The sequence below is a fragment of the Ctenopharyngodon idella genome, chromosome 5 (genome assembly GCF_019924925.1).
Source record: "Ctenopharyngodon idella isolate HZGC_01 chromosome 5, HZGC01, whole genome shotgun sequence".
NCBI lineage: Eukaryota > Metazoa > Chordata > Actinopteri > Cypriniformes > Xenocyprididae > Ctenopharyngodon > Ctenopharyngodon idella.
The window spans coordinates 28,689,304-28,811,199 of NC_067224.1; the positions used below are offsets into that span (position 1 = coordinate 28,689,304).

General features: G+C 37.1%; 4 protein-coding genes across 11 annotated transcripts in view; 1 reads left to right on the plus strand and 3 right to left on the minus strand.

The window, feature by feature from the left end:
- nsmfb (NMDA receptor synaptonuclear signaling and neuronal migration factor b) overlaps positions 1-16,229 on the plus strand; it is a 35,016-nt gene extending 18,787 nt beyond the window's left edge. For 4 of the 5 annotated variants that reach the window (XM_051895236.1, XM_051895233.1, XM_051895234.1 and 1 more), the window contains 10 exons: positions 2,065-2,117; positions 2,577-2,666; positions 3,988-4,115; positions 4,260-4,343; positions 4,620-4,653; positions 4,821-4,891; positions 5,008-5,087; positions 7,470-7,572; positions 11,562-11,637; positions 12,236-16,229. In XM_051895236.1, coding sequence (XP_051751196.1) covers positions 2,065-2,117; positions 2,577-2,666; positions 3,988-4,115; positions 4,260-4,343; positions 4,620-4,653; positions 4,821-4,891; positions 5,008-5,087; positions 7,470-7,572; positions 11,562-11,637; positions 12,236-12,333 — 817 coding nt within the window. In that variant the 3' untranslated portion in view covers positions 12,334-16,229. Of the gene's footprint in view, positions 1-2,064; positions 2,118-2,576; positions 2,667-3,987; positions 4,116-4,259; positions 4,344-4,619; positions 4,654-4,820; positions 4,892-5,007; positions 5,088-7,469; positions 7,573-9,785; positions 10,853-11,561; positions 11,638-12,235 lie in introns of those variants that run through there. The other variant, XM_051895235.1, reaches the window with a different exon arrangement.
- A 17,314-nt stretch (positions 16,230-33,543) lies between these two features.
- Positions 33,544-49,052, minus strand: zgc:162952 (PKc_LIMK_like_unk domain-containing protein). Of its 2 annotated transcripts, XM_051894975.1 has the most exons (10): positions 48,753-49,052; positions 48,202-48,298; positions 42,133-42,326; positions 41,342-41,463; positions 39,856-39,904; positions 39,094-39,243; positions 35,650-35,817; positions 35,457-35,540; positions 35,241-35,327; positions 33,544-35,099 (listed from the first exon to the last, which is right to left on the minus strand). In XM_051894975.1, the coding sequence occupies exons 2-10, from the start codon at positions 48,230-48,232 to the stop codon at positions 34,998-35,000; spliced, it is 987 nt and encodes a 328-aa protein (XP_051750935.1). In that variant the 5' UTR covers positions 48,233-48,298; positions 48,753-49,052; the 3' UTR covers positions 33,544-34,997. The 2 variants fall into 2 exon arrangements, with proteins under 2 accessions (XP_051750935.1, XP_051750936.1); XM_051894976.1 differs by lacking the exon at positions 48,202-48,298 and having other exon boundaries at positions 48,753-49,051.
- Positions 49,053-50,339: 1,287 nt separating this feature from the next.
- Positions 50,340-52,133, minus strand: b3galt8 (beta-1,3-galactosyltransferase 8). Its single transcript, XM_051894883.1, has one exon. It carries the CDS (start codon positions 51,896-51,898, stop codon positions 50,834-50,836), a length of 1,065 nt encoding a protein of 354 aa, XP_051750843.1. The 5' UTR covers positions 51,899-52,133; the 3' UTR covers positions 50,340-50,833.
- Positions 52,134-52,860: 727 nt separating this feature from the next.
- On the minus strand, positions 52,861-118,220 carry tncb (tenascin Cb). Of its 3 annotated transcripts, XM_051894881.1 has the most exons (25): positions 118,073-118,220; positions 117,610-117,808; positions 86,794-86,999; positions 78,184-78,727; positions 74,950-76,914; positions 74,128-74,391; positions 73,924-74,039; positions 73,111-73,264; positions 70,723-70,989; positions 70,349-70,534; positions 69,045-69,134; positions 68,035-68,298; positions 65,243-65,518; positions 60,861-61,133; positions 59,896-60,018; positions 58,729-58,872; positions 58,059-58,178; positions 57,804-57,947; positions 57,119-57,249; positions 56,773-56,905; positions 56,501-56,652; positions 56,097-56,193; positions 55,822-55,983; positions 54,341-54,504; positions 52,861-54,198 (listed from the first exon to the last, which is right to left on the minus strand). In XM_051894881.1, exons 4-25 carry the CDS (start codon positions 78,650-78,652, stop codon positions 54,088-54,090), a joined length of 5,805 nt encoding a protein of 1,934 aa, XP_051750841.1. In that variant the 5' UTR covers positions 78,653-78,727; positions 86,794-86,999; positions 117,610-117,808; positions 118,073-118,220; the 3' UTR covers positions 52,861-54,087. The 3 variants fall into 3 exon arrangements, with proteins under 3 accessions (XP_051750841.1, XP_051750840.1, XP_051750842.1); XM_051894880.1 differs by lacking the exons at positions 117,610-117,808; positions 118,073-118,220 and having other exon boundaries at positions 86,794-87,203; XM_051894882.1 differs by lacking the exons at positions 60,861-61,133; positions 65,243-65,518; positions 117,610-117,808; positions 118,073-118,220 and having other exon boundaries at positions 86,794-87,204.
- Between the last annotated feature and the right edge of the window lie 3,676 nt (positions 118,221-121,896).

Genomic DNA, 121,896 nt, shown 5'->3' on the forward strand with positions numbered 1-121,896 from the left:
AGGCTAGTCACCCTCATGTCCTTCCAAACCCGTAAAGCCTTCGCTCATCTTCGGAACACAAATTTCATATTTTTTGATGAAATTCGACATTAAGTTTGAACCACTGTAGTCACGTGGACTATTTTAACGATGTCTTTGCTACCTTTCTGGGCCTTGAAAGTTGCAATGGTGTTGCTGCCTATGTTTGGTTCAGATACCTCTTGAATTTCATCAAAAATATCTTAATTTGTGTTCCAAAAATGAAAGGTCTTACGGGTTTGGATCGACATGAGGGTGAGTACTTGATGACAGAAATTTTTGGGTGAAGTAACCCTTTAAGGTTGCGTCCGAAATCACGTACCGTATAGTAGGTACTACATTTGGTTTGAAACTTACTTTGTGACTTTTAAAAAAGTATGTTCTATATAGTATGAATGTGTGTAGTATGAATGAAATTCAAGCATACTACATCCACCACGTTGTCATTGTCATGTGATCTACACTGTCAGTTGTGTCGCTTCACTGCCATTCACAAATCCTCTACCGTGGCCTCATGGGATAGTAAAGTGTTCATGGAATGAAAGTAGTAGGTCATCCTGGTGCTTTTCACCTACAATTTTATGTTTTTCGCCTACTATATAGGAAGTAGGCATATTCAGAATGCAGGATAAGCCATTTATGTTTCAAGGGCCAATATAGTGTTTATACTGACATATTTTTGCGTGGATGTAACATCACACAAAATCAAATGTTTATGTTACCAATGCTGTTGTAGAAATACCTTACGTAATCTCTCAGAATGGCAGCCTCCATGAGTGTCCTGTCTTATGTAGAATAAAGCTGCTTTTTCTTGGCCACTGACTGTACTAAAGTAATTTCTCCTGATTCATTTTCTGTTTATTTTCATAATTGTAAACCTATTCAAAAGAGCTTTTGCTTAAGGAGTTGTAAAGCACTTTAGTGGAAAAAAAAATGCTCATGGCACGATTAAATTGAAACATTTCAGTTTTTATGATGTTCATTTAAAGTCGGTATTTAACTGAAGTTGCGACCTTCCCTATTGTGACGTATATCTGAGTGAAGCACTTCTCGATTGAGAAAAGATGTTGGACAGGACTTGATTTTATCCATGGAGAATTGATTGGTTCATTGGATTGGTTTGCTAATTACTGTGATCTCATGTAAGAGACAGTGAAAAGAAGGAATTATTGTCCTGCCCTTGCGCCAGTGCACACCTCATCAGAGTCACAGAAGAGACGTTATTGCAAGGGGGAGCGAAAGTAAAACAATTCTATATGAAATGGACATGTTCTTCAGAGGTTTAATTTGTGAATTGTGCAATTCATCACGCACACACACACATCAACCGTCTGTGCATGTGTAAAAATATGTGTGCTTTCTTTTTGTGTCCTATATGGCACTAAATGCGTTGCTCTGTAAGACCTTCTCCTCACAAACAAGCGGGAGAGGTCATGTTAGAGTGGCCAACCTCTTAGACATGAACGATAGAATATTTGTTGATGGGACCTGTCATCATATTGGTCGTTTATGTGCTTGTCTTTGTGTGTATTTTCATATTACCTTTTATTTGTTATTTTGATTAAAAAGGGCATATGACTTTAAAAAAAAGATGTGCACAGATATGCATAATTCCATAAAATATAAGAAATATCCATTTACATTTCATTGTGACTTTAAGCTAATAGCTCAAATATTATGCTAAATGCTAAAATATCTGAAAATACAGACACACAGATGAGTAAATGTGTTTCCGAAGCCTGAAGCCAGTGTCAAACTGGGACATATTGTTTATTTTTGCCTAGTTTTTGCAGAGGAACTGTGAGGACTGGACATTTGTTAGGAGTGCTCTGAGCTTGTTGTATAACTTCAAACACTCATCCCTGTCCATAATCTGCCATGCTAATGCTACCATGTATAAATGGATTGTTTGAAAGTGTTTAACATTTTCCATTTTTGTCTCCTCTTCCTCCATTTCCCATTCTTCTTGTGTTTTTTTTTTTTTCCCCTCCTTGTCTTATACCTCTTTCCAATCCACTGTGCTTCTGCAAATCCTTTCTATCCCAGAAACTTCCGGAAACATCTGAGGATGGTGGGCAGCAGGAGGGTGAAGGCCCAGAGTGAGTTGTTTGTAGATGTCTGTGTGTGTATGTGTGAGTGATTGAATGACTTTGTTAATGATGTGTTGTATGGTTGTGTGTACGTTTGTCTAATTTCATCTGTATATTTGTGCAATTTTTTAATGCAAATATGTGAACATGCCATTGCTTGACAATAATTCATGGTGTGAGATGAATTATTTTCAGGGGTTACAGCTGCTTCAAGCATCTGGTAAAAAGGATGAAAACTATGCTCTTGTCTGATATTAAACTAGCAATGTGGCAATTTTCTGAATACCTCGCCTCTCTCATCAATAAACGCTACAGTATACAGAGTGAAATTGATTCTCATGTTTAGAGGTTGTCAGCCTAAAGCGGAGTAAACGTGTCATATCCCAATTTCAGACAAGAGCCCAGTGTGTATGTGTGTGTGTTGAAGAGCAGTGTGTGTGATGCTTTCCTCCTCCGCTTCGTTATTAGCATTTGCTGATCGCAAAGCGAAGAGTTTCAGCCGCTCCTGGAGTGACCCCACACCCGTCAAGCCTGACTCTCTCCATGACTCCAGAGACAGTGAGTCCACACACACACAGCCATGTTGTCTATTTTTCTGATTTCAATACATGTACATGATTGGTCACCCACACAAACCATTCATACACGAATCTTAGGATGCCTGTCAAGATCATGTCCCAGTCTTATTTAAACATAAATTTACTTATAACATTTACAAACAGTTTTTCCTGTTTGAGATTTCTGTCTTTGCCAATTGAAGTGAATAGGAGTTGGACTGACTTGCCTTAAAAGGAACTTTGATTAAAGGAAGTACAGCAGCTTCTATCCTGATTATATTTTTAAATAAACTAACGTTCAAAAGTTTGGGGTCGGTAAAGATTTTTTTTATGTTTTTCACTTATGCTTATGCTCACCAATACAATGCTACATTTATTTAATCAAAAATACAGTAAAAACAGTAATATTGTTTGTTGTAAAATTATCTTTTAAAATAACTGTTTTCTATTTGAATACATTTTAAAATGTAATTTATTCTTGTGATGGCAAAGATGAATTTTCTGCAGCCATTTCTCCAGTCTTCAATGTCACAGGGTCCTTCAGAAATCTTTTTAATATGCTGATTTGAAACAATTCTTATTATCATGTTGAAAACAGTTGTGCTGCTTATTGTTTTGGTGCAAACTGTGATTTTTTTATTTTTTATTTTTTTCCTTTGTTTTCTTTGATGAATAGAAAGTTCAAAAGAACAGCATTTCTATAAAATAGAAATTTGTGACAGTATAAATGTCTTTATTGTCACTTTTGATCAATTTAATGAATCCTTGCTGAATAAAAGATTTTTTTTTTTTTTTTTTTCAAAAATCGTACTAACCCCAAACTTTTGTATCGTATTCTATTTATTACTTTTACAGCAATGACAATTAGACTTTTTTTTTTTTTTTTTGTATTATGAGAATGTAATTTGGAGTAGCAGCATTTAATGTCTTAAATTTAATGAAAAAAAAAAAATGTAATTTAAAAATCTTAAATATGAAATAGACATGTTCTTCACAGGCTTCATTTGTGCATTGTGCAGGATTCGTACATCATGCTATTCGTCACGCACATACACACCTCAGCATATGTGCGTGTGTAAAATGTCTGTTTACCACAGATGTCCTCTGCTGTCTATATGTGTGCTTTTTCTTTGTGTACTATATGGCACTAAACGCGTTGCTCTGTAAGACTTTCTCCTCACAAACAAGCGGGAGAGGTCATGTTAGAAAGGCCAACCTCTTAGACATGAACAACAGAATGCTTGTTGATGGGACCTGTCATCTCATTGGTCGTTTATGTGTTGGTGTTGTGTTTGTGTATTTGCATATTACCTTTTCCCCAGGTGGAGACCTCCAGGCGTCGTCTGGCAATCTGGATGAAGAAGACTGTGATGATGTTGACTGGGAGGAAGAGAGAGAGTCGGAAAGAGCAGCCTGCGAGGGCGATGACTTCATCCCACCCAAAATCATGGTACATGCATTTTTTAATTATGACACGAGCCAACTGCCTTCTTATGAACTCATCATCAGATCCTCATTAAATGTAGCACAGCTTTTTGATCATCGATGGGCTTATTAATATGCGTGTGTTTTATTCATCCATGTTTTTGAACAGCTAATTTCATCAAAAGTACCAAAGGCTGAGTACGTTCCCAACATCATCCGCCGGGACGACCCCTCCATAATCCCTATTCTCTATGTGAGTATAGTTTAATGACACAGTCATACACAGGATCAAAGAGAATCAAAGTTTTGATTATCAGTTTAAAGCCCCTTGTGTTAAGCACCACTAATGATGTCTGCCAGTCAGCTCTCGCGTGCAAGTTTTAGTAGTGCAAATCATCATTGTTCGAGATTGCCAATAACTGCTTTGTAATGCCAAGCTAGGGATTTAGCGCTTTATATTATGCTTAAATTATGTTCAAATAAAAATGAGTTATGAAGTGTTCATGCTTGCCCTGTACTCTGCCCGCAGGATCATGAACATGCCACCTTTGATGACATACTAGGTACGTGTTAATTGGCCAAACGTTTTTGTTTTTTTGGCGTATGCCTGATGTTTACTCCTGCTGTTTGTTTACTATGAAAAAGCTGGGCTGTAATTTCATATGATTCCCTTGCTGCCTCTCTCTCCACTTCTCTGCTATCTGTCTTCTCTCATCTCTCTCCTCTTCAGAGGAGATTGAAAAGAAACTCACCGCCTACAGAAAAGGCTGCAAAATCTGGAACATGCTCATCTTCTGTCAGGTTTGAAAAAATATGTGTGTGATTATTTGCATATCTTGCTTTTTCACAAGTGTGCATGTGGAGTATTTATGAGCATGTTATTTTGCACTGCGTAATTGGCTCTCTGTATTCTCCAGGGAGGTCCGGGTCATCTCTACCTACTGAAAAACAAAGTGGCCACATTTGCTAAAGTAGAGAAGGAGGAAGATATGATTCAGTGAGTGTTTACATTCACAAAACATTTATTGTATCTTTTTGTTCTATTTGTAGCAGTGCTGCACAATTAATAAACAAACAAAAAAACAGATTACAATGGTGGCTCCTGCAATGAAATCAGGGATGCAAAAATGGCCAAATTGAATCTAAAATACTGTAGGTCATTTGTGTGAGACATGTAGGCCCAATTAGCTTTTACAACCAAGCTTTTACTCAGTTATCTTTTAAAATAACTGTTTTCTATTTGAATACATTTTAAAATGTAATTTATTCCTGTGATGGCAAAGATACATTTTCAGCAGCCATTACTCCAGTCTTCAATGTCACAGGATCCTTCAGAAATCATTTTAATATGCTGATTTGAAACAATTCTTATTATCATCAATGTTAAAAACAGTTGTGCTGCTTAATGTTTTGGTGCAAACTGTGATTTTTTTTTTTTTTTTTTTTTTCTTTGATGGATAGAAAGTTCAAAAGAACAGCAATTATATAAAATAGAAATTTGTAACAGTATAAATGTCTTTACTGTCACTTTTAAACAAATCTAATGAATCCTTGCTGAATTAAAGATTTTTTTTTTTTTTATTATTGTTTTATTACTTTTACAGCAATGACAATTAGATTTTTTTTTGTATTATGAGATTGTAATTTGGAGTAGCAGCATTTAATGTCTTAAATTTAATTACATTTTTTTTTTTAAACTTAAAAGTCTTAAATATGAAATGGACATGTTCTTCACAGGCTTCATTTGTGCATTGTGCAGGATTCGCAATTAGCTTTTACAACCAAGCTTTTACTCAGTTCGCAGTAAATGCGTCTCCACACAAACTTCATCTCTGTAAGCGTTGTGAGTTACCTCACTCAGTATTTCTGCCAAAATCAAAGCTCTGTGGTTAAGATATTAGGGTGAATATTAGTATTAGTTTTAATATACTTGATTACACTTTATTTCGATTGTCCACTTTAAGACACTCTACTGACTATAAGTAACTTTACAACTACATATCAACTAACTCTTATTAGAGTATTAGTAGACTGTAGTAGACTGTTAGTAAATCTCAGCCTCAGACGTCACGCCCACGGACCGTTGGCCGAACGTCTGATGCATATGGCACACTTAACTGGAAACACATCATGATTTTCAAAGTCGTCATCTGGTTGATTGAATTCTACAGGATGTCTGTGAGACATGTGTGTCGCGTTCTTAAATGGTCCACCTGGAAGCAAATGCCAGGACGTCAGTCCCCTTCGTGGAAGAAGAATGCTGTCATTTTCATTTTTAGTTTTTGTAAATGCCGCGCTTAAAGACGCCGAACTAAGAACTAAGTTCCTAGAACTATTCAGTGCGAAAGCACCTAATGTGAAGTTTGCGGCTTCATTGTTGCAGTAAATTTGCACAACGTTCTTGAATTAATAATTTATTATTTGCTGCACACCGGTCTGTTATTGTAGGAACATTGACATTTTCACGCACCTAAACATGGCGCACAACAAATTGAACTGCGATTGGTTGCGTTATATGTCAGTCGAGACACGGTACTTGGAAAAAATGAAAGCTGCGATAGAGTCCAGACCTTCTGCCGTCAGTCTGAAGGACTGGCTACGCGAGACTAGGGTTCAGGTTAGTAGAATAAGTTGCCATGTATTTGAAAAAGTTACTTATAGTCAGTAGAATGTCTGTTGGGGGACCATCAAAATAATGTATTTGCAGATATTAAGCAGACAGACTATTTTAGTTAGTAGAATGTCTAAAGTGGACCATCGAAATAAAGTGTAATAAAATTAAATAAATAAAATTAAAAACAAGGACATGCCCAGGGGAGTCACATCTTTGTCACCTTTTTCACCCTTGATGAGTTTGCGTCCTTGTTAATTAAATGTGAAAAATGGCCTTTTGGTCCACTCCTGTTGTGTTTAAAATTTTCTATTTACAGTGTGTGACAAAACTAGAATGCTCCCATTATAATCAACAAGCCATAAGATGGTGTAAATACAGGATTTATTGTTCAGTGTAGACAGATTCATTGAATATAATGGTCAGTGACTCAGTGAGCCTGTGCAAATAGTTGCTTAAAGCTATGTAAACGTGCAGTGACAGCTTCACTGACTATTATTAGAATGTTCTCGTATTATCACGTTGTGCGCTGTATATAATTAATTCAAAATTGGTTCATGCTGCAAAAAGGGACCTCTTTATTTACTGATAAATAATTCAAGATCATAACTCCGTTTATTTTGTAAACTGTAGCTTACTTGAAGATGGCATTCTGTTTCCCTGCACAAAATAATTTTTTAAATGTCATTTCAATGAAATGAAATGAATAATCAACTGTTAAGAACCGTGTAGCCCTAATTTGTAATCATTCTGAGCTTTTGTGTGCAGGTTCTGGAAGAGACTTGGCAGATTCATGAGTTTATTAAATCCTGAGCCCAACCTCATCCACATTATGGGCTGCTATGTGCTCGGCAATGCTAATGGAGAAAAGGTAGATAAAATCTACTCACCTCCCTGTGTGTTTTAACCACTGTTTCATGCCATAGGACTTTTGTCATAAAGACAAGACAGGAAATTATCAGTGAGAGATGAGCGGGATGGGATGAGTATTCAGTGTACCCTTTAGTTATACCCTTTATATTCATACTCATTTATGGGTTTTAGCACCCTTGCAGAGCTGACACTACTGTAAAGCCTCATGTACTTTCATGCTGTGGCAGGTGTGTGCATGAGAAACAGAGGGAGACAGGTGGGAGTGTGTTCAGGGTGAGGCAGGGATATGATGGCAGGAGATGAGGGTGCCAGATTGACAAGTAACTGCTCTGTGACTGACAGATAGACAGTCTGTCACCCCTCCGCCCTCGCACTTCTCTGCCTCGTATACTCTCACACACGCACACACTCCAACATGCACACACACGCAGTCTCTCAGTGGCACATACTGACAGTTGCCTCTGGCCACCACAGCTCTGGACATGAATTCAGTTGTGCCAAGCTGGATATAGGATTAAAATGATACACGCTTTCAGAAAAGTACTGCGTGTGTGTGCATGTTGGAGTGTTTACCACAGTGTCAGACGGTACTGAATGATTACCATGGCATTTACGTCATACTTCAAATGGTACAGTGGTATTATCATGCAAAAGGTCCAAAATACAAACAAACCTGATCCAAGATTCATCCATAAATCATTTGAGATCAGATTAAAATCAGTTTTTTTTTTTTTTGGAAATATGTTGAAGTCTGAATGGTCAGATCAGATTTTAAGTTGTTTTCGTAATTCAGGACACTGCATGACTGTGAGATCATCACAGGCATGTAAACAAATGTCTGAATGCATGTGTTTTGAAAGGGGAATGAGTACATATGGATATGCATATTTATAAGTGTAAATAGTCTGACACGCATGTTGTCTGATGCACTGATGAGTTCTGAATCATTAAGAGATGTTGAGACAAAATTTCTAGTTTTTTGTCCTATTTTTCTGCATCTATATGCAAGGTATTCCCGCAAATCACACAGATCATTTTAAGCATAGTTAGTGCTCTGCAACACCATTATGCTGAAAGATGACGCCATGGTGCACCTGTATGACAGACACTTGGTAAACAAATTTGGATGCAGTCTCCTGATTGAAGTACACACAGTCCCTGATTGAAGTGCACATAACCATGCACGAAACTAGAGTCTCACTAAAATTTCTGCCACATGAGCATTTCATTCAGTCAGTTTCTGAAGCGGGTCTACAGAGAGAAAATAACTGAAGTAAAGAAAAAAAAAAGAAACATGGAGGCTTTTTCGCTGCATTTAGCAATTTTCCCCCATGGTCCTCTCAGCACTGCCCTGCTTTTTTTGAAGGGGAAAGAAAGAGCTTCGGTGAACTTGCTATATATAGATTCTAACCAGGTGCAGAAAGCAACCCAACAGCTCTATGCCTTCTCTTTGTTGTTTTTAAGGGAATAGTTCTACACAAATTAAAATGCTGTCATCAATTTCTCACCCTCATATTTTTCCATACCAGTATGAAATTTTATTGTTGTACGCATTGCTCTTTTCCATGCAATTACAATTAATGAAAAAAGACACAGAAGCACCATAAAAGTGTAGGCCATATGAGTGATCAGTGAGTGATCATTAAAGGGTTAGTTCACCCAAAAATGAAAATTCTGTCATTAATTACTCACCCTCATGTCGTTCCACTCCCGTATTTTTGTTTTGTTTTTGCGCACAAAAAGTATTCTCGTCGCTTCATAAATTTAAGATTGAACCACTGCAGTCATGTGGACTATTTTAACAATGTCTTTAGTACCTTATGGACTTTGAAAGTGGTGGTTAAATTGCTGTCTATGGAGGAGTCAGACAGCTCTCAGATTTCATCAAAAATATCGTAATTTGTGTTCCGAAGATGAGCGAAGCTCTTACAGGTGTGGAACGACACAAGGGTGAGTAATTAATGACCGAATTTTAATTTTTGGGTGACAAACCCTTTAAGTGAGAAGCAGATCAGTCCGACTGGTTTTGTGAACCAAATCAAATTAATTTAAGAGATCCTCTTCAAAATATTATTTACAGATTGGACATCTCACATGTCCATCACATAACATGCACAAGGTGTTTGGACTGTTTTGATACTTTGCTGCTTTTGTGTCACTTTTGAACCTTGGAAGCTATGTTATTAAAAATACTGCTTTTGTGATTCACAGAAGAAAGTCATACAGGTTTGGAACAGCATGATGATGAGAGAATTTTTGGGGGGTGAACTGTGCCTTTAAACTCCTTCCTTTGTGCTTGCGTGTTGGCATCAGATAACAGTAATACGCTGTCTCTGTGATTTGTTTTCTATTAGCCATGCCAAGGCAGCAGCAGCCGGCCATATGTCTTGAGTGTTCAATACCAGAAAGCTAATAAGGTTGTAACGACTGAGCGCATGTATTGTTGTACTGAATAAAGGGAAGGGACTAATTTGCTCAGCATCATCATAACCACGAGCTTTGCTGTTGCTAATTTGTTTTGAACTGCTAATATTGCTTTTAATGATTATGAGTCATAATTGTATATCTTGATAAAAGAGAATTCATAATGCGAGCACTTTGGTTTAGTAATGTCATAGAAATGGGCTGGCCTTCACTACAATGGAAAAAGATGGATTAGCTGAGCGTGGCTTCGTAAGGCTTTCTTTGGCTTTCATGATCGATTAGAGAGGTGAAGAATAGCTCTCAGAAAAGATGCCCAGATGAGAGATTATACTGACAGCGACCAGAGAAACAGAAGTCGAAGGATTGGGAGGAGAATAGCAGGAGGCAATTAATACACTTTGACAGGCTTTGTCCTGATATGAAGGATTTTCATTGACAATACTAGACCCCCTCCAGCGGAGGTCGATCACAGCACGGCAGAACACACAGTTTAACACTCCACCAGTTGCCCTGTTCAGCTCCCTCTAGTTTATGATGCACACACATCGCTGTATGGCTCCTAGTAGCCGCCTGTGCAGTCAGATTATCAAGTCGACCACAGTGAAGGTTTGGATTAAGATTTTGGTTAGCTTTTAGTAGTTACAGACTTTTATAGCAGTTATAGATTGATATTTGGCCATTTTGAAATGTACAGCCTAGACAGTCGAAACTACATTTCTATTTTTAAGTTGTGTTTTGAGGTTGAGTACATAGGTAATATTAATAATTATAATTTGTTATTTTAATATTTTACTACTTCATTATTACTATTATTATTATTGAATACTTGTTATTATACCCACTATATTTAATATTGTAAGCCAATAATAATTTATTATATACTAAATGAGTAAATAAGTAATAATAATAATAATAATAATAAAACTAAGTAGTAAAGTTTTATTAATAATAAAATATTTTTATTAAACATTATTATTATTGGAAACATGTTATATATACTGTGTGTATATGTGTGTGTGTATATATATATATATATATATATATATATATATATATATATACACACACACACACACACACACACACACACAATATTTTATATTTTAAGCCAATAATAATAATTACTATTATTGTTAATTACTAATTATAATCATTATTATTAAATATTGTGTGTATATAACAACAAGTATTTGTAATAAAATAATAATACATATTAAATATACACAAATTATATAATATACTAAATTGTTAGTATATAAAAATAATCAATTAACAGTTTTGTGTATTTCTCATTTGCGTTTATTAAATTATGTTTATCAAAAATATTATTTATATATTATATCTGCATTATATTGTAATCAACCTCCCTCCTTTCTGAATATTGGTAACAGCATTGAACACTGAAAAGCTGTAAATATATTTTCAATATCTTTTTTTAAGTCTTTATTGGGAAAATTGGGAAAAAGTAATACCAATGTTCTTTTGAAAAGTTGAAGATTTAACAAAACTGTGAAAAGTGAACCAAGAAAATTAGTGAACAGCAAAAATTTCTCTCATCCTCAGCTTTTTCAAAACCTCAAGAGACTGATGAAACCTCATGCCATTGAGTTTAAGTCTCCATTGGAGCTATCAGCTCAGGGTGAGTGTACTATACACACACACACACACACACAACAGAGATGACCACTCACATATTCTGACACATGTGTTAAACAAACTACGAAACATGCATTTGGAAAAAAAACAAAAAAAACATACAGTTACGGAAATTGTATCTTTACATTGGCTATGGTGATCTGTCAAATAAACACTTCCATGGCAGATCACATACAGTATGGGGAGTGCTATGTGCCACGTGAACTCTGACCCCAACTCTCATCCATGCCACCGCTATTGATTTGACAGTAATTATTCTCCAATTAAAACCTCATTATCTTCTCCCACTGTTTCTGTCTCTTCACTGGACTCAGGAGGCCCACTTGCTCCCCTCCCTCCTCTTCTATCTCCTTTTGTCCCCTGTGGACTCTACACAGCTTGATTTGCACTGTTGAGAATAATTACCACTGTTTTTAAATAGAGAACTGTATTTAAAACACCCACAAATGCCTATAAAGGCTTCCTAATGTAGATCTATTTTACACAGAGGATGGTACAGTAGAAGTGTGACATGCTACCTGTGATTTTATGGTCTGATATTTTAAGGAGAGCTAAAAATGTTGTGCTCTCTCCACTCTCAGGTAAGGAGATGATCGAGATGTACTTCGACTTTCGCCTCTACCGCTTGTGGAAGAGCCGTCAGCACTCCAAACTTCTTGACTACGATGACCTTCTGTGACATTGCGTCATTGGTTTAAGCAGCCCAAGAGGCAGGTAGCTTACTTTAGGGCCCACGCGGCAACGTTCCCTCCCGAAAGAGAGAGCCTGGGCGGAAAAGTCCTGGGGTGGAGGAGGAAGATGAGGTTGAGGATGAGGATGGATGGCAATGAGAAGATGTCCGAATTCTCAGCCCTCAGATGTAACAAGAGGGGAAGCAGCCATTACTGTTACTGTAGGTGCTGTGTGTTCACCCCATCTATTTGAGCTTTCGGCCTGACAGAGAAACATTTGGTAGATATCAGCAGGTCTCATCTTTTAGCCTGTGTGAGGTCTAGAAAATATTGTTCAATTTCTTTGAAAATTGAAAAAGCTGTGATAAGAAGGAAAAATAAGAACAGATTTGTTTTTTTAGTATTTCTGAGTAGCTGTTCTTGTGGTGAACTAGCAGGGACAATGAAACAAGGCCATTTATTAAACAGGACTAGAGGTTCTTGTTATTTACTATCTACAGGTGCAGGATAAATCTTGGAACTACATAACTGTTGTATGTACATATTCACTCTAACTCTATAAAATAATACTGTAATTTATGTTTCAGCATAATATTGCACTGTTTTAGTTGTTAAAGTATGGTGTTTTTTGTTTAGGATTCATGAGAGGGAATATAACTCAGGTTTCATTCGTTTAAGTGACCTCCCTCTGTACTGTACCATCTTAAGATAGAGAGAGATAGAGAGAGAGAAGGAAATTAAATAGAAACTTGTTTTAATTCAATAGGAAATTGTTCAGTTCAAAGGATTGAGGTACCTGAGTGGGGTTGAAATAACACTTGATATCTGTATCAGGGGCTTTGTGTGCGTTTAGATGTTTTAGATTTCTATAGATTCATTGTCTAAAATTCCATAAAATTACGCACTGTATGTGTAACATTAAGGCATGTGTAGATAAAACTCATTATAGATCGGCAGATTTTGTCTTTTAGCTTCAATGTTTTTCAAAAATTTTCTAGCATCTTAAGAAAACATTGAATAAGATTTTAAAATTGATTCAATTGGAATATAGACAATGTTAGACAGTGAATTTGCGCTCAAATCGTGTCATATATTTGTGTATTTTTCTGTCTCTTTGTTTGTTGTAAGTGTCTGTATGTATTTGACGTGATGTCACACTCTGTTTTGTGGTGTTTTCTTTGTAGGTGAAGGATAACTGATCATTTACCATTTCTGATAAGTCAAAGTGCAATTGTATCTGCAGTATTTCTCTCTTCAATAGTAAGTGGTACTGTATGTTACCGTGATCATGTTTTGAATATCAAGATTAGCTTTTTTTTCATAGTATACAGGATAGTACTGTACATTTAAAGTGGTTCTCTGTGGAGAAAAATGTTCTCGAATCTCTGTAGTTGGTGTGTGGGTGTGTTTTGGATGCACCAAACAGATAAAACAGTAGATAGTTGTAATTTTTCAATCATCACAAGTGGATGTTCAAGTGCAAAACAGCAGCAGCTGGTGCAATAGACAAAGCATTTCATAGAAAGCTGCCAGAGAGAAAAAGTGCAATGTGGTTAGGCTTACTGGTGTAATAACGTGAAGATGAGAATGCATTGCAATATCCAGTAGAAGCGAACAGGAAAAATATCCCTAATATCGCTATATTTAGAGCATAAAGCCGTGGAGAGTATGTTCAGAATTACACGTATATCCATGTCTGTGTTTGTGAGTGAGTTTTAGCTTTAAAGATGTGGACAGGAGCAGTGAGATGTCAAAGATGCATATCTGTTTTCCTTGTATTGATCCATCACATCTCTTTTCATCTCTGACCACTCGTGCAGATGCCCCGAAAATCAAATAAAGCACAAAATCTGTGTATCCGTAGGGCCATCAGGGGAATGGAGTGTATTTGGATTAGATCAAATTATAACAGCCTGACCGCTTCTTTACTGAGATATGTTCAGACAATTGCATGTTTTCATATGGCTTTGAATTTTGGCTTCCAAGCTCATTTTAACTCATGTAATCCTCCCTGTTGTTTCTACCAAAGTCATTGTATGCTATAAGACTGTAAAATAGAGTGTTATGAATACATATATATATATATATATATATATATATATGATCTGTCGGTGTAAAAGAACATAGCATTTGATTTCTTGTGTGTTGTCAATAATTGAGCCAATGGCACATGAACCATAAGGACTCCGCAAGAGCTCTGAGGATCATGGAGCCATTTGGATTTGCTGAAAAGTCTATGGCAAGTCAGGTGTAAAACCTGTGAAGGCCTCCCTACTCTTGCAATAAGTGTATGCCATATGGCCTCATGATTGTATGCATCAGAAAGCTCATATAGTCATTATGTCATGTTAGTTGGGATTTAGGAAATGAAAGGAGTTTGATTGAAGAACTCATTTTAAAACATGCATGTGTCTCATTCCTAATAAATCCATCATTGTGCATCTCTCTCCAAACTATTTTCTGTAGCAATAGACATTGTAACATGAGCTGTATTGTTTCTAGGACACACTGTGCTGCTTCTAGGACACTGTTGTCTAAATATCTTTTGGATGCTGTTTATGTTTCCAACAACATCCGTTTTATTTTTACCACAGCCACTGGCTTTGCAGCATAATGGAGAGAGACATATAGGGTGTTATTGAGCTTCGGGCAATAATATTTGAAGGCTCTGGGCAGTTTCTCTCTGTTAATTGTACAAATTATTCATGATTCCGACATTTAAAGCAATTAAACGAAATGGTTAGTTGTGATGCTAATTCGAACATGAGCACGGAGATACATTATAAGGGTTATGAAAACACAATATGAGTTCCCTTTGGACATTATGGAGCAAAACCTGAAAGCCTGATATTTTGAGATTTAAAGAGAATTTTAAAAATACTGCAGAATGTTTGAATGCTTCTGGTGTGGATTTGATGTGCTATCCACTTAGGGAAGAGAAAATACCTCCAGGAGCCTGATTTTGACCTAATATATGAAGAATATTAGTTAACACTTTATTTTACAGTGTTCCCTTTACACATTTTACATGTAGTTACTAACAACAGTAAATTACACATAGTTACATGCAACTAACCCTAAACTAAATCCTAACCCTAATTATATAGTAAGCACATTTTGTTGATTAATATTACTCAGTACTTAATTGTATAATTACACTGTAAAAAGGGCACCTTAAAAATAAAGTGTAACTGAATATTACATTTCTTTTCTTTTTTAAATGTCTGGACTGTTACACTGCTTCAAATTTAACTTTTTCCAGCAATTAAAAGCAGAACATTTTAGTTTATATTCTCTAAGGTGACATCCTGCTGTTTGATATGGAGTAGTTGATTAGATGAAATGCTGAATGATTGACAACATCATGATTGCACCATTAGACGCTTTGGCTCATGGTGGTTTTAAGGGGAAATACTGGAAGGTTATTTATTTATTCATTCATTTTGAGTCTTGCAGTGTCCCTCTTATTTTCTGAAAAGCCTTGCTAGTCAAACTAATCACTTTAAAGCATTGTCAGTAGCAATGATAATACTTTTAATATAGCCTATATTACAATATCTAGAAAGTCTTGAAGAGTGATGACGGTAAACATGTATGGTTTTCTTAGTCTGGCTAACATTGCCAAATACAGTATATGATATAATAGTGTTTAGTTCAGATACATGGTCAATATTTCTTAAGCAAATTAGCTCATCTTGTTATTTTGCTACTTTAAAGGACCGAGCTTAAGCTCATAGTTTCTATCTCTTTAGCTCAGTATTCAGAGTATTTACAATGAAACGTTGTATTCAGGAAGGTAGTTTGCTCTAAAACTGTTTTTTCTTGTATAACCTCTTCACAGCAGTGAACACTGGAAATGTTTCTATTCTGTTTTACAGTAAAATGTGCCCAGTTTTAAGTGGAATTTTGTCTTGAGTCTTCTTTCATCAATTCAAGTCACCTTTATTTATACTGTACAGCGCTTTATACAATACAGATTGTTTCAGTGCAGGGAAATAACAGAATCAATGATGCAAACTTCATCGTTTGCTGTTATTTTCTCAGTCTATCCATGATGATCTCCAAATGCTGTTTGTACACCATACCTGTGCACACATCACGCAACCCTATATATGCGGTTTGGAGAATGGATGGATAGACCCGTACGCACTTGCCTACGCAATCACACACAACACTCCGAGTGGAAGCAGCCTGGGCTGTCAGCGAGTAGTCCAGGGGGATCGTAGTTCTTTTCTCATGAGCAAAAAGGTCTTGTAAGAGTGTGGGTAATAGAAAAACAACTGTGGTGAGATTCCCTGTGGTACAGAACAGAAAGCCTGACACAAAGCTGTCGGGAAAGGTTGCCATGTGCTTCCATAGATACAGGACAAACCGCTGTACAGCATGAACTAATCTAGGGCAACCTCCCTCTGTCTCTTTCTTTTTCTTTTCACTCCTTTTCTTTTTCAGTTTCTTGTTTCCAATAGTGACCCGAAAAGCAGTAGAGGCCACTCTGCCAAAATCTCTTGACATAATCACAGATTGCACTCTTTAATTGGTGCTGCAGCACTGGAGTTGAGAAACTGATGGTCTCGAGAGACTTTTGGTTCATTAAAAATAATGAGTCAGATAAGCTCAACAGCACCACAAAAGCATTCTGTGATTCAATTGGAAAATATAAACATAAAAACGTAATTAAAAACATTATCAACAACATATATAAAGCAATGGCCTTACAAAAAGAAAGGGAGAGAGAGAGAATGATCACCGTTTTGCTGGTCAAGCATTTTTATTCTGTGTGAGAGCATGGAGGAAGAAGAAAGGGGGGAGTAATCTATCTCCGACCAACACAAACACCAAGAAGAAAGGGGGGAGTATCTCCGACCAACACAAACACCAAACAGGCTGACAGAGAGAAACAAAATGTGTTCTCTGGGACTTACTGGCACATATACCATGGACATAATACCACTTATTGTTACACAAAAACCGTGTAAAGTCTAAATACCTACTAGGAATATGTAATATATCACATCTGCTAAAACATTCATCCACCCACTGCTCTCATGCAGTTATTGATTATGATGGAAAAGAAGTCTGAAAAGTGTACAGAATTTAAAATGTCTGTTGCTGCATGGCAATGCATTAAGCATAAATATTATCTTTAAGTGTCTTGAATATTCTGTAATGTCAAGTAAAGCAAGGTAAAATCTAGGTGAAGTCAGTAATCAACCCTCATTTTCTGATCGACTCAGAGAGTAATTTTGAAATTAGCCTATTATTTTACATTCAAACTATTACAAGTTCCTCTGCCATAATCAAAATGCACTAGGCAGATATTATTGAAGCTGGATCCTTGTGTTTTACAAAGTAGACAAGCACTTTACAGAAAATCTGATGTATTTATTCTTGTAACATTGTTTCTGTTAGGGTAAATTTAGTCTCGCATAGCCAGCTGGCGGCAGAAGGTCTGGGGCCTCATTTATAAAATGTTGCGCAGAAACCCTCCTAAATTTCATCTTACGATCATTTCTCAAATGTGCGTACGTGTGATTCATAGAATGAACTCACGCTTTATAAATGAGGCCCCTGGACTCTATCACAGCTTTCATTGGCCAAGGACTGCCCAAGGGGACATTTGACTGACATGTAACGCAACCAATCACTGTTCATTTTGTTCCGCGTCATGTTTAGGGGTGTGAAAATGTAAAGTCGATGTCCTTACAATAACAGACTGGCGTGTATCTAATAAATTATTCATTTAAGAATGTTGTGCAAGTTTACTGCAACAATGAAGCCGCAAACTTTACATACTTTTGAAAATCCAGCGTTTAGTTGATCCTGGAAAACGCTCGTTGTCACAGTTGTAAACACGACGGCTATGAGGGGGTTTTGCATCATGGAATTTGTTTCTAGGTGGACCATTAAAGAACGCAACACACACGTCTGCCGGACATCCTGTTGAATTCGACCAACCAGATGATGGCTTTGAAAATCCTGAAGTGTTTCCAGTTGAGTGTACCATATACATCTGGGGCCGTATTCACAAAACATTTTATCTTACCACTAAGAGTTCTCCTAAATAGCAGTAAAAGTTCTTAGCTAAGAGTTTTCTCCTAAAACCTATTCACAAAGCTGCTGAGACCAACTTTTACTAAGGAATAGACAGAAGTCTTAAGCTAAGAGTAAGGGCGGGGTCGACCTCGTTGCTATGGATCAGTGGTGAGGCCAGAAATCTTCAAGTGGGTGGACCTCTATATACAGCGTGCACATACATATATATATATATATATATATATATATACTAAACTAAACTAAACAAAATAATGTATGTTAGCCTACTGTAGGTTCAGACAAAATGATAATCGCTGCAGTCTATTTAAAAATATAAAATTTGAATTAATTTATAAAAAAAATATGAATTAATTATTCATTAATTATTAAAAAATATTTAATTGTCATCACTTCATTTTGTAGAATTTGTTTAGGTGACTATGTTACCGTAGAATAAATTGTTACTCTAGAATAAATAGTCATTGTAAAAATGAAACAAACAAGCACACATATTATAAGCTGTAATTATAAGCTATAATTATAAGGTTATTATAAGCACGACTCATGGTCATGGACGGTGACACACGCTGCATAGAAACAGCTGCTGTCGCGACTCTGGAAAGCTGAGTTTACCGGCGCGAAATAAAAACATATTATATGTATTTTTAATAATACATTTTTCAAATTATATATAGGCCTTCACAACAGATATGCTTATTTCCAGACCAAAGTAGTGTCTGGAAATAAAACGAAATGTTCTGGCACCTTTGATTGGGTGGGCCAGCCATCAATCTGGGTGGGCCAGTGCCACCCTGGCCCTTCTGTACATAGACATTATAATAAACATTTTTTGTTTATTATAATGTCTATGCTTCTGTAGCCTCGCCACTGCTATGGATGATGTGAACACGCTTACTTACTATGCACAGTGATTGGCTGATGGGGGAGGAGTCTCTGTCAGTGATTTAATCATAGAAATATTGTAGAATTAGGTATCATGTTTAAATATTAAAATAAAGGTTTTAAAATACAAATGTTGCCATATTCAAATAAAGATTTTTTAATAAAAATGTTGCCATATTCAAATAAAGATTTTAAAATGTAGGCTAAGCCTACTTAAATAATTAAAGCCTAATTAAACTAGTATATGTTCAGCTAATTGTCAGCCTCTTACATGTCTGCGTCTCGAGAGAATGCAGAAGTCAAGCGACAAATGATGCAAAGTTTGGGAGGAGTATGTTCAAACGGTCTATCTAATCAGTTCGAGTAGAGGTATATATAGACAGGCGAGAGCCGACTCACCTAGTTACCTCGACAGTTTTCTGCATCCCTCCGCCACCCAGTTCCTCACACTCGGCTGATACGGCAACAGGTGAGAACTAGGCTAAATAAATTCCAAGCTCGGAGCCCTCGATCCCCTTGGACAGCATGCCAAATACACTTATAATAGTTTTTTTTTTTTTACTCTATTTGATCATTTGTAAGAACTGCCACAGGTTATCAGACATTATTTATTTATTTATTAAAGATTTATTTTTGGCGTCTTATCATAGATTCAAATCTATAAATCAAAATATGTATTGCATTTATGAAAGAAAAGTTTCAGCACCAAAGTCTCTATCGCTATTGTCTCATGGTGTAGTGTCTTTAGGTGGATTAGGATTGTTTGTGATTTCTTAGTGGCTTAGGAGTCCTCTTGACATTTAGGAGCTAGTTTTAGCACTAAAATGCTTTATGAAATACTCTTAGAGCAAAAATTTAGGAGTCCTAAAATTAGGACTGACATGCCCATTATTTTTTTAGAGTTTCTCCTAAATCGGCAAGTTAGAACCTACTTTTAGCCTTAAAGGAACACTCCACTTTTTTTTTTGAAAATAGGCTCATTTTCCAACTCCCCTAGAGTTAAACAGTTGAGTTTTACCGTTTTCGAATCCATTCAGCTGATCTCTGGGTCTGGAGGTGCCACTTTTAGCATAGCTTAGCATAGTTCATTGAATCTGATTAGACCGTTAGCATCTCGCTCAAAAATGACCAAAGAGTTTCAATATTTTTCCTATTTAAAACTTGACTCTTCTATAGTTACATTGTGTACTAAGACCGATGGAAAATGAAAAGTTTCGATTTTCTAGGCTGATATGGCTAGGAACTATACTCTCATTCCAGCGTAATAATCAAGGAACTTTGCTGCCGTACCATGATATTGCGCAGCGTCTCTCACAAATGTCTCCATGGTTACAAGGCACGCTCCCTGTGCAAGCAGGGGGTCACAGGCGCTGCGTAATATCATTGCGCCTGCTATACCCATGGTACGGCAGCAAAGTTCCTTGATTATTACGCCGGAATGAGAGTATAGTTCCTAGCCATATCGACCTAGAAAATCGCAACTTTTCATTTTCCGTCTGTCTTAGTACACAATGTAACTACAGAAGAGTCAAGTTTTAAATAGGAAAAATGGATTCAAAAATGGTAAAACTCAACTGTTTAACTCTAGGGGAGTTGGAAAATTAGCCTATTTTCAAAAAAAGTGGAGTGTTCCTTTAAGATGTTTTGTGAATACGGCCCCAGATGTTTAGGCCATGATTCATGGGAGTGATGTCTGAGGCTGAGACATAAGAAAAAACACAATAAGTGAAGTTCCTAAACGTAATTTCGGGAAGAGTGAACCCATAAAATCTTTCAATTAACTGCCGGAGCATTTAAGCAGCCACTCACCTTGCTCCGGCATCAGCTGTTTTGGCATCCCTGCACCTCCACCAACATAATTTAGGCATCTTGCTACCAGACTCATCTTCCAAGCATTAGTAATCCCATATCTAAGCTCGAGTTGAAGCCGCTTCCTCAAGCCCCTCCACTGCGGACAGCAAGCCAAATAATTGCTTAAATATTATGTGGGCAAACAAACTTGTGAAAATGGCAGAAGTGTACCACTATTGTCTTTCCATTCAGATTTTTTACAATTATCTGCAAATGTATGATTAATTAAATGTATTGTATATGGGGTATACATAGCCTACATAATGTAACATTTTTTATGGATGGTTGAAGCATGTTATCAAGTTGAAATTCAAATAATAATAAATTATTTAATGTTTAATATAACTACTAATTAAATACATAAATAATAATAATGAAGAGTAGATTAGATGAATAATAACAAATGGGAAAAGCTAAAGATTAGGAAAGTGCCATCCTTACTTGATCCAACCTGATGCAATGTTGTGTTTTCCAAGCTATTTCCAGCTAAATGGCCTTGGGGTCTCTAAGACCCCAAACAGAATTTGAGAGATAATATCTCTGTAATGGTCAGGATAAACATTAAAAATACTATACTGTGCAAACTGTGAGGTCAAGGGCAAAGATAATACTTAAAGAAAATGAGTCGAAAAGTGAACTTCAGATTAATGAAGCTGATGTATTTTTCTTCAATCTATCAATTTCAGGCTCAGGTTTTTGTAGGTTCAATCCTGAGGCTTAGATGAATATTTCCTTGTCTGAATGCCTGCAAACTAACATAAGGGTTAACTGAAAGTCTGTCGGCATTAGCCTGCCTGCATCAGATGTTTGCTTCTTTCAGAAGGTTAACTGGATTAAATTCAGATTTAAACCATAAATATCATCCAGGCTTAGACATCTGCAGATGCATGCAGAGGAATAGAGTGTAGACAAGGAGGGCAGCCATGAGTTCTGCTGGGTTATGGCATTGACATGCTGCAGTGCAGTGGACTGTGACCTATTGCGCCAACGGCTGCCATAAGAAGGTGACCGAATCCAAGCTGAGGAAAAGCTTCATGACTTTTCCTGCCTCATACAGCAATTACTGCTTGACACTCACTCACAGAAGAGAGAGCGGCAACATTGCATCATCTATTTCTAGTTGGGTTATTAGGCGTGACTGGCTTGAGCATCTTGGTGTCTGAAGTGATTAAGGGAATGTGTGCTGATGGGAGAAGGGAGCTATCGGGTGCATTGCCCCAGTGCATCCATCATGATTACGTGAAGCTAGGGTATGCTCCACCCCGCTTTGCTTCACTGAGTGATAATAATAATAACGCCATGATGCCACAGGTGATTGTGGAGGCTGGTGTGTAGATAGAAAAGCACCACTGAGATTTTCCATGTATTGCTGTTATATAACATTTTCACATTTTGTTTCAAATTTTATGACCACGTGAACCGTGATGTCTGTGCATACTGATAATGAACAAAACTGATGATACTGTATCATGAATATTTCGAGAACAGTTTTAAAGAACAATCTTGGTTACTTGCTGCACCAGCTCTCTTATTTTTGGGCTACCTTTATAGAGAAAAAAATTGCTGTAAAAATATCAGAATCAGCGAGTGACACACTGAATTTAACATAACATTTTAAAGTAAAAAGACTTAAATAGTATTTTCTTGTAAAACGTACTCCAATAATATTCTGTTTTATTTAAAACTTAGAATTTTTATTTTATAGTGTAAAAAGAACAAGACCAAGTGAGTTTTCTTGAATTTGCAGCATTTCAAAAGTATAGCTATAACCGATTCATTAAGAAACACTGATTCATTCAATAACAAAACAAGACAGTCTATATGAGTGAGTCCTTAACTGTGTCTTATTTCTAAGGCTGCACCATCCGGAGGTCGCATTTGTCGGCAGCATATGTCATCGAGGCTGTATCATTTCAGAAAAGCAACACTGATTCATTCAGGAATGAAACAAGTGACTTTCTGAGATTCAGTGATTCATTGAATCATTCACCTAACTGATTCTGTGATTGTGACACTGTGTGTTGCTTGAAGATGTAGAGTTAATTCAGTTTCATCATTGGCTCAGCCCATATATGGAAAACCAGAAGCTGAGAATGTTGAGCGGTTTTCATGATTTTAAAGGGTACGAAAAGAAAAGGCGAAAAACGTCATCAGAGAAGAGAAGAGATGTCCCTGCAAGTGGGAGGGGAAGATATTTTGATTAAAAATTATGAGGGCACATGAATTTTTAAAAATAATGATATGCACAGATAAATCATTTATAATAAATACTTCAATATTCCATAAAAACAACAATTGTCAATTTTGATTTCAAGCTGGTGTAAACAATTTGGCTACTAGCAGCACCAAATGAAATAGCAAAAATAGTGATGTTTCCAGATTGTTTCTCCACAGGCTGCCCCAAACTCACACCATATTTTTTGAGTGACAATTACGCGCAGGCTGCTGTCAGATTCTTTTATGCTGTTTACTGACTCAAGAGCTTCAGGCTGTTACTGAGACAGAGTGTTATTTCTCAGGATATCTGTGTCAGTGACATTTATCAGGTTGTAGTGACATTTTATGCGTGGTATTTAAAAAATAATCACAGCTTTACCTTCAGTGTTTTACCTCAAACACCATTTCAGATGTCTAGACAGTTGTTTTGTTGTTGTTGTTATTGTTTTAATAAAATGAATTACACAGCAAGTGGTTCAGTTATTAACCTAGTTGTCCATATTAATCAGAAAAAGAATCAGACTTCTAACTGACTCGCCCCCCCTAAGGTTTGCTCGTTTATCCACGATGCGCTTCTTTTTCGGCACCAGCTGATGCTATCATGCTACTGATTGGCCTAATTTACCTAATCAGACTGCAGTAATGGCTCATAATTACGAGAGGCTGTCTTCTCATTTATCTGTGAATGCCGTCTCAACATCAAAGTGTCTTCGGCACCTCTTGAGTGTTGAACATCTCAAATGTTGGTCTACCAAACTCCACAACAGGACTTTTTGTTAGCAAAAAATCTTTGACAAACTGCATTACATACATTAATACAAAATCAGCATTATTAATTAACATCCTCACTAACCAAAAATTTGTTTTCAATGCCTGCTGCTCACTAGTGGTGAAAACACATGTTGACGGCGACTATAATAGGAGTGAGTCATTAATGGATGTGAACTTCTGAATAGCATACCTGTGGCATCGGCATGGTATGTTACATAAGTGATATTTAAGCTAAATAGCACTGGTTGTAATATTTTGTGTTCCCGCAGCGCATGTACTTATTTTCAACCCAGTCGTTCAGCAAGTTGAGTAACACATTTTTTTTACGTGGCCCCGTGCTAATACACGTGTATCTGCCTGACATAGAGCATTTTTACCGCTAGCCTTGACCAGCAGAGACGTCATGTCCTGACTCTTCGTGCTTCTGCTCTTGTCTCAGCGTGAGTGCCGTGTCTCTCCACATCAGGCCACCCTGACAGAGCGCTAGCAACTGCTGAGAGTGTTTATTTGCAGTTTTATTGCTGAGAGTGGCTGTTATGTGACTAGCTGACTGTCCAAAGATGAAGGTTTTCTGAAAATCTCATCATTTGAAAGAGCGTGAGGTAGCTTTTGGTAGAAGGATGAATATCTATTACTTAGGTTATTTTGAACATGTTCCAATAAAACTTTACTTTTAAAAAACAGTTTTGGTTATTTAGGAAGACAAAATTCATATAAATGACAAATAATACAAACATTTAGCCACTCACACACAGTATTGTCTGGCCTTACTGACTTTCTTACGCTATACAACAATTATAGATTAAAATAGAAAGAAACTAACTACTGTATAAACACTTCATTTTTTAAATTCAGTTTTATTCTGTTTATACATAAGTAAGAATATGTTATCCAGAGGGGTTTGGGTTCAGTTATTTTCTGAAATAAATTAATACTTTATTTACATGCATTAAATTCATCAAAATTGACAGTAAAGACATTTATAATGTTACAAAAAGCAGCACATCTGTTTTCAGCATTATTAATAAGAAGAAATGTTTGTTGAGCACCAAATCAGCATATGAAAATGATTTCTGAAGTATAATGTGTAACTGAAGACTGGAGTAATGATGCTGAAAATTCAGCTTTGCCAACATTAGAAAACAGTTTTTCGCAATATATATATATATACAATTCAAATTCACTCCTGAGACATTCAGGTAGTGCAGACAAACCACTTTTCGGCATGAACATTGCCTTTGTGCCTGAAAGTGTTGCCGTCTCGGTCATAGTTGTGATTGCTAGTGGCAGGCGTTCCTCTGAATGTCAGGATGAGAGAGGCCTGGAGTTCTGGACCCAGACATGCCCTGTCAAAAAGGGTGAAAGTCTGTGCCTTGTCTGTCCGAATACAAGTCCAATATTCACTCAGATGATGTGCCCTTTCGCAAAAGTTAGGCCTATTCTCGCAATCTCTTTCTTTCTCATACTTCCTCCCTCTCTAGTTTTTCATTTCTTATCAACAGGTTTTTCTATAATCTGTGCACTGGGCCTCTGTGGTGTTGATAAGACTTTTAGGCAATTAGAAGATGATCCGTCAAATTTTAGTTTCCATCAAAGCTGTCTGGCACCAATAAATGCTTGTTCATTAGTGCATCAGACTTTTTTCTCATAGCCTATCATAGAAGGGTAAACTGATATCAGCCTCACAGTGCTTGCATTTACATGAAATGGGTTGTGGTGTTAGAGATGACCTGATTTGTTGTTTTGATGGTTCTCAGTTAGCTCAAGAAAGATAATATGAATCTTCATGGGCGATGGCATCAGACGAGAGAAGACAGTGAGCGCTCACATCTGTACCAGCAGATTTCATTTCTCGACACAACTTGGTGCTTTAATTAGCAGATAGGAACAAAAAATAGATGTTTGGTGGTGTCATAAAATCTATAGGGTCCTGTATGCCTGACGTTTTTTTTAATATAGGAACACTAATAAAACATGACAGTGACAGTTGTTATTTTAAAGTTAAGGGTAATGGTACCCCAGGACAAAACTCTCCTGGTTTTCCTCTGAAAGGTCACAGCACAGTATTGTAAAGACTTTAAGGATGTCTCCACTTTACTGGCTGACTGAGCTTCATGAGTCATTCGGGTGGTGACACATTGTTTCATTCCTTTGAGGACTGTGAGGTTTTGGTGGCAGCTGGTAATATATATCAGACATTTCATTTGAAGTGTAATTGAACTCTGGGTAATCCCTCATGGATTTCAGAGTTACTTTCTGACAGCGTTGTTCACTGAAGCTGTTTATTGGAGCACATGCATTCTTCACGGTTATGTCTGCTGATATGCTCCATCTTGACCTTTCTCATTCTGTCTTTCTGCCTGTTTTGATCTTACTCAGTATTTCCCCCCCTCTCTTGAAAAAAATGAGTGTCTCAGAGTAAAAAAAGTGATAAAGTTAAACATGAAGTCAAAATTGTGTGAAATAAATTAATTCACATTTTGAGATCCAATTGTGGAAAAAAAAAAAGATACAGTCAAAATTACATGAACATAAAGCTGAAAAAAATCACAATTATGACAAAGTTGCAAGTATGAGGGGAAAAAAATTGCAAATTGTGATGTGACTTTATATTACAATTGCTGGTTTACATTGCGAGATCATCAAAATTTTGTGGCATAAAGTCACAATTACCCATTTTATTTATTTATTTGAGGCAGAAACTGCCGTCCATAAAATCCCCCCGTCTTTGTTTTCTCTTGGCCTCTGTTTCTGTTTTTTTTGCTTATGTTTTATGCTTAAGTTTCCTGGATGATGAAAGGCTCTGATATCTGTTCTGCTGTACAGCTCATTTATCTACACCCACCCCCCAAACACACCCACACCCACCCACACACACACACACACACACACACACACACACACACACACACACACACACACACACACACACACACACACACACACACACACACACACACACACACACACACACACACACACACACACACACACACACACACACACACACACACACACACACACACACACACACACACACACACACACACACACTTCAGCAAATACAGCCACTATGAATTCCACCTTCCTCTCTCTATATACCACATCTCTCGTCAGTCTGTGTGCACGTGAGCTGAACATATAGCTCACGTTACCTCAATCTTGTCTTTAATTTATCATCTTTGCATTGTTCTCATCTTCTCACATTCACTCCCTTTGTCATCTTTAACTTCATCTCACCCTTCTCCTCTGATCATAATCTTCTGCCCTGAGGTTGAGTTTCTTCATCATCTCTTTTGTCATTTACACCACTCCCTTCTATTTTCATTATCCATCCTCCCACCTTGCTTAATTTCTATGCACCCTGAAGCAACAAAATCACTCACAGACACACAGTATATAGATACTGTCCTCAGCAGACACTACCATATTAGAAGTACAGCATTCCCAGTCATGCAGCTGGTTTACAGTAATTGCCTATGTTATTCTTTATTTGAATCTCTATTAGTTTCCATCCATTACATATAATAACTATATATAAGTTACGCTTTATTTTAAGGTGCCTTTGTTACAGTGTAGTTATTCAAATAAGTACTGAGTAATACTATATAAATGTTCAGGGTTAGGATTTGGTTTAAGATTAGTTGCTTTTTAATTATGCATGATTTACTGTTTCTGTTATAGTAAGTACATGTAGGATGTGTAATAGGAACAAGCAGGCAAAGGCTGCGATTATTTTATGCGCAGCTTGTCAGAGCTGTACGGCTCTGTGATCAGTAATAAATGTTTCTCCATCTGAAAGCCAGAGGGTGTAGCTGTAGCTGTAGCTGAATAAACAGAAGATTGAAACGCTTTGATTAAACATGACTAATAAACACAAGACTGCCTTATTCTGTGTAAGAAGCCACATCATCTCACAGAAGGATGCTCAACTGTCGTTATGAAGTGAGTTTGGAGTAAAAACATGTTATTAAATGTTGCCTTTTGTTGGACAAGATGTTAAATGCTTCTCATGTCTGGAAAGATGTTTGACACGTGTTGCTTTTTCAAATGTACATTATAAGCGACTCAAACTCGCAGTGCTTAAAGATGGATTCAAATTTGGAGCCATACTTCATTGACAAGCTGCGCATAAACAAAACAATTGCGGCCTTTGCGATTTCATAATCGCACTAAGAATCGCGTTTAAGTTCAATGTTATTTTTCGTATCATGCGATAAACGTGTAGCCCTAAAATATAGTGTTCTATATTATGGAAAGGTGTAGAACTGTATAAAACTGCTGCAACCAAATCATCAAAAACACTTTTCACATTTCATTCACCCCATAGTGAACACTAAGAATTTGATGTATAAAACATTAAGCATAACACATAATTAATATTATGCATAATTATACATAAAACAGAACATTAAACATTAAAAATGTTAATCAAAAATGGCACCATCCCTTTCTTTTATAGCCATCAGAGTTGACCTACTTAGTGATTCATTTATATTGTCTTACCTAATATAGACAAAAAAAAAAGTGAAATTATACTGAAGTCGATCTACATTTGTACAAAATACCACCTTGGTAGACCACACTTGTCAGTTATTGACCACAGCAAAAACATTCATCTGTCTAAGATGTTATCTTTTATAATTAAGTTTTTCTGAAAAAAATGGTACTTTCGTACTTTCATGTTAAGACAGATTACTGTCCCACTCTTCAGCACACTCCCTCTGGAGGCTACTGGTTATTTTAGCAACAGCCTTGGCCCTGCTGCATCCTCACCCTATAAACAAGAGCATTCGGTCTAACAGTCGTGATTCTGTGCCGATCTATTTCTGCGTCCTTCCCCCGACCCTCCTTCATCTTGACCTGTCAGGTTTTCCTTGCATAAGTGCTCCATTCCTGCACCGTCCTGCATCTCTGTCCATTTCCTTAAAATTGACCCAGATTCCTGTTCTCTTTCTCCTCACAGTTAGATTAGTATTGATCACAGGGCAACAAATAACTGCCCGTAACTTGTTCACGGCTTTTCCGGGTCAAGGTTGCATTGCTTGAATATAGTGTTTAAGCATGTTGGGAAGTCATTAAAAAGATGTGTTATGTGTATATAAATTGGGATGTTTTTTTTTTTTTTTTTTTTGACAATAGTTTCTCCCTAAATCATTCCGAAGTACTAACCCACTTTGTTCACATTTTATTTCAAATCCTTTTGAGCCCAGTTACCTGTAGTCAAGAGATAACAAATGACCCTGTCTGTCATTGAGGCCAGAGTATAATGCTGTGGTTTGCCAGCTCCGATCTATCTCCCAACACCTGCTATTGGCAAATCTGTATATCCACCGTCATTTCAGCACTTCAATTACAGAAAACAACAGTAATGCACAGCCCCACTTACACCCACATAAAGTGCCAACCCTTCCCAGGAAAACAAATTACTGTTCACTGAGGTCCAGCGATACAATGAGACCTCCACTTTATGTGGTCAGCAAATCAGAGGTCAGATTTAAGTGAACAAATTAATCTTTTCCCAAGGGCTTGAGAATACAAATTGCACAATTTGTTAAGTAAGGATGATGCTTTCTGAACAGAAGACCATTGAAAAGCAAAATGTATTCCTAATGGAAATGAAAACTAGGTTATACTGATGCTAGTCTTGCTCACCATGGTTTTTACTACAGAATTAGATCTGATCTATTTGAAGCCTATGCTGGCGAATGTTCGCCCTCTTAGACAGGAAGAGACTGATTAACATGTGAAGAATCCACCCACAGTTTGTTTTGTTATATGTTTATGGATCTGCAGCCAATCAGATTAGAGTTTGTCAGATTTTTTTTTGTGTGTGTGTGAAATATGCATTATAGTATGCAGTGAACACTCATGCTGATAGATGATATGAATTTTACCACTCTTTATATATAGCCTTGTAAACATATAGTGATAAAATAGTTCCATTTGTCCTTTTTTATGTCACTTTCCTATTAGCCTAATGGATTATACTTACTTATTTTTATGAGAAAGGTTATATGAACTTGGAAGTAATATTTTGCAAAAATACACTGAAAAGGTGGCTTCCAGTACTGTTGACCCATACTGTATATATGTGGCTAGTATATGGTGTGTGTGTGTGTGTGTGTGTGTGTGCGTGCATCCATGTGACCTGTCCTTTAGTCACTCCTCTGTTCTACATTTCACACTCCATTAGCCATATAAATTCATTTTATTCTGCTGAGAATATGTTAGCCGCACCTTGCTGAAGCAGTAATACCACGGCATATGAAACCAAGCACAATAAACCCTTTAACGATTGGACATTAAAGTGTATATTACTCATATCCTCATTATTCTCTGTGCTGCCTTAAAAGAATATGTATTTCATATGTTTGCATGTCATGTTGTGTTATGTTGCATTACTCTCCTTATGGCAGGAGCTCTGACATTTGAATGGTTTCAATCGATCAGGACTCTCATAACAGGCTGTGGGAAGCGCATGAGCCCCACAGAGGATCCAATGTTCTGTTGACGTGTTTGTTCGGGTGTGGGGTTGTATGAAGGTCGGAGGCAGCAGGGCCGAACGAACGTCTGGCTGCTATTGCTCCAAGTGGACACACAACATTAAACCCATAGATGACGAGCAGCCAGACTTGATGGTGCTGAAGGGACGATGTCTCATCAAATTCTTAGTTATTGCCTTCTGTTCTTCAAGGCCTTACAACATTTCTGGGAAAGTATGAGTGTGTCCCATATGAAAGATTTGTGCTAAGTACTAAATTTATTAAACCCTCTACTTACAATGCAATGTATAATGATAATTCTGCTACTGAATATTAATACTAAAAATATCAGTTATCAATAACAGATGGAAAGTAATAAGAAAGTGTCTTGAGGTTGATGACAATTCAAAATAATTAAAGTGTTTATTGTTACTGTTATTGTAATAATAATAGTTCAACTGGTGCAATATCTGGGCTGGTAACAGTTCTTTATGGTTTTTCTGTGTCAGGTAAAAGTGACCCAGTAAACAGAGCATCACACCGATCGAGTAGCCTAAGACATTCAGCCCCATAGACAGAGATGCTCCCTAAATTTAATGTAGTGTAACTCCTGAATGAAAAGTTTGAGGTCGGTAAAATTTTTAAATATATATATATATATATATATATATTGAAGTCTCTTATGCTTACCAAGACTGTATTTATTTGATAAAGAATACAATAAAAACTATCTGTTGTGAAATATTACAATTTAAAATAACTGTTTTCTGTTTTAATATATTATAAAATGTAATTTATTCGTGAGATAACAAAGCAAGCAACCATTACTCCAGTCTTCGGTGTCACATGATCCTTCAGGAGAAACATTATTATCAATGTTGAAAACAGATGTACTGATAAATATTTTTTGTAGAAACCATAGGTAGACCCCTAAACGCTTTTTAGCGCCACTGCTTTTTAAAGTGGCAGGCAAGTGTGAATAAGACAAGACACTGCCATCTAACGGACAGATTGTGTCACTGCCGTTCTTGGCGAAATGGTGCCAGAACCTGATCTGTAAATTATTATCTCTCGTTTTTAACGATTTATGATTGTTATTGATGTCTGCCTCCCTCTCTCTCTGGAGAAGATGAACAAAAATCTAAACAATATGTCTTTGGAGAGACGTAATTTAGATTGATTTAAGCTCTGATCCCAAACCCGAGGAGCTGCCTCACTGCCTGCTGCCATAGTAGGCTACTGTATCGCATTAATGTCTAATATGAAACTATCTACATAGGCAGCAACTCCATTCGCTACACAAATAGTGCTTTAAATAGCTTGGATCATGTTTTTTTTTTTTTTTTTTTTTTTTTTTTTCACTTAGCTAGTTGCATTGCATTATGGGACTGCGTTCTGTATACAGAAGGAACAGCATGTATCTGTATCTGGACTCTTAATGTTTTCTGGATAATGTCTTTGTTCAGGATGATTCTGTGTGTAATAGTCACATAGTAGATTCAGCCAAAAGAAACTGACACAAATGATCATGGGCTTGGCAGAAAAACAGGCACAGTTACATAAACACAGGATGGACATCCAGAAAAAATATCTTATTGTTAATATTAACATTCTAATCACCCTGTGACAGTACAATAGATTTAAAAACATTAAATGGTGTAAATAGCTTGTAAATGTGTGTTCTAGTCATAAATCACTGCTATAAAGCTTGATAAAACGTGAAGGGAAAGAAACGTGCTCTGCCTTAAAGCCCACCACCAGAAATCTGAAGAAAAGCCAGTTTAATTATTCATCCACATCTATTTAGTGTTTTGGTACAGCTGGAAACAAACACCGGCCGTTCTATAAACACCAAAAGCACCAGTTAATTTGTTCCATTTTGTTTTCAGGTCAAGTGAGGACAAAACGAAGAGTGCATAAAATTAATGTCTGCACAAAAAAAAGGCAATGATATGACATTCAAACAGAGAGATTCTGTGCCACTTTACTTGAATCACAACTACAGAGAGCTCTGAAAATTACTCAAGACAGTTCTATTATAATAATGTCTGTTCAAACTCTCAGGTTTGTTTAATCTAATGTAGATAAAGTCCATGGCGGTTTTAAGCCTGTCACCCAAATTATTAATTCAATAGCCCAGCATCACATAAAAGAGATTAATCCCTTGATACACTGATTGTCATTCATGATTATTCAAATAATTAGCATTGAGTTGTTTGATAGCAGGTGCCACAAAGAAGCCCGATTAACATTGGGTATCTTAAGTCCACACAGTAGACAAAGTTGCCTGGTAACCAGACATGAAAGCAAAGTGCATTTTGTCCAAAAAATAATAATACTTACACAAATGTTTCTATCATAAACCATCTTCAGTCAGGCAGAGAAAGCCAGTACAACTTTTGTTTATAGTCTTTTAAGGAATCTTTTCATTAGCTCTTATAAAATTCTGATGCCAGTTATATAGAAAGTTATTTGTATTTGCTGTGCAACTTGACTATATGTCAATCATGACAACTCTCGGAAGATTTGTAGCATGGTAATGTTAATGTATCTGGTCTTGGCGGGATAGATCTGCTACCCTGCTGCTGAATTGCTGCTGTTGTAGAGCAAGTATAGGAACTTGCTACTGCCAATACATATGCCGATACACTGCTGCGAGTAAGACATATATGCTATTTGTGCAGCAGCACTATCAATAACCCATAGCAGATCTATACAGGTGGAGCTGGGGACGGTGGAGGGTTTTAGAGGAACACTGAAGTGCACTGCAAACTGCTATAGTGAATGTAACCAGCCATTTAAATGTGTGAGCAACAAGCCGCAGAAGTGACATGGACCATTCAGCTTGTGAAAAGTAGTTAATGCTGTAATTTTCATCAGCTTGCGTTAAGGACCCATCAGCCTGCGCCATCTAGAGTTTAAAGACTGAACTATGTATTTATCATAAGGCAAGACCAGTAAATTTTCAATGGCTTTATTTGAAAAATACACACCATTCACATATGCTTCATTTCCTCTTTATACACCATGTATTACAAAAACAAGAAAACAAGAAAGATTCCGACTATACAGACATCAGAGATATGAGTTTAGCATGACGTGGTTCTCGCCACAAGTTTCTCAAGAACTCAAGCTTCCTTTATGAGGCACAGACTGTAGATCTTGTTAAAGTTAACTTGAACAATGTTTAAGAGGCAAATCACAGGCACCTGAAATATGAAATAAACTGAAATATCAGCCAAGCAGAACTTATATATAAATATTAAAAACACAAATACCAAGAAAAATATGAACGAAAACAATTCAACAGTGTTTGTTAGGTATATTGATTTCAAAATGTCTTTTTTTTTTTTTTTAAATTGTGCAAGATCTAGATGGTCTTGGGAAAGATTTGATCACACATTACTTATTCAGTTACAGCCCATGTGACCATATTATGTTAAGACTTGATTTAAGAGAAATGTCAAGTCTTTGGTATCACTGTTAACTGGAGCTGGCTTAGTGCCATCTCACACTTCTGATGTATATGTGAGGACTGAAATTCGCAACACATGGCAAATAAGCAAATTAAAATGAACACAAGCTTTGTTTGGATGTTGCAAACAAAAAAAAATGATAAGGTTCTTCAAACACTCGGCCTAAACGAGAACAGCAACACAGAAGTCCTTTAAGGCAGGAAATGGGCCTCATCCTGTGGTGGCTGGTGAGTTCAATGGAGAATTTCCAAAGATCAGTAGCTCAGCTCACAGTGGAGGCAAAAAAAAGACAAGTGATGAGTGCTTGCTTCTGTATAAATTGCTTATAAAGAAAGTAACACGCTTCACTATTCAAATATATCGCTTTTATAAGTCAGCAATACAAATGCACCTTTTTTTCTTTTAGGGCAACTGGTACCAAAATACTTATAAAATCACTTTCTCATGTACAATTTAATTTAAACGGATCATGTATAGATTTACTGAAGCCTATGAAAATATTATTTGGTTATTTAAAATTTCTGACCCTCAAATTAGTCCTTTTATTATTGGTTATCTTAAGCCTCAGAACCTAACTTAGGGTTGTTTTTAGATATAAAATATGCAAAACAGAAATGGCAATTTGTTTGAAAAACTGTAGCTTTGTAAATGACACTGCAAACAGCTAAACACTTTAGCTGGAACCTGATACAACATTTCTCTTAGTATTTACTGTGCAATATATAATAATAGTATACCATGTACAGCTGTGCTGAGTTGAACTGTAGGCCATCTGTTACTTGCAGAACGTTCATAATAAATAGTGACCTTTTCCTTGATTTGCTCTTTCAATGCAAACAGCCCAGAGAGGAATCTGCAGTTCTGCTGCATTTGTCATTGTGCTTAAGTCTAAGTCCATTTGCAGGGCTGATGGGATACCAGAGGACGTGCCGCAGATCAGCCTGTGGTGAGATCAGGGCCAGGAGTCTCCAAAGTCTCCGAAATTTCACCCAACTCGTCTTGAAGCTCTGTGAAAGAGGGTCTTCGGAAAGCCTCTATCTGCATGAGACAGAACAGACTTTCAGATGGTAACACATAACATCCTTTTCCAGGGAACAGGGTTTGTTATTTTTTAGGCATAACTGATAGAGGAAATGTGTGTCCATTTTTATATACACAAAAGGTAACAAGTTCACTTACCAGACAGCAGCTGGCTGCCAGCTCCAAAAGACGCTGAGGACACCCGCTGACCATTTTCCTGAATGCTGACACATCCAGGCCGTAATCCTGCAACACACACAATCATAAATGCATACAGGGACGGTAGATTTTATTTTTAAAAAATGAATGTGCTTACTGGATTCTGATACTGGATGTGGCATTCAATATAGCTTCAATAATGCTATTTATATTCACCTGTGTTCTTGGAAGGATTTCTGGGTCTGCTGGGATCCTAGCCAGAATTTCACACAGAACAATTCCAAAAGAGAACACATCCACCTAACATTACATAAAGCAAAATCAGCAGGTGAGAACAACAAATGCTTTAGAACATTGTGTTCACAAGAGAACAATTTCACATTTTGCTCTGGCATTTTTGAGTCATCACCTTGCGGTCGTAGGGCTCCCCGCGCAGCATCTCAGGGGCCATCCAGAAGGCGGAGCCTACGAGTGAAAGCTTCCTGTCCTTTGCAGGAAGTTCCACTACCTCTCGAGCCAAACCAAAATCAGTCACCAGCGCTTCTCTGCCCCTTGCGGTCACCCTTATTAGACAGTTCTTTGGGAGACACAAACACACACATTTTTAGTATTTTTCAGGCTCTTTTTAGTCTATTACTACTAATTTATTTTCACTTTTAGGATTGTAAATACACAGTAGGATTTGTTAGGATTTAATACAGTAAAAGTATACTACAGTAAAAACAGTTATATTGTAAAATATTACAATTTAAAATAAAGGTTTTCTATTTAAATATATTTTAAAATGTAATTTATTCCTGTGAGGACAAAGCTGAATTTTCAGCATCATTACTCCAGTGTCACATGATCCTTCAGAAATCATTCTAATATGCTGATATGATGCTCAAGAAACATTTCTTATCAAAGCTGGAAACAGTTGTGCTGCTTAGTATTATGGTTTCCATAAAAATATTGTTTTTTTTTTTTTTTAAACAGATTTTTTCAGGACAAAACAGAATTTATTTAAAATAGAGGTCTTTTGTAACATTATAAATATATTTACTGTCACTTTTGATCAATTTGATGCAACCTAGCTGAATAAAAGTATTAATTTCTGTAAAGACCTCAAACTTTTAAACAGTAGTGTATATGGCAGTATATTTGCTAATATGTGCATGTTGTGCATGTTGTGAATTAACACTAACTTTCTTTTTAAATAATGAGGTCATATGACATTAAATTATTTAAAATAAAATATACCAGATATAGCAAGGCAAAACAACATATTTAAACAAGCATCTTGGGTTACAGAATTATTTTAAGTGAGTGTGCTTTTCTTCACTGCCAAAAGGGGGCAGCACAAACTAGCATAAAGTTTCATGAATCATTACAATCTTCTCCAAAAACTCTTACACATAGCATTTCCAAAATCTGAATGCCAATTAAAATAACACTTTTATATGGCAGACATTTAAAATACAGTTTCTAAATAAAAACAAACTAAAAGTTTGAACCTGTCTGTGGACTTTTAGTGTGAACATAACTGTGTAAATAAATAAGCTAAATGGCATCTAAATGCAATAAAGATAAAATGCATTTACAAGATAAATGATACATAAAAGCATAAATAAAATACATTACTGCCATTGTGTTCTTTAGTATCTGTAGCATGTAATGGGCCTTTGGAGACAATGTGCCTTGCGGCTGAGGCAAAACTCCCAGGCTCAAATGAAAGACGTTCCTCATCATCACCATCTCCGTTTAATGAATTATTCAGCTGACCCTGTACCTCGCCAAAGGGTCTGGACCACCTACAATTCCTCTCCTCCATCTCTCTAACACCCCTGGGGTACCAATATGCAATGTTAAACCTCGCTTTCAGTTTGAATGGTCTCTAGTGATGATGTGTCATGGCTACAAGCATATCATGAACTCTGAAAATCAGTTTAAAACAAAATTATTGTGGGTATAATAAAATGGGCTGTTATTTCAGAAGAAAGGCAAATGAGGAGACACTGAAGCTGACCAGAGTAAGGGGACTACGAGACGTTACATAAGACCAGTGGGAATCTTGGAACAGAAAGTGCTGATGGATAAAACAGTAAGTTCTGCATCTGGATTGCATTAGAAACCTCAGTTAAGCTTCCATCCCAAAAATTGACCTATGATTATAGGACTAAGAAAACTCCAAGCACAGCTCTGAGCCTAGAAGCCTCCAAATTTAGAACAGTAACTCATGCATATGCCAAGTGTTGCAACACCCTCTGGCTGTGCAGCTAATGGGTGGGTTTGAAAGAAGAGCACAGAGGTTGTTTGATTCAATATTTAGGGAAAAAAAAAAAAAATCAACAGTAAAAAAAAAAAAAAAAAAAAAGATATAAAATTGTTATATATTGTAGAGTTGTCAAAAGTACCGACTCTGTACCAAATCGGTACTGAAATTTCAAGTGTCATAATACCAGCATTTCCCCCTGGCATTTTGAGCGTTGTTGAGTGGATTCTTAAACATCTCTGATTGGCCAATGTGTTCACACTCTCAAAAGATATGTCTGTGATTGGCTACAAAAGCAGGCGTCTATCAGCGGATAAATTAGGGATCCACTGATAGACACCTGCTTTCAAATGCTCCCGTGTGTATTTGTGTAAGTGCTCGGTGAAGAGTGTAAAAGATGTCTATTTTCAACATATTTTTGAAGCGTTGATCATTGTAGCCAATCACAGACATATCTGTTGAGCACATGAACACAATGGCCAATCAGAGGTGTTGAAGAATACGTTCAAAAGCACTCAAAATGCTAGGGGGAAATGCTGTTACGTCATCACATTTTTGAAATTTCAGTACTGACTTGGTACCGAAGTCGGTACTTTTGACAACCCTAAAATATTATTATTATTATTAATATTTTATATATAAACAATAAAACGTTACTGTCTTAAAAAGACAATACTGGTATATGCTCATAATTTTGCAGTTAGAAAAGTTCTGCTTTTTGTTGACAAACCATTTTTTAAATATATTAGTCATTTCTATTACAGATTTTAGAGAGTTCATTTCATATACATGAACATATTAAATGCTTTAATATCTAACATGTATATGTGTATCTCTAACAAATATGCATATGAAACTCAAATGTTTGACCTCGTATTTAAGTCTTGTAGCTCTGTAACACTTTGTGCCATTCAGCTTGAACCCTTTCACCTCCTCTAAATTAATGCTCCACACAGTTCTTAAAAACACCAGCTTTAGGGAAGCAGTCAACTTTAGCTTCTATTTTCTGACAACTTCCCACAGTCATACCAAATTCTATGTCATATGCCAACTGCAGCGCAGTGGAAACCAATCGATGATCCCACTAACCGACGTGCTAGATGTCACAGTTGTGTAAATCGTGTGGCTGGCAATTTTGTTTGCTCATTGTTCATATCTGAATGGCAGACAAATAGGCAGCGGCACAAAGATGAGACGAGGGTAAAAAAACAACGAAAAAGGAGGGGATCTGCGAGCCTATACACTGTTTGTGCATTTTGCATTTTCAATTGAGAAGGGAAGGTTTGGGGAGAGAGGGTGTATGTGACAGAGAGAAAGACTGAGTGGGAGAGTTTATTACCATCACAATGGACTAGCCTTGTTGCCTCGCCCTTCACCCCAGGTTTGGTGAGCACTTGTGTGAATCCTGGCAACCAATGACACTCTCACGCAAACATCTATGTCTGTATTTCTCAGGGGAGAATTCCATGTAAAGACTAGACAACCATTCTCTGAGATCTGACGATTGCTCATGGGATCTCTATATAAACCATATTTTGCTGCACTTCTTCAACGAGATCTTTTCGTCACTAAAGACGAGTGTGATTGAGAGTCCTGCTGTACCTTAGAGTTCAGATCTCTGTGATAGATGTTCTTGTAGTGGAGGTAAATCATCCCTCTGGTGATGTCAGAGGCCAGGTCAACTTTCTCTCTCCAGCACAGAGGCACATCTTTCCTGGCCAACAGCTCCTCTAAACATCCTCCACTAACATACTGTCAAGAGAAGCACAGTCAGTGAAGAAAACAAATAAAAAAAACAAATACTTTCACTTTTATTCTTATTTTTATGTGTAGGGCTTAACAATAAGGAAGTCTCTATGGCTAGTGTAATGTAAAGTAATACAAAAATAAAATGATTAAAACAAAGGTAAATATTATATAAAATGACAAAATATTGGTATAGGCTCAAAATTTTTCTTTACTCCTTAGCTCTATTTGTTTCATCTGTAGAACTTTGCTGCTCATATAATCATAATGTTAAATGTTGCATTAGGAACAGTATATTAATTTTCCAATATCTAACATTTAATTGTCTGTATCTAATATGTATATAAAATATGCACATTTAATTAATTATTGGTAGTAAATAGCTAAATGTAAAATATAAATATTTTCCGAAATATATATAAAATACAGTGACAGTCTAGAGAAAATGCAGGAAAAAAAAAAAATCTATATTGTTGAGCCCTGATCAACAACTGCAAATCACATGTACAGTTTCAAAGCATCATGTCTTTGGGACATTAAAGCTCAATAAAATGCATAAAATAAATTCAAACTGTGAAAAACTCTTTCATTGCGAGGCTGAGAAGATGGTGATCTCACCTCCAGAATTGGGTACAACTTGTCCTCTTTGACACAAATACCCAGATACCTGAAAAAGATATTAGAAAGAAGGTTACAAGCCATCAGAATGACATGTTCCCTAAATCTGCAATGTTGAGCAAGTTAAAAGTTGTCAAATGCACAACAATTGTACAGAAATGGAAAGTTACTTTGAGTTCAAAAGTGATGTTCAAGCTTTCATTTGTCATCACTAATATATTAGAGAACCATGAATCAGTGAAGCAATAAATATGGGTAAATGTAATATTTCACTGTCATGGTGACCTCATTTGGTTTCTGTCACATTCAGCAGTTCTGTTCATTGGTCAACATGACTGTCATCTGTAATGAGGTGAAGACAGCTGGCAGTAACTCTGCAGTGTTAATTTATCTCAACTTTCCAGACATTTTGAATATGGCTTTGTCCTTCCATAACGCACTGGAAAAAAAGCCATTCTGAGATTGCTTAGACAAACAAACGTCATAGTGCAAGATTAATAGCAGTATAAAAGAGCTGTGCTGGACAGTGCTTGGCGTGACTTGTAACCTGTAACAGGGTTGTCAGAATTCTTCAAAATATTGTATAATATCTTGCACTTTAATGACATGTACATTACCAGTTAAAGGTTTGGAAACATCTACTCAACAGTTTCAGAATAATAGTAATGGCAAAACAAACAAAAGAACACTGAACTAATACTAATGGAATTATGGAAATGGCCAAAACACATCAAAACTATCTTATCTTTTAGCTCCTTCATAGTAGCCCTCATTTGTCTAGATTACAGCACTGCACACTAACCGGCTTCATGAGGTGCATCCTGTGATGCATTTTAAACACATTAGACAATTCTGGGTCAAGTTAATTAATTAATTGCAAGCCTTAAAGCAAAATGCCTTAGATTAAAAGGTTTTAAGATAACATACAATCAGTTCAGTGTCCAAACTTTTGACTGGTACTGTAAATACACAGTGTGTACTTATATAATGTGAATAGAAAGCATAAATAATATGCCCGAATATCAACAGACCTTAGTCAGGGTAGTACCATATTTAATTTTTTGTGAGGGATTTAAGTAAAGTGCATTCAATGGATTATACTGTTGTTTAACAACAATCCAATTGTTTAGCTGACAAAATGTCTTTCCGAAAAAAAAAAAAAAAACCTTTCAGTAAAGAAAAATTCCACAAAACAGTTTTAAAATTTGCGAGTTGTGGAAATGACGTGATCTAGGACATTTATACAGTGCAGGCCATTGTAAAGACTGTACGTCTATCCCTCGTTTTCATCTGTGTTAAATTCAATATGGCGTCTAACCTGACTAAGGTCTATTAGGTATCTAGATGAGCTATATGCTATAGAGTTATATGCAATACTTATATTTAATATAATAAAAAATAGATAACTAATGAATAAATAAATGAGTTACAGTACATGGCACGTTATTATATTCATTATAGTTATAATAGCATTAATAAAGCATACCTCACTATGTTGGGGTGTGAGAGTTTCTGCAGAAGGCTGATTTCTCTTACAATGCTGTCCTGATCAACATCATTCTTATAGATCTTTACTACCATCACCTTCCGTGTGGTGTTGTGGATCACCTGAAAATAAATGAAGTAAAATGACAATAAAATGAAAAACAGAGAGAGGAAGGGAATGAATCCTAAAGAGGTATTAAAACATTCCTTTCTCTCTCCACAGTACAATTACAAAGAAACGCTTCCATGTTAATATAAAGGAAGGGACAGAACTGCTGGGACAGTTGAGCTGTGTAATAATCGCTTATGTAATTTACACAGCAGGGACTCATCGGGAACCCATTAATGGTTATGGTGTACTCAGGCACGAGGGCCACCTCAAACTGGGCTTAGCTGAAAAATATGTCCTAATTAGTAGGACTACAATACTGCACTGTATGAGTGCCATTAAGATATACACACACATATATCACACACCAGGAGACCTTCTACAGTACAATAGGATGATCACAAGTCATTTCCATTTAGATTGAATTTATCACTCTTCTTCGTTCTTGTTTTATGATGGACTTCACTATAAAACTTTTGATATAGTTCGGTATTATTTAATAAAATAAATCAATATGCAAATAGTCAAAATTGTACACTGCTTTATTTGTTGCGAAACAATTCTCAACAGACAATGTGTTTAAAGGAGATGAATCTGCCAAAATTTCATAGCACTTTCAGTAAATTTATTATTAAATCACAAACAGATTCATGTCATCAGATTCAAGATATGTTGAGTGTTACCTTGTAAACCTTTGAGAAGAAGCCACTGCCAACCAGCTCATGTGTAAAGTTTTCCCAGAATTCTAGCTTGCGGACGGCCGTGCGTAGCTTCTGCCAGCGGTCCACATGACAGTATGTATCAGAAGACTCTCTATACAGCGTTGGGCTGGTGGGCTCAGATGAAACGTCCACCTCACACATCCTGGAGATCTCCGCTGAGAACCGAACACACACACACACACACACACACACACACACACACACACACACACACAAAGCGTTGAGAGAAACACCAAAGCTTTCCAAAAGGAGTGCTTAAAAGCAATTCAGCATTAGAATACAATGTTTAAAAAGGCTAACATTTTACAGAAAAACATGTGTAATAATAGAACTATTTTTAAAAAGCCTCTTAAAATATTTATCAAGCGCAAAGCTTTAACTGCCAAAAAATTAATAGCTGGTTTCTAAAGGTAGCAGTGCATGTTAATGGATGAAAGTGAAGCTCTGGTTTGAAGCTCATACAGTAAGTACTTGATTAGCTCAATGAGTAGGAAGGCTCTCATCTGCTGCGGCAGGGTATAAAACTGACAGAATAACGATGTCTTAAAAATAGCCGTGGACTGCATGCATAGAAAGATTCGTGCAGGTGAAAGACGAACTGTTCTTCATTGAAAAACACGAGACATCAACAACTCACAAACAATCAAAGAGTAAGACTGCAGTTTACTGTTGAGACTCATTGAGATACATTTAAAAGGTCAGTTCACACAAAAGTGAAAATTCTGTCATGATTCATGATTTACTCATCTTCTTAGAATTTCAAACTCATATGACTTTCTTTCTTTCTTTCTTCCATAAAACAGAAAAGGAGATATTTAGAAGAATGTTCAGTTGGATCTTTTCCAAAGAGTGAAAGCATACAGTGACCAAAAAAAGGAATATATATTGTTTCATGTCCTTTTTGGAGCACATTGACAGTGTATGCAAAAGAGCAATGCTACAGTTAAACTGAGCAAAGGTTTAGAACAACTTGAAGACGAATAATTGACAGAATTTAATTTTCACTTTAACAGCCTATAAATGCTAACAAGGCTTTTAAACAATGTAATGTACTACCATTCAAAATTTAGGGTCAGTGATATTTTTCTGTGAGAAATTAATACTTTTATTCGGCAAGGATGCAATAAATTGATCAAAAGTAAAGACATAATGTTACTATTTCAAATAATTGCTGTTCTTTTGAACTCTATTCACCAAAGAATCCTGGAAAAAAAAAAATATATATATATTGCAATTTCCCCAAAAATATTAAGCAGCACAACTGCAATAATAACAAAAAAAAAAAAAAAGTTTCTTGACCACCAAATTAGCATATTAGAATGATTTTTGAATGTAACATGTAACACTGAAGACTGGAGTAATGGCTGCTGAAAACTCAGAAAATATAAAATAGTTATTTGTAATGCTCTTTCACAATATCACTGTTTTTTTTTTTTTTTCAAATAAATGCAGCCTTGAAGAGCATAAAGGAGACTTATACATTGTATACTAGTCTGAATTTACCCTCACACAGGATATTTGCAAGATGAAATAGACACTGTCACACATTACTGTGGTTTTCTTGTGAGGTTGAGCAAAATATATAATGATGAAAAACAGACCATACACCATAAATCTAGTAAAAAGTATTCTCTAACTTGATACGGTATGTACCTGTGATATCTAAAAACACAAATCAACAGCACAAGGTTATAGTGTCAGTTCACTCTCGGTTCCTGTGGTCTAGACCTGTGTTTGCAACTTAATGCATCAGTATTTCCATGTTGGGGAAACACTGAGAATTAAGTGGGGTGCTGAAGTCAATGGGGAGTGTCATCACAGCCCAATGATGCTGCCGGGGAACAGCACGGAGTGGCACGCTTACACAACCCATCGGGCTTTGTCACTTAAGCGGGAATCATCTAGCAGTATTCATCAAGGGTACAGCGCACACATGCAGTCTTTGTGTTTCCAGCAGCAGACACACAATCACAGCCCTTTCAGTTTTACAGCCTCACTAAACACAAAATGCTTAGAGTGCAATCCTAACTAGTCTCTGACTGTCTCTTTAACTCAAAGTCTCTTTCATCCACTTTTTTCTGTATTTTAATGCCAGAATGATAAATAAAAACTCCAAGAGTGACTTCAGACTTTTGGAGGTTCATCTAAAGCTTTTGTGCATGTTTACGGACTCACTACTTTTTAACATTAGACCTCCATTGGAGCTTGAGTACATGATACATTTTGAAAATAATGATAATAAATAAATAAACATAACTTCCGGTGGAAGGCATGATATTGCACCAAGGTGCAAGTTGAAGCATCATCCTACTACAGACTGATTTATAACAGAGCTGAGTTATAACAGAGCTGACATCTCAACTGAAGTTCAAGCATGCAAGCTGATTTACTTTTAGACAAACCACAAGTTAACACTGCAGTGATAAAATTCACCAAAGGAAGTGGATTCAAACTCCCATTTACTCTGGGAGGAAACAGCCGCTATCTAAGTGGCAGCTAACGTCTGCCCTCATACAGGAGACTCTGGGTTTCTGAAATATGCGGGTCAAAAGGAGACATTGACTCAAAGTTTACACAGTATGCAGCACGTCAGAGGATGCCGTCACAAGTCCCGCAACCTGACTTCACATGCACACGAGAGGAAATCGACCCTCAACTTAGGTTTTTACAGGAAGACTGTTGCTTCAGCATGCAGAACTAACATATGTCGAAATTTGTAAAGTAGAAACTGTAAAGGGCAATGGAAATTTGAAATATTATAAAGTATATCTAATTTTAAAAAATGTTACAAAAATAATTCAAATCTCTTAGAAAACATTAAAATAGATCTGCTCTTGGCATCAGGTAAGCATATAATTGTTTGTCTGATCAACAACAGAACAGGAAGCATGCGGCGTGTTTTCAACCTTGAAAGGGAAAAAAAAAACCCGCACATGTCGGAATTTAGACATTAGTATCACTTTGCATACAGTTAGATTTCTTAATTAGTTGGATATTGGATTAATAAAAATATGTGATCTCATTCCAGTGTTTTTAAGTATTATTTAAATACCTTTATAGTATTTATTAAAAAAATATTTCTATTTATCTTTAATTTATTTTTATTTCAGTCTTAGTTTTAGTAATTTAATGCTTAAAATTATATTGTTTCAGTTAGTTGCCAAGGGAACATTTATTATTTTTATTTAGGTTTTCATCTAATATTTATATATTATTTTATTTCAGCTATAGTTCAGTTCAATTAACAAAAACTACCTTTAAATTTTAGTTAACAACACTGATCTTATTTTTAAAATGTTTATTTACATTTTTTTTTTTTTGAGGATAGAATATGCAGTAAGAAAAGGTCAGAAACAGCAGTAACATGAGAAATGGGACGATACAAAGTCCTGAACATGCTCAGAAAAGTCCAGACCAGAACAGAGATGAGACAGTGATAAGAACATGTGAGGACGTCACTTGGTCAAGTCATGAAATTCACAACAAGTGAACCGCTTCCACAAGCACCATAATAAGCGTCTACGCACAACATGCCATGCATTTGTTTTTGTGCATTCTTTTTATCCACATCACGACAAGCTCTCCCTCTCTCTGCACACGGTTTCTCATGTGGCTGCTGGGATTGGTGTGAGCTGCAGGGGCAGTAGCTGTAGTCTGTTCCAGACTGGATCTGTTGGAGAAGAGAGAGCTTTGGCATCGCTCCAGAGATCTCCCCCTCACATTCTCTCCCACTCTCTTTCTCTACACAAAACAACATTCAGCACAGTGGCATACCAAACATCAAAAATGTCAAAAGTCTTACTGATGTCTTTCTATTTTCCATCTCTGTCTGTTTTTTCTTGGAGTTTTGGGAGCACTGGTTTCTGCATGTCCAAACGCAGCATATTGAACTGATCAAACTCACATTTGTGCATGCACAAACTCAGTATTTTAAGCAGTTAGGTGTGATGACTAGTTGTAATGATTTTGTTAAGACTGGAGCCCACCTGTCTGGGAAAAATCAATCAAAGGAACAGCAAGAGAAATCTAGTTTCCTAGTAATGACTCTGAACAGAGACTGCTTTGTCACAATGATTTGCTGCCTAATAAGGCGCACTTGTAAACAGTGACAATATAACTGTGATCCAGTGAAATGTATATCTGCTGAACTCATATACGGTATCAGAGATACACAGTATATAAGCTAAAGCATAGAAAGGCTCAGCTTATGTGCAAAAAAACTAAATAAAAAAACTAGGCCTAAATAACTAGATATTAGATATTCTGAATCCAATCATACATACACTATTTGTTCAAAAGTTTAGGGTTGGCAAAAAAAAAAATTCTTTTTTTAAAAGAAAACTCTTATGCTCACTCACCAAAGCTGCATTTATTTGATTAAAATAATAATAATAATAATAATAATAAAAAAAAAAAAAAACACACAACATTGTGAAATATTATTACAATTTAATTGTAAATATTTTAAATATTTTCCTGTGATGGCAAAGCTGAATTTTCAGCAGCCACTACTCCACCCTCAGTGTCACATGATCCTTCAGAAATCATTCTAATATGCAAATTTGATGCTCAAGAAATATTTATTTTTATTATTAATTTTGAAAACAGTTGTGATGCTTAATATTTTTGAGGAAACCTTTTGAGGAAATCATTTTTTAAGGATTCTTTGAACAAAGTTCGAAAGAATTTATATGAAATATATTTTTTGTAACAAAGTAAAATTATTTAACTGTCAATTTTGATCAATTTAAAATTGAATTTAAAATCTCTGAATAAAAGTATTTCTTTCAAAAAAAAAAAAAAAAAAAAAAAAAAAAAACACCTTACTGACCCCAATCATTTGAACAATAATATATAATATATTTGTAATTGCTGTTGTTTGTATACTACATATCATCCTTTGTATATCCGGTTGAGCAAGCACCAGTTTTATTTAATCAGAAGGATTCAGCCATTAATCACAGATACTTCTTATGTAATTATGTAATGTATGCTACTTGTCTCGAAGCACATCTCAAGGTTCGATCAACAAACATCACGCACTTCCTTATCTTCTGAGGTTTGCTTCTTTTTGCTAGTCTACCCTCAACTTTGACTTCTGACTCTTACAGCATCACATTTCAACATCTACATACATCTATGCTGCACTTGTGAAATAGTAAAGACAAGCAAGACAGTATACAGTGTGGAAACAGAAGGAAATAGTTCTGAGGATATTATTTTTTAGAACATCTTCGTTAGAACAGTCCTTTGCTGTTTTATATGGGAGAGACAGAACTGGGCAGTGTACTTTTGGAAGGAGCTGGAGGGAGGAAAGCTATGTTTTCCTGTCTCACACCAAAGGGCAGGGAGGATCTGAATCTGCTATGTCAACAGCAGGGCACAGACTGAAAGATATAAACTCAAAAATGAAAAATAGTGGAGTACAACACAAGAGGAGACAACACAATACCAAAGACAGTAACTATATTTTAACCATGTAGGCATGTACTCTATTGGAAAAAATGACGCTTCACTATATGAGATGGATATACTTCATTTTCATATTTTTGTTTTATTTATTTTTTATAATTTTATTATATATATTAAAACAAATGTCCATCCCTTATGGTGGTGTATATGCATGCGCGCGCACACGCACACACACACACACACACACAAACAGCGGCCTTGTATGAGACACTGAGTAACGGGACACCGGCATGGCCACAAGTTCAAGATTTCATCTCTGCGGTAGAGCAAAGATCTGTGAACATCTATTCTAAAGGATTCTCTTCATGATATTCTCATTGTGAATCCACTAACTTATTCCCAGCCATACTGAAAGGAGAAAGGTCAAGTGCAGATTATCAAAACCTCTCTAATGAGCCAGACATCTCGGAGTTGATTCTAATATCACCTAAGCCAGAAAACCTGTTCTTCATGTCACAATGCAGGTGTACACAGTAGCAGCATGTCATGTTTCAACTAGATGTTCACGTACAGTATTTTTCTCAAAACATTGATTAATTCCTAAGCATTGTTACTTACTGCACTGGTTTAATAAGCTATTCATGTGCATCTTGAGGTGGGTGGAGAGGTGGTCCGCCTGAGCTCAAAACACAGACAAGCTGGGAAGTATGACAAGCTATAAGAAAAAGGACACACATAGAAGCAACTATGAACAGAGACACAAAACACAGAAATGTAACAGAATCAGCAAGGACTTAGAAACAGCACATTGAACCGACATGACATTTTAAATGCAACAAACTCTAATAAAGTGTAAAATCACATTGCACAATGAGAGAGAGCTCTGAAATAGTACATATAGCCTATTTGGTGCACATAATTGTCACATCATATCAGTCAAAATTGTAAATGAGAACATAAAAATGACAGACGGATGAGTGGGTGGATGCATGATGGAGCAAGATGCGGTTGTTAACAAGCAGAAATGTTTTAAACATAAAATTTGCACGTGTAGCCTTGTTTATAATAATTTCGCACACATAAAACTAGTAGCTAGGAAAATAATCAAGGTTGTGGCTAACATCCTAGCACCCGGTAAAAAATACTTAAACAATCAATCGCTTACTTACAGTAAAAAGCACCCCGGCGTCTTCACCTCCGCTGTTGCTTATTGATTGCTCAGCGATCAAATAAAATCGACTACAAACCCCAAATAAGTTCTAGTGAGAGACGAACCGGTGGCATCGCTTGCGCTTCTTGGATGAGTCCATTTACCGTCACTCAACCCGACTATCCTCAAATACAACGAAACCGCCCTCCTTAAGACTTACAGCTGCTCGACGGGGTTTAAAGCAGTCTAACCTAGATGATAAATACATGTTTAATGGGTTGTGTGTAGTGGGAGCCAGTTGCCATGACGTCATAATTGTTACGTTCAGCCCCACCCACCTGTAGGTCCATGTTGCTTTAAAACCAGTGAGCTGCTTTCAGAACTAGTGGTGATGTGATTTTGATTCATTGACTCGAATCTTTTGAATCTCTTCACCAAAAAGATTCATTTAGTGACTACTGCGTGTATACAAATCTAAGAGACTACTAAGCATCAAGCTTGTCAACAAAATATATGATTTTGTTTTCAATTTTTTTTAACTCAATGGACATAAATTTAATTAAACTGGAAAAAGGTGACTTGTGCAATTAGTTTATTTTACAAACGAGTCATAAGAGATCGGCTCCGAGTCGCGTTTATATACAACACGAATTCGTTCAGTGATTTGTTCAAATGATGAGACGAATAATACAAATATTGATCAGTGAAGTAAACAATTCGTTCACTCAAAAGATTCGATTCAAGAAGTCAGATTTGCTCACGATCACGAACGAAACACCAGAACACGCATGATGCTTGTCTATGTAGGAACGAACCACACTACGTTTTTAGAATTAGCAGCTGTGATAAACTCACATAATACTGTAATAACATAACAGCAACAAACACAATTCAGCGTTTTGCTATAATCCACCCGCAAATCTAATTAAAAAGTCTGAATTTACTTTTCCATGGTGTGTTATTTTTTGATTTGTGAAATGATTTGTTTATTATGGTTTTGTTTGAACAGCTGATTTCCAGGCACCACCACAGGCTGTAAATGCAAAAGAAATTGACGACAGTGTTAATCATTTCTGTTTCATTATACAAATAAACTCTAGCTCTGTGTACTGAGCGGTAAATTTACTGGAAATGGCCCTATAGCAAATTAATATTTGGATTGTAAATATATTAAGCAAATAATCTTTCAATAAATAACGTCTTGCCAGAAAATCACTACATTTCCTCCGCTCGCTATTATTAAGGAAATAGCGCCCCCGTCTGTATAAATTACGTACCAACTGGTTGAAAAAAAACCCCGCATATGTTAGTTAGCTATGTTTTGAAGCATGGAAGCTGGTTTATGCTGGTCCTTAGCTGGTCATGAGCTGGTCCTTAGCTGGTCAGGTGCTGGTCCTGAGCTGGAGCTAGTTGCTTAGGACCAGCACATGACCAGCTTAAACCAGCTCATGAGCTAAGGACCAGCATAAACCAGCTTCCATGCTTCAAAACATACAGCATATGCTGTTTATTTATTTTTTATTTTTTTCAACAGGGAGAATCTTTGCGATTTTGCAAACAGCTCAAAAAGCCTACACAGGGGAAACGTGGACAATAATCACAAATATTATCATAAAATAAATAATATTTTTATTGTTTAAAGTGCATGGGTGACCAATGTTTTATAATCATATTTGCTATGTATGTTTCATGACAGACACAAAAGAAGCACAAGCAAAGCCTACTCAGTTTAAATAAATGTAACTCTGTGCAATCTATAGTGTTTTTACTCTTTTGCTTTGGAGGATGATACCACAGCCTGCATTTGGCAAAAAAAAAAAAAAAACATCACATATTGATTATTTGTTTATAATTTATACAGGCTATTTTTATATTGTTATATTGTACATTTTTTCTTATACATTCCCCCTTTTTTGTAAGTGTTCTTGGCCCTTTGGGGAAACTTTATTTTGTTCTCTCTTGAACATGAATAAGTACTGAATCACAATGATGTGAACCTTGTTAAAAGAATGTGTAGGCTCATAAACATTAGTTAATAAGCTTCAAGGTACTGCTAATACAATTTTAGGATCTCAGTCTGATGAAGGTAAATAGTCTGTATCAACATGTAAATTCAGACTTCTGAAAGTCATGCCAAATATGGAGAAGATTCTGTGGTTTAAAGCCATTCACTAATATACGCTTGGAAAAAGTGCACCTTTCATAATTAAGTCTGCGCACCTCAAAAAGATTCCTAAGTCCCAGAAATCTTGTTGCGTAAACGGGTTTTACACCCAGGACATGTAGGCACATCCCCACATAGACATCTTCGAGTGGAATTGGCCGCACAAATCTAGAGGCCCATGATATTTTTCTGGCCAGGTCAGTGGAAAAGACATATGCAGCTCCAGACACGTATGGAGGATACCAGGTGTCTGAGTAAAGATCCTGTGGGATATACCATTTGTTGAAGCTGTCCCTGTGAGGAACAGCATCTGAGATGACCGATCCAGTGATGTAGTCTTTCCTTGAGGACTCGCCCTGGTCATGCAGGTAGTCCACCAGGTAACGCACATTGAGAAAGACATCTGCGTCGATCTTCATGGTATACCAGGCACCCTGGCAGTAGGTGGCTATCCAGTTCATAATCATCATTGTCTTTATTGTGAGATTATGGTAGCTGTCCACAAAATCCATTTGAATAATGTCACCATATTCCTTGCTCTCCCTCTCAAGGTGCTCCTGCAGTACTGGGTCGCTTTGTGCGGGCTGACCAATGATAAACAAATGCAAAATATTCACACCAGGAACCAAGCCATATTGACCCCATGTCTTTCTAATAGCAGTCCTCGCCTCTCTGCCGTTGAGAGTCACTGGGATCATAAGAACCAGGAAAGGATTCTTGTTTTCACACAGTTCTGGCTGGTTCAGAATGAATCTGTATGTTGACGGTGAGATCACATCATGGAGGTTTTTAGGGGTTAGAGTTTTCTTCGGAAGAGACGGCCAAAGTACTGTGCTGTTAAAAGCGAAGATAACTAAAAGTGTTATTAATCCAGCGACAGCAAGGTATTTTAAAAGTTTAAAGCGCGATCGTTTCCGCATATTTAAACGAAATAAAAACTTCATCACACACTGCAAGAGAAAGTTACAAAACTCGAATGTCGGGCTGTGCGTAAGATGCATGTCATTGTTTAGCAGTAGCGACCAACCCTTCACACTCGCTCATAACCTGTGAATAAGAATCAACTGCCGACCTACTTTTAAAGTAGACTAAAGAAACCTTTTAACATTTTCTATCAGTTTTATGTCGATTTTATGCACAAAATAAACCAGCTAAGCTATAAAGGTTTATTATTTTAAACATTTACAATGTACGTTAGGCTAAGTGTCACGGGGGAGTGTTTTATACAGAGTTGCCAGATTAGGTACGCTGGGAACAGAGTTGCCAGGTCCCAGAAAGATTTTCAGCCCAAAGCTTACTCAAAACCCGCCCGAAAGGAAGTTAAGAAACAATTTAAAAACAAACAGGAAGAGGAAGAAGATGAAGAACATGCAAATTAAACGTAAACACATAATTTCAAAAATATGGTTTTCATTATCTAGGACAGTGAATCTCAACCTTTTTTGAGTAATGGACCCCCTGTCATATTTGGAACCATCCTCAAGGACCCCAGAATAAAATTGGCTCATTGGTATCATCAATGTCTTTGTGACAACCAAATGCAATCAAGTATAATTTACTACTATGTTAGTTGATTTTAGTCATATTGTCAGTTATATTATACATATATTATCTTCTTGTTTTATGGGAACATGTCAAATGTCAAAATATACAAAAATTCATATTCAGATATTTTATAAGGACCCCCTTGCATTATGTCAAGGACCACTAGGGGTCCATGGACCCCTGGTTGAGAAACACTGATTACCTTCCACCTTTACCGGTATACCAGGCAGCTGCGGATTGGTACAATGATAATAAAACGGTCAGTCAGCCAATCAGATTGCGTGGTCGCACTTAAAAAACGCGGCAGCAGCTATTTTGTTTATGGATTGCACTTAGGAAATTAATGTTTTGAATAAATGTGAAAATGGTAAATGTTACTTAGGCTAATTGTGTCCAAATAAGAATGTTGCAAACGTGATTTATTAAACAAAATCTGTTTTATTGTAAGAGGGGTTACAAAGAAACACCTGTTGTACACCCATTTAATAAACAAACAAACAAACAAAATATTCAAATACCAAAACGAGACATAATTTACACAGGTCTTGTATGGGTCAGTGGTTTAGTCGATAGCAGGGGAGGGGCGAACACGAAGACTTATTCTGTATATTTTTTTTTTTTTTCTCGAACAGAACTTTCAAATAAGGCTATGTTTATAATAATTCCAATAACCTGTCCTGGCCATTACTTTTTCTTTATGATTCTTGAACATTATACAAGCTCATAACTGGCAAACTAAGTATCACTTAATCCAAAGATTGAACATAGGTCCTGCCTTAACCTTTGTTTCATTTAAATCTTTTAGAGAATAATAAGCAACAAAATCAAGATTCTTATGCTCTGTGACTGAATGCCAATGTAGTTATAGGGTACAGGAAACACGACAAAAGGTGCATATAAATGAACACTTAGCAGTACTGTAAAGGTACTGGTTTGAGAAACGTGCCACTTGACTTTAGAACTGATGAGCACGAGTTGTGGGAGAGAGAAGACTGAGAGAGAGCATGGGTACTTAGATTTATCACAGACAGGCTAGAAAGAGATGAAAAGATCTCTGAGCCTCCCCACTAGATATTTTTATACAGTCCTGCATATTAAATGCTGAGTTATCATGTGCCATTTAACTTCTAAATCTAATTGATAACTTAAAGGATACAGTATTCTCATGGCTTACCACAGCCTAGGGAAGAGGCTCCAATGAAAAAAAATACCACACACAAACATTTAACTCTCTCCACTGTAACTGTATGTGATATACAGAAAGAATATTATAATTATTTTTATTTTTTTACTGGAAAGCACCAAGCCAAACTCAAAATCTCCCCTCCGTCGGTATTGTATTATATAGATGTTACTGGAGTGTCTGTCTTTGGTGTGCTTATGATGTACAGGCACAGTGTGTAATGTTAAACACTTCACTATGAGTCTATTGGTTTACTGATGAACAGAAGTGGTACACACACAACTGTGTATGGAGCTTTGAAGACTTTTTTGTTCTTGTTCTCCATGAATAGGAGAGCGTAGAGAGCAGGCTGGGCTCCTGGCAGTGGCTTTGGTAGATGAAGGGGATGAGATGATGCAGGAGGAACAAAGGGAGAATGGGCAGCAGAGAAGGGTAGGTTGGATGGAGCCGGAGCGCACTGGTTTACGATCGCTTTCTCCTTCCCTCAAAGTTCCTGAAGTTGGCGGGCCTGATCTTCATCTCTGCAAACTCGATGGAGTGCTCATGACCCTTCCAGTGGAACCAGTTTACACCCTGGAGAAAAACAAAACAAACAAAATGAAATGATCATGACATATAGTATGTATCTCTTTCATATTCACATGATTCTCTTACAGGGAACTCAAACAATAATGTAAATCTGTCTCTACTGTATGGCAGGTGAGAAAGCACATACCTTGCTGTGACTGTTGTCTCCGTATCGGCCCATTATATTGACTCGATGACAGTTTTTATACCAGAAAGCTCCCTTATAAGACAACGCACAGTTGGTGACAGCTATATCGTTGTCATGATCATAAGTTGAGAATGGACGGCTGTGATGATACGTCATTGAGTCACCTTTAAAAGAGCATCATCACAAAATTAGTCAGATTTTAAATAGGTTGTATGTTTACTTTTGAGCATAATATACATATAAACACACACAGACACATACATACTACTGTTCATCACCGGTTTTCAAATTTGATAATAAGAAATGTCACTTGAGCTCCAAATCCAGCATATTGAATGATTTCTGAAGGATCATGTGACACTAAAGACTGGAGTAATGGCTGCTGAAAATTCAGCTTTGTCATCACAGAAATAAATGACATTTTAAAACATATTAAAATAGAAAACATATTTTACATTTGATTGATATTTCACAAATTTTTACTGTATCAAATAAATGCAGCCTTGTTGAGAATAATAATTGAATAATTCTTTCAAAAACATTAAAAAAATCTTTTTGAATGGTAGTATATTATATATTATTGAATGGTAGTATATTATAAGAAATATATTAGACAAAAATAATAAAATAAGTACATTCTATATATATATATATATACACACACACAGTGCACAGCATAAATGAGTACACCCCCTCTGAACAAATACAAATTCATGGAAAGATGGCAAAACTAAAATGTATTAAAGATATACATAATAAAAACTGAGAAATATATGTCATTAATAGCCATAAAATAAGTAAATTAGCCAATTTTGTTTAAATTAAGGATTACAGAAATAAGTACACCCTAGATTTAATTCAACAAATGTATAATATTCTAGTACTCCTGGATGATGAGCTCCTTAAATGCCCTGATCTTTAATGGGGAGTGTTGCTCAACTTGTCTCTACAGAATCCCCCACAGGTGCTCAAGAGTGTTAAGATTGAGTGCAATACATGTCCACAGAAGGTTTTTCACCTTGGGAGAATGCATATCCTCACTGTCATGTTAAAAAAATGCCCAACAATGCAGGGAATGAGGAAAGGGTAACATCTTCTATTTCAAGTTTGTGTATTAAATTACATAGTGGTGTGGGAATTCATGACAGCATTGATAAAGCACAATTCCCTCACATCACCTCATTTTTGCTATACAACATTTTATCACCTTGATAAGAAAATCTTATTTTCCTGAATAATTTTGACATGCTTCTTTGGTAATTGTTTAAGCAGACTTGCTGGAACATTATATCTCTAAAGAACCCTAACATGTCTTCTAAGTAATTGATTAATTACTGACTTTCAGAAGTTTCAGAGGGGGTGTACTCATTTATGCTCTGCACTGTATATATATATATATATATATATATATATATACACACACACCATTTTTATATATAACATATACGGCAAAAAAATGAGAGAGGGATCAAAGACTTTACCTGCAGTGCCGCTGTATCCTCCAACATGGACTTTGTAGCGAGTGCGTGGTTCAGAGACTGAAAACTTGTCATATTGCGCATATGCAGACTCTCCCTTATCTCTGAGGTCCACACGCAGCTCATACTGCCCAGAGGAGGTGATCTTGTGGAGGTTAGAGAGACCTGCAGACACAGGCAATGCAATTTGTAGTCCAGTATGCTATCATAATACCTTTGGGCTTCTATGCTTAGGGCAATATTAGCAATTTGACATGTCAGCACAGATATAAACATACCGAGCCAGAATTCATCGTTCAGGTCACCAAAGCCTGCAGTGTAGTTCTTCCAGTTTCTGAAAAACTCCACTTTACCACTCTGCCGTCTCACAAACACCTGCATGGAGGTACCACAATATTACAATGACTCTTGTGTATGAAAGCCTGTGTTTGATGAGACTTTACTTTAAATGAATAGCTTCCTTGAAAATTCAAATTCAGTCATCATTTATTCACCCTCATGTTATTCCAAACCCTGCATGACTTTCATTCTTGCATGGAACATTATAGGAGATACGCATTTGGAATGACATGTGGGATAAAATGTTTTCATTTTAGAGCGAACTATCCCATTAAAAAACTTCTCTAGGATCAGAACAGCAAATCTTTCTATCCTGCATGTAATTTGAGAAAAAATTACTTACAATCCAGCCGCCTCCATCGGTGGTCATATCGCAGTAGACCTGCAGGGGCTGATTCTCATCTCCACGCAGGTAAATAGTGTACAAGCCTGAGGATGTGTCTCCATTCAACAGAGCCTGCGAGCAGTCTTTAGGGTGCTTGTATAGCACTCCAACTGTGATAAAAAAAGACAAGTGTTTGACCAAGGGCAAGATTATTTTATTCAGTGTCTTCATAATCATGCAGTGAAGCTGCATTTCAGCACTAACACAATAATATAAAGTTTTTGGCTCACTGGTGGTGAAGACTGTAGAGATGATTCTGCTTCTCTTTGGCCCAGCGATGGCCTGCAGTTTGACTGTGTATTCTGTGGAGGCAGTCAGCTGAGACATGCTGTAATACATTGCTGTGGGGCTTAGGACAACCTCCTGAGCCAAGAGAAGAAAACCAGGAACATACAACTATCAGTACAGCAGGATTAGACAGTGTATGTATAATCACTGTAGACCGGAAAAGTGATTAAACTTTAAACAAACTGCTGTAAATCATCCCAAATAAACTATACCCTGTATTTAGGCCCAAATAAACTGCTGTAAATCATCATGTTTAATGTGTAGTATTTATTTGTGTGGGCCACTCACCTTGACAACGCCATCAGCAGACTCAAAGCTAAGGATATACCCGCTGATGTCTGCTTTTGGTGGCTTCCATGTCAACATGGCAGTCTCTGTTTGAATATTACTGGCAGCCAGATTCTGAGGGGCATCAACATCTGTGACAAAGGGTATTTTGTTATTTGCCTGGCATTCATGGTTAATGCAAAACAAATGAGCATATACTGATACTTGGCTAGGCATTGTCATATTAAGATTATATGTCATGATCTCTTGATGCTAACAATGTGTATGGATGTTTTTTAAAGGGTTGATATTTATTAAAACTAAGAGTTTTTAATTTTTATTTATTTATTTTTAGTTTAGTTTTTTCATTCCAAAAATGTTTAAAATGTCATTTCCACCACATAATGCCATTAGACAAAAATGTAATTGAAATGACACTGTGGTGAAAAAAGAAAAAGAAAATAAATGACAAAATTCATCTATGATACATGTACCGCTGCTGGACATTGTCAGTGGAGGGAAAAGTAAGGAATTGTAAGGGATTTTATTTATTTACTCTATGTATAAAGTGCTCATGTATTTTGCCTGTAGGAAGATATGTCAGAAGCTGTGCTGTTTTACTTTACACCAATAAAATATTTTCTTCTATGAGTTTACAGATGTCTTGTGGTGTTTGTGTGCACAGGTGAGTGAGCGTTCACCTTACCTGTGGTGAACTCTGTGGTGGTTGCAGCACTCTTGGCTCCCTCTCGGACTGCATAGACTTTAACGGTGTATAAGGTGGCGGGTGTAAGGGAGCTCATCTCAAACTCCACAGTGTTCCCAGACACCCTTTCCATCACTGGAGCCACTGACAGAGAACAAAATACACAGTTGAGACTCACTGCTCTATTGTTTTAGTCTGTAGTGCCTGAATCAGCCTTCCCTCAAGAACAATGAATGACAGTCTGAGTGGAGTTACCACTGTCTGCGCTGTAAGTGATGACATATCCGTCCACAGTAGCGATGGACGGTTGCCACAGCAGCAGGGCTTCGGTGTCGGTGATGTTGACTGCTGTCAGACCGTGTGGCTTATCCAGGGCTGAGGGCCAAAAGATACACAACAGAGACATGAGAGAAGCAAAAACTCACAACTTGGAGTCGATTACTAGGCTTCTGCCAGACAGAAAAGCAAAACACTTACTAATAGGCTTACTGTACAGACTAAGGAGAGGTCGACTACAAACCAGTCTAATCAACTATGAATATGAGGTGCTAAAAAATTACAAAATGATTTAATCAATTATTATTTGTTTTGTAATATACTCTGACAGCAACATAGTGTCGGCCCAGATCCGGCCCACATCTGGTCCGCGTGTAATCCACGTGTACCAGATGTGGGCCGGATTTGGGCCGTACTATGTTGCTGTCTGGGTATTAATTAAATTAATAATTATTCACAATTTAAATAATTTATAATCAATGAATTATATTAAATTACTAAAATTAAATGAAATCATTTTATATGCATGAACAATTATTTAATAATTAAAAATTCTTATTCACTGCTTTTGGTGAGAGCTTTCTTGTTCCACAAACTATAAATGATGATGCAACTCATGTGATTATTATAATATTAGAGTGAGACGTACCTGTTGTGACCCTATCAGATCCTGGTTCACTCTCCTCCAAGCCCTTCACAGCAAAGACAGTGACCTGGTAGGTCACTCCAGGGGTCAGATTAGGTAGCATGGCTTGAGACTCTCCTCCATCTACTCTCAGTGTCATAGGGCTGCCTGCAGAGGGAGACAGAACATTGGAATAAACTAGAAATAGCTTTTTTCACTAGAGGGCAGCATTGTCTGTGATTGATTGGCATGGTGATGTGCAAAAATATTTCGCTGATAGATAAAACAGTGTGGCTTGATTGATGATATGCACTGATAGATTCACATAACTGAAGATGGCTTGATCTAAAAACCTGCACAGATCACTGAGAGGCCAAAAGGACAATATAGGACTTTAGGGGGACATCTCTTGAATTCAATCAATTTATTATGCCAAGAAGGCAGTCTAAGAGAATTTCCTCCTCGACTTATGCAATATATTATGCAAGACATAATTTATGACAAATCATAAACTAAAGAAGAACAAATAATAATATGATTTGCCAACAGGCAGCCATCCAAATGCCTAGAAAACCACACGGTAAAGTCTCACTTTCTGAAGATGGCCTGTGTGTCAAAACGGTGACTTGGAAGGAGAATGCTTTGCTTTTATTTCTAGACCAAAAGCAACAAATGTGCTATAAACAGTACTAAGGTTGTACTTTTTTTTTTTTTTTTTAAAAGAAATGTATTTTATTCAGAAAGGACACATTAAAGACATTTATAATGTCGCAAATATTTCTATTTCATATTAATGCTGTTCTTTTGAACTTTCTATTCAGCAAAGAATCCTGAAAAAAGTATCACGGTTTCCACAGAAATATTACGCAGTACTACTGTTTTCAATAATCAGCATATTAGCATGATTTTGAAGGATCATGTGACTCTGTAGACTGGAGTAATGGCTGCTGAAAATTCAGCTTTACCATCACAGAAATAAATTATATTTTACAATATATTAAAATAATATAAACCAGTTATTTTAAATTGTAATAATATTTTTGATCAAATAAATGAAGCCTTTGGAGAGCATAAGAGGCTTCTTTCAAAAACATAAAAAAAAATGACCAACTCCAAACTTTTGAGTAGTAATGCATACTGTATAATTATAAAGTAACAATACTAAAACCATAATGATCACATGTTACTTACCACCCTGAATAGGTACATAGGTGACCCGATAGCTGTCTACACGGGTACGAGGCATAGTCCAGTGAACAGTAGCCGATGTGTCAGTCACATCAGAAAAGCGTATCCCCTTGGGTGTACCTAGACCTTGATAGAAATGACACACACAAGAAGCACAACAAGAATGAAACGTTAAAAAAAAAAAATAATCCGTGTTCAAGCATTTACCAATTAGGAGTTAAAAAAAACCTTTTCCCAGAAATTAATTCCAAGTAATTTCAGACCGTAAGTGAAAAAAATACAGTTGGTATGTAGAAACTTCTTGAACTACCCCATTTATCCTGTTGAACAAGTAGATGCATGAAAATAAACATTCAGGATGTGAGGACAACCAACTATGTGGCTACATATAAAGGACACACAGACAAAGACCCTGGCCTTAAAGCTATTTCTCAATGCTGAACCTCAGAATCTCGCGTGACAGATGCAAGAAGATTACCTTGCCCCCAGTACAGGGATACAATAGTGTGACATGCCAACATCAGACACAAGTGGAAAATGAAGCTCACTAGTATGAAGAAAAATTGCCAGAGAGAGGCATGCAACAAGGATAAATACACAAAATAGTTGGTCTTGCTCTGTAAATAAAACCCTCGATCACACAGCAAATAGAGACAGAAAAAGTAAGACTGGTGAATGAGAGAAGACTTGGATAAACCTGTGTTGTTAATGAAAGACTCTTGAGCTACTCTGTAGACACAATAATAAAGAAAATAATGAGTGATGAAATTTTGTTAATTATGGGAAAGTCTCTAATGGAAAAATGAAAAAGACTTCAAAAAAAGCTTTGCTGTGGTGGCAAGTTTCCATTTTTCATGTTATAAGTTTTGACCAAACCAATCTACTAGTTGTGTGAATATTAAAACATTGAAAATGAAGAAGAAAAGAGTTAGTGGTTCTTCCACCAGTGTCTCTTAAAAATCCAATACCTGTTCGAGCTACAGCCAAAATGGGCTGGAATTTCCGTCCCAAAATCATGCCAAAGAGCTCGATTTCATACTCCGTATCTTCAATGAGACCTGTCACTGCTTCTGTTCGCTTGTCTCCAGATACACTAATCTTCTGAGGTTGGCCCAGACCATTAGGATCGACGACTTTGAGGGTGAATGTATCAAAGACGCCCTCCGGTGCTGTCCATGTCAGTTTAAAGCTGTGCGGTGTGATGTCCGAGACCAAAAGATGTTCCACTTCAGGTTCAGCTTCTGGTTGACAAAATAATAAAGTTGATCTTCCTCTGTAAACTCTGTGAAATGTACTTAGAAGATATTAAATGACCAAGAAGTGCAAATGCGGGTCCCAAAACCCATTTTCCTTCGTTGTGGTGTTTGTTAGAGACAATACAGCGATTATGTTATTCATGCATGAAAATAGCCAATTGTTTAGTCATCTATCAGTTGTTCCTATATCTTTGGCAGGTGATGCTGAAATCAGTGAGCCAGTAAATTTAATTTACATATTTGGATTAGAATATGGAATGAGATCTGTTGGTTAGTAGAAAAAAAAAACTGACATTGATGAATTTTCCACCAGTATATTAGGTTCCACCATCATAATTGTATTGTCATATAATAGCAGTCATGCAGAGTTCAAGACAGAGCTGTTCCAGGACAATGACATATCCATAATAATCAAATTGACAGAAGGGCTCATCCTGGAAATGCATTTTTCATCTCTTTTTTACCTGAACTTGCAAAAAGGCCAGTGACAATGAATGATATGAATTCTGAGAAGGACATCTCTAGAGAAGCAATTGTTGTGGTAAGGATATGTAAAACTAAAAAACCCCTAAAGCCTCAGGGATGTCTTGACCACATAGGAAATGTATTGTATTTTCAACAATAGTCTTATTTGTGCCAGAATATGGTCCAGTTTTAATATGCTGTGGTTTGCTCTTCATCGTGTACCAAGAACCAGTTACTGCCATACGCATATTTCTTGACTTTATTTTAAAAGTAGATTATAGCACCATAAATTCAGTTGATTAAGATTTATCTTTTTTTTTTTTTTATACTTGATCTGAAGGAGGAGGGGGATCATGTTAATTTGTTATAATAACTTGACCTAATTAAATATGTTAATGCACATAAGGCTGTCCTTAATTTGACATTGTAACTTTTAACTCTGCTCAGTCTAATTTCTATAGGCAGGTCAGAAAAGTCAGAACTAGAGATGTCCAACAATCCAGCAGCCAGGCTCTTAATGTATATTTTATTTACAAGTGCAGATGGGACTCATGAAAAAAACAAAAACATCTGCAAACATTAGAAAATTTAAAAGAAATAAATATATAGTTATATATAGGGGGTCAAGAAAATGACCATGATTGATTATATTAATTTGATCGATATATATACAAATTATGGATACTGAAAATTATTATACTGAATTTTGAGATCATAAATGTTCAAAAAACAATGTAATATTGATCCAAATCGACAATGCCTAAACAGAGCCTTGTTGTCCTAAACTAAACTTTCAAAAGAAAAGAAAGAAAGAAAAAAGACCCTTGACCGGACTGAACCTCTTCTTCCTCTAAAGCTCTGGATGATGTGAAACAGAAAAGACATTTGTTGAATGTGGAAAAGTGTTGGAAATGAAAACCAGCGAGGACAAATCCCGTGGAGCTGTCCCTCTTCATTAGCACTGTTCACTTGTTTAAGAGTGTCAGCAGTGTTTGAGGCATTTCAAGAGTACTAACATGTGCTCTCCAAGGATCACTTTCATCTGACTGGCTTCTAAGTCTCTCTGATTTGACAAAGAGGCATCTGTTTGTGGAGGTGGAAAAGGCGCCAGCTAACCTACAGAAACAAGGTCTGGAAGCAGTAATTCTACAGCAGGCAGCTAAAACCTCTGAGGGGGATATCCGTGTTGACACAGCTAAATATTACAGCAGGGAAAAGCACACCAACTATAAAGTGAAAACTACAGAAGTTTCTGAAAATATTGTACATTTTCTCTGATTTTAAAAGCTTGTATTACTCAGTAAGGACAGAGTGAGGCAAGAGTTCATGGGTCATGTGACATGAATAGAGAGGAGGTTAACAGAAATCCAATCAGTTCCCCTTCTCCTCTGCCTATTTGCATGCAGACTTGAGAGACTGCTACAACTGTGGCCCCTGCAGCCACTGGCTGATAAACGCCAAGAAAATGTGTGAAAGTGAGGCATAAGAATGAGAAGTAGCGCAGGGTCAGAAAACTGGGCGTGCATACTGAAAAGATCCTTCACAAGAAGCGACAAAAACTCCTCAGGATCACTTCCATGGCAGTACACCCCAGCCTAGTCACCCGCTCTATTCGCTGACTCTCTGAGGGGGGGGCAAAACTTTGGTATGCGCCTAATAAATGTATGTTTGTTACAATACAACTTGTCTGGTTTGCTGGTAGACTATAAATGCCACATACCAAATGATTTAAATTGACTCACCAAGAGCGTGAATTGAATGCTGCAGTCAATTAGAATGAAAAAGCCATCATTAGTCTAACTTTGTTTTGCCTATTACACACAAATGTACCAGTGATGACAGACAGAGGTCATTTACTGCACCTGCAGGCTGTGCTGGTGATTATGCAGACGTGAATGTGTGGTGTAGCATTATGATGCTGTGCAGGTGTGCTCTGAATGTCAGCATACTTCAACATAATTCAGCAGACGGGAAGAGTGTCGACATTTCACAGAATCTGCAGCTGACTTGAAAGAGGCTTTGTGGGGTTTTTTCATAGCGCTTTGCAAATTCGAGAGATTATCTGCATCTGAAATCACATACTGTCAGAGTATGTACTGCATTTAAGAATGGCCATTAATAAAGTATGTTCTACAAGTATGTGTGTAGAATATATAAAATCCAGACTATATCAACAATGTTGGTATTGTCATGTGACTTACGACACCAGCCGCGGCTCCATGTTATTTATGGATATTCACAAGTTCACACTTACAAATATTTAAACAGAGTAAAGAGTATGCCTATTTGGCGCACTGTCTGCCGCTCTGTATTTTGGCCCGAATATATATATATATATATATAGGCCTCCTCTTGTGCTGATTGGATAGATCATTCGAATGTGTTCCCCCCAAACTTTATTAATAAAACATCAGTATGATGCCCTGCGGATCATATGTTTATTTTGACATATTACATTGGATGTTTTCGCATACTACATAGGGAAGTAGGCATATTCCGATGCTGGGATTTATTCTGGAATCAGTCTGGGATGAGGCTGTGTAACGGAGGCCCAGCTAGTAAGAGCTGTGCAAGTAAACCTCAGTCCCCTGACCTCAAGAGGCGCACTAGCAACTGATGCTAGAGGCTGCGTGTTCAGTATCTTTGTTAACACAACTGCCTCCCTTGCTGGAAACGCGGATTCAAATCTCGCTCGGAGTGCTGCAAGTAGAACCAGATTGGTTACAGCTGCATTACACTACCATTCAATAGTTTGGGGTCAGACAGATTTTTTAATGTTTTTGAAAAAATCTCTACCATGGCTGCATTAATTACAGATTAATTAAAGAAAAAACAGTAATATTGTGAAATATTATTACAATTCAAAATACCTGTTTTTTTTATTTGTATTTTTTTTTATAAAAATATAATTTATTCCTGTGATGGAAAAGCTGAATTTTCAGCATCATTACTCCAGTCTTCAGTGTCACATGATCATTCAGAAATCATTCTAATATGCTGATTTGGTGCTCTAGAAACATTTCTTCTTATTATCAATGTTGAAAACAGTTGTGCTGCTTAATATTTTTCTGGAAACAGAACTTCTCTAGAGCGTTCAAAAGAACATCAATTATTTAAATAAAACATAATAACAATAAAAACAATTACATATATAACATTATAAATATCTGTACTGTAACTTTTGATCAATTTAATGCATCCTTGTTGAATACAAGTATTAGTTTTTCCAAACTTTTGAACGGTAGTGTAGTAGGGAAGTAGGCATATTCAGACTGGGATTTCTTCTGGAATTAGTCATTTTTGATGATGCTGCATTATATTTGTTATTTAGTTGACAGCACCTAAATATTTACTTATATAATTCTATATTAATAGTGGAAAATACAATAGTTTAAGTAGTAGATGATAGATGGAAAGATGAAAACACTAAGAAGGCTACAAAAAGATGGTTAAAATAAAATAAAAACGTGTTAGTATCAATTCAGCGTGATGTGATAAAAGAATTGCTCATTAAAAGAGACAAGAGGTTAGTCTGTATTGCTGCTTGAGGCACAGCATTTGATCCAAAGACTGGAAAAGAAAAAATGTCGAAAAGAAAACCAAGCTGGTCCAAAACTTGGTAATGATACCTGTGATGGCTTCAGCAAAGACAGGATCTAAGAGATCTCCCTTGTACAGCCCATACAGTGTGACCCTGTAGAAAGTACTAGGGGAGAGGTCAGTGACAGCCAGGCTAAACTCCTGGTTGGATAGTGTGTGGTTCTGGCCATCAGATAAGCCATCTGGGTCAGACACTTCAATCAGAAAGCCCTCAACCTCTCCTCTCTCCAGTTCCCAGGACACACTGAAGCTACCCCAGGACACATCAGAGATGGTGATGTTTCCCACCTGAGGCTTCTCATCATCTGGATGACAAACAGATCAGAAGATAATTATTTTGGCAGGAAAAAGTACATTTAGGAGAAGAGCATCATGGGTAATTGTGAGGATGGTCGTTTTTGTTGCTTGGAGTCAATTGTATTAACGTGAAAACAAAAAGGCTTGAAAGCTAAAAACAAGACATTAAAAAATCCACAGTGCACCATGTTTCACATTGTTAAAAACAAGGAAAAGCATTTTAATAATTAGAAAGAAAAAAAAATCCATGTTATGAGCAAGTTGAGCAACAATAAACCACTTAATTTGTTACTCCTAACAAAATCTCCATCTGTTCCTAACAGAACAGGAACATCTGCCCATGCAGTGAAAAACACACACACACAAGTGATAACTTTCACAAAGTTGTAGTGACAAACAAACAAATTTGCAGTCATTTCTCTTACAACCTATTAACATCCAGGCACCAGCTTGCTGAGACAGCTTTGGTATTAATGGCCCTGAGAAAAGCCATTAATTTTTGAAGGTCCTGCCTAGCCTGCCTGAGCAGAGGTACGCTGAACACTTCAAACATGGGAGGCAGCCATGCAGCGTGGCACAGTGCAACCTATAATTGAACATCATTGTGCATTGTCAGCATTCACAGGCAAAGTGGGGGCAGATAGCTAGGAGATGCACGGTGGGCTAACCATTATCCTGTCTATGCACATTCAAGAGGGCAGAAACGTGGCGTGCAAATAGGGTGAGAGACAATGGGGATGAAGTGAATGACCTTCCCAGGCATTAGGGCCGCTTGTCGCTTTTGAAACCTGGAAATGAAACAATACGAAGCTGTCAAACAGCAAAACAACTCATTGATCATCTCGCGCCATTCATGGGAAGTGAAATTTGGTCAAATTGTTTCATTTTGCACACTTATTCAATAGAGTTCTTTCCAGTGAAAAGCGACCCATGCAAGTCTGAGGAGTGGTCCTCACTGCATGCAGACAGGAATGGAAGGAGGTAGAATAAAAGAATGGCTTTATTGCTGTGAGATCCTGAGGCCACAAACACCTCAAGGGCGTTTGGATAAAGCCATTGTTGGACGCATGCACAACCCTTTTTGCTCTACATAGGCACCACTGTATAAGCTTTAAGAAATGCATGTTCTTTACACCATAAAGTTGCCGTCACATTTACCTTTGTCACAAGCGAAATCCAGTCATTTCAATAGGAATCCATGCAATTGGGTATTTTGCGTGAGGGCGAGAGTTTTTCCAATGCAGATTATGCAACAGGTTTATGTTGGTCACGCAGATTCGCCACACTGACCAACTGCTTGGTTTGAAAGTGACTTCTGCCTGAGCTGTGCTTCATACATCGCTACACTATTTTTTAAATTTCGCTAATGTGACCGCACCTTAACACAAGATAGCGTAACTACTATGTGCATGCATGCATATGACTGTTTGCTCTGTCCTTTTGGGCCTGGTTATGTCCTCATATGTTTCCTTTGAGATCTCAGTCATCAGATATCCACATCTCCATGTTACAAGCTGAAACTCTTATAATAATGCCAGGAAAGCATTTAGTGAACAGAAGAAAGCCAGACCTAGAGCTCTCCGTGGCCCCCACCTTCCCCAATCCTTTGGGTCTGAGGGAAGTGTATGCCCATGTTTGTGTGCTGTGTCTAAGACCGATAATGGCTGCTGAAATAAATGCATTGGGATTATAGTGCTGGTGATTTCAGAGACAACATTTTAACAGGCGGCTCAGCATGTGTCCTATTTATCAATCCGCCCCACAGTTCATTGTGGTCAAATCACGCAAATCCAAAAGGGGAGTGGGCTCACTCTGATGATTATCACATGAATGAGCTTTCTGTGCATGTGTGAGAGTTTTGTGTGTGTGTGTGTGTGTGTGTGTATTTGGGATCTTGAGAAACACTATATCTGTTGTCTTGCCTTGGCGACCAAAGCAAACAACTGATGCTATATTTTGAAGCTCCTTGGTTTTAGTTAATGATTACAATGTTATATAAGCAAGAACATTTTGGTAACAAAGTTCTGGAAGTTAAGTAAATGGCATCCTGACCACAGTGATTTTGGATTTCATTGGTTTTTCTATAAAAAATAAAATAAACCCACATGTCATAAATGAGGGCAGAGAATAGGGATATTAGGTTTCAATTTCCAGTGCATGGTGGCATACTGACAATATGAACATTTTGAGATTTTTATAGAAGTCTTCTCAAGATAAGGAGCTACAAAATATTCAATTCAAATTCACAGAACAACGACTGCACTATCTTCAAACTCCAAAAGAAATATTGACACTTATAGGGGAGAAAATAGTGAAGATAATAAATTCCAGAGTTGCCTTCAGATCCTCAGTGGCCTGCTGAATAAATGTTTTGGATTATACGAATTAGATTCAAATCATATTTTTTGAAAGCTGATTTCATGATCCAAACCAATATTGCTTTTGTCATTCTAGAAGCAAGATAAAAGGGGATGTGAAGATGCATTCTAAATATATAAATGAAAATGTAATGATGCATTCTAACCTGTGGATGCTGACAGGGTGGCTGGCGCACTCATCTTTCTTCCTCTTTTGGCAGTCAGGCTGATGGTGTACAGCATGCCAGGGTTCAGGTTACTCAGAATGTAGGTATTGACAGCACCAGGTACTTCCAATTCCGTTCTCTTGCCATCCGCGGACACTAACAGTAGCTCATAGGTGTCGATTTTGGCGACCGGCCTCCTCCAAACAAGTGTCAGTGTGGTCTCTGTGGTCTCACTTACTTGAAGGTCTTTGGGTGCATCAAGATCTAAGAGGACAGGGACATTACATTAAACGATTGGTTCATAAAAAAATGACAATTCTGTCATCATTCACCCACCCTCATTTTGTCCCAAACCTGCATGAGTTTCTTCCATTAGATACAATAGGAGAAGAAACTGGATTGAAGAAACTGGTTGCTTATTTACATGCAATTACAATGAATGGGAATTGAAGCTTTCAAGCTTCAAGAAGAATGCAAAAGCACCATAAAATGTCATAAAATGACAGTATGCAATATTCAGTCTTCTGAAGCTAAACAATACTTTTGATAATCCAGTGGGCTGTTAATCATTGCAACCAGATCAGTGAGTCAATAAGTTGAATTCATTCAAACCTGTTTTGTGAACTGGATCAAATGAGTCATTAAATAGATTCAACTCAAAACAATGAGATATGAACAAACGGAAAAAGATACATTTTCAATAAATCACAACAAGTTACATTATTAGTCAGTTTGTCACACAAAGGTTTCAGAAGGAGTATTTTTACGATACATGAGCACTTTAATATGGTGCTTTTTTTTTTCATTTTGGTACTTGACAGCCCCAGTCCTTCTTTCACTTTTGAAATGAGAGTGAGTAAATTGTTTGTTTTCTGAACTATTCCTTTCAGAATTATATATCCTACAACTTAGCTTTATTATGACAGTAGATCTCACATGAACTTTCAACTCAACTTCAATAAATGTACATAAAATGCCTGTGAGTTAATGACCATTTTGTTAAGTCTTACCAGTCACAGCATTGGTCGTTGCAGGCAAACTCTCACGCTCTTCCTTAATGGACGTCACTCCCATTCCATACTCAGTCCCGGGCCTAAGGCCTAAGAGAAAACCCAACAAAAATAATTTCTCTCAAATCATTAGACAAAACGAAACCATTAATCTCTCACATTGGTTGTTTTTGGAACCTCCATGGTAGGCAATTGTTTTCGTACTAGCAACAGCACGGTCTCAATTTCATCTGTGCGCCATATCAATCTAATGCCTTTCAGTGGCCGTATCAAAGAGCTTCTCCACAGGCCAGAAACAATATTTACCATCATACAAGAGATTCTCTGATCCCCACAGCCCCCATTCATAAGAGCCCTTAGCCCAAATCCCACACTTTACCCCTCTTAATGTCTGTATTGGCTCCTGCAGAGGTCACTGTGCAGGAGTCCTCCAGCATGAAATTACGCCTAATGCAGAGGAAGCTCATTATCAATAAAATCACAGGCGTGACGGCAATTACAGATAATAACTGTGTGAAAGAGACAACTAGTGAGATGTGTGTGTGTGTGTGAGAGAGAGACTCTGCGTTATTAGTCGAACAGATCGTCCGCCTTATTTACAGGGAACAGGCCTCCCAAGGACAAAGGAGCAAACCAGACAAAGAATCTATTATCCATTTTGAATATATTTTTTTCTCCCAGCCATGATAATCCCTGCTTGCGGTAACACATGGTTGTAGAGAATAAGAATTAGCACAGGAGATTGCCTCAAAGCGCAAGCGTATAATAGAAGTGCTGCTGTGACGAAGAAAGCCTCCACTTTCCCTTTTTGACTGGGATTTTCACATTGAAGCACCAGTGTTACTTCATTTAAAGCATGAATAAGGCATTATCAACAAAAAGGGTAGCATCTCATTCCCCTTTAGTCATGTAAACATTTAACGCCACTAAAACAAAGGCACTCATTTGGAAATCAGTGTTAAATGGTACAAGTATGGAATAAAAAGACCTACAGTAGTTTTATAATTGTTTTAAATCCTTTTTGAGAATGCTTTGTGAAAATATGACTTCCAACACTTCAACATCTGGGAACTAAATTTGGATACAAATGGTTTGGACATGCAGATGGGTCATTTTCAAGTAATAAAATAAAATGGGTTATCTGAAAACTACTCCAGTGTCTGGTGCGCACTGCAGCTGAGCCTAATTTTTTTTCCCTCTTTTTGTTTTCACACATAGTTTTTAATCTCTATGATCTTTTTGTAATTGATGTGGTTTGTAATCTCTGGAGAGGAATTATTGTGTAATTCAAACTGGCCTCTCACCAGTGATTTTAGCCTGAGTGGTGTCTTGCGGGCCGCTGGGGAAGACCAGTTCTCTGTGCTCCCCTCCAGAAAGTGGGCCGTATTTAACTCGGTAATTGAGGACATTGGCTATGCTGTTTTTCCATTCCAGAGTTATACTCTCATCTGTCTGTTCAACTGCCTTGAGGTGCTTTGGGGCATCCAGGTCTGAAACACATCAACATGTGGATAAAAGAAAATGCTTCTTGTAAACGTACGGTTATACTCCAGGGCATGACAAACACAATTGCTTCAATGCAAGTACACCACAATTATCAGTAGACCTGCTAAAGCAGACTGAATTTTCACTTTATGATGTTCTGAAAGGATTTCTAGATGTTGAAAGGAGTTTGTACCTGTGGTGAAGGTCTGATAGACAGGAAAGCTGGTCATCTCTCCCCTGCGGGCCATGAGAGAGACCTCATACTCAGTGTCAGGATTCAGCCTAGCCAGATGGTACTGGGTATCCATGGAGGAAAGCTCGACTGTGTTCTTGTCCAAATCTGTGGTTGGGGCATAGGACACGGAGATCCCATCCACCTGAGCGACAGGCTGAAACCAGGTGATGAGGGCTGTAGTGTCCGTCACATCACGCACATCCACCTGGCTGGGAGCATCAATCACTGCGGATGAGAGGAGAGGTGTGTGACAGCTGGGAAAAAAGCTACAGAATGGGAACATTTATGCAAACAGATGATCTAAAACAGCTGCTATACACTTTCTGATATCAAGGAACTCCAAATATGGTGATCACCCACATAAAATATAATGCCAGCTATACATTTTTAATCAAAAAGACCCATTTATACTATGTAAGAAAAACATAAACTGTCATTATTCATTTAATTTAAATTAAATAATTGTTTTTCATATTTTTACTGTGCCTAAACCAAAAGAAATGATTAAAATGGTAAATAATAGTAAATGAAATGCAAATAATACCTGCAAATATTACAAACAAAAAAGTTACAAGAAAAAAAAAAGCCTAATGAAAGTAAAAATACATTATTTTGTAAATGTTTTTCCTGAAATAGAACCACAACCCCCAGGGGGGGCCCAGGACCCTGGACTGAAAAAACAAAACAAAACACTATTTGCTATTATACAGATGCATTCATATCTATATCCCAAGGATAAGACCTGGGTATTTTACCTGTACACCTTCTCCAAGACTAAAAAGAGGATAGTAAAATAACTATTTATGTCTTTATTTTCACGGTAAAATCAGTTTGCCACATTAGGAAGTGCACTGAGAGCAGATACTTTTGTGTAAGCGTAAGATAATATAGAAGAACTGCATGCAGCTTAGAGCAGATTTGTGCATGTGAGATGCTCCAATGCACCAGTTATCTCACGGGAGGACAGCCTCTCATGTTGCTGAGTGGTGCCTCCCACACACTGAGAGTGAGGGAGAGAACTCACTTTGAGCAATTAGTCCTCCTTTAATGCAAATCCTATGTGGCACAAGTCGAAGAAATGGAGTAGATGGAGCATTAGAGGCATGCTGGGAGATTTTTTTAGACATTTGTAAGACAGCAAAATCAGCTTGTTGTGAAAGGAAATTCTGGTTACTTGCACTGACAGCATAAGAGGCCAATGTTATAACTGCACATATTTTCCCAATAGGGCTATAATCTGTAGGGTGTTCTAAAAGAAGCTATTGATAAAAGAAAAAGGATGTTTGGGAAATGTCAAAATGGTAACAAGTAGTATAACATTTGAGGGTAAACCCTTATCCTACAATCCTTTAAAAGCAAATCATCTAGTCAAAGAGGATGAAAAAGCATGTAATGTCCCTTTAACTGGAGCTCAGAAATGTGGTGCAATACAAATATAATTTAGTTTCATATAGGAATATGGAATATGGTTTCATATACAGTAGGAATATGACAGTCTATCACAAAAGCTATAAAACAATCAGCTAAAAATATATTATTCAATATCATTACTAAGACCTTAATGTATATATGACAGATAACACTGTAACTTAATTTGTTTAAGCCTGTTCCAAGTCTCAGTTGTAAAATTTAAGGATGCAAAATACTTCAGACCCTGTAATGAATTAAGATTTTTTTTTCATGTTTTTGAAAGAAGTCTCTTATACTCACCAATGCTGTATTTATTTGATTAAGAAATATAGTGAAATATATTTCTGTGATTGCAAAGCTGAATTTTCAGCAGCCTCTACTCCAGTCTTCACATGATCCTTTAGAAATCATATGCTGATTTGGGTCTCAAGACATTTATTATTATCACAATTAAAAATGATTGAGCTGCTAAATAATTTTGTGGAAACTGTGACACAAGATTCTTTGATGAATAGAAAGATGAACAGAACAGCATTTATTTGCAATATAAAGCTTAACTGTCCCTTTTGATCAATTTAATGCATCCTTGCTGAATAAAAGACAGAATTTCTTTAAAAACAAACAAATAAAAATCTTACTATTCCCAAACTTTAGAATGGTAGTGTATATATTTTAGTTGATCAGGTATAGTTAGGCAAATGGCAAGTGCCATCGTCTTGCAAAATAAGGTCTCAAGGAACTAACACATTGCCAGTTACTCTAGCTCTCAAAATAAAATTTTTGCACTGCAAATAACTGCTAATTAACATAAAATGCTGACTGCTCTTTCTAATTCCAGGTAAGACATGCTGTCTTTTCAAAATTAAAAAAAAAAAAAGCCTGAAAAATAGCAGCTTGGTTATGGCCGCCTGTTAATTACTGTCGACACCTGCTTACTTGTGACAACGTTCTTGCTGGCTGGGGGTCCACGGGTGTTGTTCTTTACAACCTCAAGCTTAACTTCATACTCTTGTCCAGGTCCTAGACCAGACTGCTCAAAGGTGGTCTCAGGAGGGGTGAGAGAATTCAAAATCTCTCCATCCTCTTCTTTCTGCCATTCAAAAACAGTTTTTTTAGTGAATTGAATTGATGAATATATTAAATCTGAAAACAGATCGCTGATCAAAGGTTCTGTTGGTTAATAAAAGAACACCACAAATCATCAAAAAAGCAACCTCAGGAAAACAAAGTCAAGCTCCTATGAGCTACAGGGTAATGAGAGGGTGTCCTGAGAGTAAACACTTTGGTCTTTTAGCTGATTCTACTTGGATGAGTGTTTCACTTCACAGTGAGAGTTATTTTGGCATTGACATCTCTAAACTTGATGTGTGAATGAGACTGCCAAGCTGTGTTTTGAAAGAGGGATGTAGGGGAGGTTTGCATGTTCTAATGGTGCTGTTTCTTAGAGTTTGCATAAGCCCTTGAGAAAGAAAATAAAGCATTACAGAGACAATAACAGGTCTGTGGCACATGGTCACTCATGCTGTTGCCAGGAGCTTCTTAGAGGGTTTTGTCTTGCAAAACCGCAGACTTCTCGACAGTAGCTTTTTGCTTAGTGGCACCACTTAGCTATTTTCCACTGGACGCCTTTGGAGCTTCTTATTTTAAACTATGACTTGCAAACAGAACAGTCCTTTTATATAACAACTTTTAGGAGGGCAATGATACACATTTGGATCATAGCCCTATGGGTGATGCCAGGACACTTACTGTGTTTCTGAAGATAAGGTTCCAGCTATCAAACGGGATGTTCAAGGGGTCCCACTCAACCTCTACTGAAGACTCTTTAACCGATTTGAATTTCAGACCCTCAGGTTCAGGGAGATCTGTTTGTAAGATAGAGCAGCTTAGCAGAATATACTCAGGACAAAATAACAAGCAATTTTCCCAAGCATTAGATGATGTGTGACGTACGTGTGGCTATTCTGGCACTGACAGGGACACTCATCTTGCTGTTCAGGACAGCAAAGACACTGATTAGGTACTCTATGCCAGGCTCAAGCTCCCTAATAGTGGCTGTCTTCTTTTCACCAGAGACTCTCATTTCCATCTCTAAACCGCCAAGAGCCGTAGGCACATAGGTGATAAGATACTCCGTCACAAGCATCTCATTGACCCAGGCGAGGTCCACTGTTTCCGGGTCGACTTCAGTCACTGTAAGGTCTCTGGGTGGGGAGACTGTGGATTGAAACATATCAAATTATTTAATTATATAACCTCTGACTCAAAAGATAACACCCAGAACTTGGAAAACAACAACTTGATATTGTGCCACAGTTTGCGGGAAAGAGAAATGTTAAGATAAATACTTTATCCAATGACAGTTTAATGTGCAGAGACAACTAAGCCATTCATAGGTTGATTTCCTTAAATGTGTAAACATTGCCTAATGCCTAACCCACTAGCTCAAACAATTATCTGAGTTTGGGGAGGAACTATGGGTTTGTCTGACCAATGGCAGATAGGGAGGAGTATTCGGGAAACCTGTTTGAAAAATGTTATTGGTGCAAATTTTGTCTGGAGACGCTACTCATGCTACTGTTATGACTCTCTGAAGACGAACTGTCATATAATTGTAAATAACAGTCTTTTTTGTTAATGTCACTTACATTGTAATCTTAATACACATACACCTTAAGTCATTTATATTTACACCTGCTTCATCTTTGAGAAAGTATAATAGCCAAAACTCTAAGTATAAGCTGTACATGTGAAGTGTTACATTTAGTGACTTACTTTCAGAGCAGTCGTCGCCAGTGAAGCCTAAATCACATATGCACATTCCATTCAGGCATTGGCCTTGGTCATTGCAGTTTGCTGGGCAGGTCAGAACAGAGCAGTCCACACCAGTGTAGCCCTCAAAGCAGACACACTTTCCATCTTCACAGTAGCCACGGTCCAGACAGTTGTTGGGACACAACTTTGTACCACAGTCCTCCCCAGTGAACCCGCTGTTACACACGCACTGGCCATTTACACAATGTCCTCGGTTATGGCAGTCATTGGGGCAAGTCAACTCGCTGCAGTCATGCCCTGTAAAGCCAGTGTGGCAAACACACTTGCCGTCCACACACTGTCCATGGTCATGGCAGTCATTGGGGCAGGTCTTGATGCTGCAGTCTTCTCCAGCAAAACCATCATGGCAAATACACTTGCCCTCCACACACTGTCCACGGTCATGGCAGTCATTGGGGCAGGTCTTGATGCTGCAGTCTTCTCCAGCAAAACCATCATGGCAAACACACTTGCCGTCCACACACTGTCCACGGTCATGGCAGTCATTGGGGCAGGTCTTGATGCTGCAGTCTTCTCCAGCAAAACCATCATGGCAAACACACTTGCCGTCCACACACTGTCCACGGTCATGGCAGTGATTGGGACAGGTCTTGATGCTGCAGTCTTCTCCAGCAAAGCCATGGTGGCAAACACATTTGCCGTCCACACACTGTCCACGGTCATGGCAGTGATTGGGACAGGTCTTGATACCGCAATGTTCTCCAGCAAAACCATCATGGCAAATACACTTGCCGTCCACACACTGTCCATGGTCATGGCAGTCATTGGGGCAGGTCTTGATGCTGCAGTCTTCTCCAGCAAAACCATCATGGCAAATACACTTGCCGTCCACACACTGTCCACGTCCATGGCAGTGATTGGGACAGGTTTTAATGCTGCAGTCTTCCCCAGCAAAGCCATTGTGGCAAACACATATGCCGCCCACACATTGTCCACGTCCATGGCAATGATGGGGGCAGGTCTTGATACCGCAATGTTCTCCGGCAAAGCCATCATGGCAAATGCACTTGCCGTCTACACACTCTCCGCGTCCATGGCAGTCATTGGGACAGGTCTTGATGCTGCAGTCTTCTCCAGCAAAGCCTATTTTGCAAATGCACTTCCCGTTGACGCATCGACCACGATCGTGACAGTTATTGGGGCAGGAAAGCTCTGAGCAGTCGTCACCTTCATACCCAGCATCACAAATACACTCACCATTGACGCACTGCCCTCGGTCATTGCAGTTATCCGGGCAGGAGAGAATGCTGCAGTCCTCGCCCTCGAACCCGGGGTCACATATGCACTTCCCATTGAAGCAGTGACCTCTCTGATTGCAGTCATTGAGACAGGTGAGCTTGGAGCAGTCGTCTCCGCTGTAACCAATATTGCAGACACACTGTCCATTGACACACCTGCCACGGTGGTTGCAGTTTTTGGGGCAGGTAAGCTCCCCACAGTCCTCCCCAGTAAAGCCCTCTTCACAATAGCATGTTCCATTGTCACAGCGTCCACGGTCGAAGCAGTCGTTAGGACAGATGAGCTCGGAGCAGTCAAACCCCGTCCAAGGCTCGTCACATACACATTCGTCATCCACACAGCGCCCCCTGCCAAGGCAGTTGTTTAGGCAGTTGGTTAAACTGCAGTCTTCACCGATGAAGCCCTCCTCGCAGAGGCAAGCACCATCGATGCACTCTCCATTCTCACCACAATCTACAGGACACAGCTCTATACTGCAGTCCTCCCCGCCAAAGCCCTCAAAGCAGACACACTTGCCATCCTCACAACGGCCTTGATCCTGGCAGAAGTTTGGGCACTCTGGCTCAGAGCAGTTGACTCCCTTCCAACCGGGCTCACACAAACAGCTGCAGGTCTCAGTGCTGTAGTTGCCACGGCCACTGCAGTAGGGTTTGGTTGTGACTTCACCTGAGAAAGAGAGTTTTAGTCATTTTTGGCTTCTGCTGAAAAACACTTTCATGCTTTTTTTAGGTAGGGATGGGAATTGTACAGTACACTGGTTGAGCTGTATGTTTTCTAATCACTAAAAAGAATTGGTTTGTTATGGTTTGAACACATTTTGTATATGAAACCACTTCTGAAAAATACATTTATACAGATTTACTTTGAGGTCATGATAAAAGACTAAGCAATGACCCGAGTCGCTTGTGAGGATGAAATTAATCAAAATATCTATATCTATGCAGTCATAGAAGGAATTTTTGGGGAGGCTGATATGTCAATTAATATTGTTCAAACCAATAATAGACTGTAGCAGGTTTGAATTTTATTGTGAATGTTTAGTAATAATTACTCTCAAGTATACAAACTACAAATGATATACACTTAATATCTTTAACAAGTCTCGATAATTAATCAATATGGACCTGTCATTAAGTCTCATGTTTTGGGATCCTTAATTAATTTGTATTTTATGTACATTTTTGCTAAATTTTAAAGTTTCTCTTCACCACAAGCAGACTAATGTGATACAGAAAGCCCTGAATTGTTACCTCTGACAGTTATTGGTTATGTATGCGAAAAGAAGGCGAATTTCATTTAGCTTGTGCCTTTTTCAGCCGCTTTTTGGACGGAAGCAAACCGAGTTGAGTCATTTGAATATTAATTTAACTGGTCAGTTTAGTAAGTGTAACCTTTTCCTGTCAGCCTCTTCTAACATTCATGTAATGATTAAAACTCGTTTGGGCTACCACGTATGAAAGAAAAATAAAAATCTATATTTTTACATTATATGCATTTGTGTTATGTAAAATAGTGGATACATTTATTAAAACAAAAGTTAAAGGTATAGTTCACCAAAAAACGAAAAATCTGCCATCATTTACTTACCCTCATGTTTTTCCACAACAGTTTGACTGACTTTCTTCTGTGGAACATAAGCAAAGATATACTGAGAAAAGTCTCAGTTTTTTTTTCTTTTTGTCTATTACACAATGAATGTCAAAGGTCACCCAAATGTTTGCTTAACTACATTCTTTAAAATATCTTCTTTTGTGTTCTGCAGAAGAAAGAAATGTATACAGGTTTGGAGTAAAATGAGGGTGAGTAAGTGATGACTTATTTGGAGTGAACTATCGCTTTAAGTTATTCAGCTTTGTTATGTTTCTTTCGAATACGTTTGTAATGAGACTCAGCCTCCTAATGGACTGCCAAAGTATCTGTTATATTTGGCCTCACCTGCAACCTGAGCACCACAGCAGCTTGTTCCACTGGTGCACTGCTCCCTTAGACTGGATACCTCTGCTTCCAGCATTTCCAGCCTGTTCAGGAGGTCCTTCATGTCAGGCATGTGGTTATCACAACCGCAAGCTTGCTTGGGAATATTAATCCTATGTGTAAAAACAATCTGATTCTCCCCGTCCATGGTGTGTTCTATGTGCTGGTCAGATTGTTCCGATTTTGGCTTCATTTCTGTTGTTCCTGGTGAATCCAAGTCTACCGAGCACAGGGATCCAGAGGGAACGTTGATGTTGTACACATGGTTGAAAACCACAGGCTGGTCAGGACTTGGGAGGGTCAAGTTCTCAGTGGTTGGTGACAATGATTCTCTTCTGTGTCTTATTACTCTTTTAACCAGGCCAGCACTAGAGAGATGAACTAAAACAGCTACTGCCACAGAGGCCAGTAGCAGACCTCGCATCCCCATGATTTGATCTCACAGGACTCTTCTTACTTGTGTGAATGTTTAAACTGTTTCAAGATATTGGATGTGGGTTTTAACCTGGAAAAAAAATTAAATTAGAACAGTCAATCAGATTACATGTGCACATTTCCTTTCACTGCATTTCCAGTGTGAACAGATCTGATTGCACTTACCCATACAAAATGGAAAATGAAACAAATTACATCAATGATGAAAAATTCTGTTTAATGAATTTTAAAAACATAATTCAAATATGCTTCAAAAGCAGTATTTCTAAAGCACAATTTAAAAATACAGACAATAAATGTTATGTAAATAATATTAATAAATATCAAAATAAATGTAAATCAATATTAATAATAAAATATAAATAATAATAATAAAATAAGCAATTTATATTAATTAAAGACAAAAAAATTCAACTCAATTCAGTTCAATAGCGCTTTTCACAATACATATCGTTCCAAAGCAGCTTTATAGAAAATGCATGTTTCGACATTACAATGTACAGTAATCTGTTAGTGGTCATTGTGTCAAAGTAATGTCCATATGTCAGAATGTACAGTTCTTAGATAATACAAATCATGCAGTTAGATAATATCATGTAAACAATCAGCTCATTAAAGCAATTATTACAAGTTGTGATCATAATGGATACAATATATAGAAAATGTGTTCATACCATAGACTTCTCACAGCAATTGATGCTAAATGGCCATAGAAATAAAGAAATGGGAAATGTTTTAACTTTTGACTTGTGCGACCTTTCCAGCTAGAATGAATCATATTTAAATAAAGCAAACCATATCACACCAGGCAGTGTTCGTATTCAGAATAAAATTTCCCCCAAAAAAACCTCCAAAACAATTTAGCAGTCAGCAACACTGCAGGGAAGATAGACACTAAGCACAACTCAGGTTTTGGTTGCCTTGGCTTCCACAAAGATCAACTCTGGCCAATAAAAGCAAGGCAAACTTCAGCTCAGGAGCTAGGGCTCCAGCAGCGTTTCCTACGACAGGCTGCCATGACACACAGCAGGCAACACCTGAATCTGAGGAGCGCACTCTCCTCTCTGACGCTCTGCCCACAGCCCATGCTGACAGATTAATACTAGCGCGGAGGAGACCATCTGCAGCGCTTCCGCTAGCGTGGGTGTTTGGAGTTCACACTTCTCATAAAAGTTAGCAATCTTTGACCATTCTCCAGACAGAAGCAGAGTTTTGTATTAAAACACAATACTTTTCTCATTAAAAGAAGTTAAAAGTATCGTTTTTACAGGGCCCAGGAGGCTTGTCACTTACTAAGCGCATTGGTCTGTTAAAAATTTAATTAAAATAAAATGGAAACAGCTCTAAAACCTTTTGAAGCATGTTACTGTGCTGTAGAATGGAGATTGAGGATGTCTGTGTTTAAAGAGTCCTGATGTGCATGTCATATGGTCACATATTTGCCAATTACAGGATTTCAGATTCAGTTTTCCATACAGTTGTTTTTCTGAATGTTATGAAAACCAAATGGGATCCATTTAAGATGGAAATAACCACCTTCCAAAAGTGCTGACTTTTTCAATACCATAAAACACCCAACATTTATGTCAAATTTGGAACATTTATGTGTGCATTTTCCAGATTTCACCTTATATAGCCATTTTCAACATTCAATCACATTTATCCCTTTAACTAAATAATAATTTTCAATTGATTTTTAAAAGATTCTGTATATTTTTATATACTCTATATTTTTTGTCTTCACACAGAAAGTCTTGCAGGTTTGGAACAACATGAGGGGGTGTAAAGGATGACAGAAATATATTTTTTTGGGGTGAAATATCTCTTTAAGGCAAACCCATGCACAAAAGGATGCAATACAAAGTAGTTACACAGATCATAATTTTGTCATGGCTGCAGGGGGCTGACCCAAAGCCACAGCTTGCAAGGTCAATAGCAGGTAATATCTTGCCAGGATCTGTTTAGTGAGTGGAGAGCTTGCTTTGACATGTGATTAGCGGGACTGACAGATGAGCTCCAGCGAGAGGGATCCCACGACTACCGCCGCACATCCGTGATTAGACAGACAGGGATGAACGCTTCTGTGATGGAGAGCTTAAGGGGGGCTCGATGATGGGAGACTCCCGATCTGGACCCTGGGGGGTGACGGGACCTACCCCACTTCTTGTTCCTCACATCTAAACCCTGGGATTAAATCAGCAAAATAGGCAGAAAATTGCTTTGAGTCGCTTTGCAGTTTTAGTTCTGGATGGGTAGCTGGCTTTTTCACTTTGAAGCCTGGCTTGTTGCCACAAGAATTGAAGAAAGAAAATGACTCTGAAGGACCAAGCTGGTCTTTGTGTAAGAATTTGCCCTTAACCCCTGGCGAAGGGTGGACTGTAAATGAATGATTTTTTTTTTTTTTTTTTTTTTTTTTAAATATGTAATTTAATGATGACAGCTTGGCTTCATGGCAGCAATGATGGATATGCTTGACTAAGAAAACAATTAGCAGTTATTATCATTAGATTGGAAATGATTTATATATTTTTTTGCATTTTGAACAACAAGAAATAGACAAAGCCAGTCTCTTTTATTAGAGCTCCATCAATACAGTGCTGAGCTCAGAGCAGTATGCTAATGCTGCTGCTTACTGGCACTTTCAGATAAACCAGACACAATGTGACTGCTGCTTTCTCATGCCAGGTCTAGTTTTTATACATTGTTACTTTCTCAGACTCTGGCTGGGCCAGTTGGCTTCCGTGTGTCTAATGTGAGAGGAATTTCAATGGGGAGTGAACCTGCTGGCACACATATTTAGTGCCAGTGATCTAAATTGGTCCTGTGTTGTACTAAATGCTGAATGCTGACTAGAGCATTTGAAAGGAAGAATACCTCACACAGAGACCAAATGAATACTTTTGTAAGTCATAAATTATATAGTGACAGTTAAAACGATTCTTCAACCACACCAATGTGCCACAAACAAATGAGCTTACTTGCTATTTGTTAAATTAGAAGTTTGTGGCTGTTTACATAATTGAGCAATTAGCATGTAAGTGGTTTGGGAATGAGGCATATTTGGCTGCAATTAAATATATACTACAAAGACATAAAACATAAAAGGAATATGCCAAAAACTGATTACAAAGTACAAAACATATTATTATTCTAAACTGGATGAGAATTAGTCACACATTATACAGTATTTAGATGACAACTGCTGAGGGAGCAGAATTTGTTAAAATTGTAAAATAAAATAAATAAATAAAATCAGGTCAAATCAAGGCTTTTCTTCCTGTCTTCCAAGGGCTGATGGTGTGGTGATCTCTCGTTAATGGAAAATTATCTGTAAATAGCATCTAACTGACTTCAGCATACAGCAGGTTGCTGTGGTTGCTTTAAAAGTTCTTTGTTCAGTTTCATATTCAGTGATTAGAGATGACATTTATCCACAGTCTGTTGAACAGAGGGGAACCACAACTCTTCCTCAGTTATTCCTATGAAATCATCAAGCAGACTTAGTTTTGTAGGTCACCCATGACAGAAAGCACTTGCCTTCACTGGGACGCCTTAATATGGGTCGCCTGCCGTGGTGAATGAATTGGTATTGTCTCGACTCTATTCACCTTAATAGATGCCATAAAAATGCCCTGACAGTTTGTTTAATACTGGGAAGGAGTCAACGATGAAAAAACATCTCTCCCAGCGGAATGCTGTATACACACTGCAGCATCTCTCCATTGGTGCTGGTCAAACTTCATTAAAAATCAATATGATGAAGTTGAGAAAATACTTAATCCAGTCAGTGAAGCAGTAAACTTTGTGTAAAGGTGCTCAAAGGTGTCTGGTCTGGGTTGAAGACCAAAGAAACGCTAATAAATCATAATTAAAAAACATTATAAATATGAGTACACTGTGAAACTCTCATTGAGAAGTAGATGCTTATTGATTGGATGGTTTCCAAGGTCATAATCAGACAGAGGGCTGCTGAAACCAGCACCATGAAGCAGCTCATAATCATCCAACACGGAGATGGATTTCCAGACTAGCTCATAACGCCGCTCAATGGTGTGTGCTTGGATCGATGGCAAAGTATACAGCCACTGTTATTGTTTCATAAATGGATTTAGAAGTCATCGCCTTCCTGAGCAATGCTCATTTAGGAGGAGTGGCTCAGTTGACCATTACACTTACCATTTTATTCTGTTCTTTCTTTCTATAGTTCTGCAGTTCTTCTTCTCTATTATACTGATATTTTTCCTCTCTCTGACATGCTGTTACTTTTTATACTGTGAACTGAATGCGGAATGTGCACTGTGACTGTCCACTGGCCTCAAACGAGCTGATGAGTGTCTATGCCTCAATACTCTATTTTGCTTGGCATGTCTGTGATTCAAAAAGAAGTCAGTCACGGCTAGCACTGGGTTCACCGAGCAGATTCAAACAAATGAATATGTCTGGCAATCATAAACACGCAGACGTGCTGTCTCACTGCTGTATGTGCAATGTGAGCTTAAAGGTCTCTCAAATGCCACATAATGTGATCTCTCACCCAACGCATTCTCTTGGCATTTCTCCCATCTGTGGATTGACAGTGAGGTGTGAAACCAGAACCTAAGAACACACGGCACTGTATATTATATTTCCAACTGCATCATTCTTATAATAATGAGATTAAGTAATTATTAATCTTGCATCTGATTTCATTGCCAAAGCTAAAAGGTATTTATTCTTTAATTCAATTTTAAAATCAACCCTAAACGGCATAATTTTCTGTTTTTATTACCAATCATTACATTCACGTGAGCTATTTTCTCTCTATATAGTAAAGGCATAAGATTACAAGCAGACTGATAAGTGAAAGGCAATGCAGGTTGTTTTCACGATGAAAAAGCTGGGTTTCATGACAGTCGAGGCCCATTTACAGAGCTCTAATGATGCTGGGAGATCTGATTGCACCGATAGGAGGTTTGTGTGTGTGTGTGTGTGTGTGTGTGTATGTGTAAGAGAGCGATAAGCCGGTCTGGTGTATGGGCAGAGATAGAGGTGTTTGCACTGCGCTGATGGACCTGCGGTTCGCTGACATTGCTGCACTTTCACCAAAGAAGCACTCAAACTGAACATGATAGAGCTATGGTGACATTGCCAAAGGTGAACTCTATCATGCTGATTAAGGAGAAATGGAAAGTTTAGGACATGTCAGTCAACATTTGAGACCAGAGACACTGAAGAAGGCTACTGGGAATGAAGTTGAATAATTCCTGACTTCAGCTTCCATGTGTGCTTTCTCTTAAAGTCCAGATGGAAGGAATGAAGAAGGAACATTTGTTACTTGGTGTCTCATTTTACATTTCCAGCACCGGTGACCCCGTGTTTATTAGCTTAACCTCTGTTACAGCCAGAAAAGCAGCCTCATATGTTCAGACCTTAAAAGCTCAAACTACTGAGCTTTCCATTTGTTGAAGTTCAAACACTATTCCCGTATAGTACAGTCCCTTTTACATCTTGGTCTTAGCAAAAAAAAATTTGTTTTACTTTTTTTTTCTTAAGGACATTGTGGTCTGGCAGGAACTGCAAAGAATAGAAGTCCATATTTTAATCCAAAAGTGAATTTGCTACAGAGTAAAAAGACTTATTTGAACACAGCGGTCATTTTTTTTTTTTTTTTTACAAGCACAAAGCATCTTTCCCTTCCCAAATCGCAAGCCATTGATCATTCTTTCCTATTCTAGAAAGAATAAAAGCTACCATGTTTCTTGTTTGTGTATAACAGGAAATTGCTTTTTCTCCACTAACAAGAAATTGTGTATTTCCTCTTGCTGAGGAAAGATAAGCCATGATCAAGTGTGTATAGTTGATTTACTAAGGCTATTCTCTAAAAAAGGCCCTGCCAGATCCAATTACTTACTCTACATACCTATATTAATTAGCTTCATCACAATATGATCTTTAGGGATTGAGCAACAAGCTCTTTCAACTTATTGACCCTATTGGATTTTTTTTTCACCTTCTGGAAAGAAAAATCAGTTTTCCCACACTGAAATACAAGACAATTGACTGGGAAATTAAAAGATATATTTTCCCTGTTCAAATTGGAGGCAGAAGTGTCATAATCTGAACTTTGTAGATTTCTCTTTTACAACGTCCTAATTTAAAACTTCTGCTAACCTAACCTGACCTAAAACTCTCTTCTTATCCCAGACATATAGTGACAAATGCATTCTAGCATGTTGAGTCACTGACAGCTAACCAGAGATCCTCACTTCTGAGCAAGACACGTGTGCTCATCTTTTGGCTGCCACCGGTAGGGACATTGTCTGTGCTCTGAGCCCATGGCTTTCCTAGCCATGTTACATTAGCATCAGACAGCCATTAAAACCATCTGGGGCTGCGACACTTTAACACACTGAAGTCTACCGAGGAAATCTTTGCTCACTGATGCCAACAAATTATTCTGAATGCCTCTGTGGCCAATTTAAAGTGTGGAGGAAAATAACCCCTTTTTTATAGAGCATATTTCAAAGACAGACAGGCAGACCAATAGATAGATAGATAGATAGATAGATAGATAGATAGATAGATAGATAGATAGATAGATAGATAGATAGATAGATAGATAGATAGATAGATAGATAGATAGATAGATAGATAGATAGATAGATAGATAGATAGATAGAAGCTACAGGAAAACATAGAGGGTACAATATCTGTTTCAAGTGCATTGCCAGGCCAGGAACAGAGCTGACAGCTGTTCAAACAAAGGCTAGTTTCCCACTCAGCTTTGTTCTGAGTGGCACTGTCAGTGAATACACTGCACATAGCATAATAAAACATTTAAACACCCCATCTAGGCAACAACCATGTGTAGTTGGCACTTCTGATGTCCTCAAGATAATGATGGCAAAATATCTGAGGAGATATTAACAACCCAGGAGGCATTTACATTATCACACAACAAAAAAGATCAATATATCATAGCTATTATGAAATAGAAATGTTTAATGTGTTTACTCACATTCTGAAAATAGTCACTTAAAAAAGAACTTAGAGAGAAGAAAACTTAGTCAACAATATTTTATGCAATCATTAGCTTTGCCCTTCATTGCTAACAACTAAGTTTCCTTCATTCGAAGCAGAACCTCCCTCCTATTTAGCACCCTTGGATCCAGGGGGTCTCTGTCATTGACCCCTCCCCCCCATGTATACGCACTCATAAGGCGTCTCTCAGCTCCTGCATTCCCAGCCTAGACCCCTCCCTCTTCCACCACACACACGCAAATCTTCTCATCACCTCAGCTTCTCCATTCTCCTAAACGGATACAACCCATCAGTAAGGACAGCGTACTGATCCGAGAAACATTCACCCCCCCTCACCATAGATGAGGCGAGAGAAAAGAGCTGGCAGCTGACAGCGGAGCTACATGAGGAGCACCAGACTAAAGAGAGAAGTGCTAACACAAACCAGCTGCTGCTCTCCCTGGCTGGAGAGAGGACAGAGATCCTGGGAGGGATGACACCGTCTGCCAGGTAACGGACACCGGCTGACCTACAGCTGTAGACAAGCCCACCACGTGTAGAGTTACGCCAAACTATCAGAGTGCACGCTACTGTATTCCCCCCTCAAGCGGAGCTGGAATAATTGCTGAGTTTAAAACAAATGTGGACCACTTCCCCTATAAACCATAATGAGCAGCCTAAAGCAAGTCAGTGCATCACTAGCAGCCTTAAAAGTCCTTGGCTAACATTTACACTGTCAGAAAAAAATGTACCTTAAGGGGTACAACAGCTTGACACTGCAGTTCCCTTAAAGGGACAACTTTGTACCTTATTTACCCCTAAAATGTGCATATAAGTACCTTAGACTAGTAATATGTACCCTTAAGGTACTACTTATAAACCTTTTAAAGGGAAATAAGGTACAAAGATTTAAGCTACTCCCCCAGTGACAAGCTGTTGTACACCTAAAGGTACAATTTGTGTACATTTTTGTTGTACACAAGTGTACAGTCTGACTTATAAACAGTCTGCTTTTTCATTCTGCAGATTTAGCAATAAACACATCCAACACAGAAATCCTTATAAAGAGTACAGAGTCATTTAACTGGCAAATCTGTCACACTAACAGGTAGATGGACTTGGAGCATCACAGCTTACCTTAGTGAGACCAGTTCTCCTCTGCAGGCTTAGAGACGTGCCTCTGTCTAGGAGCTGCAATGTGATGCCAAACGAAAGGTTGAAACCATCAGGAACTCTTGTAGTGCTTTTTATTTTTCTTTAGACAGATGACAGTCCTGTCATTCCCTCCTGTCTCTCTGCTCTCAGTGAGAGTGCGCCATCCAGCCTGTGTATGTCTGCTGATGCTGAGAGAGGGAATGAGTGAAAGAGAGAGAGAGGGAGGGAGGGTGAAGTCCCTTTCTTTTAAACAGTAGACACTTTGCGGTCAGACCCCACTCCCACCTACCACTCTTATATGCACCCCCCTCCCCTTTCTCCCTCTGACTGGAAGCTGAGGAGCTGAAACGGGATGCCTCAAGGCTGAGTCGCAAACTCACACACACACATTGGGAAGAGAGGAGGAGAAAGAGACAGAGAGAGAAAGAGAGAGACCATTTACTATAAACTGGAGCAGCCAATGATTGGATGAAAGGGATATATCCCAAGCTGCATTAACATACATTTCAGATTAGAATTAACAGTGAGGATAAAGGAGGAAGGACCTTCTGTGTTTGACGACGAGCATGACATGGCGGATGATGGGATTATGTACGGTGATCAGCATAATCAACCTTTAATCCCCAAAATCCAACCTCACTATGGGAAAAAAATTCAAAAAGAGTTGTTTTAGTCAAGGCTGGTTCTCTCTTTTTTTAAACTTTAAATGTCTCTTCTAAGTGAAACCATCTCTGTGCCGCAACCTCCGGCTTTCGTGCTCCCCTACGCTTCTGTAAATATTCTTCCCTTTCAGAGTGTCAGGTTATTTACCTTTCCATCTGCACTACCCACAAACACCTCCCCCCACGTGCACTGCAGGTAGAGTAACATCCAGCCAAGCCAGCTGCAATTACCGAACTATACGGCATCCAGTGTTTTGTGCAAACAGGAGCTTTTATTCAGACAAACATGGAACAAAGAGCCAGCAGATCGGATTTTTCAATCCAGATGTGTTTCATTTCAAATGAGGAATGAGGCTCTTCAAAACTCATTTCATTAGAGATGAGATGATGTCTCTCATCGTGTCAAAAACTGACCTTTAGTTCTCTTGGGGGGCAACACGGAGGCACCCGTGGAGACGGGGAGCTCGAACCCCCAGAGAGGAATCAAGAACGCTTTTTTTTTTGCTGAAAGCAAATCAACCCCCATCAGCCTGTGCTCAATAAGTCATGAATCTGTGATGATATGCCTGGTCGACATGGGATTTTAATCTAGGTCTCATTCCAGAGTGAGAATCACTACATTTCAAATCAAGCCCAGCCACCGATCAAATTCAAATGCGTGTTTTTTTTTTCTGTCAGAAGGCAAAAATGATATCAATTTCAGGTTTGCCTTGAATGGAAAAGTACAATGTGAGGAACAGATATGAACATAGGCATAGGATATTTCCCAAGGTGAACTCCACAGAGAGATGCTCTTGGTAATGGTGTACGGGGTTTGTTTTTCTGCAAATGTATATATGTGGTGGGTAGTGAAGGGAAATGCAGCAGAATGAGATGTGAACTCCCAAACCTTTATAAGAGACTTTATGGAAGTGCATTAATATAACGCCCACCATAATGTCATACATCCAGCCAGTATGTCTATCTATTTATGTCCACCGATATGTGTGGAACATAATACAACTGAAGTGCAAGAAAATCAGTGAGTGATTCTGTGTGTGTGTGTACATATCTCTTTCTCAGGGTCTCTATCTTCCTGAGAACACATATCACCCTTCTCCATCTGTTCGTACTCTCACCTTTCTCTCACACTTTTTCCTTCACCGAATCACAGTGCTTCACAGGGAATAGCAGTGGGAGCGGGAGCATTCCGGGTTCGTCAGGCGTCCCCGTGCTGTTGACATCCATGCATCCACCAGCTGATTTCCCAGATGACAGCAGTGTGCGCATCGTTCCTCATCAGCCAATTTCTTCTAGCCATAACCAGACACAAGCTACAGGAAACCAGCTTTATGTGTGAGAGTTTAGACTCATAATAGAGGCACATTTAGAGTCAGAGAGGAAAATTCAAATACACCCTTCAAATACTTTAGTCTGGCTGTTAGGGAATCTACTTCGAAAATGAAGTTATAGTAACAAGCTATTAAAGTAGTTAAACTACTGTCAAGCTATACCTGCATGCAGCTCACTGACACTGCAGCAACAGCGTGACTAACTATATAGATACAGACTTACCTATCATGCACATATTAAATGAACACTTACAGATTTTCACTATCTATATACAATTATAAACACAACACTTACAAAAAAAGTAGTTGTAGTTACACTACAAGCAACTAAAAAAAAAAGCTAAATAAATTTAAGCTATAAAGGAAAATTATTTCTTTAAAGGTGCAATATGTACATTTTAGGAGGATCTATACAATATACATGACTATGTTTTCAGTGCTGTATAAAGATCTTACATAATGAACCGTTATGTTTTTATTACCTTAGAATGAGTCATTTCTATCTACATACGCCGCAGGTCCCCTTACATGTTAAGTCACCATTTTGCACCGTCATGTTTCTATGGTAGCTGACAAACTGCTCTACAGAGTGCGTTTGCTTGACTAGCTACTCTCTGCTGTCTCAGACGCAATAGTATCCATGACATCTTTGTCCTGTGTTGGCCACCGTAGCTTCTCTATATTGCAATTCGCAACCTCACCGCTAGATGCCACTAAAATTTACACACTGCACCTTTAAGATGCAAAAAATAGTAATTTTGTCCAACATTACCATTAAAACATCAAAAAAATTTATGCGGTGTTGCTTAGTAAATTTATCTTTTTATCTTTTTTTATTTATCCATATTTTATATTTTACACTGAAAAACAAGTCAAAAAGATGAATTAAGCTAAAGGGTTATTTCACCCAGGAAAATTTTGTCATCATTTACTCATCTTTATGTTGTTTCAAAACCTGTATGAGTTTCTTTTGTTGAACTAAAAAGAAGATATTTTGAAGATTGCTGGTAACCAGACAGTTGACAGTAGCCAATGACTTACAATATAGGAAAAAAATATTATGGAAGTCTATGACTACCGTCAACTGTCTGGTTACCAACATTCTTCAAAATATCTTCTTTTGTGTTTAACAGAAGAAAGAAACAGGTTTGGAACAACATAAGTGAGAGTAAATGATGACAGAATTTTCATTTTTGGGCGAACTAGCCCATTAGGAAATCAGTTAATGCAGTGTAAATATATATCTAATTATATAATTTGCAGACTGACGAGGGTAATTTTCCTGCACAAAAAAAGTCTTTATCAATGAACGACGAACAGTATCAAACTTCAACCAATGAAATTTAGATAAAAATATATAACCAATCTAAAAACAGTAATGAACAGCCATATTTAACAAAACATTTCACTACAACTAAAACCACACAAAATGTGCAAAGTGACTCAAATAAGTGTTTTTTTTATATATATTATAAATATATATAAAATATATATTTATAATATATATAAAATATATATTATATATATTATAAATATATATCAAATATATATTTATAATATATATAAAATATCTAAAAACAGTAATGAACAGCCACATTTAACAAAACATTTCACTACAACTAAAACCACACAAAATGTGCAAAGTGACTCAAATAAGTGTTTTTTTTTAATATATATTATAAATATATATAAAATATATATTTATAATATATATAAAATATATATTATATATATTATAAATATATATAAAATATATATTTTATTATATATATATATATATATATATATATTTTTTTTTTTTTTTTTTTTTTTTTTTTTTTTATCGGTTTATTAAAATGTACTGACAGAATGAACTGATTCACTAGAATTAATTAGACTTTCCAACATAAACAGAGAGAAGCGTTTAGAAGTGCGTGCTTATTATTTTATTATCTTAACTCACTTGGCAGTAAACCAGTGTATGCAAACAATATGCCATAAAAAACAATGTAGCTTTTGGTCTTGTTACATTGCTACTTGTTGGAAAAAGACACTTGTTACTGGGATTATTTTAAAAACTGAAGAACTACTACCAAACTACAGAAAAAATATGCTCTATAATACTGCCTGTTCCTAATATCTTTTTTTTTTTTTTTTTTTTAAAGAGCTTTTTCAACCAGTTCTTAAACACAAAGCAACAGGGGCTTGCACTATACATGTAATTCTAAACATTTTTTTTTCTGACAATGTCTCAGTACATATTTTTCCACATTACTCCACATTTGCTGGCCATAACTGAATCTACCCAAAGGTACCGGCTCTACAAATTAAAGAAAAGGTTGCTGAGAGCACAGCTCGCATTCAGTTCATTTACCCACGTAATTGGTGGCAGTCTATTCGAAGAAAGAGCGAGGGCTTGACGGATAGCAGAGCACTTTCTATCAGCGCAAGTGAGATCTAATTATGAGCAGAGAAGCCCTGCCTGCGGCTAGGTAAAGTGTCAGAGGAGAAGGGAGCAATGATGAGACAGGACTCACAACTCACAGTCACCCTCATGACCCGGACAGACCTGTTTACCTCATTAAAAATGAATTCACAGGTAATATTGGCTTGTGTCTCCTCCCAAGTCTTAGCGTTATCTATTATGCAGGAGGGAGGCCATGCAGGACGGGTTAACTCAGGGAAGGTCATTTGGACAGCTCGTGGAAGTAACTCTTGGAGTGTTGCAACCCCGGCTTTGCCACCAGGGAAGGGAAATTAAAACACTAATGGCCTGTGTGAGTGTAAAAAGCATAGATTAAGTGGAAGGAGAAACTGGCCATCAGTAAAATGGGCTTGCGGTCATAATTGGGCTTGATTCATAATTTATAAAGCAAAGATAGGGATTGGCATGAATAAAGAGCAGCACAGGAAGAGGTGAAAGGCTATTTTCTGCCCTCCACATTTATGCATTAATCCAACATAGACGCTGTGGTGAATTATGGTCATTAGGCTTTGGGAAATGAAAAACAGCCATTACGGCCCTCAAGGGTAGCTTTTTACATAATATAGAGACCAAAACAAGGCAGGGGATGAAAGAATTGTTGCAGACACATGTGATTTGGTGATATAGTCAGAGAGAGTGATGTTTTGGACCACACACAGGTCAGCATGACTGTGCACGTACATAAAGAGCCTGTAAATTTCTGAGGACAAAGACAGCAGATTAGGCTTTTCGGTGACCCCAGTGACCCGGCAACCTCAGAGGGGTTCAGATCTCAGGAGCCACCGAAATTGTGTCAGACTTTGCTTCTGCTTTTGTTAGCCAATCGTAGATGAGCATCTCTCTGGCACAGAGGTATGTGAAGATCCATAAAAATGAAAGCATTGATCCATAAAAATGATAGCATGCTATCTGAGTAACTGCACTACAAATACCACGTAAAATCACACTACACTACATAATCTATAGTTTTTACCACATTTACCACAGGTCTTTTTGATCCATTTTGATGATAAGATAGGGGAAAAAAAATGAGGCGCAGCTCTAAAGAACATTTACTTGTTCAGGGTAATTTGGAGAGCAGAATCTGCATCTTTCATTCTTCCTCGGTTTTGTATGTTTTTACAAAGACATGGTGTTTTTTTATTCAGCAGGCCAATAGATATGCCTACACATTCCTTTAACACCAACAGCACTGAACAAATTATAGAAAAACAAATAAATGGTATCCTTCAGAGCAACTCACGACATTGAGAGTCCAGTGAAAGCAGTGGGTTGGGGGTTGATGGAGATATCAGTGCTCAAAAAGGATTCTATAGAGTGAATAAGAGATGGACGAATGCTCGTTTTCCATAGCTCCTGAGACACACATACTTCATTAACATTTATGCAAATATCAGATACATTTGTGGGCTTGTTTGCAAGCATGCACATTCTGTATGATGCAGGTTTAATGTTAATATTGATACATACATTCTCACAAATATTTAATTATGACTGTCTCAATAGAGTTAAAATTAGAAAGAAACAATATTATCGAAAACATGCCTTCTTTACTGCTTACATGCAGGCCTAGACAGAACCTGCAGACTTTTTTTTTTTTTTTTTTGGTAAATTTGATTTTATGGACAAATTGAATCTGTGGAATGAATGTAAACAAGTTATGTTGTGTTAAACAGAACTGATCGGCAGCTGAAAACATGATAACATTAGCCAAACTATTTAATTAAAAACAACAGCAACAAGCAAGATGTAGAAATTTTAATGACAGTCATTCCTATTCTGTGGAAATCTGCAGAACATGCTTAATTTAACTTAAAACCTAAAATCATTTATTCCCATCAACTGCTTTTAACTGTTGCTTTCAAAATGCAATGACACTGCACATACCAGCAATGTGTAGTCCTTATTTAAGGGATCCTATCAATAGATGAGAGAACCACACAAATGGATTGGTATGCCTGCTGTATTTAATGTAGGAGAATTCATATTAATGTGTTGAGGGACAGAAACTATTTTTTACTATTATTTTACCTAGTATTTAATATAGTCATTTATAAAATTATACTAAAACTGTCCAGGGGTGAAATGGCTACATGTTTATAGTGGACAGGGGTCATTGCTGGAATGTCAGAGCAACAGATGAATCAACTATGGCATATCATACATACCTTCAGAGAATGCAATAATGCAGAAACCTGTTTAGCATGTCATACTTCTATGTTTGTCCCTGTCACCTAATTAATACAAGATACAAGATAGTGGAAAGACACTTTAAGACATAATGAATCTAATTCAGACCTCTTCTTTGACAGGCTTTGGTGATTGATGTCCAACTCTCCTTGCATGTCTGATATTTCACTCCTCTCGTCATCTCCCCTTCTTTTCTTTCAAGACACCCCATCCCTCCCTCTGTCCACCTCCATCTGCCTTTCCGCAAACAGCTCTGATGACATTGTACAATGTCCCACAGATACCATGTAATCCCCAACCCAACATCACATACAACTCTGAGGAAAAAGTGTTTACGTCCTTTGACTTTCACCAGTTGTGACAAAAGACAACACTCTTATCCAGTGTCCCCTGCCTCTCCTTCCCTTCACGAAATAAATGGGGTAATACATCAGTTAAGGCATGTTGTGGCACTTTTATCACAAATGTGCAGTCTTTCTCTTCACCCTATCGACTCAGGAAATATTGAGCTCAATATGAGCGTCTACCCGGGCCCGCAGAGTATAAAGCCATATCTCCGGCAGCGCTGGGAATGAAGCGCCGCTTCCAGTGCTGAGTAGAGAGACAGACTGCCAGTTTGGACGGATGATTTATTCATATGAGGCAGGTAGAGGCACAAAACTGTGTGTCAGGGTGTATTTCTGCAGAGATTAAGATGTCCTAGAGGTTTATGTCTCTGATTCTCCAAGCTAGTAGTGCAATAACACATGTTGACTGCATGCCACAGACAAGACTAAGCCTTGGTACACATGAAGCTTTACAAAGTTGTCTTTTCACAAGCATGACTACACACTCCACAAATCCTGTAGTTTAGGAAACTCTTTCATCTGTAGTTGAGTCTACAACTGGCATTTTGTAAGTTTAGTGTTTTTGTTCTTAATCCTATGGCATATATATATATATATATATATATATATATATATATATATATATGCATATATGCCATAGGATACAGTATTTCCTTAGCCCAGTATACTGTACAGTATTTCCTTAGCCCATGCTCTTTACAACATAATATACACACAAACACACACTATATATATATATATATATATATATATATATATATATATATGCCATAGGATACAGTATTTCCTTAGCCCATGCTCTTTACAATATATTATGTTGTAAAGAGCATGGGCTAAGGAAATACTGTATCCTATGTAATATATATATATACACAAACACACACACACACACATATATATATATATATATGTGTGTGTGTGTGTGTGTGTGTGTGTGTGTGTGTGTGTGTGTGTATATATATTATGTTGTAAAGAGCATGGGCTAAGGAAATACAGTACAGTATATATTTTAAATTTGAAAATATGAAAATATTTTGAATTTAAACCATCAAATGCCAAAATATATTACAAAATGTTCGTCAAGGGGCACAAAAATACATTTCCACTCCAAACTGTATTTGTAAATATATTTTAGACAATATAAATATATTTAGATACATGTAAAAATGTTAATGTAAAATAAACAGTTTATATATATATATATATATATATATATATATATATATATATATATATATATATTTATTTATTTATTTATTTATTTATTTATTTTTTTTTTACAAATGGCCAAAATCTGAGGAAATGTTAACTAAATATTAACTAAATTAGCAGAAACTTATGAAAAATAGATTATGTAAATATATTTTAAAATCTATCTATAATAATTTATTTATTTATTGTATTTCTAAAAATATATGTTTTTGTTGTATGGGATAGCGAGGATAGTAGCTGCTGAATGGATTGGGAGAGGGTGCGGGGCTTTTGCACGGCAAGCATGACAAGAGATTTCCTGGATAGTCTCTTTTAAGACTCGGGCTTTGTGATCTGTCTGAACTGTGGATCGTCTTCACTCTCACTGGCTCTTTGTCTCCTTCCTGCCATGCATCTCTGCTTAGATGAATGAGAGGGCGGAGAAGGAACAAAGAGCAGGATAAGGGCATTTTACAGGGCAGATGAGCTGAGTTGAGGTTATGGCAGCCATCTCTATGGAGAGCTGATGGGAATGCTCCCGATGGAAGATACCTTACTTATACTGATCTTAGACAAGCTCTGTTCTACCAAACTATATACAGTACGTGTCAACAGTTTGGAAACATTAAAATTTTTTATGTTTTTGAAAGAAGTCTCTTATGCTAACCAATGCTGCATTTATTTTATCAAAACACAGTAAAATGAGTAATACTGTGAAATATTATTACAAATTAAAAGAGTTGTTTTCTATTGTAATACATTTTAAAATGTAATGTATTCCTGTGATGGCAAAGTTGAATTTTCAACAGCCATTACTCCAGTCTTCAGTGTCACATGATCCTTCAGAAATCCTTCTAATATGCTGATTTGCTGCACAAGAAGCATTTCTTATTATTAACAATGCTGAAAACAGTTGTGCTGCTTAAGATTTTTGTGGAAATGGTGATACTTTTTTCAGGATTCTTTGATGAATAGAAAGTTCAATGAACAGCATTTATTTGCATTTATTAAATAATTTATTAAATAGAAATCTTTTGTAACATTATAAATGACTTCACTGTCACTTCACTGTCATCCTTGATGAATACAATTATTAATTCCTCTCTCTTTTTTTAATCTTACCACAAATGTTTCCACAAAAATGTTAAGCAGCAAAAACTGTTTTCAACATTGATGATAATGATAATAATAATAATAATAATAATAATAATAAATGTTTTTTCAAGCAGAAAATCAGCATATTAGCATGATTTCTAAAGGATTACGTGTTATTCTTATTATGGATTAAGACTTGAGTAAAAAAACCTAAAGCTTAAACATTTAGCATAAATATTAATGGAACAAGGGAACGGAATATTTAGTTTAAGGCTTAATTTCTGATTAAATGCAGCCTTGGTGTGCATATGAGACTTCTTTCAAAAACATTTAAAACATTTTAACAAACTTTTGACAGGTATACAACACCCATTAAGACAGAACTCTCCAAATCAGTCTGAAAGTGTCTTCTGTCAGCATTGCACAGCCAACTTAGTTTTACATACAGTGTCAGCCTCAGCAAAGTGTGTGTGCAGTCTGTACACACACCTCATTTGTATCTGTCTTTCTGCACCTGCGTCACCCAACAGCATTCTCCCTTAATGCTGATGAGGCTATTTTTGTTTTACTACTAAAATTGTATTAAAGAAATAAATATTAATATATTATATATTTATATAAATATATCAATACAAATATATTATAAATAATTATTAGTAATAAAAGCTGAAAAATATATGAGGAAATATGTATTTATGTAAATACATTTTTACAATTATATTAGTAATACATTGTTAGGGGATTTTGTATATTTTGAAATATATCTGAAAATAACAGGACAATAGAAAATGTAAATATTGTAGGTATAAATATTTGTTCCAAAGCTGCCTACAGTGGCATCATTTCTCCATATCCTTAGCAAGAAGGCAATCCCAAAATGCACAAAGAGTTCAGTGGGAAAAAATATATATCAAAATACATAAACTGTTGAACACATCTATTCATTTTCCAAACGTATATGGCAAAACTTTCATTTTGGGGTGAACTATCCTATTTAAAGTGTTTCATAATGTTTAGAAGGCAGTTGTAAGCAGTAGGCATGAGGTAGCTCACTAGGTTTTGGAAGAGCTAGTATAAAATATTGCATACAAATATGTTCTTCTCAGTAAGATATATGCACCTCTGTGTCATTCTAGACTGACTTTAAAATGTCACATTCTCACTGTGATAGCTTGCCATTTACATATCTGCTTTTCCTGTGTTCTTTCTCACAAGACCTCTGAAATATCATTCCCTGGCAAAGCCACTACTTCATCCCACCTCCACATGATATCAGCCTTCAACTACACCATGTCCTTCACTCCTGCTCTCTCCTTCTCTCTACTTTTTATCACCACTTTCTGTCATATGCATATCCACATCCCTTGTGTTAGTAATCCTGCAGGGTGCTAAATAGAGGACAAGTCACGCCTCAACACATCAGTCGCTTCTGTCAATTCCCCGGAACAAACTCTCCATTTCACTCACACACATACTAACACATCCATGCACTTACATTTGTGCATATGCAGTACATACAGTACAACACTCTACAAATATTATGCATATTCCTCCTGAAACCTGCTTATGTTTGACTATTGAAATGTGTTCAACAATAACCTCTGAATGCCTTGATTACATGTGAGTATAATGGTTTAAAGAAGGACAGTTCAGACATTCAGTTATTCAGTTAGTCAATATGAAATCATTTATTGTCATTATTCTGTCATACCTGTATGACATTCTTTCTTCTGTAAAACATTTTAAAGAATGTTTTGATGGCTTTTGTACATAAAATGAAAGTGGATGGGGTTCAAAACAACATTGGAACCCCACTGACTTTCATTGTATGGGCAATTTTCAAAATATCTTCTTTTGTGTTCCACTTCTACTGAAGAAAGAAAGACATACAGGTTTGGAACAACATAAGGGTGAGTAAATTGGTTTGAATTTTGGTTTGAACTATCCCTTTAAAGCACAGAGCCTATATTATGAAAATGCTTTGAATATTGGCTGACAGAGATTAACCAAACTAAGTTTGTCTCAGACAGACAGAATCTGCTAAAAGTACACACTATACACTATAACATTATATGAGAGTTGGAACATTTTATTCCCACTTTCAGCTTTAGCTGTGATGAAGAAAGAAAATTAGATGCCATGTCTTCATCTATTCAGAGAGGAATATGTGAAGACAGATGACCTTATTATAAAGTCTCTTTCAAACTATGAATAGATTAGTTGAATCAGCCATATTCTTTCTATATTTTTCTTATTCTCTTCTGATAAGATAACAATTATGCAACACCACAATATAAGAGTTATCAAATGCCAAAGTATTCAATGTATTTAACTAGATTGCTGTCTTTTCAGCAATCTATCTCATGTCTGGATATCTGTGTCTATTTTTTACATTTGTTCTGCTTCAGTGGTTTAATAACAAAAATAACTCTGTCTGACCAGCCCCATGCAGCAGACTGTGTTCACAGGTCATTGGGCTGGCGGGGTGAGCGTGATAGGAGACCCAGCGCGTGGCCTATCACCCTGGGTTGGACCTTAGACACCTCACCAAAGCTTTTTTTGACCCTCAGCTGAGCTCTTTTTGACACTCACAGCAGCAAACATAAGGGCACCCAGAGCTGCACTGAGGGCAGAGGAAGCGCTGGTGAGCGCATTATGTGTGTTATTGAACAGTGTCCACAAGCCATAATAAACCAGGGATCAAGTGTGAAAGCTCATTTCTTTGAGGCTTTGAACAAACAACTTCAGTTTTTTCCATGTCGAGATCTGAGAGTAACAGATAAAGCTGTGATTTTTAAAGGATTGTGGATTGAGACAGGTTTCATGAAAAGCTGGTGTATTAGATCAATGCCAGAGGAGGTCAAGTGATTTTTTTTGAGCACATGACATTTTAAAGGTACTTCAGTCAGGTTTGACTTTAAAAGTAAATGTAAATGACTTTTTAAAACAAAATGCCAAGATAGATGTTTCTAAGAAATCGCCATGTTCTTTCAGGTATCCAAGTTCGACATATAATGCTTAAAAGAAGAGTTTGCCGAAAAATGAAAAATGTATATTTTTTTTTTTTTGCTTTTATTCTTCCAAAGCTCACAAATCAGTGTGATCCAGTTCTCAAGTTCCACTTACACTGATCTGATACATTGATCAAAATTTAGTTGTAAATCTATCATACGGCTACAGGAGACCTGTAATATAGCAGTAATATAGAAGTGGTCTTATGGACCACTTTTATAATATTTTATGATAGCTTTTGGTGTGCTTTTTCTTCCTTTTTTAAGCTTGTAAAGTTCCAGTCACCATTCACTGTAATCCCAAAAGGACGACCAGCACAATATTCATATTTTCACCTTTTGTGTTCCACAAAAGAAAGAAAGTCACACAGTTTGGACCAACCTGAGGGTGAGTAAATTATTTGAATTATTGGGTGAATCTCTTTAAACATTTTATGCTCAGAACTGAGAAAACACAGAAAATGCAATTAAAAGCAGAAAGTTACTGAGTACAACAGAATAATTCCTCCCAAGTGTAACAATGCATCTACAAATACTTTAAAACTGTCACAATTTGTGGACTGTCATCAAAACCAAATTTGCTGCCACAAGAAAACGCTTGGTTAAGTCCAGATGTCTCACATTTATTGTCCCTTCAGCTGTCCACACCATTTTGCCAAAAAGACTACCTTTTATCGTATTCTTTAGTTTCTCTGAACAAAAAACATCTCAGGTCACCTTCAGGCGCCAATCACACCTATTGTTTGTGTTTAAGTTCTCCCCAAGGATAAAGCAAGTGCAATTACAGCTTGAAAAAATTCCAACAGCAACGCTCCACAAATCTCCATGGGCTCTCAGGGGACCCAGGTGTTCTAAAATAACACGGAGAAATCTGCACTGCATACACGTTTGCATGCCTCTCTCGTTTTTACAAAAGTCTGTTAAGTCCTTAACAGAAATCTGCAGCAAATAACATTTTTTTTCTCTTCACCACGTTAAATGGCTATTTTTCCAATTTTCACTGGGGGAGCGGGTGTTTGGAATCCTTCTAGTGTTCCCTTACAATAAACTACAAGTTCGGATTTCTAAGAGGCCCCACAACCTACCGGAGTGGTACTGTAGGTTTATTCCTTATTTTCATACCCTACATATGGCCCTTAAAAACCATAATGAAAGCATGTTTTCAATTTAATACATTCAATGCAGATTTTCTAGTTCTTTTAAAGTGCAGATCATGTTCAACATTTATCCAGGGACAATCCATAGAAAACAAAAACAAATGGCACCACAAGAACACATATCACCAGCACTTCATCAATCAAATGCTTTAATTCCACAGAATTTAAAGAGTTCACCCAAAAATGAAAATTCACCTCATGTTGCTCCAAACCTATATGACTTGGATAATGACTTGCTGTGTTTAGTTTTAGGGACTAGTGTTGTTTTGTACCCCACTGACTTTCTATTTAAAGGGATAGTTCACCCAAAAATAAAAATTTGATGTTTATCTGCTTACCCCCAGGGCATCCAAGATGTAGGTGACTTTGTTTCTTCAGTAGAACACAAATGATGATTTTTAACTCCAACCGTTGCGGTCTGTCAGTCGCATAATGCTTGTCAATGGTAACTCCATCTATAAGAGTCAAAAAAACATGCACAGACAAATCCAAATTAAATGATGTCCTAAGACACGAAACGATTGGTTTGTGCGAGAAACCGAACAGTATTTATATTATTTTTCACTATGTCCAACTGCCTTGCGCATCCGGTTGGTGAGGTCTGAAAATGCGTTCTGATGACGGAAGTGATTTCTCACGCTTATACTTGAATGAGTGCGAGACGTCACTTCCGTTGTCAGAGCGCGTTCAGATCTCACCAACCGGATGCGCAAGGCAGTTGGACATAGTGGTGTTTTAGAGGTGAAAAATGATATAAATACTGTTCGGTTTCTCGCACAAACCGATCGTTTCGTGTCTTAGGACATCAATATATTGTCACGAGCCGCAGGGTTTAATTTGGATTTGTCTGTGCATGTTTTTTTGACTCTTATAGATGGAGTTACCATTGACAAGCATTATGCGACTGACAGACCGCAACGGTTGGAGTTAAAAATCATCATTTGTGTTCTACTGAAGAAACAAAGTCACCTACATCTTGGATGCCCTGGGGGTAAGCAGATAAACATCAAATTTTCATTTTTGGGTGAACTATCCCTTTAAGTAAAAAACCATTGAAACATTATTCAAAGTATCTTCTTTTGTGTTCCCCAAAAGAAAGACACTCACATATGTTTGGAACGACATAATGGTTATGAAATGAGAATTTTCATTTTTGGGTGAACTATACCTTTAATTGAAATATTGCTGTTAACTTAATATAGTGTTTTATTTCAAACAATGGCTCAGAATCTGTGAATTAAGTTTAGAAATATCACTTGTCACTTGTTCGGTTCTGAGATGTAATGAATTCATTACATTTGTGATATTGGGGGTTAGGATGTATTGCAAGTATATCTCTACTTAATAATGGCCACATCTGCCACAGTTATCTCACAAACATACTAGATAATAAGAACAAATTGTTCCCTTTTATATTTTATAACTGAAAGTTCTTTAATCATGTGCGTTTCTGTTTTATTACATTGACATGCATCAGAAATTCTTTGATGTGTCTATGTTTGTGGAACAGGTAATGTTTGTAATCTATTGTTCAGAGATTCAGTCTTTACAACACTGACTTCTGTTCAATAATAGCGAGCCGAGGCAATTTCCTTCTGAAGGCTCCAACACTTCCACTATGTATTTAAATGCACAGACAGGAACTTTGACAAATCTGGGCCAAGAATCAAATCCCTTTCCTGCTCCCCTCACCAGTCATTAATGGATTAAAAACATCATATATTCAAAGAATTTTATATTCAAGCGTTTTCTGCAGGAGAACAGGTTCCTTGTTTTATGGAGTTCTGCTATAATGCTGTCTTCATGTAAAAAATATGTACAGATGGGTTATATAATATTGTTCACCTCTAAAGCATTTTCGGTCTCCCTTGCTGAACAAACCAGATCAGTATCATTGAATCTCATTTTTCAAAGACCGCATCTCTCTATGAATCATTGGATACATGGTCTCTATAATGCACATGCCTGCTAAGCCCCTCCTTTAGATATGCAGCAGTTGGTGAAAGGTCACACCATTGTCACCATAAACTTGACAATTTATGACATTTGAAAGTTAATATATAGCCACCCCCTATGGCCCCTAGAAGTTCACATGCCAAATTTCAACCCCTGCATGAAAGAAACAAAGAAAAACTGCTGGCCAAATGGGGAAAAAATCTGCCACATATTTCTCATTGATATGTTTATGGTGCATGATGTCATTCGTTAAACTGGTTTAAGCAGTCTAAGTTGTGTAGTCACATGCACAAACATCTTTTCTGTATTATAATGACTGCCATTCATCTGATGTGCTCTGATAGTTAGAGACACTTAACTTGTAAAACACCAACAAAATGCAATATATAGAGGGAAACTGCTGTATGGTTTTGTTTTAATTTATTGACTGAATACATTTCAATGTGCAAATTAAGTTTCCAGCTGAGTTCTATTTAGAAAAAAGACATTTATATGTAGATGAATTCATATTAATGCAATGCTTTCTTTCCTTATATATAGAAAGAAAGAAAAAAATCAGTAATGAACAATTTTTCGACCAGGAAATCACTATACTCAAATGTTCCATTCTATATCCTAATGTAATACAATACAAAGCATATGTGTGTGGTTCCTTTTTCATACTGTATACAATGTAATGTTAAATTCTACTTCCCGTTCGCACAATTTAATTTTGTACCCCTCCAGGCAAATTGTTAATGGAAATTTATTGAGAAAATAGCACCTGGTATTCTGAGGAAAATTCTTATGTATTTCCAAAGCAATCACAGAGAGATATATCACCTACCATAGTTACCATGACAACATATTACTTTTGTGTTTTGATTATTCAGGGCAACCAGTTCAACTCTAGATCTAAAAACCATGACAGATCTACTCCACCATGACAACGTTCACAAATATCTTCATCCTTTTTCATGAATAACTTAAACTTTCAATGCTAAAATAGTTTGATATTTTGTTTCATGGAAGATTTTGCTGTACAACGAGAGGGTTTAATATATAGCGCAGGGATTAAAGATACACATGGACTGCTGGGCTCAAAAAGTGCTATTGTGTGTAATTGGAGATGCACATATGCCGGAGGCCATGACCTTTGTTATGTATTCGGAGAGCTACAAAATTACAATAGTACCAAACAGCCTTTCCCTCGATCTATCATCCTATAGGCATAAAACAATGCACCCAGGTGAGTCTGAATCCTTAAGTTGATGGATCTCTGAGTAATCACATAAGCCCACAGAGAGGTTCAACACAGCGTTTCATAGCAACAAGCTGACACACAGCAAAATTTCTGTCCTTTAAACAACAAGCACTTAAAACTCCAGTAATTTAATGCCTAACTTCAAAGCTGAGGTTTGGTTAGTGAAGATGGAGACATAGTGGTGGCCAGAAACCATAACACATAGTTTAATGATTGAGTTTTCTTCATCTTGCCACACTGCCATATTCCCACGGAGCTTCACAACCTACGGTAGGAGGAAACACTAGAGAGATGTAAATGTCTGAAGACGCTTCACTCAAAAACTCATCAAATGAGTCTGAGCTATTCAAACATCAGTTAAATCAGCAGTTCTCATTGACTGACTGCCAGCTCAAACATTCAAAGATAAGCAGAGAAACAGAACATGGTCACATCCGTGAGTGCAAGTGATGGAAAAAACAGCATGAGTATCTTTCATAAAGAAATGCAGAAATATACCAAGGTTGTGCAAAATTTTGAATTGAAGAATTTACTCCCTTACATTCATGAATATGAGTTCAATTAATTTAACTGTCCACACCCCGTAGGAAGTGGAATTTGAACTGAAATGTGAGAAAAGGAATTTACTGAATAGGGTACATCTGTGCTAGCCCACTTTTACAGCAGCCTTGGTTTTGGAAATTTTTTCCCATTCATTTTTCCCATAGAGATTTTTAAAAAGTCTTCGTTTAAGAGTTATAAGCCATAAACCAAACCAACCTGCTACGAGATGAATCACAACATGCCTCATCTCGTAGTAGACTCATCTCGACTCAATACAGACTTGAAGCAAAAAAGTATTTGAAAAAATATGAAAAAAAAAAAATATGAAAAGTACAAGACTGCTGTACTGTACCTAACTGCTTTAATGAGGGAAAGAACTGTCACCTGAAGCATTGTGAATGACATAAAACTACTGATTTAAAGATGTTACAATTTATTTTATGTTTATCACAAAACATGCAAATATTTAAGTAGTTTGATAGCATAGGAAAACTTGCTCTCTGTTATTCATAGCGCTTTATGGAATTAACATCCTCGTAGCTCACAGTAGGTCTGTCTATAATTGTTTATCAGTTGTCGTTCAAAATCAATTTCCCTGTGGAGAAAGTGAAACCATGGCCTATAAATCTTCAAAGTAAGGGAAAACAAGAAATGTTTTGCTTTTCTATTTAAAGATTTATTATATGAATATGAGTTGTATATGAATTTTCTGCGTCCTGTTTGCTATTTCAATTTAAACCGGTAAAGGAATTGACTTTGAATTGAAAATACATTCTCAGTTAAATTCTGTTGTGCACAACCTTGGAATTTACACAGAATTCAATTCAGATGCACTTAAATATATCAGATGCATACTCAGATATATTTAACTCAAGTCGTAAAATGAACATGGAAACTCACAAAACCTCACCATTTGTACTTGGCTCACTCATGTCTTACAAGCAGTGCAAAAAATAGAGCCAAAATCCACTTTTCTTGAAGCCAGTGAAACCATCTAACATCTGTAGATTATTCGTTCTCAATGAGACAGCAAGTTCGAGGAAAGAAGTGAACATCTCTAAGGGGCATTAAAACGGGAGTCAAGAATGTGAAAGAAGCCTCAGACAGTGAGAAAAAGGAGATCAGAGAGGAAAAGATTTCATGATAAAGTGAAAAGATGTACAAGTGAGAGAGCGTGACTGACATTAGAGAGCACCGAGGCAGCTCGCCTCTCACCTTGGCTGTCATCAGCCGTCCCCTCAGACGGGTCTAAGACCTCAACACCACTCGGATCCTAAATTACTCTCCCTCTCTCCTCCGGTTCCCTCATTTCTCTTTCCGCCTGTCAGTCAGCACACGGTCCCGACTGTCATTTTAAAGCAAGGTCTAGGAAGACGCAAAGGAAAAGTTCAATCAGAACATCCTCAGAGGAGATTAACAGAGGTGAATAACTTAAAGTTCAACTATCTTCCTGACAAGCCTGTGGCAATGCCTGGGCTTTTTTTCCTTAAAAAACACACCAAGCTGAGTTGTATAATGGAACTCTGTATTCACTGCTTATTTTAACCCCCCACCCAGCCCATCTAATGACTGGTGCATCCATTTATCTCAATATTCACTCCGTGGCATAAAGGAAGAGTGAAGGGGCTAGGCTTACAGGGTTCATTCATGTGTGACTGACGTGCACAGCAGACCCCGATTTCATTGTGGGCCGGGCTGCAGACGCCTGCAAAGTCCATTAGAGAAAGGGGTGTGCATTGAAATGCTGGGAGAGTATCTCAGAAGGATGAATGGACATGGTGGCCCTCTTGTTTTTGTTTCCGTAACTTCAACTGTGTGTGCCACTAGGCAGTGTTTAAGACAAAGAACACACTGTTTCAGTCTCAAGGTGCAAAAGAGAGGAAGAAGATGACGACACAGCAGCACGTACACATTCTTCAGCGACTGCTAAAGGAGTCTTATTACTTCCAGCTCAGTCCTGGAAAACTTGCACATATTAGTGTGTAATCATATAGGTAAGTGCAGAGTAATATTTAATGCAGAAGCATCATGACCATGCAAACTGATAAGGAGATTTTTGAGCGAAGAAAAACACATTAAAAAAAAAAACTGATATACATGTATATGTACTGTATATGTATGCATATGTATAAAATAAAAAAGGCTATTTCATATATGTAAAACATTTCAATATGTAGAAGCATCATAAATCAAACTGACGGCAAAGCAAAAAACAAATCAAAATATATAAAAATAATGAGTATAAATATTATTACAATAAAAATTCATAATAAAATGGTATAAAATAATATAGGCTATAATAATAATGTTATTTAATATAATATGTAATACATTTTAATATGAAGAAGCATTATGGCCATTCAAAATAAGGAAATCATGGAAAATATATTTATAATATAGGCTATTTAAGATGGAATACATACAAGCAGGGCTTGACATTAACACCCGACAACCCGCCAAATGCGGGTAGATTTCAGCTGTGGCGGGTAAGACAGCCACTCCCACTAGCCACTTTGGCGGGTTGAATATAATTTCAGCCTACAGCCTAATCAAAGGTAGCCAAGCTGGTCGTAGCACAAAATTACAATCCGATCACAATTCGTTATCGATTAACTTGCAGTTAGTGAAGGCGGGATCGGCTGAATCGCGTTGAATGACACACAAAAGAAGTGCTCTCTCGCATGCGCGATCAGATCTCCTTGCGCCTGAATTATCAAATACACGCAAACACAGATGTCAAAATGTCCATCGTGTGGAGTACCTCGCGTGAATACAGTCGGTTATGGCTTAAGTGTACTTAAACAGATTGTTAAAAACTGGATATGTGTCAGTATATTACATACATGCAATTCAGCAGCCCAATTAAATACCTGTCTGTCATTAATGTTGATCAAACAACAAAAGATGTTAAATAAATGTTAAATAAACCTACTGTATCTGAAAAAAATAGTTTAGGCTATTTATTTTACTATTGTATTTGTAATTTGCTAATTTGCTTCTTTGTTCTTTTATATAGCCTAACAAAAATAACTTATACAATTATAAAATGTATCATATTATGGTCATATTAACCACCCCTTGCCCACCCATGTAGGCCTAGTCTTGATTTTGGTGGTCAATCTGCATTTGAAAGTTTGAAAGGGTTTTAAATCTAGCTAATCAAGTAAATTGACTCAAAATCAAGTAATTTTAGCATGTCAAAGTCAACTTTAATCATATAAAATGAAATTTCCAGACAGCAAAATTGTGGCCAGTGAAAATGCTGAGTGGTAGTAACTTTGGAAAACCACTAGCCACAGTGGCTGGTGAGCAAAAAAGTTAATGTCAAGCCCTGCATACAAGCATACACATAAACAAATAAAAAATGAAAAAATAAATTCATTCATTCATTCAACAATTTTGTTGCACACAAAATGAAAATGTACAAACATTTTTACAACATCCAGGGCCCATTTGGACCCACTGTAATTTCGTAACTACCTCTATTGCACCCTAAAAATATATGTGGTGCATGATGGTGCACATTGTAGTGTTACTATATTACCTGTACATTCATTTTACAGATTATCTGACTAAAAACTGGATTTTTTTTTTTTTTTTGGCCAAAAACAGCAAATAAATCCCACCATGCAGGATTAAACTGAACATCTATACTGGTCTGCATGACCTCCCATCAGGTTAGCACTGCAAAATCACAGCCCTCCACAAAACATTAATGAGTCATCTGTATCCAACCAGAAAAGGTAAGCCATGGATATTCATAGTGCCGCCTTTCACAGTCAGTCTCATGTAGTGTCTCAAATAGCAGGTTTCAGCCCTGGCCTGACACTCTGATCATGCCCTGAGAGTATATTAGAGCACAGTCTGAATAAGAGGCTCTAGGATGTCTACATGGGCTCACCCAGTCTCAGCATGACATGAAATATGGATCAGATAGAGATCGCTCAATGCCTTTCTGTGTCCAATAAATTCATGCCTGCACTCAGTCTCCCCCCAAAACAATCACCTGTATTGTGAAAGTATTTATATTAGTAAAAGATCTGCAATGAATCATTAAATGCTGAAATATTACCCACCACAATGACACAGGACCCCTCTACTCCTTTTGTTACCCTTACCCTCTACCACCTACATTGAGAGATTGTCTCTACCCACTGTCCCCCTCTCTCCACAGCCCTGTTCGAGACAATTTTTTCACGATCCCTCCTCTTGAGACTGGCATATGGTAGCACCATACCGGCCGTCTGTGATGTGCCCTGCTATTGACACACAGAATTATTATTGCCTCCTGGGAGCTCTTAAAGCAGTGGCAGTAAACACATCTCCATGCTCTATTAATCTGCTGGTATGATTGCTTGTGTTTGTGCAAAAACCAGAATGCACACGAACACCATACGTGCATGTAACTAAAGCAATGTGCAGATTTACATATTAAGATGATTAGGGGAGCACAAACTATTTTTTCTTTATTTTTAGGGTCATTTTAATGATTTATTGTTCTGTATCCACTCCAGTTGTTGTGCTATCTCCTACAAGAAAGCCATTGTCTGTTTCTTATGCTAATTTCCATTGGATATTTAGACCTTGAAAATAAAAACATTTTTATTTTGGCGAAAAGAAAACCCATTTATCCTCATCCAAAAGATTAAAGCACAGCAAAGACACTTTAAGCCTGTGCGTGAACCTGCATATACACACTACAGCAAGGATATATTCAACTGATAAATTGTTTAAAAGTGACAGTAAAGACATTTGATGAAGAATGTCAAAGAATGCTGAAAAAATAATCATGATTTCCACAAAAATATTAAGCAAAACAATTGTTTGCAAAATTGCTAACAATAGGAAATGTTTATCAGTACACCAAATCAGTATATTAGAATAATTTCTCATTGGGATCATGTGACACAGAAGACTGGAGTAATGACTACTGAAAAGTCAGCTTTACCACCTCTTGAATACATTTTAAAATGTATTAAAACATAAACAGTTATTTTAATAGTGCACAATATTACAGTTTTATTGCAGCCTTTGTAAGCACAAAAACACTACGGGTGATTAAATGTGTGCCAAGATACTCATTGAAGTGACATCTAATTAAAATGCACACATGTATACACACAAGTGCTACTTTTCACTAAGATATTCTTAGAAGCAATTTCCTCAGAAGTTTGACCAGAAGGTTCTTCTGTCGGATATCATGGTACAGTATCTTAAAACACATAAGTAGATTTGACGCTTCTTGTCATTTGATTTCATTAACACCTCATCCCTGCACAAATTTGAAACTGTCTAATGGCTTCTGCAGCCACTTATTTTTAACTTCAGAGTGAAACCATTCAGATATGGGGGAGGGGGGCACAAGCATAGTCATATTATTAGAGAAAAGAGTTGGCTTAATCTTATCAATCTATCTTACTGAATCTGTTTGATGTAGTTGAGGAGCATGATCGTATGAGCATATGTTGACACTCCTGACCCTGGATGTATCACCTTTTCCAAGACTTCCAAGTCTAATCTCTGTGGAGAAAGGGCTATTTGTCCAGGCCATTACCCAGACCATCTGTAACGCTAAGCTACCTCATCCTGTAGGCATGAGTCACCGCATTCTCATTCTCTTTCTCTTTCTTTCTAAATCAGGAATTCTTTCAATGGAGCTAAACACTTTAGTGATTGATTGGCTGCCGTTGCAATCTTCATGTCTGGTCAGGTCTAACCATCAGATGAAGGATACCCTTTCAGGAGACACTTGGAAAATGACCTCAATGTTTCAGTCTGCTAGAGGAAAGCTGAGGAGGTTGTGCTCTTTTTGTCATTGGGAAGAGAGCAAGAATCCAAGCCATGCTAAATCCTATTTGTCCTCTAGGGCAGACAGGCTTCTCTGATTACTACTGGACCAGGCCAGTGTCTGGTCATTTTGCACAGTTCAATGGTGGATTGGAAAAAAAAAAGCCTTGGATGAGGCAACACAGACACTAAACACTAAAGCCACAGAGCCAAGAACATGCCGAGCGGCTGCTGCACGTTTTTCTCAAATAAATAAATAAATAAATAAATAAAAAATGTAATAAATTAAAATGATGTACAATCACAAAAGTCATATATATTGCCTAATAAAAGCTGTTTTATTGTACATGGAGTAGTTTGCCTCATGCTGACAGCCATTTTAAGATCACAAGACCAGCCAAATACTACTAACTTTATCTAAGTAATGTCCGTATTATTGGACACTTTCATTTATGAAATAAATGAATCATGGTTGATTTTAAATAGCATATTTCTACAATGGAATCGGCAACCTTTGCATAATATGCTGCAAAGTGTCAGCATAAATCCATAAACCAGAACAAAATAAACTAAGTTAAAAAAAATTTAGTTAAAAAAAACAACTCAAAATCATTATATAAACATATTATGTTGCTTCTTGTACATTTCAAGACACTTTCAAAGTGAAATGTCTAGTGAGTGGCACTAAAAGCACAAAAAAATGAATGTGAATCTGGCAACGCTTTATGTTAGTTGTTGTCCGTACCGCGCCAGTTAGGAAATGAAATGGTCGGTGAGTGGCACTAAAAGGTTTATGCTTTATTGTGTTTAAAAATATTGTACCACTTACGGTAAACCCCACCCTAAACCTAACCGACAGTGTTAACAAAAGCAAACGTGAAATAAAAATACATTTACTGAAGCAACTATGCCATTTTAGCTTTCTTCTTTTTCTTCTTTTATCAAGTGTTTTGACTGTTTCATGGGTACTCGAGCGCACCGCATCAAAAGTGCAATGCTGTACTATGTAAGAAAAAATAAAAGCATATGGAGCTAGGTATGCCATACAAACATCAAAATGTATTAGTTTACAAAGCATGCACTACGGTAAGTGCATGCAGTTTTGAGGTATTGTGCAAGGAACCATGAAAAAAAAAAAAAAAAAAAAACTTTATTAAACGATAATCTGCCCCATAATCATATTTTGTGTGAAAAAGAACAAAAGGTTTTGGTGTTTTACTGCCACTAGTGTTCATTTCAACAGAAAACTGCAGTGAATTATATGTTAATGTTTCATTTTTTGGAGTTTTACTAAAATTTAGGTAAAGGCACGTTTCTGATGAGCCTATATTAAAAAAAAATTACTGAGTGCACATTTAATGGAACACTATTCTGCTAATGTCACAGTTTGACCTTAAAAGCACAGTATGTAAGTTTCACTTATTCGCTTATAAGGTCGCTTCTTCAAAAAAATAACAAAGACATCATGAATGAGCGTGGAATCATGGGAGTTGTCGTCTTAACCTCCACAGCCAAAGGAAAGCAATCCGATGGGACTCAGGCAGAAAGCATGTTCATGGGTGAGCTATAATGTATAAAAGTTTTCTTAATGTTACTGTGGTATGAAGCAGGGCAGGGCTGATAGTCTGGGACATTTTACGTTGCTGTTTTTATTATGCTTATATGCAGCGGTCGGCCGCTGCCACTTCTTTTGTTTTATGTTTAGTTTAAAATTAAAGTTATGTTTAATGTCTGCAGCACAGTTTTACTTGGTCAAAACCATCATACTAAACATGTTAATGCTATTTTAACGTTACTCTGTGCGGTCACTCAGTGGCTGGTATGAGACACTTGTTGCACATTGATATTAGAATATCATATTAATAAAAGCTTGATGGCTTGTGTTGCTAAATGGCATGCAATTAATTTTAAAATATATTGAATGGTGAAGAAAATTATGTATTACTGTTACTACAAAAGCTCTTTCTGATTATGTTAGCCACTTGACAAGTGTTGTCTCTGAGGCATGATACAAACATGTTACTCACAGTAAATCAAGAAAACAAGAGATTCAAACAATAAGACTAACCGTGTTGATCTACATAATAATGATTAATTTTCTGTCAATAAAGGTATACAAACAGCTGCTCACCTATCTAATAAAACACATAATATATCAAAGCATCTTTGATGTTTCCATGGTTTCTACAGAAGTAAATCCAAAAATCAAGGGTAACTCGGATATGACGTGGGCCGTTACACTGGTTAAAATAGCTGATTTCTCTGGATTTAAACATTGTTGGAAACATTAGAGATAAGTTAGCAAACTATGTAACATTGTTCTCTGTTTTTTGGGGTATTTTAATGCAAAAATCTTACATATTTTGCCTTTAAAGTATGACCTTAAAGTTACAGTATCACATGATTGTTCTGAATATCTTGCTTGTATCAGGAGTTCACCTGTTTCCCATGGACAGTTCTCATCTTCAGCAGAAGTTCCTTCTGTCTTGTTTGTGAAATGACAGAATGGTCATCTGCTACTCAAGAGTGTCTGAGAGAGTATGATGTCAGAATGCTTAACCAAGGTCACATGGATCTGGAGCGCTGAGTGTCGTTGAGCATCTATGAGCCTGTTTTTAGCAACACAGCAGACTAAATAATGCCATTGGTTGTTGTGAAGAATGAAAAGGAGCTGGCACAGATGCTCTTCATCTGGCACTGGATCCTATGGCAGAATGTTTCGCTCTCTCAGAGAGAAGAAAAGGTCTTCAAGAGACCCTAGCTGTAAATAACACTCAATCACTCTGTTTCAAAACTCAATTTCTTCACATTTTAGTGAAAGAAAAACTATTTTATTGAGCTTGGAGGAGTTGGGACGCATTACCTGTCTATTTTGATGGCTAATCTTCCTCTCGTCTAAGGAAATTGCCACAGCAAAATGTGCAGTGGAAGGTGTTTTTTCCCTCATCCTTTTGTCATTAATTGGGTGCCAAGTGCACTTGACTGTGGAAAGATGAAGCTCTCTCTCCATGGACACCGTGTTCAATTCAGGGGAGCTGAGGCCAAATGAGTTTTGTTTGTGCCAGAGCCCAGTGGGGAGCAGCAGGACAGCTGGGTAGTGTGTATTCTGTGTGTTTTCAGTTGCTGTAGTTGGCCGTTATATGTCACGCAAGCTCAGCTCACAAGCCTTTTTATATCCATTTCAGGAGCCAAGATTGGCATGTCATCAAAGAATGGACATTTCATTGTGTAAGTTTAGTCTCATACAGTATCTTACAAGGAAGCCAAGAGTGTTGTTCATAGAGACCAAAACAAAACAAACCAAGCAGCCTGAGAATGGTCAAGATCTTTGAGAAGCGCAAAAGGTTTTCATATTTGTTTTTAGGGAGGGATTATTTACATATCAAGCAAACTTGAGTTTAACTTGAGAGCTTAACCTCTCTGATTCTTTTTGTCAACTATGCCTGCTATGGACTGCTGTCTATAGACCTGACAAGTGCTGACTTAGCAGTGCTACACTTAAACTCAAGCTTATTTGCTTATTTCTACAAAGAATGCTCTGTCCGAGCAGGCTCCTGTCACTTTTCAGCTTTTAAGGGCAATTATATTCTTGATCCTGCCAACTATGACCATCCCATTAGGGTCAGTTTACAGAAAGAAGCTTTTGGCAGTCTGGGAAGTGGTCTGGACATTTATAAACAGGAGTCATGGAGCCAAAACATCAATTTAACACACCACAACAGACTATCCTTCAATCAAAGGATGCTATTAAGGCTGCTCAACTGCTCTAGGGATGTTCAAACAATTAAATATATTGAATAGAACCCTAAACACTGAAAATTGTGGTTTGTAAACTTTTAAAATGTGTCTTCTATCTCAACTAACTACATGCTTTGCATCACCAATCTTGCCTTTTCTGGCTCAGTAAAACTTATCATTACATTCTTCACTCATTGATTTCCACTGAAACTTTTGTCTAATGCATCACCTGACAAAGAGGTATAAAGGTAGTAATTTCTCATACAGCAAACATGTACCTTATAAGCAGGATAGAGGAAAAGGCATGGGGGCGATGAAAGGTGCAATATCCATAATTAGCAAACTAATAGCATCTATAATTTTAAAGCCTGTTATTCTGGCTTATATAAGTGTGTGGTAATTTGGGCTTGTGAATAAATACAGGTAACATGCTGAAGGAAGAATTAAAAAAACAGTTTGCATTAAAAGATACAATGATATACATTGTTCATAGTCATCAGTGGCTGTTAAGTTCCAAACAGGGGAAAAATACCCTAAAAGTGTCATATGATAGCTTTGAGTGAGGAAAAGACCCAAATTGAGTCTTATGGACCGATTTTATCATGTTTTTTGGTCCTTTTTGGAGCTTGACAGATGTTGGCACTATAAATTGTCCTTGCTTGAACATGAATGTGAATAAATGATGAACATTTTTTATTTATGTGTGGATTGGCCCTTTTAAGAAGCTTAATTTTCCTCACAGTGCTTGAGGTTGATTGTGTGCAGAAATGCAGACTAATTATCTTTTATTTAAAATACAATAAACCTAATGCTCAACATGCTCAGAGAGATGATAAAAGAAGAAGAAGAAAAGACATTAACACAACAGTAGGGCAATGTATTGCTTGCAAACACAGTGAACGCTGCAAACATGATAGCATAATGATACCCACTACTCTCCTGGCATGAGTTCCTCTCCCTGTCTACGGAGTGTAACCTGCATTCTTGCCATGGTAATTCAAGAGCAATTCTGCAATCATATACCTCAGAAAGCCGCTCTTGGCAAGCCACTATCCACAGTGCCTCTGTCTCTCTCAGAGCATTGTTTTGCTTGTTATCTTTGGACAGCCATTATGCTCATGGATTTCCTTGGTAAGTTTTAGCCACCGTCTCATCTCATATATTCTCGTTAAGCTCGGTAAATACTAACAGGAGGACAAAATCTCCATCATATCTGGTAGCACTGAGAATGGAAGCTGGTTAGCCTTTAAAACACGTTCTCTTTTCTTTGAACACTCATCCTTAACAGCTTCCCTTGGTCCGTATATAAAAGTTTACTTTTCAGAGGCAGTACGAGGACACACTCACGCATGTAGATCATTGTTTGCGACAGCTCAGAGGCTTATTCAATATTTGCCTGGCTATTCGCTGTCTTCCCTATATATCACAGCTAAATGGACACTTATATGCAATGTTCTAGCCTTCTGTTCCTATTGGTAACTGAAAAGGGTGCATGAAAGTATATCTTGTTGAGGGTTTGTTATTTCTGAAACAAGTACTAACTTTAACGTGTTAATCCATATAAATCATGCCAATATAATTTAATTTACCAATGTCCAAAGATTCTAATGTCTTTTTGATTAAAGGAAACCAGGTGTGTTGTAACAGCATATATTTAGTCAAAAAGAAATGAGATACAGAAATGAGCTACATTTTATTCGTTAAAAAAAAAAAAAAAAAACTAATCACACACTAAAACTACTTTAAGGCTGAAGTGACTCATAATGATTAAGCATGTAGCTCTGAATGTAGGCTTGTGAACTTCACATTTGAATGGAAAGCTACTAGGCTTTCCACTCCTGGACCTGAACATCACCACATCCTTCATGATGTCATACACAAATCAGCAACGTGAGCACAATAAATTATGCTGAACTTCAAAGTAGGTGTGTTCTGGTTTGTGGTTGGAAGTATCTCCAACACAGCTGAAAGCCTAATGAAATATATCAGACCATACCCTGGAAGCTTTGAGTGACTCTGTCTCCAGCAGATCTGAAATCAGTCCAACACAAAGGAAGCCACAAAATAATTTCCATTTGCTGGTTTGTTAGAATAGCTCAAGCCTTGTATCCATAGCATCACACAGCAACACTCTATCCATAATACAAACTCTGTAGAGTAAAGGCAACTTTGAGCCTGATTCAACAAGTAACACCACCACTAATACAGGAGTTGGTAATCACAACCAGTCGATCATTGAGTGCCAAGTCCTTGAAGATTTTGAGCTGTCTAAAAAGCTTCATGTCCCTCCTCACCCCTTAATCCCACATCCAGACAGACTGATTCTAGCTCAGAAAATGGCACAGCCACTGCTCATCCTTGCACTGCAGCATCATGGGATCTGAGTCCACTGTAATGGATAAAGTGTACAGTGAGAATACTGTATCTAACCAATGAAAACCAAGCACCTGTAAATGTCCATGTGACATGTACAGAATCAAGCAGTGTCTTTCAACTAATGACGAGCATAAAAAATTTGAATGTAAAACTATTGAAAAATCAACATGAATTTTAGAATTTCTGACCATTTCTTAGAAAAGTATTATTATTGTTGTTAACAAACTAAAATAAATATATAAATAGTAATAATTGGGATAAAACTATAACTGGGAATAATTAAACTAAATAAAATGTTAATGACTGCAAAACTAAAATAAAATAAAATTTTGATACATGGTATATTAAAAACTAGAAACTATTACAGCCTCCAGGAATTAAACATGAAAATGAAACCTATATAGTAATACAGCTCTAAAAATACCAAAACTAAAATCAAAACCGAATAAACTATGATAAAACTAGCAAAAACTGCACTAAAAAAAGTTAAATTGAAAGTTTATTATAAATAAAAACTATAATATCAATAATAACAACTATAATAACCCTGTCTTTTAATTCTTAAATATTTCCAATTCATTTTATGCCTCTAAATTCTAAAACATTGCTCATTTACAGTTTTGATTTTCAATTTGCCCTTAGACTTCTGAAAAAACAACAACAACAAAAAACAAAGCACTAAATATACAGTACATCATTGAAGTCATTAATATGTCTGTGGTGCTCTGTTTTCATTTTAAACTACATCTAGACTAGGTGCAGTCTTACTGACCTTTACTGCAAAGCCTTCTCTATAACACCAAATGCCAACAATGCCATTTCATTGTTTAAATAGAATACCAAAGAATGCGATTCTCTACCCTAACATTTGGTTTCTTGCTCTCTCTTGCCTTCCTCCGAGACCAGATTAAAGCGATAAGAGCAGCAGTCTCTTTGTTTGCAGTAGATTTTTATTTACAGGACATGCATAAGACCAGGATTCAATATCAGTCCTGAGCATGCCTGGAATCCTTATGAGAGCTCAAGCCATCTCCCTTCTGTCATCTCTTTCCTCATCTATCCTCACTTCCCACTATGCGCCATTCCTTCAGAGATTGACCCACATCTTCACAGTGCCACTGTGTAATCACCATGGAGTGAGTGTCAGTCTTCCTGTGATTTACAGTCAGCATTATACACCAAACACATTCTGAGCTTTCAAAATATTCCCTCGGAGATGTTGCATGCATTACTGATCAGAGGGCTTTTTAATCTTATTATCCAGGTCAAGAGGGGGGAGAAATGAGCAGAATCCTGGCCAAATCCAACAAGAACACTTGAAATGTATGAAGACAGAGTGCTGCTTAATTTTAGATGGGTATAGATCAATACTTCATATGGGTGTGTATAGGCTTTTGGGAATTCTTTTCTCTCTGGTTAAATTTCACAAGAAAATGGGTAAATGAAAACTAAATAAATATTTGATGAAGCATCTTATTGCTTTGTTGTGAAAACGATATAAACAGAGATTTCAGGAGGTTGAAAATATTTTCATTTCTGGATTATCAGAAAGCTTGTAAATTGAACACACAATTTTATTGAAAAATTGGCGAATGCACTGAATTCTAAGGGAGAAAAAAGAAAACAAAAAATGCCCCCCATCCTCAACAGCCAAAATACAGCTCAAATAGTTTCCCACAAAACACCTAGCATAGTAATAAAATGTACCTTTTTAGATGTGAATAAAGTTCATCATTGCTCGTCTTCTATTGTCAGAAGGTTGCTGTCGATCTGCTGGTGGTTCCCCTGAGAAGTGAGACAGATGACAGTGGGGACACCTGCTTGAGTATAAGCTCAAGCCCAGTCCCCTCAACAGCTTTAGGCCCACAGGATCAGACGCTTGCCCCAAAAATAGAGCTCAACCCATCTGCAATATGGACCAAATATTTGTCAAATATCTTTGTGTTTTCTATCTTTGCGTATCTCTATGATATGCTTAATGTAATTTCAAAATGAGAAAAGGATCGCTTTGTATCCTTACAAGTGATGTAATCAATCCTGAAAATCTTGAGGCAAGAATCAATCAGAATGGTTAATGCACAAGATTAAGAACCAGCAGTAAATTGTGGTGAATTTTGCATTAGTCTGGATGAGGAGTTTAAACAAATCCAAGGGGCTTACAGTATCTTACCAATGGTTTATTTTCGGGGTTTGTGGGGGGTGGGTGAGGAAGCTTCATTCTCAAGACACCAAGCCATCTGTTTGCTTGTTTCCTGGTGGGTCCATATCTAGACCAGAGTGACTGATTGACAGCTCTGCAATCCAAACCCTCTTTTTCCACATGTGTGGTCCACATATAAACCTGTAAATTTCATAAAGATACATTATCTTATACAAGCATATCTCTGGATTTCAACAATTTATGAAATGAATGGCTGCACATTTTAGGGCGTATGGATACAAGAATGTAAAGTGTATAGACTGCCTACTTCTCATTAGATCTTTAAGAAGATGTATTGCATTGATGTATAATTTCACACCGTGATAACCTATTAGAGTTACACAGATAACATATTTTGCCCTATGTATTTTCATTCAATGACAAATTCTCACTGGTGACATTTTAGTAATAATTGTACAGTAAGGGCCAAATTAAATGAAACCATTTCAATTCTCAGCAATTCAATTTTAAAGAAAATTGTCCTCTTTGAGCTCTCCTCTAAAAAAAAACTTTATGAAAATATATGCTCTTTTTCTCTCCCTGTTCTTGTCATCAACAGATTAGTGTTGTACTGCTTGACAAATAATGGCCTGGTTAACCCTGGGAGGCATCCTATGAACTGAAAGGCACCATTACGAATTACATTCAGAAAAAGCATCTGGTTTATGAACTAGTACCAACTTGGCTATTATAAAACATATGCTTACTGTAATTGAGTTTTAGACAATATGACAGATAAAAATGTAAATGTCTATGCAAATAATATTTAGGCCAAAAAGTCTGGAAAGTTTTTAAGCCCCAGTGTGTTGTTCTTTGGGGTTGTGTCCTGCTCTGGATTCAGATCATATTTAGAGGGCAGCCATTTTGCAATCTGCCACGACAGATGGCTGTTTGTAAAAATAAATAACCTGTCCCCTTCCCTACACATGTTTCGAGACAGATCCAAGAGGAACCGGCCAAATCAAAGTCTTGCACAATTTATGATGTCTGAGATCATCCAGAATGACAGTCACTCTCTTATCATACATAGAAAAAATCTGATTACTTTAGCTTCAAAAATGTAAAGAATGATCATTGACTTAATTTTCTTTTATTACTTAAGTTCCTATGTTCCTATATAGTTCAACTGGTAAAGCATGGAGCGAACAACAGCATAATCATGGGTATGATTCCCAGAGAAAGCATTCACTGATGAAATGTATATCCCAAATACATTTGGATAAAAGAGTCAAATACATAAACATAACAAAACATACTTCGTAAATGTTCTACTTGACTAAGCAACTATCATGAGCACAAAAGAAAGGTGAACCCAGGAAAAAATGAAGAAAAAAAAAAAAATCTGTTCAGCTTTTCAATTATCTCACCAAACTTTACCAACAGATATATCACTGCCATTGTCGGAGGAAATATCTATTACACCAGTTTTCAAAGCTTCATAGTTTCCCCAAGCTATATCCTTGATGTGGGGTAAGAGGCTTTGGTTTATTCTTTGAGTAAACTATCCTAATTTTTTTCTGAAATCCTTTTTGTAACAAATGTCCCTCAAAAGATCAAAGCTTTCTATGAGCAACGGCAACAATGTTTACCATTAGTCAAATAAATTCAAAGCCTTTATGGATCATATTCCTTGTTTTATCTTACTATTGAATGGAATATCATCCATGAAAACTATTTAAAATGAAAAGATTTTCTTTCAAGTCAAATTTTAGCCATGGGCAAAGGTAACCTAGACTTTATTCTCTCATGCTTCTATTACCAGCAATTACATGACGGTAACATCCCATCTCCTTATGTATTTGTTTTTCAATCTCCTGTATCAGAACTAAAATCACATCTATCTTGTCTGTCTTTTCTCAAAGCTTTGCCAGTCTACTTCGACTCTGAGGAGTAACACAAAATTCTAATAAACTGCTATCACTGAACCACAGGGGAAGGTTCTTATCTGAAGGGGCCCAGCTTGTATTACCGTCAAGGGTTATTTTTTTCCACCCTGTGAAAAAGGACCAGATTTCTGTCTTTGTTCAAATGCACCCATCCAAAACTCATAAAACATCTCTCCTTTGGCCAGTGTGTGCCATTTTTCTTATCCTTTCTGAGATTTTATATTTGGTTGCCAAGGGAACAGAGGACACAAGCTTTAGAGGTTATAGACGTCTATAGGATATGAGGTTAAAGCAGGCAAATGCATATGCGCCCACAGTCCTTCAGCTTATTTATGGCAATAAGATCACATTTTGCACCTGTATAGACGAATGAAGCCCTATGCTCTATAATGTTGGACAGAGTGTCAGCGCAATATGGAAAAATCAGGAGTGACAGCTGCAAAGAGCGAGGCCTATCTCCGAAACTCATGAAAATAAATGAGCTACTGAAATGTGTTTATCTGGAGACGAGGGTACGACTAAACTGATTGAGGATCATTAAGGTCTGAGAGCAGATAGACAGGAGGAGATTCACTCTATAGTCCACTGGGAATCATATTCAGGGCTTCTCTCACCCTTGATTGTCCCATTGTAATCACAGCATGAAGGGAAATTCAATCTTGTTCAATTTCAGCTTTTCATTGAGAAATGTCATTAAATGAATGTGTAACAGAGGGCAGCCAGGTCTAATTCTAAATTAGCTATAACATTTGGTCTCACTGAGTTGTTTTCATCGTTTCAGATTTAGGCCACTGCTTCTTTTTCTGAATCATGCCAAGTCAGTTAGGTCCCCCTTTTATGGAGGTGTATTAGATTATTGGCATTCTGCTGTTCATGTCACTCACAGGGTGTTTAATCACTTTTCCTGCTGAGGTCATATTTCATTTCGACATCTCTAAATTGTGCTTACATATTTATGGGACAATATTATTGAATACAGCCCACTAACACACGTTTATAATCACTGGATTTGGGTATATTAAAGTTAATTGCTTATAATACTGATACTGACTGATACCATTTACTGATACCATTTATGAACATATCTATCTTTCTATATATCTATCTATCTGAAATATTAAATATTATAAAATGTAAAAACAATGTTTTCTAATTTAATATATTTTAAAATATTTTTTGTTTTTCTGTGATGGTAAAGCTTACTTCAGTTTAAGTTTGAGGATTCTTTGAAGAACAGCATTTATTTGAAATAAAAGTCTTTTGTAACATTCTTTACTGTCACTTTTGTTCTTATGTTTAATAACAAAGATAAAATAATGAAATAAAATAAAGTGAAATTTTGGTCATATCGCCCACCCCTAATACTAACCACTGCATACCAGGAACAGCCCACAAGACTTGCCGTTTTGGAGATGCTCTGACCCAGTCGTTTAGCTATCACTATTTGGCCCTTGTAATAGTCACTCAGATCTTTTCTCTTGCCCATTTGTCCTGCTTTCAACACATGAAATTCAAGAACTGACTGGTCACTTGCTGCCTAATATATCCCACCTCTTGACAGGTGCCATTGTAACAATTATAATCAATGTTATTCACTTCACCTGTCAGTGGTTTTAATGCTGTGGCTGATCAGTGTGTATATACATACATACATACAAACTATAGATAGATAGGAATTTGCTTTATATTTAAATATTGAGGGAGTTTTTGTCTTTCAGTCTCTTGCTTTGTTGCTATGACATCCATCCTGCAATAACAATTCCATCTGTGTATTTTTCCTCCCCTTCATCTTTCAACAAGTCTTACCCAGTAGCTAATGCAGAAACTGAGCTTTACTGGCTGAAGGGAAATAATTTAATAAATAAAAAATTATATATATAATATATATATATATATATATATATATAT

Excerpts from the sequence above, each read along its gene's own strand:
- zgc:162952 (XM_051894975.1), bottom strand. The coding sequence starts at position 48,232 with ATGCACATGAATAGCTTATTAAACCAGTGCA. Across the intron at positions 35,818-39,093 it reads ACAGAGATCTGAACTCTAAG|AACTGTCTAATAAGGGTGAC; the intron begins GTACAGCAGGAC and ends TGTCTCCCAAAG. Across the intron at positions 35,100-35,240 it reads TGGCAGCCAGCTGCTGTCTG|ATAGAGGCTTTCCGAAGACC; the intron begins GTAAGTGAACTT and ends TGTCTCATGCAG.
- b3galt8 (XM_051894883.1), bottom strand. The coding sequence starts at position 51,898 with ATGCATCTTACGCACAGCCCGACATTCGAGTTTTGTAACTTTCTCTTG.
- tncb (XM_051894881.1), bottom strand. The coding sequence starts at position 78,652 with ATGGGGATGCGAGGTCTGCTACTGGCCTCTGTGGCAGTAGCTGTTTTA. Across the intron at positions 56,194-56,500 it reads CCGATGGAGGCGGCTGGATT|GTGTTTGTGAGACGGCAGAG; the intron begins GTAAGTAATTTT and ends ACCTCCATGCAG. Across the intron at positions 54,505-55,821 it reads AGGATACAGCGGCACTGCAG|GTGACTCAATGACGTATCAT; the intron begins GTAAAGTCTTTG and ends GCTCTTTTAAAG.